General features: G+C 37.4%; 5 protein-coding genes across 9 annotated transcripts; 3 read left to right on the top strand and 2 right to left on the bottom strand.

Moving 5' to 3' along the window:
• Positions 1 to 4,627: 4,627 nt before the first annotated feature.
• On the top strand, positions 4,628 to 15,778 carry LOC104587106 (O-fucosyltransferase 16). Of its 2 annotated transcripts, none has more exons than XM_010244564.3 (10): positions 4,628 to 5,048; positions 5,166 to 5,225; positions 5,346 to 5,436; positions 5,791 to 5,867; positions 7,729 to 7,817; positions 7,924 to 8,107; positions 12,197 to 12,378; positions 14,140 to 14,242; positions 14,335 to 14,666; positions 14,759 to 15,778. In XM_010244564.3, exons 1-10 carry the CDS (start codon positions 4,890 to 4,892, stop codon positions 15,219 to 15,221), a joined length of 1,740 nt encoding a protein of 579 aa, XP_010242866.1. In that variant the 5' UTR covers positions 4,628 to 4,889; the 3' UTR covers positions 15,222 to 15,778. The 2 variants fall into 2 exon arrangements, with proteins under 2 accessions (XP_010242866.1, XP_010242865.1); XM_010244563.3 differs by having other exon boundaries at positions 14,332 to 14,666.
• An 11,745-nt stretch (positions 15,779 to 27,523) lies between these two features.
• On the bottom strand, positions 27,524 to 41,455 carry LOC104587105 (protein EARLY STARVATION 1, chloroplastic-like). Its single transcript, XM_010244562.3, has 11 exons — positions 40,774 to 41,455; positions 39,829 to 39,920; positions 39,480 to 39,673; positions 38,143 to 38,182; positions 34,612 to 34,693; positions 33,521 to 33,598; positions 33,294 to 33,419; positions 32,183 to 32,304; positions 29,197 to 29,236; positions 28,971 to 29,045; positions 27,524 to 27,842 (listed from the first exon to the last, which is right to left on the bottom strand). The coding sequence occupies exons 1-11, from the start codon at positions 41,082 to 41,084 to the stop codon at positions 27,677 to 27,679; spliced, it is 1,326 nt and encodes a 441-aa protein (XP_010242864.1). The 5' UTR covers positions 41,085 to 41,455; the 3' UTR covers positions 27,524 to 27,676.
• Positions 41,456 to 50,224: 8,769 nt separating this feature from the next.
• LOC104587104 (WD repeat-containing protein DWA2) lies at positions 50,225 to 88,042 on the bottom strand. Of its 2 annotated transcripts, XM_010244560.3 has the most exons (14): positions 87,519 to 88,042; positions 87,318 to 87,401; positions 87,045 to 87,177; positions 86,001 to 86,112; positions 83,907 to 84,006; positions 77,233 to 77,360; positions 63,171 to 63,240; positions 62,275 to 62,363; positions 62,001 to 62,046; positions 51,924 to 51,997; positions 51,747 to 51,820; positions 51,607 to 51,665; positions 50,691 to 50,762; positions 50,225 to 50,560 (listed from the first exon to the last, which is right to left on the bottom strand). In XM_010244560.3, exons 1-13 carry the CDS (start codon positions 87,561 to 87,563, stop codon positions 50,721 to 50,723), a joined length of 1,056 nt encoding a protein of 351 aa, XP_010242862.1. In that variant the 5' UTR covers positions 87,564 to 88,042; the 3' UTR covers positions 50,225 to 50,560; positions 50,691 to 50,720. The 2 variants fall into 2 exon arrangements, with proteins under 2 accessions (XP_010242862.1, XP_010242861.1); XM_010244559.3 differs by having other exon boundaries at positions 50,225 to 50,762.
• A 13,120-nt stretch (positions 88,043 to 101,162) lies between these two features.
• Positions 101,163 to 111,239, top strand: LOC104587103 (protein HIGH CHLOROPHYLL FLUORESCENCE PHENOTYPE 244, chloroplastic). Of its 3 annotated transcripts, none has more exons than XM_010244557.3 (8): positions 101,163 to 101,547; positions 102,403 to 102,638; positions 103,980 to 104,078; positions 105,656 to 105,850; positions 109,208 to 109,300; positions 109,408 to 109,503; positions 109,820 to 109,960; positions 110,888 to 111,239. In XM_010244557.3, exons 1-8 carry the CDS (start codon positions 101,355 to 101,357, stop codon positions 111,062 to 111,064), a joined length of 1,230 nt encoding a protein of 409 aa, XP_010242859.1. In that variant the 5' UTR covers positions 101,163 to 101,354; the 3' UTR covers positions 111,065 to 111,239. The 3 variants fall into 3 exon arrangements, with proteins under 3 accessions (XP_010242859.1, XP_088746083.1, XP_010242860.1); XM_088889957.1 differs by lacking the exon at positions 110,888 to 111,239 and adding an exon at positions 110,367 to 110,771 and having other exon boundaries at positions 101,186 to 101,547; XM_010244558.3 differs by lacking the exon at positions 105,656 to 105,850 and having other exon boundaries at positions 101,186 to 101,547.
• Positions 111,240 to 114,843: 3,604 nt separating this feature from the next.
• LOC104587102 (uncharacterized) lies at positions 114,844 to 118,277 on the top strand. The gene is made up of 2 exons (XM_010244556.3): positions 114,844 to 115,735; positions 117,222 to 118,277. The coding sequence occupies exons 1-2, from the start codon at positions 115,187 to 115,189 to the stop codon at positions 117,996 to 117,998; spliced, it is 1,326 nt and encodes a 441-aa protein (XP_010242858.1). The 5' UTR covers positions 114,844 to 115,186; the 3' UTR covers positions 117,999 to 118,277.
• The last annotated feature ends 3,619 nt before the right edge of the window (positions 118,278 to 121,896 follow it).

Here is a 121,896-nt window from a genome sequence, read left to right as displayed (position 1 = left end):
TATTAATTGTTCTTATTTTATTTAACTTACTAAATTATTTTTATTATTTTCAAATGGTATGTAAATGGATTATAATTTTGAATGGAATTAGCTTATTTAGCGCAATAATATATCATTGAATATCTTACTTTCAATATAATTAATCTTTACTAATAATTATAATTTAATGCAAATACAGATAGATGGATAGATAGATAGATCGATTGATAGACAAACAGATAGACAAATAGATAGATAGATAGATAGATAGATAAAGTTAATGTATTTTTATGCAATTTAATGGAATAATGGTGATGACAGGTGATAGGTCCCAGTCAAAGCTATTTAAGAGATTTGTAAAATAATATTCTGCTTGAGGTGAGAATGAACCTTGTAATTTTATTTGAATTCTCCACTACCCTACCTTGCTAAATGATAGAGTTTAAATACATAAAGGACTCAACTATTTCTCAAAACAAAAGGAGTGAAACAGTTAGTTGACAATAAAATAGCCAACAATAATGGAATTATCCTCTCTAACTTATTGACCGATTCCTATGCAAACAAAATAACAACAATAACAACTAATGCAAATCTTAAGTCATAATCTGCAAGCCCGTGGCCCAGGTCACTCGTTGCTTTGCATGTCCCATGCAAATTGATGCATGCTCAACCCCCGTACCTAGGATTCTTGATAGGCACTCGAGTTGATCTTCTTGGCTTATCAACAGGGAATTAGTGGCATGAGTTATTGAAGAAAAAGTTAATGACATAATTAATGAGGAGAGGTTATTAGAAGAGTTGATGGGAAAGAGGAGAAAGAGAGCAAGAGAGAGAGAGAGAGAGAGAGAGAGAGAGAGAGTTAATGGTGTAAATTCTAGATCTTAGAGATAGCAATGGGCCAAGTTGAGTGAGAGGTTTGTAAACTCTAGATCTTATCCACTTCTTAGAGTTTTAGGCTTTCTATCCATACCTTGTCTAAAATCCATAGTTGGATTTTCAAAATCCAAATCCATTCTTTACATGAGAATGCAAAAACCCTACCTGCTCCCTTCACTTGTGGTAGGATAGACAAGTTGGGTCTAGAACCTACATCTAAGGTTGCATTTGTTTCTTGTGTAAATATGCTTTTACACCAACAGAGCTGAGTGATGATTGTCCGATGAGAGTGTAAAATGTAGAATGTCCGTTGTGCCTATTTACATTACATCAACATAAATGGAGGTTGTGAATCTTGCATGTGTTTGATTAACACACTCCTGCGACTACAACATTGGAGTCACCAAAAACGTAGATTGCTCGGCTCAACCGAGTTTATCTCTATGTTTGTTGTTGTCCATTGACAAGATCACTTCAAAGTTTGATTTTGCCTTCAGTGTTACTGTCGTCCACGTTCCAGAGATTAGAGCTACGATCCTATGAGATAGGAATGCCAATTTTCCCCATCCCTGCAGGGTACCCTACCTGGGGATTGTTTTGGTGGGGCGGGGATGGGGATGGGGATTAATAGGAATCCTCGACCAGGGTAGGGGTTAGGGATGGGGCCGGAATGAAGTCCCTGCCCCAACCCATATATATACATATATTATTTATATTATATATTAAAGTATGTTTAAAATATTATTTATATCTTAAAAATTTCTTTTATTTTAAGTGAGTTTATTTTTCAAAAATATCTGTTAATTAAAAAAGTTCAGAGATTCAAGTCTCCATGGGTAACCTACCTCTATTGGGGATCGGGGATAGAGGATAATTTTTATCCCTAGAAGAATTAGAGTCGGGGAATATTATCCCTGCCCTGAACTCACCCAAAATTTTCTTTTATTTTAAGTGAGTTTATTTTTCAAAAAAATTGTTAATTAAAAAAATTCAGAGATTCGGGCCTCCACAAGGAACCTACCTCCATTAGGGATCGGAGGACAATTTTTATCCCTGACGGGAATTAGAGTCAGGGGCGGGGAATATTATCCCTACCCCGAATTCACCCAGTTGCTACTCCTACTACGAGATTAACATTTCTTCTTTGTCCAATCCACATATCAAATAACTGCACAAATTCATCATTCTCTCTCTCTCTCTCTCTCCTTGCTTTTTCTTTCTAATTCCTCAAAATGGTCGAGAGAAATAAAAACTAGGTTGAGGGGAGAGGGGAGAAGAAAATCACAAGATAATGAATGCTTGTCTTTCCTTCCTCTTCCACTTTGGTGACTTTGACAATGGAGAAGGTAGACGTAGTGGTCATTGTATCACCTCCAGTGAAGAGCAGACAAATAAGAGAGGAAAGTTTTAATTGAAAAAATCGATCGGTATTAACATTACACCGGTTATTGATGTAAAAATTTATCAAAAAGAGTTTTATATCAATTTACGATGTATAAATACTCCACTACCAAATGCAGGCAAACCCAAACCGGAGTACAAGTTTACACAACAAACAAACATGACCTAATTTTCTATTATTTCTTATTATCTATAAGCAATAAAAAAGCAAAGAAACATGAACAAATATCAAAATCTCCAATTATTTGATTAAAGCATACAAAAAATATATAAAATATCAATTATCTTTTATATAAAATCCAAATAATTAAAATATTATTAAATTTAATACCTAATACATAATTTCACATGTCTATCAATAACATGCAAGATGGGGAGGATTGGGTTTAGCCTAATACCATCCATGCTTCTAATCGAAGGAACAACCACAACCCTTGTGAGACCAACTTTGGGGTTGTTTGGCAAGACTTTCTAGGTAGATATTTTAACTACCTAGTAGACAATAAGACACACAAAATCAAAAACTTCATTTAAAGCTTCCTAAGTTTTGGCTTTTTCCATCTTTGTATCCACTCCTTTTTGTCTTTTGATAACATGATACCAAACATAAGAAAGAAAGACTTTTTTTTTTTTTCGCTTTTCGCAGACTGAAACATGAATAAAAAAGACACGCCAAACACGACCTTTACCAATTGTGAAGTTTCATCCAAACTGTACTCGGGTACTAACTCCGCCACCCAATCCCTACTTGGGCCTACAATATTTTTCCTTCTCTTCTGTATCATTGTATGTGCTCCATGCCTTAATAGGTTTGATTATGACTATTCATATTCCGCCACTCAATCTCAGATATACTTTCATCAATCCCGGGCCCACATCCATCCAACTTACAATTATTATTATTATTATAAAAATATCTAACTTAAACGCCTATACGCAAGATGATGGTCACCATCCAAAATTCCAAATCCAATTCATCTAACTAATTAACAAAAAATACATGACCTTTTTCAACAAACGGAATCGCAAGTTCATGCTGGGCTTTGTCTATGTTAATTGTTTCGTATATATGTGACTATCTCCATCTCTACCAAATCATTCCGATACTCCAAATAGGGTTGTTAGTGTATGGATTTTAGGTTGGACCCCAATCAAAATCAAAACCAATTTAGACGAATTGGATGATTCAATACTATAGAAAAGAATATTGAATTGGGTCATTCTAGAATTAATGGTCCAAAAATATTTCTTGGCTTGGATTTGACTTGATCCATTCATAATAAATTTATTTTATACTGGATCAGATTAAATCAATGCTTAATTCATTGATAAAAGGTAAAAAATATAGATTGGGATCGGAATAAATCTAAATTAAAATCTATTTAAACAGATTGAACGATGTGAACATTAAATTAAACCAATCCAAAATGGCTCAAAATATTCTTTGAATTAAAATGAATGCTCATATTGGACAGAATCAAATTGGACCAAATCGGGTCCAATTGACATACACGATACATCATCAACTAACTATTTATTAGTTTATAAGGTATTAGGTAAAACTCTTTAATCACTTCAACTGAAAATTAATTAATATTTAATCATCATCCAATGGTTTAAACTATTAAAAAAAGGTTTAAAAGATTATCATGAACAGAGTCTGGCTGGAGAATAAAAAATGATACAAGGCCGAGTCTACCTCATCACGGTGGCGCCTCATGGCGGTAACATCCGGTCTAAAACTCTTAGACAATATGTTATGCGCTACGAGACAAAGGAAAAGGTCGGGGTCGGGGTGGGAACCAAAATTGTTGGTCGGTCTTAAAATGTCATCGTAATTCGTAACTGGAATAGTTAAAACTGATAGAAACGCAATTCGACAGTACCACGTGCATTTGCACGTGAACATAGAGTTTGGGCCTTCGGGGGCGACGGGGGTGGTTCACTCCGTATCCCTAGTAAAAAGACCAAAAGGCCACCATTGTTAATAATGACAATAAGAGGCGTTTTTTTATGTTTTGAAATCATGCTTCCGTCAAAAATGGGGATGTTCCCAAATCACTGAAAGAAAGGAAAAACGCGCGGTTGGCTTGGGCCTTTGAGGTGAAAAGACGACCAAAAAACCACCGTTGTTAATGATTATGGGGACATTTTTGTCTTTTGAAAAGCACACTTCTTGTGGATGTGCTCAAATCTCATCATCACTAATAAAAGAAGGAAGAGGCGCGACTGGTTTTGGTTGAGCCTTTGAGGTAAAAAGACCAAAAAGCCATCGTTGTTATTTGTTAATGAGATAATAAGGGGTGTTTTTGTCTTTCTGGAAGCATGCTTTCCGTCAAAAAATGGGATGTTCCCAAATCACTGAAATAAAGGAAAAACGCGCGGTTGGCTTGAGAGTTGAGACTTTGAGGTGGCTTGGTGTATTTTTTGAGTTTTTCTCTGCGTATACAATCGTTGTTACATGGTAGAGCGGTAGTCTGTGGGCTCCCTCTTCGTCTCTCCCTAGTATTTCGTGCACTGAGAGGGAGAGAAAGGGAGGGGGAAAGTGAGTCAGTTGGAAGTTGGAACAGAGATAGAGACAGAGACAGAGAGAGGGAGAGAATTCGTGTTGACGTTGAGCTTGCAGCAGAATGGCTTTCCAGCGGCGTCGCCAGAACCAGCACTACCAGCTTCGGATTCTTATTCCGGTTCTGTCCACCATATTTGCCGCTCTTCTACTCCTCATTACTCTTCTGTCGTTTCTCGCCCCTCCGCCTACAGACCACAACCGCCTTCGCCACTCCACTTCGGTACTACACCAATCTCGTCCCCCTCATTTTAATGTTTCTTTGTTAGCACCTGTTTAATTACCTGTTTTTTTTTTCCTATTAATCTCGTATCTTTTCTTTTCTTGATCTATTGTTCAGTTTAACAATGGCATCGAGATTCAGAGGAACGTCATCAGAAACCAAGTGTTCCGTGTTCCGGTTAGGGTTTTTATCCTCTAGGATTCTGTTTACTAGTTTTCTTTCGAACCTGATTTTGTTTGCTAGCGTTGGATCTTATTCCAGTTTTGCCTAATCTTGCTTCCGTTTTGATTTTCTTAGATCGGTGGAGGGAGCGCAGGACATGATCTTTGGGTCTCGAAGTTGTCGAAATTCTACTACGGATGCAGTAATGCCAGCAACAAGTTTGCGCGTCTGTATCTGTTTTTTCCCTATTTCTTGTACTCCTCATTTTCATCCCTTTCGGTTAGATTGATGTGATGTAACCTTATGATTTGATCTTTCCGAAGAGTGTAGTGTGATTTAAGAACTATTTGGATTTGATTTTCTGCGTTATCGTGTCAGGAAATTGATTATGGTTGTTCTTGTCGATTGATCCTCATTGAAAGCTTGAATTAGCCATATTGTGGTTCCCTACATAGAATTCAATTTTCTCCTCTTTTAATTCCAAGGAAATGTTTCATTGTTGAGGGCATTCTGCTTCGTGGAATTTCAAAAAATACTTCAGTTTATTGATTTGACGTGAACTCTATTTGGCATGATACAGCAGCTGAAGTTGTTACACAACCAAATCGGTATTTGATGATTGCGACCAGTGGGGGCTTAAATCAACAAAGAACAGGGGTAGGACTTCTTTCTGGTTAATCAATTTAATAAACCTCTTGTTTTCCCTATACTTTGGGTGCTTGCAACTTCAAGACATAAGGCCTGAAAATTTCATACTATACATGGATCCATTGATTACACTTGCAGTAATGTAAGGCCTGAAAATGTCAACTTCAAGATATAATCAATTTAATAAACCTTTCCATTCAAAGATGTTATTGAACTATTTTGCACTTGCAGTAATGTAAGGACCAGCAGAATGATTTATATCTTTCTTTTCCTTTTTTACCATTTCTTTTCTAGCTAGTTAACAAACCATTAGCGGTTCATTGCTCATTCTGAGACGCTTTTTGACATAGTTGTCAAGGGCTTCAAGGTGATGCCTAGGTGGGCGCCTAAGGTGATAAGGCACTCTCTGAGGGTCGCCTCGCCCAAATGCCTACATATTTATATGTAAGATACCGCATAATAATTTATATTTATATTTTATGGTATTAATAGTAGTACAATAAATATTTTTAGACTAAATTATTCATATTGTGGGCTTATAGTAATAATCTTATTATTCTTGTACCGGTTCCTTTTTATTATTTTCTTATTTGTTTGGGTTCAATCCACACAAGTCAGTGACATAGTCTTAAACCCTTTAAGACTTTAAAACCTAAATTAGCAAGTAAGAAATAATTTGAAGATTTTATCCTATTGACACACAAGAACAACCAATAGGACTTTTTCTTCTTCATCATCTTTTCTTTTCTAGGCCAAAAACAAGGGCTAAGCCCTTATGATCTGTATGCTTTCTTTCCTTATTTGTTTTCTCATAAATATGTATATTTTCTATAATTTGTTGTGGGGTTTATACTTATTTCATGAGGACTATGGTAAGTATTAGTTAAAGATTAATGCTTATTACTATGAAACCTAAGGAACTACTCTAGGATTTATACCTTCTTCATTCTAAAAAACTCATCGCCTAGGCAGGTGCCTAGGTATTGTTGCCTAGGCAACTAAGTGATAAGGCACTCCCCTGTCACTTAGCTTCACCTTGGCACCTTGAAAGCTACGTTTAGAAGTTCTCCACATTGAATGTTGGCCAACTGATGGTGGTTCGGTTGGTAGGGTCTTTGGTTGGTTGTAGCGAAGACTTGGGATCATATCTCATTGCCACCAGGTTTAGAGGGTTATGGGTCTTAGGATGGGCTACCCCCGAATCCCTAGGAAAAAAAGATGGTATGCAAACTTAAAATAGGTCAATCTGTTAATATACACCCTTGGGCTCTTACCAAGCAATATTCATAGATCTAAAGTGCAACTGTGCAGACTTAAACCTGCTCAAACTCAAGTTATCTATAAAGTTTCCAAATTCAGTAGAATTTAGCCTTTGGCCATAGCTTCTTACCTGTCCCTGCCATCTCAATGCACATTTGCACATGTAAGATAGAAAATAAGAATATAAAGAACGGATTTGCACATCTTGAGGTGGACTCTTAGGGCTTTACCAGAAGGCAAAAGAGCATTAACTATTATTATCTGATATGGTGATGCCATCTGAAAATGACCTGTTGTATGCCACTGAAAAATGCAATAAGTATCTTTTGGCCGTAGCTTGTAAGTTCTTGTTGTGTGGTCTTATATATCTGACATATCATTTCTTAAAATAGTTATGATAAAGGAAGCCTAAGATATGATTTTCCATTTTAAGCTAATCCCCTTAGATGTTATATATATCACCATTTCCAGACCACATAATTATAATGATTGTACTACAATGCAGTTGCTTAATTTATTCTTCACTGCATAATGTTATGATTGATTAATTGGGTTCGTGAACTTCTCTGATTGTATTGCTGATTAATTTGTTGTGTCTGTATTTTTGTAGATAACAGATGCTGTCGTTGCAGCCCGCATTTTGAATGCTACTTTAGTTGTTCCTAAGCTGGACTCAAAATCCTTCTGGAAGGATGCTAGGTTTGTTGTTAGCAATATACCCTGCCAGATTTTGCAGTTACCCAACCACTCTGTCACAAAAACTGAAACATATTGTGCTTTTGTTTTGACATTATGCTATGTGCAGCAATTTCTCCGAGATCTTTGATGTTGATTGGTTTATATCTTTTCTCTCAAAAGATGTTAAAATCATAAAACAGCTCCCTAAAAAGGGTGGGAAAGTTGTTACTCCATACACTATGCGTGTTCCAAGGAAGTGTACAGCAAGATGCTATCAAACACGTGTACTACCAGTTCTTATGAAAAAACATGTAAGTGTTCAGTTCCCTAAGTAGGAATTCATTTTTTTTTCTGGTATTCAGAAGTTAGAAATATCTCAAAATGTCTATTGATTGTTTGTCCTTTTCAACAATAAAATACATATCAGTACACTAGAATGGGCATGTTTCAGTTTCATGGTTATATTGTTTCATATTGATAAAAAAAGATTATACTGCTTCATTAGCAAATAAACATAAACATTAGTCTATTCAATTGTTTTATCCAAACCAAAATGGGTTTGACTTGTTAACTCTGAAATAGGTGAAAGAATGGTAGGATCCATCTAATGGACGCCATAAAGGTTGCAGAATGGGTGGGCGAATTTCAAAAAATTTCCTACCTTCTCCCAACTGGGAATCATATTCCCTAAATTTAGAATATATTATTCAAGGATCCTACTTGAACCATAATCAAACCAGATCTGTACCAAAAGGTAAATGGGAGGAATATACCTGATCCGGAAAAGCAGTATCTCCCAAAGTTGGTGTTCACGCCCAAAGAATGCTCCAAGATCTGTTCCTGCTGAAGATGACACAGTTGTGGATGGAACAGAACCAGCAGGGTGCGTCCTACACACTGGATCCTTCACAAGAATCCTCTGGAAGAACTAAACACTGTAACCTTTTCAGTCTTTCTTGCAAGACTGATGTCAATAACAGATTTCTTGACTTTCTTTTCTGCAAAGATCCAATCTTGCAATGGCAGATGACGGCGGCAGGAGGAGAGAACCAAAACCGAAAAAGCTGAACTGCTTTTTCTCCTTTTCTGGAGAGTGAGATCTGATCTCTATTCGCAGGAACCTTTCTTGCGATTTTCCTTGGTTCGAAATCTCTTGTTTTTCTCCTTTTCTTCTTGATTAAGAAACCTCCTAATCAGGAGTTATCCCAATCCTAATCAGTATCTGGATAGAGGATCATCTTAATCCTATCTGCAGATAAAGTTAGTTTACTCCTGATCTTATTAGGAGGTTACCAGATTCAAATCTGATTTGAATTTGGTCTCCCATAGTGGATAAGGTTAAAAGCCTCATCCTTTTCACTAACATTAATCTCAGATTCGCCCCATCTTTGGGTGATCATATCAGCCCAGTTCGAAATGGGCTTTTGGCCCATTAAGTATTCAGTGTTTAATTAGTTTCCAATCTGCTGCCCAGTTGGGCTTCTTTGTATGGCGTGGGACCCAAGCATTGATCTACACACCAGCCACATGGGTTTGGCCCAGCCTTTAATACAAGGCCCAGCCGAATTCACTGAAAAACTCAATGAACCCCTTGAGTCCATCATATGGACCCTATGGGCCCAACACTTACATTAAGTGGTCTCTGGGCCAAGCCATCTTATAAAAACCCAGGGACTGTGGGCAGGTGCAAGATTAGCCCATCAGGTATTATCCTAAATGGTCTTACACTTAACCTCTCAGCCCTTAATGATCAAGCACTGCCCGACAAGAGAGGACCTCTCCCTCGGCTGCAAGGAACAGTGCCGCACTCTCCTCTCACATGGATCCCGGGAATTAAAACCATTTGCAAACATTTGAAACCGTACATATAATATAAGTATATTAATTTTGCAAAACAAAATTCCAACGATTGAAATCAACTGCCGGCAGTTTGGTTTCTATCAGAGAGAGTGCATTCCCGATCATTACCCTTTGTCCGACAAAGTGGCTGATTCTGTCACTATGACCACCCACTCAGATGAATTCTCAAACTGCCCCAACATACCCAGGTTTTGATCCCCGCTAAGGATCTCACTGATTGGCATATCAAAGGCAGCCTGATCCAGCACCTAGTGAAGTGTCATAATCGAGTCTAGGGGTCAGGTGTAACTTTCCAGTTTTGCCCATCTATCTCCAAGGTCCAGGGCAAGACTGGAAATCTGGTCCGGTTCAAGGATTCATGTAATCCCATACTGCATGTGCCTCGGGTCCTACCCTGATGGCTGAGACAGGCCATCCCAACACTTGGTGGCACACCAGCATCAGCCTTGGTAGGATAAATCTCCCCAGACTTATCCAACGGCTGTGAACATTTAAAACTAACATGAATCTCTATAAATGTCCAGTTTTAGGGTTTTACACAGAATTAAACCAAACAACATGAATCAAACATGCACTTTATTTATTTCCACTAAATAACAAGTACATCAAATCAGATTGAAGCTAAGGGCATACATAAACTGTCTAACAATAGGACCCATAGTTTTGAAGGCGCCAAGACGAGGCTAGGCGATAGGGGGCGCCTTGTTGCCTAGTCGCCTAGGCGGGGTGCCTAGGCAATGGATTTTTTTATGTAGAAAATATAGATCCTAGGGTAGTTCCCTAGGTACCATAACCATATTTCCTTAAGAATTATTCATAATTTTCATAAGAAAAGTATAGAGTTCATGTTAAAGTATAGAAAATCAACATATTCATGAGAAGAAAAAGAAGGAAAAGAAAATTCAAAAAAATATAGGGGCTGAACCCATATTTTTGCTATAGGAAAAGAAGAAAAGAAAATGTGTAGTAGTAGTACAGGCAGTAGTAGAAAATGTGTTGATTAGACAAAATTTTAAGTTCTTCCTTATTGGTTCAGGTTTTAAAGTCTTTGGGGGTTCAACACAGCATTTAGCAATGTTTATATTGATTAAACCCTAACAAATAAGAAAATAATAAAAAGAAATTAGCATATAAACACAAAATGAATATTTTAGTTTAATAGTGCCTATTTTATAATTTTAGTGTCAAAAATTAATTAATAAAAAGTATTTTATAATACATAGTACAAAACTGTTTGGCGATTAGGCGCGCCGAGCCTCAAAGGACGCCTTGTAAAAGAAAAGCATAGGGATTATTATCTTAGGAATAATGTTTTAAAAGGCATGGGAGGCATATGCCTGGAGACGCGCCTCCAGGCGAGGCGCTTCCAAAATTCCTTGAGGTGTATGCCAGAGGCACTGACACCTTTGAGGCGTACACCTCATGCTCTTTTTTCATGAGGCGTACACCTCATGCACATCTTACATAAAAAGACAGGGAAAAAAAAGGAAAAAAGGAAAGGAAAAGAAAGGGAAGAGTAAGAGAAGAAAAAAAGAGAAAAGGAAAGAAAATAAAAGTAATGGGAAGGGAAGAAAATATAAGGGGAAAGAAAGTAGTTTGCTCCCTGCCCCTTCAACAAGACCCTCCCCCCCCCTTAAACTAATGTTATGCATCTTTATTCTTCTTAATATAAAAGATTTTTATTAAAAATAAAGAAAAAATGAGATCCCCCCTTTCTCTTCATCCTCCTCCTACCCCCCTCCTCTTAAGGAGGCTTACGCCTCCTTGTGTTTGGGAGGCTTACGCCTCTTGCATTCTGAACTATGGCTCACACCTCTAGGTAGTGGAACACCTTGCATCACGCCTCCACATTTTAAAACATTGCTTAGGAATGGGTAGAAACGATTTTTTACCAGCCTGATATTGTTGAGATAAGATTTTCATTAGTTGATCCAAGCATTATTATCTTGGGGCTGGTGTTGGCAGTCTTGAGATGGGGCCAGGTGTCGTTGTTTCCCTCGAAAAGATCTGGCTTTGAAGCAGAGATTATGGTTGAGCTGGTGTTGGCACAGTGCTGGGTTGGGGCCAGGTACTGTTGTTGCCCTGACAAAGACCTGATATTGCTGGTCTAGTGTTGACAGTTATTGGTCTGAAACAGATTATATGTTTAGGATGGTGTTGCCACAGTTCTGGACTGAGGGCCAGACATTGTTGTTGCCCTGATGAAGACCTGGCTCTAATGATGGGTTGGCAAGGGAAGATCAACTGGTGATCCTTGCTTTAGTTTATTCCTCCTTTCCAAGTTTTACAACATTTAATATATTTTACAATGTTGAAGTAAAGGGTACTAGAATGGTTAATTAGTTATTAAATGCACTATCATTCCGTGGGTGAAATTAATTCAATGTGACTATAACATCAACTAATGTTAGCTATAGAGGGTTATACCCTACTGGATTTAGATAAATACATCCATGACTTCAAATGTTCATTTTTTCTGTTGGGAATTTGATCCAAGTTAGAATGCCATGTGAAACTCATTTAGCCTTTCTGCAATACAGGCTGTTCAGCTCACCAAGTTTGATTACCGGCTGGCAAATAAATTGGAGACAGATTTTCAAAAGCTGAGATGCAGAGTGAATTACCATGCTCTGAAATTTACTGATCCAATTCTTAAAATGGGCAAAAAGTTGGTCCAAAGGATGCGAATGAGAAGCAGACATTTTATTGCCTTGCACTTGAGGTAAGAGTAGAATTGATCTTCGGTCTGTTATGTGTGTAGACCTGTTCACAGGCCAGGCTTTGGATTTGGCCCATGAACATTTTGCACTACTTTGGGCCAGCCGATTCAAAATTTGGCAAAAGCTAAGCCCATGAACAGGTTCATGTGTGTGTGCACATGTGTGCATGCTAGGCAATTGGTTTCTAACCAAAATATCTCCATATGTCTCAGTATCCTCTCTTAATGAAGAAAATTTGAGACCCAGGAACTCGTGACATGATCAGAATAAACCTCTCCTTTTGAACAAGTTCAGTATTAAGATGTTGAAACTTTCACCAGTCAATATTACTTGTGGAAAACAGTAATAAAAGCCAGGGTGCAGGCTGAAGTGGACTGAAGTGGACTGGCCTGATTGACCAAATCATCCCTCCACCTCATGTTTCATATACATGTCAGTCATTTAGGCTAGATAACTGGCTTTCTACTTGAATTATACCCCTATTGCATAGAGAAATTTCAACATGCGTTGTCTTCATAGTAAGCTTGAAAAGGTTATTGGTAAGATCCTTTTCTATTGTTCTTGCTTGATTCATTTCTGGATCATCCATACTAGGATAGGTTTGGGGTAGAAAGGTTCCCTGTTGCTGTTCCTTGATAAAATTCGAATATTTTTTGTGATCCTTGATAAAATTCTAATTTTTGATCAGTTAAATGAAAGAAGCGGGGGGGAGGTGCAGAAACACAACTATTATCATATGTAAATCTTGTGAAGAATTGGTGTATGATCTCTTTCTTTTTTGTCCCAGCCATGTGTCCTTTGGGATTTTTTCTGCTGTGTCATAGATCTCATTTAATGGTCTTCTCCCTCCAGCATGACAGGAAATTCTGCCTTGGTATTCTGGTTCTGTAGGATCTATGGGCTTCATTATGTGGTATATGGTTTCTTTGCCATATGTTGGGCAGATGGGAAGGAACACAAAAGAAGAGTTTTTGCAGGGAACAGGCCTGTTGTTGGGTACTTGTCATCTCTTGATGGGGTTCTTGTTCTTAATGAGTTTAAGGGTTTGAAACATAGAGATTGTCTATAGGTGACATGTTCTGGGTGTGAGGGGTGCTATACTGTAAAACATTTTATTTAAGGCCTTTTTGTATATCTCTTTTCTCACAAATTTTGTTTTAATAATGCTTTTTGATTGTTTGTAAAAAAATTCAATCAGGATGAATCTTCAAACATCAAAGCTATTTACTTGATCTGATCATTCAATAAGGGAATGCCTATTTGAGTGCATAAAAATATATTTCTGATCAGGCTTTTGTTAAGTTTCTAGTAGACTTTGATACAAGAATTTGCCCAATAATTAGAAAGGTTAGTTCAATTAGCTTATTTTGCAACCTTTTAAGGGTGGAACCATGGGTTCTAAATATTAATACGGGCTGATATGCCGGATGGGGCGTATCAGCATGTATCTTTGGCTGCCTTTCATTCTTTTAGTTTTTTTTTCAAATTGGTTTAGGGGAGTCGCTTAAAGGCCAGTCTACCCCGTGAAACAGGTCAGACCCCGAAACACTCACTGTAGGGGCTTATTTGGAGGGTCACCAATATGATGCGTATCGGCTAATATGCCCCTATATGTTGCAAAATTTTAATCCTTGGTGGAACCTAGGTTTTCAAATTGTAATACCTTTGCGGTTAGCTTTGCATAATTTCTTTTTATCAGAATTGTATGAAGATGGGGGTGAAGACTGAGTAAAAAAGTTTCTTGATGGAAATTTCTGTGACAGGTTTGAACCTGATATGCTTGCATTCTCCGGATGTTATTATGGTGGAGGAGAGAAGGAAAGGAGGGAACTGGGTGCAATCCGTAAGAGGTGGAAAACTCTGCATGTAAGGCAGTGAACTTGTAAATATTTGTTGAAATTATATAACCTCTGTTATTTTTGTCCATGAATGACATCTATTCTGAACGATATAAGCAGAGAAGTAATCCTGACAAGGAGAGGAGGCATGGAAAGTGCCCACTCACTCCTGAGGAAGTTGGTCTTATGCTGAGAGCATTGGGATTTGGCAGTGACATTCACATCTATGTTGCATCTGGTGAAGTATATGGAGGTGAAGAAACATTAGCCCCCCTCAAGGCATTGTTCCCAAATTTCTATACAAAGGAAACTATATCCAGTAAGGAGGAATTGGCACCATTCTCCTCATTTTCTTCACGTATGGCTGCGCTTGATTTCATTGTTTGTGATGAAAGTGATGTATTTGTGACCAATAATAATGGTAACATGGCTAGAATGTTAGCTGGTCGAAGGTACACCATTATTTGTTTTCTTGTCCTTTGCAAATGACACTGTTTAACTCAAAACTGGTGACTGACTATGCATTTTGGTATGCTCATTGCAGGAGATACTTTGGACACAAACGAACTATTCGGCCGAATGCTAAGAAACTGTACTCTTTGTTTCTCAGCCGAGATAACATGACCTGGGAAGCATTTGCATCTAGGGTTCGTACTCACCAGCGAGGGTTCATGGGAGAGCCAAAGGAGGTAAGACCTGGCAGAGGTGAATTTCATGAGAATCCATCTACCTGCATATGTGAAGATCCAGAGGCTAAGGTCAAGTTAGATTCAGGTTCCCAAAGGACAAAAGTCCATGAAAATGGCAGAGTAAATAATACAGGGAAAGAAACTGGTGAATCAGCCGATGACCATTCTCCTGATGATGAGCCAGATTGGTCTGATTTAGATTACATGGAAAATCAGAATGGGCTTGGAGAAAAAGGGTTGACCAATGGAAATGATATGGATTATAGCCTGCTTCTCAAATCTGAGGAACCGGAATTAGAGGAGATGCTATCCGATTAAATGAAACTGCTGGTTGTCCTTGAGAGTTTGGTTATAGCTAACTCATTCTTTCATCAAATTCTTTGAACCCATCCTCTTCAACTCTTCGACGTTCTCATCGTTAAGGAATAGCTGTTGAGAATAGATGGTGCAGTATCCTTCTGTATATACAACCTCCGGGATAGTGTACAGTGTCCCATTATTGAGAACGAGAATTGAATATTGAGGTCATAAGGTTCCTGAGATCCCATGTACAATGCCTTACATTCAGCGATTTTTCCAACTGTAAATTTGAGTTGATGAGCGGTGGATATGGATGAGGTAATTGAGGCGAGGGGAGGGGAGGAACAGACAAGTGTGTCGTACTTGTGTAGTTTTTTGTCTTTTTATTTCTTTTTTACTTTTTTGTCTGGGAGAAAAAATGAATGTTGTTGGAACACAGTTTGGTTGAACTAAAATGTTTGAAGTGGTGCAAATGTGCAGTGATGAAGAGATTTTTTAGGCTTAGTTTGGAAATAGTAAAAATACATGCAAATACATACAAAAATAATACAAAATATAAGATTTTGTACTCTGCACATTTGTACTTGTACTCTTTCCACGCTGAGCCTTAATTGCAATTTGGCCAAATGTGCAAACGTCAACAATGAGATAATATCAAGGTTGTTTAGATACAAATTGGCCGATATTTATCGCATCGGGGGCTTTTCGATACATTCTTATAGGGGATGTTTCGGAGTCCTAACTGATTCAGAGGGTGGGCGGATCTTAAACTGGCCCTCTGAATCAGATTTGAAACAAAAATTGAAAAAATAATAAAAAGATAAAACTACCGATCCACCACTACTGGCGTATCGATATTTTAAACATTGGATAAATATAATTAATTTCAAAATCTTTTTAGGAATGAACCATGTACGGCCATGTTTGGTGTGGTTTAATAGTTCTTAATTTCTTATTGCGATTGCAAGCTTAAGATAAAAGCACTTCTAAATTGCATTTAGTGAAAAAAAGCAGTAAATGGGCTTTCTCCGCCGAAAAAACCCAGGAAAAAGTAATGGATGGGTGGCTTTTGGCTTCTTGCGTTTCTAAAACCCATTAATATTTAAATACCCAGAATGTCCCCATTGACTCTAAGACAGTAAGACCCTTGCTCCAGCTTCTTATCACTTTTCCTTTCCATTTTCACATCTCAGTTCTCACCACTTGCAGTGGTGGTGAGTTACAACCAAGTTCGATTTTTAACTTTTTTATTTGTTTTTTCCTAAAATAATCGGTTGAGCATTGATTCCCACCACTCTCAACCCTGACTCCACTTACATTCTTTGAATGCCTAGCGCCCAACAGGAACGCCAGCTAATTCAAATCTCAGACAAAAGCTTCCGTTTCAAGGCTGAAGTTGTCCACTTGAAAGTGTAAATAAGGTTTAAAGTATCATAAGATACTCTCTATCAGCAGAGGACGCTTTCATATCAGGTCGTATCCCATCATATCAGCGGAAATGGTCCGACACATACCAATATGTTTGTGCAAGTTGTGTATGTATTAGCACGAAACATCTCCGTATCAGGTCGTATATGTCAATATTTTAATCCTTGGCTTCAATACACATCAATATGCTTCTGTATTAGTGCATAGTTTGACGAAACTGTATATTGATCATTTTTGGAATGCTTTTGAACTTTAATAAAAAAATATAAAAACTGAAATAAATAATGTCCCAAAAATTTAATAAGAACTAAAAGTTATAAGAATAATTTATTTTATCCGCCATAAATGATTTATATGATATTTATTATTTGGAAAAGCAGATTTATTATTTATATAAAAATACTAAATAAATAAATTTTCTAAACAAAATTAATATAAATTGAAAATTATTATTATAAAAACTGAAATAAATAATTTAAGATCTAATTTTCCCAAAAATTTAATAAAAACTGAAAATTATAAAACAATCTATCTTATCTACCTTAAATGATTTATATGTTTTATTTTACAATTATATATTAAAAATAAAAACATATTTATTATTTGAAAAAATAATTATTATTTATATAAAAATATTAAATAAACAGATTTTCTTAGAAAGTAAAAATTATAAATGATAACTATTGTATGATGTGTACATGTTTTAGAGTCATCGTGGTATTATTGATTGCAATGTTTCTCTTCGTATACCATATTAAAATGTGCTTTTCTCAAGTGACTTGTATGTATTTTCTCAAGGAACCATTCAACCTAAGCTTAAGCTGTTAGGTGAAATCCTTGAATAGGTTTTTATTCTCTAACACAAGGGGTGGATTTGAACCAAGGCGAATATCTAGCTATTCAAGCTCGACTCGTTAAAATAATGTGAGATTCAAGCTCGAGACTTGAGCTAGAATTTGACTTAGCCTAAAAGCTCATATGTTCGAGCTTGGCTCGACTTAAGCTTGAATGTAATCTAAGATTCCTATAAAAAATAAAAGTTATACATATGAAAATTATTTTTTATTTTACATACAAAAATTTAACAATTATAAAAATTATTTATTATCATTCTTATAAAAATAAACTATTATACATATAGTAATTTTTATTATATGTATGTATTAGGATCGATTAGGCTTGCAAGCCCCGAGCCAAGCTTCATTGGGCTTGAGCTCGACTCGATTAATAAACGAGTTTATATATTGGGCTTGAACTCAATTTAAATTAAGCCGAATCGAGCTTTTCACGAGTCGAGCTTGAATAGCTCATGAAAAGCTTGATTCATTTCCACCCCCTAACACACCCCCTCATGCGAAAGCCTATTGGGCTTGAAATGTGAACAAGAATGAGTCCACCCATACCCTATTCTGAAATTTAATAATTATAATGAGGGCAATGAGGATCAAACCCTAGACTACTTGGTCAAACTAGCTCTAATACCATCTTAAGAAACTATTCAACTTAAAATGCTTTTGTTCCAACTGATGCAATTGGGGGTAGCCCATCCCCCAACCCCAGGTGCAGGTTAAATTTGATCCCAAGTCTCTGCTACAACTAGTGAGAGACCTTACCAACCAGCCGGTTAGCAACTTGCTCAGCCTAAAATCTTAAGCTATTAGGTGAGGCCCCTAAATAGGTTTTTATTCTCTAACACATTTCCCTAGCATATCCAACTATTTCAATATCTTCATTTTCTGGTAAAAACTAAAGGAAGCTACACAAGACGAGAGTATCTAGGCCCCATGAATCATTTCTACAGATATTCAATAAATCCTCAGGGAGAGAATAGATACAAAAGGAAAAAGGGACAGCAGAGAAAAAATCTTGATGCACCAACTAGTCCACAGTTTGATTCACTTCTCTGAAGGAATGGGCATATGAGACACTATGATCCAATTTATCAACCAGTCTCAAACATTCTTTGATGATGGTCTTCAGCCTCCAAGGTACTTTAGTTAGCTTTTCTTCAGGCATGAAATCACTACGAGGGAGTCACTTGCAATATAGATGGGAGAACTCTTGAAGTTTTGAGCCATATTATGGGCTTCCAAAGCAGCCTAAGCTTCAGTAAAAATTATTGTGGTGATACCAATAAAGGAAGCTTCGAAATCCAATACATCCCCACAACGATTTCTTCTATGCAAGTAATCAAACAAGTTTCGTCATTTCTTCTCAAGGCATCAAAATTTATTTTATTAGTATCATCTTTTAGCACTTTCCAAATGATGGTTCTCCATGATTCTGAGCTATTTGGATTGTTATTAGTAGCCAAACCCGAATTTGATTCCCTATGTGAGATTAGAGCTCTTTCAATGATACGTGAAGGGGGGAAGGGATCTATTCTTAAACTCTTTACCACTTCTATTTTTCTAGAGATACAAAAGGATAAAGCTATATTTCTTGTAGGGCATTTGTTCCCCCATCATTTCTCCATTGTGTAAATTTGACCACCAATTCTAAATTGAAGAGCCTCCAATTCCCTAACCCACTATGAGTGGGTTAATTATAAGCTATACTTGTTTTGCATAAGTGCATTTAAGGAAAATATGCTCACTATTATCTTCTTTGCCATAGAAAAAAGCAATAGCCATCAATGGAGAGCACCCTAGATATGACCAGGGATTTTGTGGGCAGGCGATTATTCAAAAACAAAAACAATAATGCTTTTAATTTTGGGGTATCTAAAGCCCCCATATCTTACTAAGGACCAAATTTCTTCCCCCCAACCCCCTCGACATAGCATTAACCTCTTTGTAGGCAGAATTAATGGTGAAATTTCCTTCAAAACCAAATCTCCATATAAGGTTATCATCACTAGAATCTGAAGGGATTAGAATGGGCCTACTGTTATTTCAAACATGGTTAGGAATAGTTCTACAAATCTTATCATCCTTCCTCACCTTTCTCTTGTGGTCAATGAAATCCCATACTTTAATATCGTTATCAACACTAGAGGATTCTCTATTCACTAAATCCTTAATGGCACCAAAGTCAATCCATTTGTCTTTCTAGAAATTGATATTTCTGCCATTGCCAATGGTCCATCCAACACCTTTCTTAAGAAGAATTCTAGAATTAAGAATTCCTTTCCAATCCTAAGGTATCCCTCTTTTTAAAGGAGCATTCCATAGATTTTCATCCCTTAGATATTTTTGAGTCATTACTTGCACCCAAAGATTATGCTTGTCTTAAGAATTTTCCAACCAACCTTAACTAGGCAAGCTTTATTAACCAAGAATAGTAATTTAGGCCAAGCCCACCCCATCTGTTGGGTAAACAAACATTATCCCTAATAGAGTATGATAGAGTCATACATCTATCAAACTCTATCCTGTACACATGTCGATTTCTATCATGTTCTAACTTACTGCATTCTTATCTTGTACATGTATGATGAAGACTCCTGTACACATAGTACTCTTAAGAATCAACATAAATTCAAGTCCAAGAACTCATCGAAATCATCAAGGTGAGATTACTAATTTCTGTGTTCTGTGATATTACTGTTTATAGTGTTTTGTTTTATGGTATCAGAGCACAGGTTGTTAACCTCTTTTGCAACTCAATCATGTCGACTGTATCTGCAAGCTCAGGCGCTATTGAAGCTGGAGTCACAACTGTTGTAAACCTAAATCTGCCAGCTACAACAAGCCATTTAATCTCCATCAAACTAGATCACATGAACTACTTGCTATGATGATCTCAGTTTGTGGCTACTCTCAAAGGTTTTAAAGATATGGGCTATGTTGATGGTACTATCCAATGCCCACCTAAGACCATTGAGAAGGATAGTACTTATACCATGAATCCAGATTTCATTTTATGGGAACAACAGGACCAGTTGCTCCTCAGTTGGATCCTTGCTTCTCTCTCAGAAGGTGTTTTGGCCCAGGTTATTGGATACACAATCTCAAGAAGCGTATGGAATGCCCTGTCAAGGCTGTTTGCTTCAAAATCAAAATCTTGTGTGATGCAACACAGATTTGAATTGACCCATTTGAAGAAGATGAATCGGTCAATGGCCGATTATCTAGAAAATGATCGTTTGATCTCTGATAGCTTTACTTCTGTTGGTGAAATAGTCACAGACTCTGAACTGATTCAATTTGTGCTAGGAGGACTTGGCCTAGACTATGAATCTCTTGTTACTACTCTCTTGCTGAAGGGAGAAGATCTATCATTTGATGGCATACATGCTATTCTTCTCAATCATGAGATTCGAATGCAGCACACTAGATCTCTGTTTGATCCAATATCTCCCCAGGCCAATGTTGCAATGCAAAAGCAATCTTAGTCATTCAAAACAGATGGCTACAAGTCTAAGTTAAAGCCAGGTGAGCAGAAAGGTAAGAAACCTAATCCCTATCAAGGGGTTAGGTTCCAGATATGTCTAAAATTCAATCATACAGCTTACAAGTGTAGGGCTCATTTTGATAAGAATTTTTGCCCTGATTCATCTCCTTCTGCATACACTGCTGCAACTGGTCCAATCATTGATAACAGTTAGTACCCAGATTCGGGTGCAAGCCACCATATAACTGCAGACTTGGCAAATCTTCATCTTCAATCTGAATATACTGGACCAGATCAAATAACGATTGGCAATGGAGAAGGTTTGTCTATTGCACATACCGGTACCTCTACATTACATGCTTCTGAACATTCCTTTATTTTGAAAGACATACTCCATGTTCCCAACATTACTAAGAATTTACTTTTTGTGGCTAAATTTTCTAAGGACAACAATTATTTCTTTGAATTTCACCCCAATGAGTTCTTTGTGAAGGACCGGGAGACAGGCAGAGTGTTACTTTAGGGTCATAGTAAACACAACTTGTATGAGTTATAGGGGATTTCAAGTGGAGTTACAAATAATGTCCCTCCTCCTACTGCATTCCTTGAGGTGCAGACATCTATTGATCGCTGGCATGAAAGGCTTGGGCATCCTACTGCAAGGCTGGTTCAATATGTCATCGCCTCCAATAATCTTTCTCTATCTTCTAATAAGCGGATGACATTTTGTCATTCTTGCCCTCTTGGCAAGTCGCATAAACTACCATTCTCTTCTAGTTCTACTACATATACATCTCCACCTGAACTTATTTTTAGTGATGTATGGGGACCTTCTCCTGTGAACTCCATTAATGGATTCAGGTACTATATTGTCTTTGTTGATGGCTTTAGCAGATATCAGTGGATTTTTCCTCTTGTTCACAAATCAGATGCACTTCCTACATTTGTCAAATTTAAACAACAAGTTGAAAATCGTTTCAATGTTAAAATTAAATGTGTTCAAACTGATGGTGGGGGAGAGTTTAGAAAATTCCAGTCTTACCTTGAGCACAGTGGCATTTCTCATCGACTCTCTTGTCCACATACGTAAGAGCAAAATGGGATGGCTGAAAGACGCCATCGCCAAATTGTTGAAACAGGATTGACATTATTAGGAAAGTCCTCAATGCCTTGAGATTACTGGTGGGAGGCCTTTCATGTAGTAGTGTTTCCGGCTAATAGACTTCCCACGCCAACACTCAACTTGCAATCACCGTTTGAACTATTGTTCAAACGTAAGCCTGATTATGAGTTCTTAAAGGTTTTTGGGTGTTTATGCTTCCCATATCTTCGTCCTTGTGCTTGTAATAAACTGGACTTTTGTTCATCAGCTTGTGTGTTCTTGGGATACTATGATAATTACAAAGGATATCGGTACTTACATTTGCCCTCTCAGTGCATTTTTACATCTTGGCATGTCCTATTTGATGAAGATGTGTTTCCATTTGAATCTCATGAACCCAAACAACAGTCTTCACCTTCACGGTTCTCTCTTGGACCGCCTCCTATGGTAAGTCATGCCCCTTCAGTGCCATGTCCCACTACTACTGCTGCTCCTCCTATTGCACATTCCGCTAACCCACCACTCTCCTTACCACCCTCATCTGCATCACCTGATTTGGTACAATCATGCACCTCACCTTCACCAACTGATTCTGCTCCATCTCCTTTACTTGTACTAGAAACCAGTACCAATGAGCTTGTTTCTCCCTCCTCTACTAATGATGCTCCGATGTTGCCCTCCTCTGCTCCTCTGAACCGTCATCCTATGCAAACTAGGAGCAAAAGTGGGATATTCAAACCTAAAACATATATGGCTTCCAAGTATCCACTATCCTCTTTGTCTACTGTACCCACATCATTTGCCGAGGTCAATGCCAGTCCAGAATGGCGAGAAGCTATGCAGTCTGAAATTGATGCCTTACACCACAATCAAACTCGGGTGTTGGTACTACCCCCACCTAACATCAATTTGGTTGGATGCAAATTGGTTTTTCGCATTAAGCGAAACCCAGATGGCAGCATCAGTCGCTATAAAGCGCGACTAGTTGCTCAGAGATTTCATCAACGTCCTGGCATTGATTATATAGAGACATCCAGCCCTGCTATCAACCCCACAACCATACCTATTGTTTTAAGTATTGCTCTCTCTAGAGGATGGCCTCTTTAGCAACTAGATGTACAAAATGCATTTCTCCATGGAGATCTTGAAGAGGACGTATATATGAAGCAACCTCACAGTTTTGTGGACCCAACCCATCATGACTATGTGTATCATCTGGACAAGTCCCTATATGGCTTAAAACAAGCTCCTTGAGCTTGGTATCAGAAGCTCAGTTCCTTCTTACTTGATGCTGGTTTCAAGATGTCAATCTCTGATTCATCTCTTTTCATAAGGCATTCACCTAACAGTATCATCTTTGTTTTAATATATGTTGACGACATCATTGTGACCGGATCATCTACTAAGGCTATACAGTCATTCATCAAATGAGCAGTGCCTTTGCAGTTAAAGAATTGGGTCCATTACATTTCTTCCTTGGTGTTGAGGTCATTCCTGACAAAACAGGTTTAATCTTATGACAATGCCAATACATTGTTGACCTCCTGCGTCATGCTTCACTAGATGGGGTGAAACCTATTTCCACACCAATGGCTTCCTCCACCAAGCTAGTCCAACATTCTAGAGAGCCTCTTGCTGACCCTACTACTTTTCGTAGTATCGTTGGTGCTTTACAATATCTAACTCTAACTAGACCTGACATTGCCTTCTCTGTCAACAAAGTTTGCCAATTCATTCATCAACCCACTTCTGACCACTAGGGAGCAGTTAAGCGAATTCTACGTTATTTCAAGTCTACGCTTCTTTTTGGATTACGGCTATCTCCTTCTACATCTCTTGATCTCCATGCCTTTTCAGACGCAAACTGGGCTAGTTGTCCTGATGATAGACGATCCCATGGTGGTTTTTGTGTCTTTATGGGTTCCAATCTCATTTGTTGGTCCTCTCTTAAGCAAGCTACAGTCTCTCGCTCTAGCACAAAATCGGAATACAAAAGCCTTGCTTGTGCTACATCAAAACTGATTTGGTTGCAGTCACTCCTTTGTGAATTGGGTGTTTCATCCACTACTTCTCCCACCCTATGGTGTGATAATCTTGGTGCGAACTATCTTACAGCAAATCCAATCTTCCATGCTCGCACCAAGCATATTGAAATTGATTATCATTTTGTGAGAGAGTGGATTGCTAAAAAGGATCTCCATGTTCGATTTATTTCTAGTCATGATCAGGTGGCCGACATCTTCACTAAGCCCCTCTCTCTTGCTCGATTCAGCATGCTGCTTGACAAGTTGACTGTTGTTCCACCCCTGTCAACTTGAGGGGGGATGATAGAGTATGATAGAGTCATACATCTATCAGACTCTATCCTGTACACCTGTCAATTTCTATCCTATTCTAACTTGCCGCATTCTTATCTTGTACATACCCATATGATGATGACTCCTGTACACTGAAGACTCCTGTACACATAGTACTCTTAAGAATCAATATAAATTTAAGTCCAAGAACTCACCGAAATCATCAATGTGAGATTACTAATTTCTGTGTTATGTGATATTATTGTTTATAGTGTTTTGTTTTAATCCCAACTCATCAAATGGAATGGTTTTTTACCATTATTCTTTGACCACAAGAAATTTTCTGACTTTTCTTGATGTCCTTAATCGCATCATTAGGAATCTTGAATGATCTCATGATGAAATGGGGTATTGAACTGATAGTTCAGTTAAGGTGATTAACTCTGCCTGATAAGGAGAGGGTTTTCTTTTTCCAACCCACCAGTTTATTGTTTATTCTTTGCTTAAGATCATTAAAAATTTTCTTCGAAACTCAACCATTTAAAATTGGGGCCTTAAGGTATGAGTTTGTTTTTTTTCTCAAGAAATTCTCATCATTCTAGATAAAATCTTTTGAAGCTTAGGAGGGATATTTTTTGAAAAGGACATGGCCGATTTGCTAAAGTTTAGGCACTGACCTAAAACTTTTGCAAAATTTTCTAAAATTTCGTTATCTTTTAGAGAAGTAGGGATAGAGGATTTTGTGAATATCAAACAATCATTTGAAAACTGAAGGATTGGGATACAAGGACCTCCCCTTGAAGCCTTGCCGCCAATTGGATTGTTGGGCTTTTTTGCTTCCTCAATAAGATTTTTAGATAGTGCTTTAGTACATAAAATAAAATTATATGGGGAGAGGGGATCACCTTGTCTAATTCCTTTAAATGGTTCAAATTTTCTAGTTAGAGAACCATTGATTAATATTTGATAAGACACAAATCTTATGCATGTCATGACCCACTCTATCCATTTCTTGTGAAAACCAAACTTGTTGAAAACTTTTCTATGAATTCCTTCTCAAGTTTATCTTAAGCTTTCTCCATTTGAACTTTATAAGCCATGATTCCGGATTTTTTTTTTCCATTTCTCATACTGTGCATCATTTCATGAGCAATGAGGATATTATTATTTATTTGTTTATAAATGGCATAGGCTTATGGGTCTGAAGTTATTTACAATTTCGGGGTTCTTTGACTTTAGAATCAAGGTAATGAAGATTTTATAAAAATCCTATTTAATTTCCCTGAATGAAAGAATGTTTTACAACATTGCACACAACATCCCCAATGATGTCCCAATATTTCCTGAAAAATAGGGCATTTAGACCATCCAAACCTAGAGCCTAAAGATCCTTCATCGAATTTAGAGCCTCCCATATCTCTAAATTTGAGACATCCTTACTAATCATATTGTTCTGACTTCCGATCCTCTGAAATGTATGGGGTGATGTTTCTAATGAACTCATCAAACCCGGAGACACCCTCAGTTTTAAACCTTTATTCAAATTTACTAGTTTCAATATCTTCTATCTATATCCATGCATTTCTAAAATGTATCTGTATCTATATCTGAACTGTTCAATAGATATCCAATACCGATACTTTGATACTTGCACCCAAAAAACTACCAAACCAGTGGAGACTCTCGTGATATAATAAAAGCTATATGCAGCCTCAAGACAATTCTTTGGTGAAAGCTCAATTTGTGCCTTCGGCTTTGCCGGGCCGTTGGAGTTTTCTGCAACATTACCACTACAATGTTTTCTTTCTCATTGTAACGCAAATGGTGAACTCAAGTTGTAATCGGAGACTAACATAGTTCATCGCCCAAGTTCTCTTACAAATCCGTGTGTATACTGCCAAGCACAGTGGATCTTCTCAGCGGTCAGTACTCGCGGGTTGGCTCCAACCAACCCACCAAAACAACCATTTTAAGTGAGGTCTAGTCGGATGCGCTGAACCTAACTGGATCCAACCTAACCAATCCATCCACATCCAGTACTATAAGCCGATCTACCTAAACTTTAGGCCTAGTCATAAAAAAGCACTAGGGAAAGCCTTGGGGCTTAGGCACTTGGATTGTGCCAGCTACTTTTCATGCTTCTCAAGTCTTCAACGCATCAGTATCAGTAATATTTTGTCCACATTACGTACCATATGTCCACGTCTGGAGCTTTGTTAAGACCTATCGTAGTTCCCCAAAAACTTTGGGATCAAATCCATTTTCACACCCTGGAGACACGGCCTGTACGCCCGAACTACCGGTGGCAAAGGATCTCTGCAGGCTAGACCAGCTTCCGCTCCCTGCCTTGCCCACAAGTTAAATGAAGAGAAGGAGAAAAGAAAGAAAAAAGAGGATACCTAAATGATATTTTGCATCCTTTATCCTTCTTTGCAGAAATTACACCAGTGACGAAAAGATTTACCTTGCATAGAAAACTAATGCTACATTCCTTCACATGGTTGTAGCCTAAAATAAAACCATTAGAACTATCATGTCAGTCCCATTCCAATCAGGTAGAATGATCAGAACCATTGCTTCGAAACAACTTCACATGGATGTAGCCTTATATAGCAGCAGCAAGGTATATATCACTATATATTATTCCTTATCCCAAATATATAGGGTTGGCTACATGAATCATGTTTCACCATTCCATACTGTTCAGTGCTATATCCATCATTAAACTATGGACACTAAATCATTTCTTACTAGTTCCACCCAAATCCTTTTTCTCTTCTAAAGGTTTTAGCCCCTTCAACTTATAACAAATCACTTCTAAAGGATGCTGCAATTGGTCTTCTTTGCATGTGACCAAACAACCTCGGCTTACTTTCTCATTTTATCACTGAGCTACTCCAGAGTTACTTTGTATATATAACCTAAATTCTAACCCTATAACTTCTAATTTTACTGGTCATCCACCCAAGTACAATACCAACTGACAGGTAGCCCAATTGGCGCACTAGATGAATTGTCCCAGCGGTGGTGTAGTTCTGAATCCCACTATTATCATCTCTGTAAGAAAAGAGCTGTTAATGTGATGTATTCACTTAAAAGAGTAACGACCCCCAAGGGGGTGTCAGGCAGTGATTAATGCCAAAAATTAACCAAGGACAGAGTAAAAGCATGGACTTCTTGATATATAAAAGAATAAAAAAAAATTAAGAATGCAATGGTTCCACTATGATACAAGGAAGTCTTTACCCATAAAATGCAATTCAATAAATATTTAATTGCTTGGAAGAATATTTAAAACACCAAGTGGATCATCATTGTGGAGGTGGCGGAAGATCTGGTGAGTCATCCGCTGGAGGTGGTGGAGACGGTCCAAATTCAAGATTCGGGTATACCCCAGGTGGCCTCTCCCGAGGTTGGATTGATAACAACTGGCTTGAATTGCCCACAACATCTGCCCATCCGTAATGAGGTTCAGCCCTTCAACCAAAAAACCACATTTTGTTAACCTGAAGTCTATAGGCTTTTCCATCCTAATTTGGCATATACTACTATATTTATGAGTTCTCATGCATGAACTTGCTGAATTTAATTTGAAGCAAGAATCATAATTTCACAGTAAGTTGGTGAGTTTCCTAAAAATTCTCTACAATTTGGTGGGAGAGCATGCAGAGCCTTTCCAAAACATAACTTTTTCCAATACTTTGTTAATATGTGATTGATATTATCAAAAAGCTAAAACATTTTTTTTTTAATTTCTTGAGTTTCCTTGTGTGTACATCAACTAGAAAAGATTCAGTTATAGAAAATACCCAAAAACCATTTATATTCCCAAAATATTGAATGTTGATTGCAGACCAGAAATGAACAATTCCATTTAGAAGTAATTTAAAATGAATGAAAAATAGAATTATCAAATAGATTATATGACTTCCTTTATGTTATTAAAAAATTAAAACAAATTATGTTATTAATCTTGTTGAAAGAATGTTGAACGTAATTTTTTTTATCAATGTTATTGAACTTAATTTAACTTAACAGTAACAATCTATTAAAACTTTAAGATAAAAAAGAATGATAATTAAGTAATAATATGATAAATTTATAAAATAGGTAGGAATAAATAAATGATATCTGGGGTATCATTAATTATATAATGTTCAGAATAAAATTGCAAAGAATTGTTAATGAGTAGATGTTATTCCATAACAAGATGGGTCTAGTGTTATACTTCTATTGAGCAGCTATTCTATGGCCATAGCTTTCAGGATAGGAACAATTTTTGAGATGCCTTTAAATTTCATTACTGAAGCAATGGGGTTATTATATAGAAATTTGTCTAGCTCATCATGTCTGTATGCACGTATATTATGAACCTTAATTGGAGCAGAACTTTATGCTTCATCAATGACTAATCAAGTCTATGAATAAGTTTTCTGAGTTTTGAATTGTAATTATAAATCCTGACAATTACATTATTAAGTTCTTCCTAATCTTTTCTGGAACTTCCTCAATGCTTCTATATTACAGTGGAAAGATTTTCAATGAAGTCAAAATCTCAATTAGCAATTAAGTACTCAATTTTGAGGTTTATAAGCAAAATCTTACTCATAATAGGTTTCCTCATCCACAACAATATCCCAGCTTTCACCTGTTGTGCTTTTACCATACTTGTGCACTTTGCTGAAACACACAGAACAGGTAATGTTTTAGCACAGTATGTGAAAAGTTGGGGAAATTTATGTCATAGTGACATAAAAGCAACAGTTTGATTCAAAATCTAAATCGTAATGGCAGAAGATGCTAACATATTATGTGGTTTTGAGTTGCATACCCATTTCCAAAGTGCTCTTCCCCCCATGTCCTTGACCAACCTAGAAATGACAGAGTAAGATGTTGATATGAATGAAGTACATTTAAATGATGTTTAATCATACGGTATGTCAAGTATCTATTATGTACTACAAAAAGAAAATGTTGTTGAAGCATGAAGAATCATCAATATCTTGGCAAATTAGAGTACAAATGAAACATTAAATGCAGAATAATATGACTTATATCTGTTAATCACTAGGAACCAATAAAGCTTTGTTTAAAGCTTCAACAGGACATACTCTTATACATATTTATTATTACATACAGAGCCTGCGTATAAACATTTAGTGGCACATGAAAACATTAGGTGCCTGTAGGATAGAAAGGAGGATGTCATACTGACATGAACAGGGTGGGTAAAGAAGTATCTAAAGTAATGATAAAGGAATTAAGTTGACTATAAAAGAGAAAGAATAAAGGGAAGAAATATTGCACCTTTAGAAGAAAAGATAGGGAAAGAAAGAAAAATAAGAAATCACACTCCTATCAGACAGTAACTTTAAAACAAACTTTCTATTCCATCTCGAGTATAATATGTTTAGAAAGCTCTAGGTAGGCTAGGCCTAGGCTTTCTTTTTTTTTTTTTTTTTGATAAGTGAGAAGTTTTATTAATTCAAATAAGAAAATACAATCAGCCTAGGAAGAGGCACGAGATGTTACCTCCCCCAAGGACTGAATCATATACACTAAACAAGTCCAAGCCTGAAACACAAATTACAAAGTAGCCCAAAACAGATCTCCCCTTGACACCCCTTGCTTGGCCAGAGAATCAGCCATTGCATTTGCTGATCTGCTGACCCACTGAAATCTGACAGTCATATTTCTTGTCATCCATTTAACTTTCTTTAGCAGGTCCCTATAGCCCCAGCAAGCTGTATCTGGGCTATTCAGCCAGCCCACTACTACCTTGGAATCCCCTTTTACTAACAAATTGTTCACTCCAATTTGACTAGCCATCTGTATACCTTGTACCGCTGCTAGTAACTCTGCCCTTACAGAATCGCCTTCACCCACTGGTCCTGAAAAAAGAGACATGCTGTCTTTGTCTCTCAGAATCCCACCAATTCCAAATGGCCCTGGGTTACCTTGGCAGCTGCCATCAAAATTCAACTTTACCACTCCATCCAATGGGGGTTTCCAATCCACTTGTGACTTGTTCTTAGTGGATACTGTAGAAGCCACTACTTCCCAGTTTCTCCTTAAGCCATCAAAGGAGAAGTCTGCCAACAATTGTGAAGATTTCAACCATGAGATTGTCCATGTCAATATGCATTCCTTGATTTCAGCAATACTTATTTCCTTTTCTTGAAAAATTCTAGCATTTCTCTCTTCCCATAAAAACCACAAAGTAGCGGCTCTGATACATTTTCATATTAACTTCCCTCTTTTTGTCAATCTCCCAACAGCAGCCAGAATGAACAGCAACTTTACTTCAGAGGGCAAGTTCCAACACCCAAATAAGGAAACAACCCAATTCCAAATATTGGCAGCAAAGGAGCACGATATCAGCAAATGGTTACAGTCCTCACCCTTCACTTTACACATAAAGCACCAATTTGGGGACAGACACATAAAAGGTTTCTTCTTTGCAAGTTTTCCATAGTATTGATCTTACCATAATAGGCTTCCCCAACAAGACACTGCTATTTTGGGGGGTATTGGCCTTGGCCAAACCTCTTTATCAGGGAAGACTTGAAATGAAGGGTTAGAGCAAAGGGCTTGGAAGAAAGATGCACAAGGAGCCAACCGAGGTTAGGGCCCAGACTCTTTTATCCGGGTTAATGGGGTCCAAACACACTGACTCTAGAAACAACAATAGCTCTGACACACAATGAAATTCTTCATCCCTTAACCCTCTTTGAAACCCGAAATCCCAGTTTAAAGCCAAAGGGCAAACCGAGGGGGAAAGGAACCAAGAAATGGGTTTCTTTTTAAAGAGGGTGATGGAATAGAGAGAAGGGAAACGGTCTTTTAGGGGTTGAGTGCTCACCCAAGTATCTTCCCAAAAAGAATGGAGTTTCCAGAACAAGCATTGTATCTTACAAAACTGAGGAATTTAGGGAGAATGCCAGAGATCGCCTTCCAAGGTGTTGTGAGCAAATCCCTTCGAGATACCCCCGCATCCCAACCTAATTTAGAACAGCCATGGATACTTTTCACTACTTAATGCCACAACCTCTCCCTCTCCAAGGGCCACCTCCAAAGCCACTTGCCTAAAAGAGCCTCATTCTTACTCACCACATTCCCTAAGCCTAGGCCTCCTTTTTTACTTCGACTCACCACCTCCCACCTAATCAAGTGATATTTTTTCTCTTCTCCAGGTTCCCATAAGAAGTCCCTCATCAGTTTTTCCAACCCCTTTGCCTCCCTTTTAGGAATTCTAAATACTGACAAAATAAATAATGGCAAGTTGGCTAAAGTTGCTTTAATCAGAGTAACTCTACCACCCACGGAAATATAGTTTCTCTTCCAAGCTACCAATCTTTTTTCGAATTTTTCCACCACCGGGTTCCAGAACCTACCTTCCTTTAGATTTCCTTGACAAACACAAATACCTAATCACCAAGAAATTATAACCTCAATAAACTCTTTAAAGCAACTAATAACAGCTAACTTCATATAAAGAAATCAAAATCACTAAAAATAATGAATCACAATTTTACCATAAATAACAGTTATGGAAATTTCCACAAGTAGTCTAAAAGTTACTATAGATAGTAATTTCAGCTTTAAATGAGAAAAGTAATTTTTAGAAGACTGAAGCTTAACCGTACAGCCACCCCCATGTTTTTCCTGTTGAAGCTCTTGATTATTTCAATCAAAGAAAGAAAAAGAGAAAGATTCACTGTTAGAATTTCTTAAGCCTCTAAAGAATCATTGTGTATAATTACAATCTACAATATGAAAATATGAATAAGTGAAAGCAGAGTTGCAGGAAGACATACGATGACCAGCTGGTGACACATGCCATGTTTCCCCTTGACGTGAACCTATGCCTGCAAAAAATTTCTCTTCCCATTTATCTCCCCATTTTGTTCCAAGTTCAGTCTCTGCCCATTTATCCGTCCTGAAAGTACAAAAGAACCTCAATGTGAATCCTATTGTCTGTTGGGGCAAGATTAAGCATCATAATGTAGACAGTTCACAAGCAAGTTGTACCATCATATGGATGGATATCCATGGAGTTTGACATAAAGTAGTAGTTTAACTCTCTCAAGACAGTTATTCCAACATAAGCATGTAGATTTGGAATATTCTCATTGGCTAACTCACATCCATGACTGATCAAACATATTTCTTGGTATTATCATCAAATGCAGATAAACTTTTCTTCTTGTATTCACTGACGAAACTTTCTGAACCTATACCAACGTCCCATTACAACTGATATTACTTTCTATAACCAAATCTTCCCTAAACTAATTGTCATTTATATTCATATGTTGCACTATGAGAATAACTAAAAGTAGAACACAAGAACTATGCCAAAATAAAGAATTTAACTTTGAAGTAACAACTAAAATAACAAATTAAAATACCTAAAGTTGTTTCTATTGCTGATAAATATCATGCTTATCCACTGCAACAAATCTATGACTGCTTAAACAGTTCTAACTTGTAAGAATCTTCATATTCAAGTATGTGAACTTTAACCATTCTATAGGATCTGTATATGCTGAAAGGATGATGCTGTTGAAATGCTTATGCAAAGCTCCTGCACCTTGCTGGTCCTTTAAATAAGATATCATCAAATTAAGACACTATCATAACTGACTTAGCAAGTAGCTCAATGTCAACCTTGATGGAGAACTGTCCTCACCAGTCACCACTATCCCCTAGCATACTAGCCACCACAGTTCTCTTTCATCTTCCTAATCATATTAATTCTGGGATTTCCTATGTATGATTATTAGTTGATAGAGTTTCCTTAAAGAGAAAATTTGCAGAATTCAGAAATAGCTTCAGTTAAATTTAAGATGATTATTCCATTAGATCAGTAAACAGCATTTCACAAGACATATTAAGTTTATTAGTAAGAAAGAAGTTTCGAACAACCATTTCAGGACAGATCCTCTTCCGTCATAGTGCTCCCCCCACTTCTCCCACCAGGATTGCTCATTCAGTCTACCATATTTGTGTGCTCCCTTCTCTGTCCAACCTTTTGCATCATACTTTTCCCACCTAGAAGAAAGAATATATATGTTGGAAAAGAAATTAAGCAAATGGTTGTGCCCAGAAATGAGAATAAAATATGATTAAAGCTCATGGAAACATTTTCTCACCATTTCTCATACCATCCAGCATTTCCAGTGCTGGATTTTGCTTGTTTCTGTGCACTCCTCTCTATCCTTGCCAGGTTACTGCAGATTAAGTGTCACAAGGATTTTGTTTCAGAAAGATGAAAAGATATAATCCATAACAATGCAAAGACTCCAATATGTCAAATACTTAAGAAAAAAAGAAATTTATTAGCAAGGTTCTATTCATTAGTATCAAATCTTTTCAACTACAAAACAATGATCAAGTCCATTTTGGAATCTGATCCCATCCGACACTGCATTGTCTTCACATGTCAAATACCTGCCAATAAATTTATTACAATAAAACTTATTCTGCCATTTTCAGTAACTATTTAGATATTGTAGAAGAAATATCAGCCCAGTGCACAAGGCTCCTGCCAATGTGGGGTACATCTGTCATTCTCCAGACCCCACATTTGTAGGAGCCTCGTGCACTGGGCTGCCCTTTTTTTATTGACATAGAGTACTAAATATTTCTTCTACAATATCTAATTGCTTACCTCTATCTTGCATTAGTTAGACTATTGGGGAAACATATCATAATATATTAAACAAACTGCAAGGACATGATGGTATATTGGATTTGTTAATACTAGTCTTTTTGATACTATACCAATTTCCATATACATGTTTCCATACCTAAGAAAGTTCTATAATCATTTGATTTAGTATTGGTTTCTTATAAAAGAAAGGATATTAATACAGAAAAAAATTATGCAAAGCACACAGATAGAAAGTTGGTCGGTCACAAAACGCACTATGCAATATAAAACAAGAGAAATTATGCATCCCCAACACTGTCAACCACCTAACTGAAGCATTTTGTAATCTATGACACCCAGATAACTGTACAAGGGTGCCTTGGCATGTTGGGTACTACTTGTGAAAATTTTATATCCAGTACCATATCAAGCCATATCCTTGATGTATCCTGGTAACAAAGATTGTAATCATATCTGGCAATTGCAATGATACACTAAGAAATCATAAAATTGATCAAAGTAAACATATCAGTGCAATGATACCAGTCACTCGTAAGCATAACCATGAAGCAAATAGGTTCTCTAAGATACCTCCATTCATCTTGATAAAGAACTTCTTGCCATGTCTCCCACCATGAATCTCCTTCAGCATTTTTTCCAGATTTCTCCACTCCTATGGAAAGATCAATAAATAATGAAATGAGGAATACCTTAGAGTGACCAATATACATGAGAAGACATCTTTCCATGTAATAATAAAAGAAGGGAAAGGTTTCTACATGGTTCATGTAGTAAAGGATGTACCATGGCCAAGTATCTCATAAGTGGACACTTATGTGGTGGTCTAGAAAGCCCTCACATGTTTGTCAGCTCACTCTACAAATGTGGAAATTTTTGGCCTAATAAAACCCTGCCCACAAGAGGAGATAAGAGCCCTTTTTCACCCTTCTTTTGTATAAACAAAGCATCAGGACATCAGCTGCTGTTATTTGGCAGGAAAATGGAAAGAAATTGTAGGCTACAGGTATGACATGAATATGTCACTTCATACATGGTCAATCCAGAAAGCCCCCTTATAGCCATGTAGATTAACCACATTATCACACCACATGGAAATAAAAGGATGGGATTCAAGAAAATGAACTTAAAAATCCCTGCAGTGGACAGTTTTTTAACTAACACACAAAGTCCACGGGAGAAAGAGCTTTGTTCCTTCACCCTAATCACTATCCTTGAAATGCAGCATAATTTTAATTAAGCCAAAGACTCGGTAAATATTTCATTTTGTCATGTATGCTAAACACCTAGTATTCATAGATCATGCCAACATCAGCTCTTGGAACAAGCTTTCATTAGTACAGATAAAAAGAATCTAACTGGGATTCAAAGTTAAAATCTTGAAGATAGCAGAAAGAATTGCATTGGTTATCCTTTATGTCAAGAATCCTTGCCAACAGGTAAAGTCATTCCAAAGATCTAGCTGAGATCATGCACTAGAACATGGTACATATAAGACATTGGAAAAGTAACAAACTAACAATGAAATAAATTTTCAAGCAAGGGATTGTAGCAATTTACACCAGAAAATAAAAAGAAAAAACTAAGGCTTAACAATGTCTGTACTTCCAATCAAGTATTCAAAAGCATCAAGGTTCAAAATTTCAATATGATATGCCCTGTATTGGGCATATTGTATCACATATTGGCAGGTCATGGATATACCTATTTTAAGGCTTTTCCAAAATGTGATGTTTTAAATGTTAATTAACAATAATATTGACCCCCTGTGAAAATATGGGAGTAAAAAGAGAGTTTTCTATAGTATCAAAACAATCAGTATGCATGTCTGTGCATATCAGGTCTATCAATACTTTGAACCTTGAAAACCATCATCTTTGTTGTACTTGTTTGTTTATTTATTTATTTCATGGGAGGGTTAGGCAGGCACTATCCAGAAACCTGGATATACAAGGAATATGATGTTACTCATCAACCTGGGGCAATTATTTTTATAAAAAGAACTTTGTCACCTATGCAACAGAACCTGAGCGAGATACGCATTATTTTTCCAGTAGGGATTCACTTTGTCACCTATGCAACAAGGCATCTGCCTGAGGCAATTATTTTTATAAAAAGAACTTTGTTAAGTATAGCTTGTTTTCTAGGACTTTTGAGTAAGCTTGTCTCATATTTAATGTCTTCAAGATTAACAGAATCATAATAATGCTTTATTTATTATGGTTTGTTTAGCAAATAATATCATACAGAAGCCAACTTATTAAAACCATAATAAACAGAACATATTTCACTTCTATCACTGTCTTGGTGATGGTCTTTGTCGTCTTGCCTCAAATCCATTTTATAGCTCTTTGAATTGAAAGCTGGTATTTTATGATGCCTTTTTACCCCTCTGGTTTTTATTTTTATAAATGATAAGGTTTACTTGTGCTATACCAAAAATTGCTACACAACCCATATAAAAATACGAAGGTAAAAGCCATATTTGATCTATTGCTGATTGACAAGCCAATTGAAGAGCCACTTCTACATCTAGATCAAGAAATTTTTTACAGATGTCTTTCCGTGCGGTCAGTCGGCTATTTACAAGCCCGGCAGACCACAATTCGGTCTTTCCCGTTTGGTTCACGGTAGATCTAGCCGCCAAAAGCCAACGCGCCGAAAAGACGTGAGAAGCCCAAAATGGGCGATTTTCGGGAAGTTCTAAATGGAGCTTTTGCGTTTTTTTCTATTCATCTTTGTGCAGAAAGATACACCTTAACCAAACGGGCTTCAGGCTGCTCAGATCTTAATGCAAAAGCTCAATGCGTCTTTTGACTGTCAGAGCTACCAAAAGATCTTCCCAAAAAGACTTGAAAAATTGCCCCTGAATCTCTCCTATTTGCAACTACGAGTGACAGGTTTCTGTTTGTTGTTCACTTCAGTTGTTGAGTCTTCATCACTTCAACTCAAAGGACAAGCTTTCTTTACAGGGGGGAGAATGATACAGCCATGGCAGCAAGGAAAAAAATCTGTAGAAGAAGAAACCAAAATTTTCATATTCTTTAACAAATTGCAATTTCACAATTCATGGGAAATTTGGATTTTGGTCTTTATTTTTTGAGTTTTTTCAAAGTTATTTTCTAGTTTGTTAGTATCTTGGCAGTAGGGTAAGATTAGTAATGGGTATTTGGAGTTACTTTAGGAGTTTTGAGCCAAGAGCCTTTATTGGAGCATCCCTATGTGCTTACCTATAGGGTTGCCTTGGTTTTTGAAGCAGTTAGAATTTATTTTGGGTCAGTTTTCTAGTTGCAATTGGAGTTTGTAAAAGGAGATCCAAGCCCTTATTCTTAGTCATAGATAGAACCATTATAACTGGAATTTTATAGTTTATTTAATGGAATAAAAAGTTTGTTTGAAGTTATCTATGGTATGGGAACATGTGTGATCTTTCTCTCTATTTTCTCCCTGTTTTCTTCTAAAGCTGTGATGTTTCTTCTCTATTTAGATCCGAATCTTTCTCTTATCGTTAACATTCTTTCCCTCTTCTTCCCACCATATTCACCTTAGTAGGATTTTTCTCCCTTTTTTCCTACATCAGTAGGGTACAAAGTGGATCCCAAAAAGACACCTTATCCCTAGGCATTACCTTGACAACAATGCATGGCAAGAGAATAACTCAACTATTTGTTATGCTAAAGATCCCCAAAATTAATACTTGATCCTGAAAAAATAAGTTCTGCAATACAAGTGACTTTTCATTAACTATTCAAGGATAGTTGCTAGAGACATGCCACTCATGACTCATCCATCCAACAAGAGTGTCTAGGCATTACCTTGACAACAACGCATGGAAGGAGAATAACTCAACTATTTGTTATACTAAAGATCCACAAAATTAATACTTGATCCTGAAAAATAAGTTCTGCAATACAAGTGACTTTTCATTAACTATTCAAGTATAGTTGCTAGAGACATGCCACTCATCCATCCAACAAGAGAGTTGCTAGAAACACATAACCATAAAGCTATGTTGTAAAGAGACTGCAATAATTCCTACAATCCAAGAGTATTCACCAATCACCAGAATATTTTATTAAAAGATAAGTTTAATAACATGTATACCTAGCTCCTTGTATCCAGTCCAGTCACTCTTCTCCCACCACTGTCAAGGAGATCAAGAAAATCAATCAAATACATCCACCTGGGATCGTACTTATTGAAGTTAAAAAATCATCACAGTAGCACAATTGGAGTATCATGAAAAATTAACTAGTAGATATATATAATGAATAAATGGTGATTGATGATAATCTACAATTTTTTCATGTTGGAAATTTGAAACTTTATGGAAAATTCAGAAGGTTAACTCTTAAGATGGTTGTAACATATCATTTAAAAGGCATTAGGCTATTCTGACAGAGTAACTGCATTCACACCTTCAATCATTAAAATTCCCTTCTGATATTAGATTCCAACAACAAAAATATATGAAAAAGAAAACATTTCCTTTTTGCTCTTAAATACAAAACAAAAAAAAGATAAAAATGGTAGGCAAAATTTCAAAAAAAGAAAAAGATAAAGAGGATAAACAGAAAAACTTGTATATTATTGATTTAATAACGAATGACAAACTCTAGCCTTTTTGTAAAGAATATTTTACTCAATTTTTCTATAACCTCTTCCTGCATGGTGTCCAAATATTACCAAGAATAGACATCCTCCAAATATTTCTTTGATGCCATAATGTCAATTAGAAAAGAATATAGACTGATGATTTTCTCTCTGATCACTTGGTGCTGTTCTTTCTAAGCATCTATGTATAAGACATAGACATAACAACTAGTGAGTTCCAAATTAATTAAGCTAAGTGGAATTGGAAAATCAAATATATAATGCCTTCTATGATAACCAGATGCAGGTACCAACACAGGAAACAAGGATACGATCTCCATTTCCTAAAATCCTAGGCAGGGATATGGGTATAAGACTATAAATATCCCACATAATATGCATAATTCATACCTATATATCTAGTTTTTGAAGCTAAGTATCATTTTTTTAGAAAATATGACTTGCCAAATTTAATTAAACTTCTAACATCTATAGGGTTTGTCAAAACCTACAACTTTACATATTTTGGAAGTGTTAATTTGATGGATATATCAAAAAATGTCCATGCAATACCCAGCGTCATATTGGGCACATATTGTGCCTGACACTAGTACAGTAGGTAGACAGTATGTTAGTCATGTATAGATATCCAGGTATCATAGAGTGTGTTGGCATCAATGTGTAAACAAAATCTCATGAAGTCAAAGTATTAAAAGTACAAAGATCATCCATCAGATTCAGTCATTTTAATTTATCTTTTCCAATCAGCTTGCATTCTCTCCCTAATAAGTATCAAGTAGTACTTCTCTACTTTGAGAAGACAAATTTATGAGAAAGCAACAACATACGGTCTCTTTCCATTGTGAGGAACCATCATGACTTTGACCACCCATCCTTGTCCAACGGCATCTGTATCCATTTTCTCCAAGGTCCTCTCCACTTTCCCGATACCAAGTACTCCCATCTTCATTAGTACCAGATTCATTGATGTTTTCATTCAACAAGTTGATGCCCCAATCCTCCTCATTAGCAATGCCAGTGTCTGCAATAAAGGAAGTGTAGCATGCATACATGCGTTTACAGGAATCATATAAGAATAATGAATTTTAATTAAAGTGTAATTCAACATATATCCTTAGAATAGTTTAATAGATTTACACAGTCTTAGCAACTGGATGGTTGGATGTTGTAACTTACCTCTTTTAGGTGGAGTATCACGAGATTGTGGAGCAGAATTTCTTGGGCTACACCGAGGATAGAATTCTTCTAGTTTGGAAACACCACGCCTTCTGAAGTAATGGAAAGTGGAAACTTACAGCAAAATGAGAAATTTTGAAACATGTTCCAAACATGGAACCGGATATAACTTTGTACTTGATCAGAGGTGTTAGTGACTTGAACTAGTTCAAGAAACAAGAAAAGTTGAATGAAATAGGTATAAATCAAGTAATAGTATGCACATCTCCTTATACTCTAATTATAGGCCTAGGTTCTGAAGACCAATAAAAGGGAAGGAGCAAGTGAAAACTATGTGATGGTAGAGATTAAGAAATGAAAAACATGAGTTGACAACTTTGATCTCCAAAACCATTAAGGACAAATATCATCGATATTCGATACTTGGGTGCCTCAACTAAGCTAGTGAAATGAGTGGTTTTCTTTGAACCCAATGAGAAAAACAAGTTAGGAGTTTCTTGCTGAAGACCGCATTTACAGGTGTATTGTCCCCATAGTACGAGAACGTGAAGCCTGGTAAGTCCACAAACAAGTATGTCAACCAGATTTCCAGCTTTGTAAATTTCCTCCTCGAAGACTTTAATATGTACTCGCAAAAAAGACATACAGGTGTATTGTTCCCTCGTTTCAAAGTTGAGTCGTTTTGCAGATATGAATAACTATTACTCCCAAAAAAGACTTTAATATGTACTCGCAATCACAAGCACAACCTTAATAGGCAAAGAAGCTTTAAGAAAAAAATTCTCGCTTGGAATTGCTTTCTTTGATTAAGTTATGCTCCGCCAATTTGTTTATATGAATAACTACCTAATGGGTTAGAGAGACCTTCATGAATTCAACGTAGGAACACCAAAATCCATTATAAGGAAATGGAATATTAATGAGCACAAAAGATGAGAGTGTTACCGGGGCGAGGCAAAGGGCAATGCAGGCATTGCTTGGACACGGACTCTAAGAGGGGAATTCTTGCGTTCGTACCGCCATTCCTCAGCATTGTCGACGCCCTTACCCGACCCGGACTTGGTTCGCATCGGAGTGACGGAGTCGGAACAAGAGCAGTCGATTCGACAAAACCAGTGTCCCTCGCCACCACCACCGCTGCGTTCCCCCTTCTTCTTGCGGAAATCCAATCCTTGATGATGCAGAGGAGGGGAAATGTCAAACCCTCTAAGCTTAAGATCAAATGGAGCAGCAAAGCCTCTGGAACTGGCTGCCATTATTTACAGAAGTAGCATAGAGCGGAAAGAGAAGGAGAACAAGGAAACCCTAGTATGTACGTCTGCACAACCCCTTGAGCTTCACTGAAATTCTCTGGCTAAGTGGAGAGTTCTTCTTCTTATACAAGTAAGACAAAGAACAAGTTCAAATCATCAAATGTGCTTGTCCGCTTTCCCGTTCGACGAAAGCAGTGAGTGAGTCTGTTAATGCGGAGGTGGCGGAGGTAGATTTAAACGCCTAAAATTCGGGCATATTCGATCGACACTGACGGCTTAGGATCTAGAGATCCTCCTTTGCGATGTGTTCGGAGATTTATAGTAAAAATGAGAAGAGACCAAGGTCACCCAACCGCTGACTACTGCGGAGGAGTTGCGGAGTTCTCCTTGCGACAGGCCGGGTTTGGAAAGAGGGTCATGATAGGCCACGTGGCAAGATACAAATATATTTTGTGAATTAATTTTTAACAAAACACCTGTCCCAGGACAGATTAAATGGAAGTGGACGACAAATGCAGTAGATCCGGACTCAATTTGATGCATTCATTTCGTTTCAGGACAATTGGATTTGGCCTCGACTGTCGAGGGAACAAAGTTAGAAAGAATGTTGTTTTCTCCTTTTTTTTTTTTTTGTTACAAATTGATATTGATGCTCCTGCTTTTTTAAAGTTGAGGATGGCCGATCCACATGGAAAAGTCTTATGCAGGTAAATGTAACCATTCGACTTTTTTACTCGTATAAAGCTAATGTTAAAAAATGGTAAATTTGTCCTATCTTATTTTATAAATTTTAAACATTTCTTCAAATTTTTTATTGTTGTTGAAGTTTCGTAATTGCAATCATACACCCTAAAATTTATATCTAACAAAAATTATAATCAATCAACTGGTATCATTAATATAATAATCAATTAAATGGTATTTATCAAAATTCATAGGTGAGTTTTAATTGGTCAAAGATTTTTAGTACAATATCCTTCTTGCATCATAGATTATTCATCTGTTAAAATCCTTTAACAAGAGTCACAAAAATGTCCAAAATACCTGTGCCATTATTATTGAGGTTGGTTTCTATTGAAAAAATAAGACAAACTTTATGAACAACAAAAAAAAGAGAATTTAAAGTTGCAACTTTATCTTTAGGCTAATGATACAAATGGAGTGTAAATCCCAGTCTAGTAAATATGCACTTTGGTCCACTTTTGCCTGTATTTGGCAACATTACATTTATGCATTGACAAATGACAGACCAATGCATATTTACATTGATAATAAGATGTAAAAGTACATCAATAAAAAGAAGTAAAGTTGCATTTAAGTGGGTTTTTGATAAAAAAAAAACATATGTTTTATTGGAATTCATGTTTGCATCCATTACAGCTAAAAGTTTGCTTGGTAAGAAGGAAAATTTGTCGGTGCAAAACTAACCCAACTTTGCAATTTATATGAACCAATTTATGCTCTACATATTTGCATTCACACTTATTTGCATTGTTTCCAAATGCAGCCTTGAGTGATTGATATGAAGGAAAATTTTGGAAAATAAATCAATTTCAGAAAAACATATTGGAAGGGTTTGGGATGATAATTCATATGTATAGAAAATTTGGAAAATAAACATTTTTGTCAAAAGTAACTGTATATGTATTTTGGATATTTCATCCCTCATTTTAGAATATTCTAACAGAAGGGATCTACTTGTATTTATGTTTAAAAGTTCAAAGAAGATGATTGCAATTACCAAACTTGAAAGGAGATTTCAACAACGATCAAAACTTCAAGGGAGGTTTCAGAAATTTACTTTTTAAAATAAAGTACCTGAAATCCTATCTTATAACGGGTACTGTAGTGTGTAGCAAAAAAAAAAAATCCAAGGAAGAACTCTAGGAATATTGCTTTTTCACTTAACTCTGCTATCACTAAGCAGAATTGTTATTAGAATAACCATGGTTTTTAAAACCGAACCGGTCAGGGGTCCGGTTACCAGTTCGAACAATCCGATCGTTCGACCCAAACGGCTGGCCCATTCTAACAAAAAATTAAAAAATTAAAAATTTTGAAAAACGGTCAAAACCGTTTAGACGGTTCGAACGGTTAATCAGCCGGTTCAGCAGTTTGCTGACCAAAATCAACGGTTTTGGGGAAAAAAGCGGGTTTGGGAAAAAATGGAACCAGTCGGGTGACCGGTTCCTAGTTTTTCCGATCCGACCGTCTGGTCCGGTCCAATTTTGAAAACCATGAGAATAACAAACAGCCTCTGACGTGGTTGGGGGATTTATTTAATCATTATTAGCCTAAAAATGCTTATTTTTAAGAAATAAAATAAGAACCTTCCCCTCTCTTCCAAATCTCAAATCAATAAAAATCAAGTTGTGTTTTGACAAATTTTAGAATTTGTGCTTTTAAAGCCGTTATGGGGCTTCAAAGTATTTTTATTTTTAGATTGTTATCAAATACCCAAAACACTTTTAAATTCATTTCCGTTTCCTACTTCCCAAAGCTTAAAGGCAAAAATTTAAGTGGCATTTGGAGCATTATTAATTTTAGGTGGCTTTTTGGGTTTTGGCAAGTACAGAAGACTAAGGCTGTGTTTGGTTGCAGTGTAATTTTATTTGTACTAGCACAAATGCATGGGAGTGCAAATGAAAAAACCAAATGCAAATTCTGGTTTAATTTTGTTTTGGGTTTTATTTTATTTTGCTTCATGTCTTAATTTATTTCATGTGTATTGTAATCAAACAAAATAAGCTAAAATTTGAAAGAAAAATAGGTCACAATTTACACTCATATCATTTGCACTTCTATAGTTTTGCATCAATACAAATTTGTTAACATTGCAACCAAACACAGCCTAAATTTCCATCTTGCATTTGATAACCTAAAGCCAAAAAAGTGGGAAAAGTGCATGCCCAAAAAGGGTCGAAAAGACTGAAATTGCCCAATAGACCAAACCACTTATCAAACAATTTTGATCTTTAAAAAAAAAAACCAAAACTAAATAATCTTTTGGCCTTCTAGACTGTCACAAGATTTTTCCAAAAAGAATTGCAAACAACACCTAATAAATATCAAAAAGTTTGGTGGGATACATTATATGATAATGAGGAGTTAGGGATTCCAATTGCAATTTTATCTTAAAGCTGTATTTGGTGTAAAAGAAAAAGGAAAAGGAACCTCTTCCTCAATTGACTAAATCCTTTTCTTTCAAACCAAACACAGCCTTAAAAAAATCTCAGTCGCAGCAACCGATCCTTTTGCCCAGAAGGAAAAGGTTTGAAGTCTGTGAAAGTTGAAAGCCCAATAAGAAGATGATGGGTGTTCCACCGTTCTAACATCATAATAAAGCAGTAAAGCTGATCAGGAGTCTCTTTCAGCACAATGAAGTGGACAAAACTCATAAGGGTGGGTGAGAAGGATCAAGATTGCCTAAGCAACAGTTGGCATGCATCACAAATTTATGGCTTTTTCACACATTCTATCCATGCTTCCTCACTTTTCAAGCAATACACAACATTCCCCCACCATCAGCCATCAAACCTACTACTCCTTCACTTATTACATTCAAAGGGTTGCTCTCCCTTGGTGACATGTTGCCATCATAAATGCAGTCATGTTATTTTTTTATTGGGACTTAGGTTTACCTTGTTATCTATCTAAGTGACACGTGTCATGCATAGATTTGTCACATGATGTTTTTTATTGTTTCAAAAATTTTTTAAAAAAATTACAATTTTTAGAGGATTTATAGATACTATAATCTAGATTCAGATTTGAGTGGATCCATAAGCAGATCCATATCTAGTCCATTCAAATATAAAACTCAATCCAAATCCAATTCTTTTATCTCAAAAATGCATTTTTATGGGTTAAATCTAAATAAACATGGCTCAATGTATTGATACATCTGTATCATCATAGGTACATCTGTGCTTTATATAATGCACTTTTTTTAGTTTTTTTTTCAAATTTTTATTTTTATAATGATTTTTATATTATTTAATAAATAAAATAAATCAATTCCTAAAAATACCTTTAGATAGATGTATGAGAACCTTGCCGATATGATACAATATGCCCAATATGGGGATTGATTTATAACCTTGAATATAAAAAAAAAAGGATTGATTTATGACTAAAAAAGTGGATCATTTATAACTAAAAAAAGTGGAGTTCAAATCAACTCCCCACAACGTCCCACAGTACATTCCCGTCATGTATTGGGAATATCTTTCAATGATAATCTTAGAAATGATGATATCATCATCAGAAGATATTCTTAATACACGACGGAGATGTCATGTGGGACGTTATGGAGGGCAATCTTGTGGGGGGCTGATTTAGTCTTAAAAAAGTGGATTGATTTATAACTAATAAAAAGTAGATGCATTCAATTATGATATAAAAAATATATGATATCCGAAAAACTTCTGACCGTCAAGTAGAATCATAAATCAATCCACTTTTAATCTATTGTCTTTATAACTAAAATATTAGCAAGTATAAATATTTTTCAACCCATTGTTAAACCAACGTGTATGATTAGAAAACCCGTCACCTAACTAAAAACATTGGCTTATGGTGTATTTGGTGGTTCACCTATTTAAGCATGATATAACAGTTATATGGTGTGTCTCACACAAACATTGTTCTAATCATAATGTCTCTATTTAATGATAAACATATAATCGAAAGTAAATTATTAAAATATATACATAACCCGTACAATCAATGTTCACGTATCATGGTTCAAAAAATGAGCCATAAACAGAACAGTCCCTTTGCATTGTGTGGTTCGAAAAGAAATTGTCATTTTCAAAACATACACCAATAGCTGATCCATCCAGTTGGACCATTGAAACGTTTGACTCGGTTAATGTGTAATGGGTTAGATATTAAATCCATTTTTCTTTGTATTTTTGTATTTTTAGTCATTTCTACCATTATTAACAATAATCCTTTTGACCTCACCTCACTTTTTTTCCTGCTTTAGATGATGAGTGTGTAGAAACCTTTCCAATATCATAGGTTTACCCAAAGTTCAAAGTATCGTTACGTATCGGTTGATACGTATCGTTTCGAGACCCTTCCGATACACCCATACAGTGGGTGTATCGGGGGTCTGACTGGTTCAGGGGATGGAGAGGTCCTAAACCAGCTCCGCTGAACCAGTTTTAAAAAAAAAATAAAAAACAAGTATCGAAACACCTGATACGCCCCTACCGGCGTATCGGGCATATCGATATTTTAAACCTTGGGTTTACCTGCTTTATGCCATATTAATTTGTGTATTTAACTTCTCATATTAAACAAATTTTCTAATACAATAAATAGAGCACTGAATTCACAAAGTCTTTTACCATAACAACAATTGAGTTTCTAAAGTCTTTTGGTTATTTTTATTTTAAAAAATGGAAAAAAAATAGAAAAAATAGATTTAAGAGAGTCACAAAGAGTAAGGGCATATTTGGCTTGCAAGAATAGGGGGCTAGAATCTAAATTGGAATGAATAATTCTGATTTCAACTGTTTGGTTGAGTAGAATCAGAGTCTCTCATTCCCATTGATGTTGTAATGACATTCCCCCATTTGAGGGAATGACCATTACCTCCCCTTTCTTTGGGAATGAAATCTCATTCAAGTTTATTTTAATTGTTGTCTGAATCAAACAGAATATGGAAATAGGCCATTCCAATTCGGATTCCAACTACAAACCAACGAACCCTAAGGCTGTGTTTGGTTGCAGCGTAATTTTATTTGCATTAGTACGAATGCATGGGAGTGCAAATAAAAAAATGCAAATTCTCATTTAATTTTGTTTTGGGTTTTACTTTATTCTGCTTCATGTCTTAATTTATTTCATTTGTAATGCAATCAAACAAAATAAACTAAAATTTGAAACGAAAATAAATCAGAATTTACACTGAAATCATTTACACTGCCACAGTTTCGCATCAATGCAAATTTATTTGCATTGCAATCAAACACAGCCTAAAATGCTACTTGAGATGGACCTAATCCTTTTACATATGCAATAAAGCCAATCCAGATCCAATAAAATGGATATCTTGTACATCTCTTCATACTATATGTTTGGCATCAATGCTGCAGATGCAGCACTGTTTTCTGATGTGTGGATTGGAAGCACTGTTTTCTCATATGGTGTCAATTTTTTGTTATCAAGTAGGACGTTTTCTGGAACAACAACAATTTTTTTTTATTTAGTACCCATTATTCAGTGCCACATCACTGCCCTGTTGGCAACAACGAACTACAGCTCTAGGAAATGCCAAATTTAACGTTACTCTAAACCATACCTTCCTAATTTCTAAAGCATAGTTTAGAGCATCTTTTTTTTTATGAAAAAATGGTTTCAAACAAATGCCCATTTCTGAACCACCATTTTTTCCAATGTGGCACTGATGTGGCGCCATTTTTTCCGAAGCAACGGCAACGGCTCAAAAACTATTCCAGTCCACCCGAGTCTCAATCACTTATTTGCTATCAACAGTCTCAATCCCTGAACTTTTTTTTCTCTTGACAAGTGTTCTCCACTGCGTAGGGACCGAAATTTTTTGCAAGTGAATCTAGGAGATTCTCTCAAATCTATCAAACGTAGCCCTCGTTGGAAAGCAGCGTCTCAAATTTTCTTTGGTGACTTATCCAACTTTTACGGGCGCTGTTTAAGATGACTCAGCATCTCTCACTAGGTTTTCCACGTTTCAAATAGCCTGGATCAATGGTGTTTCTAGATTTGGATAAGCTGGAAAGAGGAAAAGGTCGTCTACGCGGCAGGAAATATGTGGCCAGTGACGGAGCCAGGTGATTTCAATTTGGATTTTCAGTAAGTGAGAGATATGTGGAGGGCCCCACTTTTGACTCTTCAAAAAATTGTGATCCACAAGCTGGCCGGTCCAAGATCATTAAGAACCGCGAATCTCAAATGGAAGCAGAAATCAAAATATAGTAATGAAAAAACTCAGACGAGAGATGACAACTGGTTTGACCAAGACATATTTTCTCCTTAAAACCCTATATTAAACAATGATCAATGTCAAATATTTGGATAAGCTGTCACTTTTCCTGGTTTCGTACTTTCATCGAATATGTGGTAAACACATGTTTCAGGTGTCTCTGTCTGATATTTACTTGGTTAGATAAGATGAAGCATTAGAGAATAAGACTTACAGCTTATCACTAGCTACTAAATCCTCCATTAGTCAAGGAGAACCTTTAGCATTGCATCTGACGCGACCCGGATTCAATCGCATAGTTCACACCGAGTTTGCTGAAAGCCTAACCAACTGATCTGGAAGTATATGTTTTGAAACCGGCCTTCCATCGTTTGGACTGACATCGGGATTGCTTTGATAAAAACCAACAGCTCTGCCGAATTGAATTCCAGTATTATCAATCGCTCCCCTATACTCGGAGCTTTAACAAGACCATGCCTTTAAGGAGATCGGATCTGCTCCTCACAGAGTGCATCTCATACCAACTTTACAGGCACATCCCATCATGTATCGGGAATATCTCCATAATTATATGTTATTATTCATGGGAGATATTCTTAATGCATGGTGAGTTGTGACTGTAAAGGTCAGTGTGAGGCACGCTCTGTAAGGAGAAGATTCCAATTGGCCTACAAGGTCAATTAACAATAACCCTTTGGGTCATTTACTAATACTGGTTTGCATTTTACTAAAATGCCTTTGCAATCGATTTACTTAATAGATCTTTCATTAGATGATAAGTGAAAAATGACAGTTCAAATCCTAATGTCCATTCGAATAAAAAATATCATTTTTGCCCTTAGTAAAATATGAACAATTACTCTATTTGACTCTATTTGGTCAAACATTTTTCATTCAGTATAGATGATAGATTGCACATTGTAGGGGCATTTTAGTAAAATAAAGACCACAGGATAGGTTTAAATAAATCCATGAAACTATAGGGGGTGTTCTAATAAATGGCCCTAACCTTTTTCTTAATATGGAGGAGGGGGGATGGATCTGAAATACTTTGAGCATGATGCCTCCACCTGATGATTCGCCCTTAAAACAAACAGTTTTAGGTGAAGCTCTAAGCTTTTAAAAGCTTTATATTTAGCAAACAACATTAACGGGTGCGTCTGGCATGGCAAGCTCCTGTTGCGCAGATGATCGGGGCCTTGGGCTACAAGCAGTTCTTTAGTAAATGAAATAGGTATAAGTAGCAGTCTTAAGAGGCTATAAAGCCTATAAAACCAAGCAATAAGCAACAGCAGCAACAACAAAAACAACAATAATGATGACACAAACCCCTTAGATTTACGGTCCGCGGTTCTACTTTCCCTCAGCCCATACTACTAAGCATGACTTCCAAAATTGAGCTCAGTTAACACAGAGGTCGCAACACTAAACAGCCCGATTTCTCAATTCACATGGTTTGATGGTGTCGGTCCCAAATCCCAAACTAAAATGAGCACACCCTCAGGTACAGCCAGTAGGAGTGTCAATTGGACCAGATTTGGTACAATCCATTCCGATCTAATAAAGCCCATTACAGATAGACCAGGATCGATCCAATCCAATGAATACTCTGGACCACTTTGGACCAGTCCAATTCAATGTCTGGACTGTCCAATCTATTTGATTCTGTTCAAATTGGTTTTAATTTAGATTGGTTCCAACTTCCAACCCAAACCTGGTCCATTGACACCTCTATTCGTATCTTCTATCAATGGACTGGATATCAGTTCAATCCAACCCAATCCCATATAAATCCAATGTGGATAAACCAGGTTCAATCCAATCCAATAAATACTTTGGACCACTAAGCCTGGACTTGTCCAATTCAATGTGTCATATTGGTCCATCCAAATTGATTTTGATTTGGACAGGTCCAAACCAAAACCGGTCCATAGACACCCCTAATTGCAGCTTGCAGGTTAGATGATACAAACAACAGTGCCAGGGAAGGCTCTGCATATGCATCTAATCATTCCCAAGCCAACGCTGACAAGAAGTATAAATTTCCAATTATATCTAATGTAGCAAGAACATTACAAGATCTAGCTTGGTTTAAAAAGCGTTATGTCCACAAACTACATATCCACAAGATTTTATCAGATTAGTGAAGCTTTACTGGAACTATAGCCTCTTATTTCAGATACAAGGATTTGGAATCCTCTTTTTATATTTTAATTCACAGCCAATGTAGCAAGAACATTACAAGATCTAGCTTGGTTTAAAAAGCGTGATGTCCACAAACTACATATCCACAAGATTGTATCAGATTAGTGAAGCTTTACTGGAACTCTAGCCTCTTACATCAGATACAAGGATTTGGAATCCTCTTTTTATATTTTAATTCACAGCCGACAAACTTTCATACAAAAAAAGTATCCGCCTAAGCCTCAAAAGAAAAAAAAAATTAAGATTTACATTCTCAGTCAAGAACCAAACCAGCCTTGATGGTATATGAGATTTGCAACACATCCTGAATAGAATTAGAACAAAACATCTTGAGTTGTTGTATGATCTTCAGCAGCACCAAGGAATCCAGAACGAAAGCAGCAGAAGATGGAAATTGCTGTATCTTAACAATTCATAAAAAGAAGGGGGTTTACCAGCTTCCCCCCACCATAAGAGACTGGCTTTCACCTCCGTGGGAGATAAGACTTGACCGATTCTACAACCACCTATTAACATAAGAAAGGTTTAATATCAAATTGTAAAAAAACTAAAGATATTAAATCGAGTTTTTAAAAGAAACATATACTAGTAACCATTACAAAGAGCCATGTTATCAATGTAAATAGCACAGGTAATCTAAGATCCGTTCTTGGCTGTAGCCCCAAAGTAAATGACCTTGGGTTATTGCATCTTAAGTAAATTTCTGGTAATAAGTGAAATACGGATTGACATGGCCAGAAATTGAGACCAGATATATTTAAACCCAAAAAGGAAAAAATTATAAAAGAAAAATAAAGACCATATACAGAATATAACACACAATGTCATACACATCCACTGAGATGGTGACAATAGAGGACAATGTAGTGCAAATGTGATATTTGGAGTTTCTTTTCTTCGGTTGCAGGTGAAGCCCTACAGGGAACTTGCAGAGCCTCTGTTTGGACAGTTTCTTTTCTCCTCTAAGACAAGAGAGAAGGGCTGCAATGATCTGGTCCATATGGGAAGAAAGAAATGCTACATTCTTTCAAGAAGAAAATCATACTAAAGAAGCTTTGAAGAGAACATTGTGGTAAAGGTGGTGTATTTGGTCTTTTTAGCTCTTTCACAATGGATGACATCATAAGGGGTTGGTAAAGCATAGAATCATCATCAACAAGAGACGTAGAAAATTCTTTTATGTTATTGTATCATAATTATCATTCAAAAAACCATGTATATTCTTCATTTTCTATTGCATTTTCCCCTTGGGTTAAGAGCCCATTTTCCTTTTATTTCCCCAAAATACATTTTAGTACTCGTTAGCATTACAAAGTATTTTTGTTTCTTTCTAATAGTCTTTGGTGTTACCCTTCCATCATATGACAACGATGCAAAAATCCAAGGTTCACGAGAACTCCATGCAAGGCCTGTAATCACAAATTACAAGTTAGTTGAGTGTAAACTTATAAGCACCATGATCGCATTCATATTCTGAGAGATGGAAATACCATAAACACTGTCTTCATAGTCATTATATGAGTTAAGTAATGGATCAACCTTCCGAGTAGGTGACTCTAGCAGACTGCAAGCAATAATAAAATTTAATAGTAGAATCAGAAGAAATACAAAGATGTGGAAAAAATATTGGTGAAAATTTAGCTCATAGACATTGAAAAGTAAATGACCTTTCAGATTTTGAATCCTCACTGCTAGTAGCAGAAGCAAACCATAAGTTGACTGCTGAGTCTGTTCCTGCACTCTGTAGAAAAATTTTCAACAAGCAAAAATGACATGAGAAGCAAGAAACTGGTGATTCAGTCAGCATAGAAATAATAGAGGAAGCAGTCCTCTTCATCCATGTGTCATACTTGGAAGTAGACAAGATGCAGAAGTGCCATTTGGGGGTGGGGGTGGGGGTGGAGGGTTGACTTGAGAGGAAGTTGGATGTAATAAAGAAACATTATTTAAATTGGGGAAATGATCTGGAAGGTCACTTGGAAGAAATGTAGGGACATACTAGTTAGAAGAGGATGGTTAGGGAAAAAATTGCCGAGAAGACTTTATTTTTATAAGAAAAAAAAAATTGAATCTTGAGTGATCTACTAACAAAAATTTAAAGCAAAACTAATTAGATGTTGGTATAGAGATGCATGGTTCACTTCGGCCTTTTTTTCATTTTCTATTGTTTTTCTTTTTCTCTTGTTCTTTATTGTTGTTTGAACAGCTCTGATGCTTACTTGACTATCACCTTAACCTTGAATCAAAAAGTAGAAGATGTACATAGCAGGAGAGTAGAATATAGCAGAGAAGAGAACTATACAGTGAAGAAAGAATTCAAGAAGACAGCCTTTGACTGTCCCCTTTCCTTTTATCCATATGTTATGTTACAAGCACTAATAAATCACCAGACAGGCTCATTAGGTCATTAAAAGACTTGACACCCTACAAAGAAAGACTGATATACCCAATAAAATCAAGGTAAAAAACGCCAAAGCACCAAACTAAGAACAGAATGTAAATACAAAATAATTATTCTCCACAGTATGGGGATGTGACAAAAAAGATTATGCAAGATGGACATCAAGGGAAAAAGAATTATGAAGCCATGAAAAAGCTGTATAAATACATAGCTACACAGGCTTTGCTAAGGTAACAAAGAACTATCTATTAATTCCATCCATAGTTGGTAAGCAGTATAGGTGATTCTAGGCAGCATTGGAGTACCCAGCCAAAAATAAAAAGAAAAGAAAAATCAAGGTTATTTCCCTAGTTGTATAAACCAATAAACATGCCTATAAATTGTAGACCAATAATGCTCTTTACTAATAAAATTAAATTTCCTTCAAAACATGGCAAAACATCATATCTAAAAAGACAATTGCATTTTAAATCTATTAGTTCAATAATTAAAAATTACACTACAATATAATAAACTATGTAATAGAGCATTTTCATGTCAAATTAACAACTAAATAAGGCTATAGATTTATACTAATAAAAATGCAAGATAGAGATTAACAGGAGAAAAAGGAGTGGAGACCCTGTTCTATTAAATTTAAGAGAGAGTAGCCGTAGAACAAAGAAGAAATTTCTTTTATCCTTCTTTCATTTTCACTCAAATCCTTTGGATCTATTATATTTTAATAGTACAACCTTAAAACAAATCATAATTCATATACAAAATATAATAGAATGTATAAAAAATATAATAATAAGATGCAACATGGTAATAATATTATAATATATATATTGCAAGACTGTCCACGTCACCATGCCTCTCCTTACCCTGCATTCTCCAAGTCACCAGATTCTCCCTCTCTATTCCCAATCCAACTACCTAAAAATATTCCTAGAATCTCTCTCCTAAGATATCTCCTTTAAGCCATTAGGAACGTATACCCCACTCCCCAATCAATTCCTAAAATCTCTCCACCCCCCAATCTATATCTGCTCTATCTCATTTAAAATATTCATATTAATTAATAAATAGTTAAATACGGTTAATATTTAATCCAACCCATATTCAATGAGTATTAAATACTGTTATTACCAAAAATTAATAAATACTGTTATTAATTAATTCATCATGACTTTTTAATGTATTTTGGGTAAATACTGTTATATTCATATTAATTAACAACATTTTATAGAAATTGAAAACTCTTTAACTAAGTTCTATAAAATTGAGAATTATATTTAACAATTATCAAAAAGTATAAAATTTTATCGAATGTAGATGGGGGAATAAAATATTATAATCTTGGAAAATGAAATTATTAATTAATTTATATTGGACAATAAAAGATATATTATTGTACTTTTGGAAAATTTTTGAAAGTTTATTTAAAATGTAGTAAATAATTATTGAAAATTATTGGAATATTTTGGAAATTTTAAGAAAATTTATTACATTTAATAGATTTTGGAAAATCATTGAAAATTTGTGTAATTTTAATTGAAAATTATTAAATCTAAATGAGTACGGGAAAAGGGAAACTGTAATTTGAACCAATAATTACACAAATTATTAAGATAAATTAATATAATATCAGAAAAACGAAATTATTGATTAGTTTATATTAGAAACTATAAGATAAGTTGGTGTAATTTTTTAAGTAAACCATTTAAAAAGAAAATAAATTATTTAATAACAATTTAAAAATAAATTTCAATAAGTTTTCAAAATTACAAAAATGTAATAAGTTTTCCAAATTTTTCATAAAATTACATTTTTGAAAATTAAAGATAATTTAGTATACATTTTGAAATTTACCATTTGGTTTATACTCGGTATATCCTTTTGATTATTTTTGTCATCAAAGGTTCCACGCGGGGGGATTCAAGGATTCCCCGTCCCTGACCGGGAGTGGGTACCTTGCCCTGAACCCACCTGACATCGAGGACAAGGTAGGGAAATTCAAGGGATTCCCCATCCCTAACGGGGAGTGGGTGCCTTGCCCTGAACTCACCCGACACCAGGGACGGGCGAGGGAAAATTCGAGGATCCTTGTCCTTGATGGGGAGTGGGTGCCCTTCCCTTGAACCCACCCAACACTGGAGATGAGGCGGGGAAATTTGAGGATTTTCCCCATCCCTGATGAGGAGTGGGTACCTTGCCCTAAACCTGCCCGATACCGGGGATGGGGCAAGGAAATTCAAGGATTCCCCATCCCAAACGGGGAGTGCCTTGCCCTGAACCCGCCCGACACTGGGGATGAGGCAGGGAAATTCGAGGATTCCCTATCCTTAACGGGGAGTAGGTGCCTTGCCTTGAACCCGCCTGACACCGAGACAAGGTAGGGAAATGCGAGGATTCCTTGTCCCTAACGGGGAATAGGTGCCTTGTCTTGAACCCGCTTGGCACCGGGGATGGATTAGAGTGTCTTGACTATGGGACAGGGACAAGGAGGGGGTGCCCCGCCCCATTTCCATTCCTATATAATTATTCATTATAAGTGAAATCAATAAAATTAAATTTTAACTTTTGTAATTATTTTTATTTATTTAAAGTAAATCAAAATTTCATTTAAAAATAATGAAAATAATAACAGTTATTAAAATTACTACAAATGATTAATAAAATTAAATTTATTAAAAAATATTTGTTCCTATTAAATTAACAATAATTATTTTCTATAAATCAACATTAAATAAAAATACAATTATTAAAATTTTAAATATTAACAATAACTTTGAATATTTTTAGTTAATTAACAACAAAATTTTATTATTAATTTATCAATTGATTAATAGTAAATAAAATTATTCAATCTTTCAGATCTCCTTGTGCATCGCACAGGTCCCCACTAGTATTATAATAAGGTGACCTTGTGATTTTTTACCTAGAGGGAATCTTTTTGATTTAAGGTATCAACACTAGGTGCCCAACTGGGGGCAATGTCAACTCATGATCCATCCATGTTAATGCTATGCACCCACCTTGACAACCATGATTCCAGCCATGTGAACTCAAACTATCAAACCTAATCCATCTGAAATGACATTGATATCCCTGTAAGAGAACATCATCATTATCTAAGCCTTGTCCCAACTATATGAGGTCAGCTACATAAATCCTATTTTGCCGCCATCACCTCCACTTGGCAGAATCCACCTGTCTGATGGGTGGTCACTTGAAGCCAAAATGTTTAACCTTTTTTTATTAGTAAAGCAAAGAAAGCTTTTATTTTTATTTTTTTTTTATCAGGGAATATTCAGATTTATTAAATCAAAGTCAAAGATAATACAACTTCGGGAGAGGCATGAGATGCTACCTCCCATTTAAAGAGGGGAGATGGAAGAAACCATCAACCCTTTAGTTAAAGAACATAACAAAGGAAAAAGAAAATTACAATGAAGCCCAACACAATGAAACCTGAGTAGCCCCTTGTTTAGCAAGATAATCAGCCAAGGCATTAGCCGATCTACCCAACCACTGTAACTGTCATACCCCTCAATAGCCATTTAACCTTTTTTAAAATATCCTTAAAGTTCCAAGTGACAGTACCGGGGTCAGCCAACCATCCTACTACCACCTTGGAGTCTCTTTCAATTATTAAGTTTTGCACTCCGAGTTGATAGGAAATCTGTACCCCCTGTGCCGCAGCTAGGAGTTCAGCCCTCACAAAGTCTCCTATTCCCACCGGTCCCGAAAAAAGGGCAACAATGTTGTTGTTCTCATCTCTCAGTACACCACCAATCCCAGACGGTCCTGGGTTACCCTGACTACTTCCGTCAAAGCTCAGCTTAATAAAACCCTCCATCGGCGGAGTCCAAGTTACTTGGACTCTAGGCTTCGTAGAGGAAGTGAGAGCAACTGCAGACCAATTCCTCATTAAGTCCTCAAAGGAATAATCTTCAAAGAGCTTTAAGGATTTCAGCCACAAAATAGTCCTTGTAACAATACACTCTTTGACCTCAAGAATGCTTCTTTCCTTCTCTTGAAAAATTCTAGAATTTCTCTCTTCCCAAATAGTCCAAAGGAGAGCTACTCTTATACACTTCAACACGACTCTCCCTCTTCTTGTGGTCCACACAAAGGTAGAAGGGGAAAACAACAAATTTACCTCAGCTGGCAAGTTCCACCTATACTCAAATAAATCAAATACCCAATTCCAAATGGCTGCAGCAAAAGGACAAGAAATCAATAAGTGGTAACAGTCCTCATTCTGCGCTTTGCAAAAAATACACCAGTTAGGAGATAAACACAAAAAAAGGTCTCTTCTTCTGCAGGTTATCCATCATATTGATTTTACCCAAGTAAACTTCCCAACAAAATACAACAATTTTTTGGGGAATAGGCCTAGATCAAACTTCCTTAACTGGGAAAGCCCGAGGAGAAGAACTGGAGCAGAGGGAATTAAAGAAAGAAGCACAAGTAAACAACCCTTATTGATCAAAAAAAAAAAACAAGTAAACAGCCCTTTCGGAGTCAAAGTCCAAATCCTCCTATCAAGATTTAGTGGGTCCAGGCAAGCAGAATCAAGTAACAATAGGAGCTAAGAAATTGACAAGGATTCCTCATCCCTCAACCCTCTACGGAATCCAAGGTCCCAATTTGTCGACAAAGGGGTATACGGGGGCAAAATAAAGGAAGACACAAGTTATTTTTTATAAAGGGAAATAGAGAAGAGAGAAGGGAACAGATCCTTAAGGGGCAAATTTCCCACCCAAGTGTCTTCCCAGAAAAGAATACAAGTCCCAGAGCAAGATTCATACCTTACAAAGCATAGGAACTGTGGGAGGATACCATGAATTGCCTTCCAAGGTGTTGCAAGAGTTGCTCGTCTAGATATCCCTGCATCCCAACCATTTCCAGAATAGCCATGGATACTTGCCACCACTTCATGCCATAACCCCTCCCTCTCTAAAGGCCACCTCCACAACCACTTACCTAGAAGGGCTACATTCTTGAAAGTGATATTCCCTATTCCTAATCCTCCTTCCTCCTTACTTCGACTAACTATTTCCCATCTAACCAAATGATCCTTCTTCTCTTGCCCCGGCTCCCACAAGAAGTTCCTCATCATTTTCTTTAACCTATTAGCTTCCCTAGCAAGAATCTTAAAGACAGACAAAAAGTAGACCGACAGATTAGCAAGTGTGGATTTGATCAAAGTCACTCTACACCCACAGAGATATAATTCTTTTTCCAGCTTCCCAACTTCTTACCAAACTTTTCCACAACGGGGATCCAAAAGCGGCTTTCCTTTGGGTTACCTCCTAGGGGAAGACCTAGATAAGTTAAGGGCCAGGAAGAGGTGGAGCACTCTAAGCAACCATAGCCTCTATTTCTTGAGCATCCATATTGACTCCCACCACACAACTTTTTTCAAAGTTGATTTTTAGATTTGAGGCCTTTTCAAAAGAATTAATTAAATTCTTAAGGTTCCCAAACTTCCTCAAATCGCTTCCTTCACAAAAGATTATAGTATCATCTACAAACTGAAGGTGAGTCACAGGCACACTATTTCTTCCTATTCTCCAACCACTCACAACCTCCTCCATGTTTGCTTTTGATATCAATCTACTTAACACATCAGGAAAAAGAGTGAATAAAAAGGGGGAGAGTGGATCACCTTGTCTTAGGCCTCTATAAGCTGGGAAGAAATCCTTAACTACTTCATTGACAATGATAGAATAATGGCAAGAAGTGAGACAACCCTTGATCCACTTGCACCATCCTTCCCCAAATCCACACTCACTTAGCACCTCTAAGAGGAAGCTCCAGTCCACCATATCGTAGGCTTTTTCAAGATCCAATTTGCAAACAAAGACCTTCTTACCCGATATCTTCATCTCCTCCACACATTCATTAGCTATCAAAATCTGATCTACTATTTGTCTACCTTGTACAAACACACCTTGAGCTTGTACAAACACACTTTAATCCTCAAGGATAAGACCTTAGCCAAAATTTTGTAAACACTAGTCACCAAGCTGATTGGTCTGAAGTCCTTAGGATGTTTAGCGACAGCCTTCTTGGGAATAAGAGCTACAAAAGTAGCATTGACTTCAGGGCTAACAACATGGTTATCCTCAAACTCCCTAAAGACCTCAAATAAATCATTTTTAACTATGTTCCAACAATCTTGATAAAAGGCCATTGTGAATCCATCTGGCCCAGGAGCCTTAGATCTATCCATTAGGAAAACTGCTTGTCTGATCTCTTCCTCCTCAAAATTTCTTTCCAGCCATCCCCTCTCCCTCTCAGAAAGATGTAGCCAATCTAGACCATCCACTTCCACCCTACAATCAAGAGGTCTTCTCAGAATTGACTTAAAATGATCTACAAAGCATTTGGCTATCTCTTCTTGAGAGGAGATTTCCTCTCCATCAATCTCAAGTTGTCCTACAAAATTTTTCCTCCTCCTCCCATTGGCCATCACATGAAAAAATTGTGTGTTCCCATCTCCTTCCTTGATCCATTTAATCCTTGTTTTTTGCCTCCATGAAATCTCTTCTCGCAACATGACCTCTTCTAATTCCTTCTTTAAATTCCATCTCAACTCCCGTTCTTGTGCATTCATAGTCCTTTGGGATTCCTTTTTGTCCAATTCTTCAATCTGAGTCAACAAGGAAGATTTTCAATCCTCTAACCTCCCAAATTGGTCCCTATTCCAAGCTTTCAATTTTGTCCTCAAGTTCCTTAGTTTTCTATGAAAACTAACTCCTTTCCACTTCACCCCCCTTAGCTCTTCACTCCACCAGCTCTCAATATTTTTTACAATGTCTGGGTGAGTCAACCACATATTCTCAAATCTAAAGGGTCTAGGTCCAGAGTCTAATGGTTCCTCTCCTAACTGAATAGGGCAGTGATCCGAAGTAGTAACTCTAGGTAACCCTTTAGCCATCAACCCCCTCCATTGATTCTCCCAGGCTTCATTAAACAAGAATCTATCTAGCTTCGAACATGTTGGGTTCTCCTGAAAGTTGGACCAGGTAAAGTTGGCTTGCAAAAGAGGAATCTCCTTCAACTCACAAGAGTTAATAAAATCATTGAATTTCCTCATGCTAGTAGTGATGGATTGATGAGGCTCATTTGACTCTGTTGTGAACCGAATAACATTGAAATCTCCACCTAAGCACCAAGGACCTTCCCATAACCCTTGAATGCCATACAACTCCCACAATTCATTCCTCTCTCTGTAATTATTGGGCCCATACACATTGGTTAGCAGCCAAGTAAAATCACCCTCCACCATTTTGAATTTCAGAGACACAGAGAAGTTACCTACTAATTCCTCAGCTGCTTCTACCACATCTTTCCACAAGGTAATTATCCCCCCTGAAGCTCCCCAAGAGGGAGTTGAAGCCCAACTAATCCCCCTTGATTTCCACACACTTCTAGCCCACCTTCTAATTTTGTCTCTTGTAGCATAACCACATCAGGCCTTTCCCTTCTAAGCATCTCTTTTATTAGTCTTCTCTTCCTTGCACTTCCTAAGCCCCTCACATTCCAGCTTATGATTTTCATTAGGAAATAGTAGAACCCCCTCCCAAACACCCTTACCCCCCCTTTACTTGAGACCCTTTCTTCTCTCCCCTCGGCCATTAAACTCGATAACAAAGAAAGCTTTTATTGATATAGAAGAAATTTACAATGGAGAGCAGCCTCAGCTACCCTTGTAACAATAACAAGAAAAAACAAAAAAAAACAAACCCAGAGCTTTGCTATTTAGAATTACAACCATGCCCAAAAAGTTTGTTCTCTTCTAACCCCTTGTTTTGCTAATTGACCTGCTAAATAGTTTGCCGACCTTGGAACCCATCGGATTGATATTTGCATATATTTTGACAGTCTTCTGAATTTTTTGATCCCATTTCTGAACCACCAAGGACTCTTTTCCTCTCCTCTCAAGCCAGCTTAGGATCACTTTAGAGTCCCCGCTAAAATGTTTAACCTCCCCTTTCAGAAAGAAAACCCTAAATTGCAAAGGCCCTTAAATTGCCAAGAGAGCTGCCATCTTTATTTCAATCTCAACTCCTTCCTGAATGACTCATCACAGATCACAACATCTAATGATGGGGAGAAAAGAATCCATGATGTTTGTTATAATTCAGATTAGTCAGTTTCATATCTGAACTTAAGGTAAAAGAGAAGAAGAGAAAGAGAGAGAGGGAGAGAAGAAGAGAAGAAGTAGAAGGAAAAAACCTGCTCGACCAGAGAGGAGAAAAAAACTTACTCTCTTAGGTCGGTCAGGATATATATATATATATATACACATATATATATAGTTTACTAAATAATAACAAAAGTCTGTTATGCTCCTATTTAAGTTGGGACACATCAGCACTAACTTAAAGACACATCACCATACTAATAAGATTCAAATGACCATTCTACCCTTATTTAGTCGATACTAACAATGTTAACCAGCAGGCCTTAACCATGTTGCTTTAGGCCTGTACTCACAACATTCCCTTGTTCATATGCCCCAATACTTCAGTTGGTTTTCTATTTACAAGCCAAATATTCCCACAACCAACTTGTTTTGCACATAAGCCAATTTGGTTGCTCACCCTGTGACTCATATCAAGCCAACTCCAACAGACAAGAAAGCAGAAAAAAGCTAGAAGAATGTTCCCAAGAAATGCCAACTAAACAATTAGAGGCATTTTTGGTATTTCTATCTAATAAAACTCTAATAAAGAAATTTGGTATTTTGTAATTTGGATTTTCTTGATAAGAAAATTTAGCCTTCTTTAATTAAAGACATTTTACTCCAAATTTTCAAGTGAATGAAAGTTCTGAGATTTGCATTTGCAATTTTGTTGTGGTTTGAGAAGAGTGACTCCACATTCCACTTCCCATGGTTAGTGAGACTGCTAGTTATCTTTCTATCTTCCCTCTCCAATTCCTTTTCTTCCTTATTTCTTGTCATTTCTGTGCGACAACCTTTAAAGCATCTTTTGCATTCTAGCAAGTCCTACAAACTAAGCAGCAAGGTCACCTTGGAGTTCATAACCATGTTGCAATCTGAACTAGGGTTCCATGTTGTTACCATTGTGGTGAATATCACCACTTTTGATTCCCCTAAGCTCCTTTTCCGGAGGAGGCTGCCAAAGGACAGTGTTATTGTGATTAGAACAGTATAATTGTCCAACTACTTATCATGGAAGAATTCTTCAGAATAATCAACAGAAGGATGTCCAACCCCCAGCAATTGTGGCATGTCTTATGGTGGATGATGTACAGGACTGTTTTCCCAATCAGTATAGATAAGAGAGAGAGAGAGAGAGAGAGAGAGAGAGAGAGAGACCAAAATGAGCTCATCATATTCTGGGTTAACCCGGACAGCCCAAGTCCTGCCAAGATGATGAAAAAGCCAACAATAAGTAAACCTCAAAAACTATTAAACGACCAAAAATACAGTATCCATACACGCCACCAACACTGAAATAGACATATCATAAGTCCCCACATAAAAATTTTGACATGACAGCACACAAAAGTTTAAACAGAACCAATGTCATCATGCATAAGCTCTATGAAAATGCTCATGCATGTAGACTGCCCAGTAGAATTAGAAGTACCAATGTGCATGACCAGGAAGCTCTCTGATAGGAATCTTTGGCATTCTAAGATCCCAAATACGTATTCCAGATTCATCCTCTGCACTGACCTGTGAAATTTGTCAACAATTTTGTTATTTCAATATTGAAGAAACACAAGATAAACATCATTATCAGATATAATAAAGTTTGACTTTTAAGCAGGACACCAGAGAATATAACTCTTGCAAACCAGAGAGTTATCTCCAGAATGCTCGCATGGGTCAATTTAAAGTTCGAATATTAAAGAAAAACATGTGCAGTAATAGCTAGTAATGGTTAGAAAGTTCAACTTATATTGGAAAATATGGTTCAATTCATACTGCAATTTTTCCAGCCACATTACTTTTGATCAGATAATGAAGAAAGTTTATTTTCTTTCTGCATGTAGCCCCTATGCAAAGAGATTGGGAAAATGATAAACTGACAGATTGAATTCTAAATGACATATAGCATTCTTTATTCAATTTAACGAAGTTTAGTATTGACTGATAAGAAAATATATATTTTCTTTTTTGATCAGTATGACTGATAAGAAAATATTGAATCAATAAATGGGCAATATGGATAAAACAGATGGAACAAAGAAATTTCTTGCATCTAAACAAAAAAAAAAAAAACCTATCCCAGAAAATGATCTTCACTTATTTTCTATTTTTAATGGAAATAGTATTTATGGACATGCTGGAGTTTCAGCTATGAATACTAGCAAAATTTATGAAACATAAAAGAGTATATTTTATTATTAAGCATTTCTGCAAATTATAATCGTGTAAATACTTAAAGAAAAGAACACAAGAAATTTACAGTCAGGACTGTAAGGATCTATGAGATTAACGAGGAACAAAGTGAAATCACTCCATGAGGCAAGCACTTACAATAATGTTCTGCTTTTTGGTGTTATAATCCACATTGCGAGCATGTGCATGCTCAATTGAATTCGTCTTCCTGGAAAAAAGAATTATGTGCAACTATATCTGTTAGAAGTGGAGCGTATATCTGATCATGCTAAATGTTTTAACATGCACGGAGAAACCTTGGGAAAACAATCTTGATTCTCAGGAAGAGCATCAGGAGTTAAGAAAAGCATTTGATCAAGATCCATAATTCTCAGGAAAACAATCGTGCCATATTTCCTCTGCCAAATGGAATCTGAATACCTTGACTTCTGGCAAAATTAGAGTGACCATTTTGATATTGTATAACAAGCCCAATAAGGCACAATTCATTCAAGACTTGAATTAAAGGCTAAACTACAAGCAAAATACAATAAGGAGTTCCAATTTTGGATCCTATTAGATATCAGTTTTCAATTTGTATAACTGATATCTGGCAAAATTAGAGTGCTCATTTTGATATTGTATAACAAGCCCAATATGGCACAATTCATTCAAGACTTAAATTAAAGGCTAAACTACAAGCAAAACACAATAAGGAGTATCCAATTTTGGATCCTACTAGATATCAGTTTTCAATTTGGATCCATTGTTTAGTTGCTACTTAATATATGTACCCAGTCTACCCCTCCCAATAAATGTTTTAAAAACCAACCCAGAGGCCGAACCGCTTTTGCCTCCAGGTCGTGGGTCACCAATTCAATCGTCTGGGTCAAACGGGTCAAACTGTGTCACACCAGCACTCTATATATTTAAGTATACTTGAATAAATAAAGCAAAATAGATTTCTGTTTTACCGTAATTCAGGGAAAAGAAGAAAGAAAAAACAACTAGGCTTCGAAGAGAAGAGAAGAAGAAGAAGAGAAGAGAGAAGAAAGAAGAAAGATGAGAAAGAAAAAGGGGTTAGGTTGACTTAATCTGCCGCCCCATAAGATATTATATATATTAGTCTCCTTACAAGAGTAGGAGTTACTCTAATTCCCCTACTTAAAATAAAACACAAATAAGCGAGGATAAACATGGCCCAACCGGCTCAACTATAGGAAATAAAAAATAACAAAATAAATAAGTGTGGGGCTGAAACCACACACTCTAGAAGCTATTAACTATCTCTACACTCCCCCCTCAAGTTGGGAATAGATGTTGGTCATTCCCAACTTGCGTAAATCTGTCTCCAACCTGTTTTTTGTGACTGCATGTCTGAGGCAATGTAAGGAAGGCACACTTCTTGAGATGCAACTCGCTCTCAGATAAAATGTTTGTCCACCTCGATATGCTTAGTCCCGTCATGCTGTATTGGGTTGTGGGCAATATTAATTGCTGCTTGATTATCGCAATACAACATCAAAGGCTTCCCATAATCAATTTCCAACTCATTAAGCAAGGATTTCAGCCATAACACTTCTGCAACACCATTGGCCATGGATCTGTATTCAGCTTCTGCACTAGAGCGAGCAACAACATTTTGTTTCTTGCTTCTCCAGGAAACAAGATTTCCCCCTACAAAAGCACAATACCCAGAGGTAGACCTCCAGTTGTCAACACATCCAGCCCAATCCGCATATGAATATACTTCTATTTTCATGTGACCACTATTCTTGAAGAATATGCCTCTCCCTAGGCATCTCTTCAAGTAAGCAAGTATCATTTCCACTGTAAGAAGGTGAGTGGTTCTAGGAGAATGCATGTACTAACTAACAACACAGACAGCATATGAAATATCTGGCCAAGTTAGGCAAAGATGAAGTAGTTTCCCAACCAGCCTTTGATACATAGCCCTGTCCTCAAGAAGTTCTCCACTTTCTGCACTTATTTTATGGTTTAACTCAATAGGTGTGTCAGCAGGCTTCACTCCTAAATTTCCAGTTTCCTCCAATAAGTCAAGAACATACTTTCTCTAAGAGATAAAAATGCCATGCTTAGATCGAACTACCTCAATTCCCGAGAAATAACACAATTCCCCTAAGTCCTTCACTTCAAATTCCTTGTGAAGATGTTGTTTAAGAGATTCAATCTCACTAGTATCACTCCCTGTTATCACAATGTCATCCACATAGACAACAAGAAGGGTCAGGGAAGAGTCTGTCTTCCAAAGCTAGTCTAAACCTATCAAACCAAGCTCTCGGAGATTGTTTCATCCCATATAAAGCCTTTTTCAGTAGGCAAACTTTCCTTCTTGTTTTTGTATTGTAAAAGCCAATGGGTAACTCCATGTAAACCTCTTCTTGCAAGTCTTTGTTGAGGAAAGCATTCTTAACATCCATATGAAATAGTGGCCATGAGAAGTTCGCAACAGTGGATAGTATGACTCTGATAGTGTTCATTTTTGCAACTGGTGCAAAGGTTTCCATATAGTCTATGTGATTAGTTTGTGTGAATTCCTTTACAACCAATCTGTCCTTGTACCTCTCTACAGAACCATCAGCATTATATTTCACAGTAAACACCCATCTACATCCAACAGGTTTCTTCCCCTCAGGTTGGTTAACTAGTTCCCATGTGTTGTTCTTAACAAGAGCATCCATCTCTGCTTTCATCACTTCCTTCCACTCAGGTATCAATAGAGCTTCTTGCACTATTCTGGGTATAGAAATAGTAGCAATAGATGCCAGGTAAGATCTATAGGATTCTGAGAGACAATCATAGGAAAGGAACTTGGAGATACAATGGGCAGTGGATGAGGTACAACGGCGCTTCCCTTTATGAATTGCAATCGGAAAATCAAGGTCATCTAAAGGAGGAGGCTGGGGATCAACGGTGTCAGGCAAAGTATCTGCAACTGTGGGCTCAACAATGGGAGCAGTGGTAATGTTTGGTTCTGGGGTTGTAGATGTTGGGATTGGCCCAGACTGCTATTGAGGACGGGACTCAACCTGCCTCCACCACTATCTATGATACACTCTCAACTCCTTGCACTTTTGACAACCCTCTTCACGACACTCGAGGCTGAAACTGAAATCCCTTCCTCAATACTCTCCCCCTGAGGAGAAGCCCTATGATAGTAGTGCATATCCTCAAAGAAGGTGGCATCCATGGACACGAAACATTTCCCTGAAAAAGGCTCATAACAGCAATATCCCTTTTGATTTTATGCATACCCAAGGAAAATACATTTAGTGGCTTTGGGATCAAATTTTGAGCGATGAGGTCCAAGGATTTGAACAAAACAAGTACACCCAAAACTTTTGAGGGGAACAGTAAACAGGTCATTGTCTGGGTACAGAAGGTTGAATGGTATTTTCATGTCTAGAACCTGTAAAGGAACCTTGTTAATAAGGTAAACAGTTGTACAGATTGCATCCCCCCAGAAGTGTCTGGGAACATTTGAGTTGAGCATGATGCTTCTAACTACCTCTAAGATATGTCTATTTTTCTCTCAGCGACCCCATTCTGCTGATGTGTACGAGGACAGGTGCTCTGATGCATGACCCCATGATCTAGGAGATAGGATGCCAAGGGTTTTGCAAAGTACTCCTTGGCGTTATCGGATCTAAAAATTTTGATCTTGATTTCAAACTGGGTCGGAACTATCTAATGGAAAGCCTAGGTCAGAGAAGGGACCTTATCTCGAGAGTGCATAAGGTAAACCCATGAGAAGCGGTTATAATCATCAACAAATAACAAGAAGTATCGGTACCCCCCCATGGTGGAAGTATGGTATGGCCCCCAAACATCTGTATGCACAATTTCAAAATGAATGTTGCTTCTTTTATTACTCAAAGGATAAGTTGATCTACAGTGTTTTGCAAGTTCACAACTTTCACACTTCAGACTAAACACTTGGACTGACTCAAATAAATTTGGAAACAAACTCTTCAAAGACCCAAAAGATAAATGACCTAATCGATTATGCTAAAGCATAATCTGACTCCAAGACTGAGAGACAAACAATTTCCCAACTTCACTCTGCTTCCCTTAAGGATGTTTAAGCAGGTAGACTCCATTCATCTCACGGCCAATCCCAATCACCTTCTTTGTTTCCAGATCCTGAAAAACACAACGATCAGGAATAAAGGTTATTGAACAGTTTTGACTCTTAATAATACTACTAACTGAAAGCAAGTTAGCCCTAAGTTTAGAAACATGCAAAACTGAGGATAGGGATATGGCATCAGACAGTTTGATGTCTCCCTTACCAGAAATTGGCACAAGGGAGCCATCAGCAATAGATACTGTCTCTTCCAGAGGATAAACAATAGGTGGTAAACAAAGTAGATAAACTGGCCATATGGTCTGAAGCACCTGAATCTATTACCCAGAATAGTCTAGTGTTACCTGGGACAGAAACATGGCATGTTGTAGCTCTTGTACCTATGTGAGCAAGGGCTGAAGTAGGATTAGCAGGTGTGGTAGCTGAAGGTTGAGATGTAGATCCAGAAATACCAGCTTCATTCTCTAGTTGTGTCAATGCAGCCTGGACAGCAACTTAAGCATCCAAGGATGTGGTCCTTGTGTTGGAAGAAGATGTACTGTCTGTAGTAGTTGCCACATTAGCACTCCCCTTCTTGTTTCTAAGTCTCACTGGCATTAGGTGAGGATGCAACTTCCAACAAGTGTCCCTAGTGTGTTTAGGCTTCTTGCAATAATCACCGTTTCTACTGTTGCTACAGTAGTCCGAACCAGTAAGGAGAAGAAGAAAGAGAAGGAGAAGAAGAAGAAGAGAAGAAGAAGAAGATGAAAGAATTGTCGAACCTGATAGCTAAACCCTATCAGTCGACCTCTTAATAGTGATTAGGCTCTAATTAAATGTACAAGGACTAAACTGCCCCTACTTAAGTATGGGACAGAGAACCTCTAATAAGACTGCAACATAAGCTCATAACTTAACCAAGGTGAGTTGACTAATTTACCCTTATTCGGCTAACTCTAACACTCCCCCTCAAGCTGGAGAATATATGTCATATAATCCCAGCTTGTTACATATATAGTTCACTCTCCCTGAGCTTAAGGCTTTTGTAAACAAATCTGCCCACTGATCACCTGAGCTTACATGTTCTGTGCTTATCTCTCTAGTAAGAACCTTCTCCCTCACAAAGTGGCAATCAATCTCTATGTGCTTTGTTCTCTCATGAAAAACAGGGTTGGATGAGATATGGAGCGCAGCTTGATTGTCATAGTACAACTTCATAGGTTTATCCATGTGGAACCCGATTTCTTGTAGGAGATTCCTCAACCACACTAATTCACATGTAGTGTGTGCCATGGCTCTGTACTCGGCTTCAGCACTGCTTCTAGCCACAACCATCTGCTTTTTACTCTTCCACGTCACAAGATTTCCTCCAAGAAATGTGCAATAACCTGTAGTAGATCTTCTATCAGACACAGAGCCCGCCCAATCTGCATCCGTGTACCCAACTACTTCAAGTTTTCCTCCTGGTTTATACAATAGCCCACGGCCCGGAGCTCCCTTCAAATATCTTACAATTCTAAGAACTGCATCCCAGTGAGCTATACAAGGGTTCTGCATAAATTGGCTCACCACACTGACTGCAAAGGAGATGTCTGGTCTCGTGATAGTCAAATAGTTCAGCTTCCCCACTAGTCGTCTATACCTTCCAGGATCATCAAATATTTCTCCTGTATCACTGCTCAACTTAACATTTGGTTCCATAGGAGTCACAGCCAGTTTTGCACCTAACAGTCCTGTTTCGTCCAATAGATCGAGAACATATTTTCTTTGGCACAGGTTTACACCTTGTCTTGATCTAGCAACTTCTATACCCAAGAAATACTTCAATGTCCCAAGGTCTTTTGTTTGAAAATGATTTTGAAGAAAGACCTTGAGTTTGTCGATCCCCAATTTGTCATTTCCAGTTATGACAATATCATCCACATAGACCACTAATAAAATCTTTCCAGCTTTTGAGTAATAGCTGAACACTGAGTGATCAACCTAGCATTGTTTCATTCCAAAATTCTTCACCACTTCACTAAACTTCCTGAACCAAGCACGAGGCGATTGTTTCAACCCATAAATTGCCTTTTTCAGTCTGCACACCTTACCAGCCTCCCCTTGAGCAACAAACCCAGGTGGTTGCTCCATATATACCTCCTCTATAAGGTCACCATGAAGGAAGGCATTTTTTATGTCAAGTTGAAATAAGGGCCAATCATACATAACTGCCAGGGAAATTAACACACGGACAGAGCTAATCTTAGCCACTGGAGAGATCTCCATATAGTCCACTCCATACAATTGTGAATACCCTTTAGCAACAAGTCTGGCTTTCAGACGCTCCACACTACCATCTGGCAAGTATTTAACAGTATACACCCATTTACAACCCACAACATGCTTACCAGGAGGAAGAATAGTGAGCTCCCACGTGTGAGTATGCTGAAGAGCAGAGAGTTCCTCCTCCATTGCCTGCCTCCACCCAGGTGAACTAAGAGCCTCTTGGACATTGTTAGGTATGGAAATAGATGACAATAGTGAAACAAACTGGCGATGTGAGGCGGAAAGGCGAGATACTGAAACAAAATTGGAAATGGGATGGAGAGTAGAACTACGTTTACCTTTCCGTAAGGCAATGGGTAGGTCAAGTCCTGACGGTTCAGCAACAGGAGCAACGACAGGATCCGCGGGCAAGGTAGAAGCTAGAGAAGGGGCCGGTGTCGTTCGACATGTATACACTTGCCGAATTGGTGGTCATTCAGTAGGGATCTGCACTAGATGAGGTGACGAGTCAACTCCAACAGGAACACCCGGAACGGGATCACTGACCAGAAGAGGAAGAGGAAGAGGAAGTAAAGGTGGAGACGAAGATGCTTCAGTTCCTGAGAAGAAGGGAACAGACTCAAAAAAGGTGACATCAGGACAGACATAGCACTTCCGAGTAATGGGATTGTAACACTTGTACCATTTTTGAGTCCGAGAGTAGCCAAGAAAGACACACTTAATGGAGCGTGCATCCAACTTGTCTATTCTAGGACTCAGATTGTGAACAAAGCACACACAGCCAAAGATACGAGGTGTTAATGAAAGGGAGACAAGGTGGGGAACAAGATAGAGAAGGGAGACCGACCATGAAGAATAAAGGAGAGCATTCGATTAATGAGAAAACATGCAATAAGTACAGCATCATTCCAAAACCGTTTAGGAACACTCATATGATGAAGAATAGACCGAGCTATTTCAAGGAGATGACGGTTCTTCCGTTCAGCCACCCCATTTTGTTGAGGAGGATGCACATGAAGTTTGATGAATGATGTCATGCTGTTCTAAATACTGTTGAAAGGAAGTTAGAAAATATTCACGACCATTATCTGAACGAAGAACTTTGATTGGAACACCAAATTGTGTACGTATTTCAGCATGGAATTTTTGAAAAATGGAAAATAATTCACTCATTTCTTTCATTAAATAAATCCATGTCATTCTTGAACAATCATCAATAAAAGTGACAAAATACTTGTAACCATTATAAGACTCTATTTTGATCGGGCCCCAAACATCTGAATGAACCAAAGCAAAAGGACTCAACATACGACTTTCAACTCTAGGACTAAAGGAAACACGACGATGTTTCCCAAACTGACACGACTCACACTGTAACACTGACAAATGACTCAAAGACGGAACTAGTATCTTGAGTGCCTTGAGAGAAGGATGTCCCAGTCGACAATGCCATAGTAGAGGACTGACGATCCACCACCATCAAGATAATACAATCCACCAGCTTCATGCCCCCCACCAATCTTCTTCCTCGTCCTGAGATCCTGAAAAACACAAGAGGAAGGGAAAAAAGTAACAGAACAGTTAAGAGTCTTGGTTAATTTACTAACAGACATAAGATTGAATGGAAACTTAGGGACATATAAAACAGATGATAAAGAAAGAGAAGCCATATCAACATTGCCAATACCACAGATGGGAGAGGAGGAACCATTGGCAAGGGTAACAGTTTGAGATGTGAAAGTTTCAGAGAGAGAAGAGAACACACCTGGAGTCCTGGTCATGTGATCAGAGGCTCCAGAGTCAATAATCCAATGAGAGGTTTTAGATGACAGGCAAGCTATACCTGAGTGGGCAAGAGTAGCAGTAGTGTGTTGTGAAGTGGACTGAAGAAACTGCTCATACTCATCACGCGGTACACTCACCATCTCCCTTCCGGAAACAGATGTAGATGTGGAAGGAGTTAGGTTTGCCTGTTGATTATCACTGACATCAACCCCACCAACAACAACATGATTGGTCCATTTAGAGGGAGGGCGGCCATGAAGATCATAACAGAAATTTACGGAATGTCCTTCCCTACCACAGTGGGTACACTTCCTTGTAGAGCTGCCTTTTTTCTTTGCCATGGCCTCCCCCTGAGTCACGACCACCACCACGGCCAAATATGGAACCACCACAACCTCCTCGGGAGGCATGTCCTCCCCCTTTCGTACCACATCCACCTCCTCTGGCTGTCACAAAAGCTGATCTATCAGACTGTGTGGGATTCTCTGTTTGTCCCAAAGAAATCCTGCGAAGCCGAGCAAACACTTCCTCAAGTGTAGGAAGGGTAGAGCCCCCCAATATTTGGGCCCTAACTGGTTCATACTCTGATTTCAACCCCACTAAAAACCTTGTGACATCTAGTTGTTCCCTCTGTTGTTGCTGAACCTTAACATCTGGAGTGAGAGGATGATAGACATTGAGTTCATTTCTGAGGTTCTTCATACTGGCATAGTACTCTTCTAGGGTTTTATTTCTTTGTTGCAGACCAAAGTACTCTTGATAGAGCTGATATACCCTTGTAGTATTATCTTGCCCAGAATACAGCTTCTTGGCATGTTCCCATATGTCCTTAATTGTATCTAAGAACATGAAGTTGGCACTTATTTTGGGTTCCATACTGTTCCATAGCCATGTCATGATTTGAGCATCCTCCTGTTCCCAATCATCAAACCCTGGAGAGTCAGCCGGTGGTTTATCTTCTTTCACATGCTTCACTTTTCTCTTTGCCTTGAGAAAAACTTCCACCGACTTGGCCCATGGAACATAGTCAGAGGAAACCAGCACACTAAGTTTCTGATCACTACAGCCATCTCCCATTGCTGCCATGATACTCTTTCAATGCTATCTCTAATCTGAATTCCCAATCACCAACAAGTGCTGTTGTCAAGGGTTTGATGTTCCAGAACCTACAACAGTCCCTAAACATAATGATAGATACACACGCCTTTGTTCTTATCAACACCACTACTGATTTCACAAAAAAACACAGACTACACCGACATTAATTCAGCACTTACTAACCACATGCAAGCTCTCTTACAACTACTCAACAAAGTTTGTGCATCACAAGCACCACCACACAACCATAGCTGTCACACACAATACAGACCCGCTTTAACGCTTTTAAGAGGGCACCACAAGACCAACAAAAAACTCAACTAGTACCATTGCATTACACCTTGCACCATTCGGCCACCTACAGTAGCAGCCCTTACACCATTTGGTCACTGTAAACACAGCCTGTTCTTGGAATTTTTCCAAGAACCAGGGCAACAACCAACCTAGTTCTCTAGGTTCTGATCAGTCCTCTCAAGTTCTTGAAGATTTTCAACCCAGAAATACCAACAGCACACAGAGGAGAGATAACCAACCTTTGTTTGAGAGCTTCAGCCACCCATTCACTATTGAAGTTGTTTTCTTAGGAAAGGAGGTTCTGTGCACCAGAAAAAAAAGAAGAGTTGTGATGTTTCAGGCCTGGGACGAACCACTTTTCTCCATTGACAGCCCAGAGAAGAAAATGAGAGAACTGAAGCACGAACTGAAGTTGTCAGGCTCTGATACCATGTTTCTACTGTTGCTATAGTAGTCTGAACCAGTAAGGAGAAGAAGAAAAAGGAGAAGAAGAAGAAGAAGAGAAGAAGAAGAAGATGAAAGAACTGTCGAACCTGATAGCTAAACCCTATCAATCGACCTCTTAATAGTGATTAGGCTCTAATTAAATGTACAAGGACTAAACTGTCCCTACTTAAGTATGGGACAGAGAACCTCTAATAAGACTGCCACATAAGCTCATAACTTAACCAAGGTGAGTTGACTAATCTACCCTTATTCGGCTAACTCTAACAATCACAAAAAAATGTCTCTTTTGTCTTCTTAATTTCCCTTTCCTTATCCCCTCCAACCTTAGATTTTGTTGCTACCAAGGCTACTTCTGTAGGCTGAAAAGATAGCATAACCTTCCTCCTACTCTCTTCATTATGAACCAATGAGTAGGCTTGAGATAAAGTCACTCTCTCCCTAGTGAGAAGTCGTTGTCTTATAATGTCAAAATCTGAGTTTAGACCAACTAAGAACTCAAATACTCTATTTGTTTCAATCAGTTTTCTATATGTTGTTGCATCCCTCTGGCTTTCCCATTCAATAGTTTCCAAGTGATCAATTTCATGCCAAAGGGATTTTAAAGTAGCAAAATACATTGAGACTAGCTTCTCCCCTTGCTTGAGGTTATTAACTTCACACTTCAGTTCATAAGCTCTAGCCACATTAAGAGGTTGAGAATAAGTCTCCTTCATGCTGTCCCAAATCTCCTTGGCTGTTTTTGCCCAAAGGAAGTTTCGGCTGATATGGCGCTGCATAGAGTTGCATAGCCAAGTCATCACCAAATAGTTCTCTTGAACCCATTTCGGATGAGATGTATTTTCCTTGGTTGGCTTCTTTGTGTCTTCGGTCACATAACCTTATTTACCTCTACCTCCAATGGCCATCATTGTTGATTGGTCCCACTCCAAGTAATTTGTTCCATCAAACCAGTAGTTGATCTAGACTATAAGCAGTCTGGAATTAAAAGAAAAAATGATGAAAAAATTGGAGAGAAGAGAAGAGAGGAAGAAAAGAAGTACACGAAGAAAGTTTAAGAAAAGAGAGAAAGTAGGTCATAGTTTCCGCCGACCCTCTCTTAGTATTTATAACTATTGGCTAACTGTAAAAGGGCTGAATTGCCATTAGTGCTTACATGGCAAATAGAACAAGAAATAACTAATAATAAAGCTGAAATAACTAACTGAAAATAACTACCAACTAACACTGTCATATCTAACAGAAATATTGCTGCCATACAAACACTGTTGGGACCACATCAGTGGGGTCCACATCAGTGTTCTTTACAAAACCTAACAATGGTAATCTGGAACGAGATTTCAGTCATGTTACCAGTCCCAAAAAATCCTTCCCCTTGTGTTTTTGACTCACTTCCAACCTTCTCCATACTATGTAGAGCACTAATTTTTTTTATCAATAACAGTGAAATTTTATTAATGATAAAATCAGGTTTACAAAGGGATGGAGCTAAAAAGTCTTAACTCCAGCTACCCAAGTGACTTTTTGACCATGCAGTGATTACAAAACAGCCCAGAATAATGTATCTCTATTTGCCCCTTGCCTAGCTAGACCATCAGCCAATGCATTTGCACTTCTCTTTATCCATGTACATCGAATTTCCATGTCCTTTTAGTCATTGTTGTATTTCCACACCATAGCACTGTCCTCTTTTAGCAATTTCACCACCACTTCAGAATCACCTTCTATAACCACCTTTTTTATATTCATTTCCTTGACCCTTTGAATCCCTTCAATATCTGCTAAAATCTCAGCCCTCAAGGAGTCACCCACCCAAATCGGCCCAGAGTACATGGCTAATAAGTTCCCTGTTTCATCCCTTATCACACCCCCAATTCCGAAAGGCCCTGGGTTCCCTATGCTGCTGCCATCGAAGTTCAGTTTAGTGAACCCAAGGGGTGGAGGAGTCCAGCAAACTTTTATTATCTTCCTACATAAACCTGAATCTGCAATCTCCTTCCAATTCCTTAACATCTCATCAACTGAGAATACTTTGAACAGCTCCAATGTTCTCAACCATTGTACCATCCTAATATGGATGATCTCCATGACTTCTTCCGCGTTTCTCTCTTTATTTGAGAAGATCCTTGAGTTCCTCTCCTCCCACACTGTCCAACAGACTGCAGCTCTACCACACCTCCACATGATTTTAGCCCTTTTAGTTGACCAATTAGGCATGGAGGAAAACAAGCTTGGAACATTCAAAGGGGGAGTCCACCTACATCCAAACAGAGAAGTAAACCATACCCAAATAGCTTTAACAAACTGATAAGATATTAGTAAATGATATCCAGACTCACCATCGGACTTACAGAGAACACACCAATGAGGAGACAAGCAGCTGTTGGGTCTTTTCCTTTGGAGTAGATCCCCTGTATTAACTCTTCCCAGGAAGGCCTCCCAACAAAAACCCCCAACCTTAGGAGGTATAGGTCGACACCACACTTCTTTAATAGGAAAAGAAGAACCAACCGGATGAGAGGGTAATAGTGCTTTGAGAAAAGAAGCACAAATGTATGAACCCGAGGGAGTTAGTGGCCAAATTCTGTTATCTGCTTTAGACGGCTCAATGAATACCCCTCCCAATAAAACTCCAAGAAGAAGACCAAAAGAGACTATTTTTCTGATGAAACACTAAGAAAAACAGTCTACCCCACCCAATAAATGTTTTAAAAACCAACCCGGAGGCCGAATCGCTTTTGCCTCCGGGTCGTGGGTCACTAGTTCAACCATCCAGGTCAAACGGGTCAGACTGTGCCACACCAGCACCCTATATATTTAAGTATACTTGAATAAATAAAGCAAAATAGATTTCTGTTTTACTGTAATTCAGGGAAAAGAAGAAAGAAAAAACAACTAGGCTTCGAAGAGAAGAGAAGAAGAAGAAGAGAAGAGAGAAGAAAGAAGAGAAAGAAAAAGGGGTTCGGTTGACTTAATCTGTCGCCCCATAAGATATTATATATATTAGTCTCCTTACAAGAGTAGGAGTTACTCTAATACACCTACTTAAAATAAAACACAAATAAGCAAGGATAAACATGGCCCAACCGGCCCAACTATAGGAAATAAAAAATAACAAAATAAATAAATAAGTGTGGGGCTGGAACCACACACTCTAGAAGGTATTAACTATCTCTACAAGTATATATATATAGAGAGAGTTATATTTTTTTTGCTGCAATTATATATAGTTATATACATACACATATACACATATACACATATATGTATATATGTGTGTGTGTGTGTAAATACATATTTTATTAATAAATAATGTACTTATATTCTACATGTAATATATGTATTATTTTATATTTTAATTCAGTTTCTAATTTTTTAACTTATAAAAAATATTAAAAACTGCGATTTGAGGTCAAAGAAGGATTTTTTTTGCAAAAATAGTGGGGCAAGGCACCTACTACGGTGCCTTGGGACGCATAGATCTCAAAAGGTTATCCAAAATCTAAAATAGATCACCCCAATTGGACATCAGAGTGCAAAGTTATAGACTCCAAAAGTTTGCATACACATTTAGTGTGCAACCCATGACCAGGTCGAACGGGTCAACGGTCCAACCGCCCAAGTTAGACAGTTTTTGACCAGTCAACGGTTTTGACCAATTCCTGGGTTTTACTAGAACCAGACCTAGAATCACAGCCCAACAGCCGGATGATGGTTTGAACTTCGAAAGGTTCAATCAGCCAAGTCAATGGCGAGTTGATTAGGGGTGCTCACGGTTCGGTTAACCAAACCATGAGCTAATTTTTTAAACCAAACTGATGCCACCGGCCAGGCCAGCAACCAAAACCAATCAATTAACTCAATTTTATATTTATATATATAATATAAATTCTATAAATATATAATTTATTTAATATATTATAAATAGACAATAAAAATATAATATATATTTATATAGGGCATAAAAATGTATATAAAATATATAGATAATATAATATATATTAAATATATATACCGGTCGGTTCAGTTAACCACTGGTTTTTCTTTTAGGTTAACCAAAAAACGAACTGATAGCATCAGTTTTTGCAAAACACTGACCCGATCAGTTCAGTTAACCAGATTTTTCGGTTCAGTTTTTCAGTTTTTGTTCAGCACCCCTACCCAGATAGCTAACACCAACATTAGGTAATGACCATTTAAATATATAGATAGAGTGAGTGAGTGAGTGAGTGAAAAGAATCATACTTCATCATCCTTATGTCCCAAAACTGGATTGATGAATCACATGTTGCTGCAACTGCATTCTGATCATGTGGATCCCATGCTCCACCAGAGAAGGAATGCAGCATACCAACAGTTTCCTGAGATTGTACCTAAGCTCCAAAAAAGATTATTAACATTCAGCATAAAGATAAAGAATCCGACTATGACATGGAAAAGCAGTTAGTGAACTTAAGGAAGGTCAAATTAATACTATGGATTGGAGAACTTGCTTGCTGATAAGAACATGATAGTTTGCATTGTTTTAAATTAAAACATGGGAAGAAAAGTTGCTTCATACAATCAGGTAAAATTGGCCAAACCTACTGACACCTCCAGAAGGTTCTGAATTTTGAAGAAAACAAGTTTCTCAAGAAAAATATCAAGGTAACAAAAGTTGCTCAGTTTCCAATAAAAAGGTTCTGGAGAGGTGGCATGAATTAATTCATAGGTCCATACATGCATGCATACACATTCCAGAGAAATGGCAGAAATTGAGTTATGTAAGTGTAAAATTCAAGCCTGATCATTGTGAAATAAGAAGGGATTGAAACAAAAAAATTGTAAAATGGAGATGAGGATAAAGAACTAATAATAGATGAGGAAGAAGAGAAAAGAATTTTCTGGTGAACACCCTGCAAATTCTGGAGAGGTGGTATGTACTGATCCATACATGCATGCACACAATCCAGAGAAATGACAGAAATTGAGTGATTCAAGTGCAAACTTCATGCCTAATCAGTGTTTGTGGCATTTACATCCATCTATACAAACGATACACATCTGTCTGCATCTAAAATGCTATAATAATTTAAACACTTCCACAGAAATTTTAACCAAGTGCAAATGCATGGAAACAGTTCTACTGTTTTGCTGTTAGCCAAGTACATTATAGAAGAAAGGCAAGTTGAGCCTACTTAAATGAGAAATCTATTTTTGATAAATACTTAAAATAAAATCTTAACAGAAAACTCCTAAAGTGATTTAATGATCAAGCATATCAGGATTTATTTCTTTTCTAAGCAGTTATGTCATGGGCAATTTGATCAGGGCATTAAGCTACTTTCCGGCCACTTAGAGTTGTTAACTTTTCATGCTCTCAAATAAATGGCCTCAAAATGAAAGCAAGGGTTAATATAAAGAAGTTTTCTTGGATCACAAATTCTGATGTCAAAGAGGCTTTTTTATAATAAATAGTAAAATTTTTCATGAAACCTTAAATGTTAAAGCCAATTGGTGACAAGACTTCACAACATAAGTCTAATATTCATTAATTAAAACAATAAAATAACCACCATCAAAGATTCCCAGAATCCACTCACAAGTCTTAAATATGAACATAAATTTGATCTTAATGACTGACTTCGTATCCTGTAAATTAAAGAAAGGGTAGAGGAAAAGGGTTGGTATGTAAGGTGGACCTAGAGAAAGCTTATGACATGGTTAATTGGGAAGTGCTACTTCAATTGTTAGAAAGGTTGGGCTTTGGAACTAAGTGGAGATCTTGGATCAGAGGATGTCTGAATTCTGCCCATTACTCAATTCTTATTAATGGAGTAGCAAGGGATTTCTTTCCGGCTGAGAGAGGAATTAGGCAAGGAGACCCCTTATCTCCCTTTCTCTTTACTGTAGTGGCTGAGGTGTTAAGTAGAATGGTGGCAAAAGCCGATTCCCAAGGGTTGTTCAGGGAGTGGAGGATAGGTAGAAATCAAGAGGCTGTTACCCACCTCCAATTTGCAGATGACACAATCTTCTTTTGTGAGGATGGTAACGAGGAAGGTGTGGTAAATCTAAAGAGGCTATTGGATAACTTTGTGGGGATAACAGGTTTAAGGATTAATTGGACCAAAACAGGCATCGTAGGGATCAAACTGGAGGAAGGGGAACTTAATAGATTCGCAAAGATTTTGAGGTGTGAGATTAAAAGTTGGCCAACTAGCTATTTGGGATTACCTTTAGGTGGTAATCCTAGGTCAGAAGATTTTTGGAAGCCTGTCATCGAAAGATTTGCTAGGAAGCTAGCTCTTTGGAGGAGGAACTACATCTCTCTTGGTGGAAGGATAACACTGATCAGACCCACGTTGGCAAACCTCCCTATTTACTTCCTCTCAACCTTTAGAATACCGTGTAGAGTGGCAAGGAGATTAGAAAAATACTTGAGAGATTTCCTTTGAGACCCAGGAGAGGAGAAGAAGGATCACTTGATTAATTGGGATCAAGTTAGAAAGCCCAAGGATAAAAGAGGTTTGGGAATAGGAAATATTTCACTTAGGAACTCAGCTCTGTCAGGAAAATGGTTGTGGAGATTCCCTTTTGAGAGAGATAGGCTATGGCACAAAGTCATTGCGAGTATTCATGGTTTGGATGGGAATGGTTAGGATGCAAAAGTCGCCCCTCATGCATCCTCTTGTTCTCCTTGGAAAGCTATTCATGAAATTTACCCAACTTTCCTTAATTCTATTCGGTTTGATGTGGGCCAGGGCAATAAAGTTCATTTCTGGAAGATCTTTGGGTGGGAGATAGTCCACTCAAAGACCTTTTCCCTGACCTTTACACTTTGTCAAACTTCAAAGGAAAACAATAAGTCTTTTGGGTAATCCTGGCCCAAGTGGGATCAATTGGAATCTGGGTTTCAGAAGGGGCCTAAGGGAAAATGAATGTGCATCCTTAATTCACTTGCTAGATCTACAAAAGAGGCCTTGATTGAATCAATACTGGTTAGAGTCGCTCAATGGCTGAAATCCTTAAGTATCTTCTCACATATATCCATTGATGATATCATTAGAAACTGGAAGATGGTGGCAGACTCACACGTCAATAAGTAGCCTGTTATCCCTATCTAGACCCCTCCTGAAAGAGGATTTATAAAGCTTAACTTTGACGACAGTAGCATGGGAAACCCAGGAAGGTCAGGAATTGGAGGTGTATTCAGGGATGAGGAGGGTAAAGTGTGTGCATTATTCTCAGGCCCAGTAGATGAAGGAGACTCACTAAGAGCGGAAGTAATGGCAGTCTTGGAAGGGGTGCAAAGGGCTAGAACCATGAATGCTAGAAAGCTAATCATTGAAGGGGATTCCAAACTAGTAGTGGCTTGGCTACTGGATGAGGAAAGTAGGATGTGGAAATATAATAATGAGAAGAAAAAAATCAGATGGATCACGAAGGACATGGAACTGAGAATACAGTGGGTGAAAAGAACAGCTAATTCAATGGCTGATGCACTAGCCAAGCAAGGGGTTGGGAGAATTCAAACATTTTGGGCTCAAATATAATTGTAATTATATCTAAAGTTAAAGGGGAGAGATAAGAGAGATTGTCTCTCTCTCTCACTTTCTCTTGTATTTTGTTTTTTAAATTCAATGAAGTAATCAGTTATTCATAAATAAAAAAATAAAAAAAAAAAATCACTTGTTGGATCTTCTAGGACAAGTTCTTTTGGACCCTTCCTTGGAAGATTCCAGAAGTTGGAAAGGCTCCACAGATGGCCTCTTCTCTTGTTCCTCTTTCTTTAATGTTCTTGCCTCACCTAGCAACCCGGCTGGGGACTTCCCTGTAAAAGAAATTTGGAGTAAGCCTATCCCCCAAAAATTCAAGCCTTCTGTTGGGAAATTTTCCTTGGCAAGGTTAATACGTGTGATATGCTGCAGAAAATAAGGCCTTTTGCTTGCCTTTCTCCTCACATGTGCTCCCTTTGTAAGGAAAGTGGTGAGACCTTGACACCTATTTTTATCTTGTTCTTTTGTGCATCATGTTTGGGATTCTTTTTGTCTTCTCTTTGGTTGCAGGTGGGTTTCCCCTCAAGATGTGGTAGGTCTTTTCAACCGAGACCATTTGAGACAATTAAAGAAAAGAGGGAAGGTTATGTGGAAAGATACAAAGGCAGCTATTTGTTGGGTGATATGGTAAGAAAGGAATAACAGAATAATTTTAGAAAAGAGTAGGTCCACGGAGGAGGTGATTGACACAATCAAAGTTAAAGTAGCCCGTTAGGTAAGCTCTTTGCATATCTTCCAAGAGTTCTCAGTCACGGACATTATAAGATCCTAGATAGAAGTATCACAATCTTCAAGAGTGAAAGAGAGATAAGGGCGGAATGGAAACCTCCAGATGGTAACAGAATTAAACTAAATTTTGATGAAAGTTCATTTGGAAATTCGGGACTGTCAGGTATCGGGGGAGTAATCAGAAATTCTGAAGGGAGGATATTAGCATTATTCTCTGGACCTTTTGGCATGGGCAACTCTCTAAAAGTTGAGGTAATGGCATTGCTACAAGGATTGAAGATAGCCAAGCAACTTGGAATGAGGCAAATTGAGGCTGAAGGGGTTTCCAAGGTGATCATCTCTTGGGCTAATGATAATAGAACTACTCCGTGGACCTTCAAACAAGTGATAACGGAAGTGGAAAAGGTTGCAAGGGAGGTAGAGGCAGAACTCAAATGGGTTAGAAGGAGTGCAAATGGGCTAGCTGATGATCTTGCTAAACAAGGGGCTTTGAGGCAACAATTGTTTTGGGCTGCATTGTAAAAGGGACAGAAATATGTAATCGTGTGGGACTTCTAGTTCCATACACAAAGTTGTAAAACTTCTTAAATCTAATTTCAAATAAAAGTTTCCTTTGATGATCAAAAAAAAAAAAACACCCAACCACGACTAAGAAGTTAATGTCAACCACAAATTTCCTTTCAACTTGTATTTTGTCTTCAAAAATATGCCTGTTTATTTCTTTTCATACACCCCAACACACTGCAAAAGGAATAACACTCAATAGAACCATAGCTTTGTTGTTTCTCATGATACTTGGCCTTAACAACAGTAAAAAGAAAACAACAAATAGACTCTGTCAAACTGCAAAAACTTAAAAGGTGCATCAAGTGGTCTAGGATTAAGATCCAATTCAAAGCAATCAACCAAGCAAAAAATCAACCCCTGAGTAACTACATTCATTTTTTTTCAGTATCTCATGTCCATCCATTGTTGCTTCGATATTATGACTTGATTGTAAACCTCTCATCCATACATTCTTTCTACCATCTTGTGTCTGACAATGTATGATCAATTTTAGCTGCCTCCAATCTTGCAAACAAAGTAGTACACACCTCCATTTCCCTATCCAATAACGATCATCTAAATCTCAGACACCAAACAATCTGCTCCCCCCTTTTTAAAGCATCGACTCATCCCAGTGTTTTTGGAACCCAGCCAATATAATCTTGGACAAATGTCATACAACAGTTGGGTTGCTCCATTGCAACCTGGGTGACCAGGGTTCAAATCTTGGAAACAGCGTCTCCGTATGTGCAGGGGTAAGGCTGCATGCATCGGTCCCTCCCCAGACCCCGCATTGGTGGGAGCCTCGTGCATTGAGCTGCCCTTTTAAATGCCACACCACTTCCCCTTCCCATACCATTCATCTCACCAAAATCTCATCTTACTCCCATCACAATATAAACTTCATATGACCTGCAAATTCTACATGAAACTTCATCATCCCCTTCAACACACACCCCATAGCATGAATTAGATGCCTCCCCAGTGTCCTACTTGAGTCTAACCACTGCAGTGCAAGGATCGCAAAATATGACCCCCTATACACAAAAGGCAAAACAACATGCAAATTAAATATGAAATCCCTCCTATTAGAATAACTATAGTTTTCAAATGTCAAATCCTAATTCATTAAAAAGCTACTACCAGTCAAATAAAAAAAAATAAAACAGAAAATGCCTTTTCATTAAAAAACCATATGATTTCTCTCATTCCACACACTCCAGCAAACCAAAAAGAAGCCAAGTTCCAAAGGATAATGCCTCTAATACCTGTTAATAATGTAGCTAATAAAGCAAAGCAGTAGGAACAAAAGAATATATCCAAGCAGAACCAAGAGAGAAGAAAAAGAAAGTCCAATGAAGCAGTAGTCCTAGATAGAAAGGGAAAATAACTAACCAGTTCATCCAAAATTTCAAACATAAGACATCTTTTTGGAGTTTGAACTCAAAATTTCCAAGGTTTTGATGACTAATTTTCAGCGCTTTATTGAGGAAATGATCTGCTACAAGTTGAAGGGGCTAGAAGAGTCAGGAGCAGACCAAGAAGGACTTGGGTGAAGTAGTAAGAAATTATTCAAGCACCCATAATTTTACAACGGAAATGGCACCAAACAGAATGGATTGGCAAAACAGGATTCGTATAGGTGGCCCCATATAGATGGACAGATGATATCAAGGAAGACTAATGGCCAATCATAGAAAGACTCAACTCTGAGGGAAACCCACCAACAACAGGAAATTCCATGGGTTACAATTTCCAATTTGACATTTCCTACACTGTATCATTATCCAAGTAATCATTTTCTACCTACATAATTACATGTCTTATTCTTTGACTTTCAGTGAAGATTAATATCAAAATTGATCTCTACAAAAGCAAGAAATAAAGTCGTAAATGCATGATGACTACATGCCACCATATAAAACCAAGACTCTCTAATAAGGCACATGTGTAACCAGCAGTTTCAGAAATTTACAACTTCAAATAAGAGTTGTGATACTCTAAAAACAGAAAGAGAGGAACAAGAAACCTTAAATGCAGCAATGCATTTGAGGGGAATTAATCATAGATAATTGTTATTGGATCACTGAATTCCCCTGTGGATCACACCTTTGCAGTCTTTTTTGCAGAATCCAATCTCCACAAGAAAATATTTCTTTCATCAATGCTAATCAACTTATCAGTCCTTCCAGATGGCCACCACAGAATGCTGTCAAACATAAAAACATTAAAAAGTAACAAGTTAGATAGTTGAAGATAAATGATTGCAAGAATCAGGAGATAATTCTTAATGTTAAGAAAATCAAAATGTTTATGGCAAATAGAAGGCCTTGTAATTTTATGGCATTAAATTTTATGTCCGAGTGCCTGGGTTTTCATGCACACGCACTCCCAGTTCCAAGCACTAAGAACAGAAGGAATTTATGCATCCATGCCATCCTGATCAATTTAATAGTAGACCTACAAGTCTACAACCAAAACCTGTTTCACTCACTAGGATAATGAAGACAGGAGAGATGATGTAGATGCAGTTGAGGATGGAGGGTGTGGAAGGAGTAAATGGTCTGCAGCATTAGGAAAAAAAAAGATGAGAGATATTCTGTGGAGGGGGTGGAAGGAGTAATCAAAATGCCACTTGGTGAACTGGAAGAAAATCTGCAGCTCCAGGGCTAATGGGGGTCTAGGGATCAGATCAGTGAAAGATGCCAACACCGCCTTGCTAGGGAACTGGTTATGGAGATTCAACGAGCAAGGATAGTCTGTTGAGAAGGTGTATCTAAATATGGATCTGGTAGCCGGGAGTGGGAAACAAAAGGAGTAAGATCTCTTTACGGGTGTTCAAATTGGAAGGCAATTCAGAAAATTCAGCCTCAGCTTTTGGAGGGTATAAAATACGAAGTAGGCAATGGTCAGAAGGTGCTTTTTTGGAAGGACTACTGGTGTGGGGATGGCCCTCTAATGGCCTTATTCCCTGATCTGTTTGAAATTTCTGTAAACAAGAATGCAACAGTGGCTGATTGTTTGGAGAGGAAAAATGGACATTGTACTTGGAACCCTCAATTCAGGAGGAATTTAAATGATTGGGAGGTGGCTTCTTTGGTCAGCTTGCTTCAGATTCTATACAACTCAGAGATAACTGGAGTAGGAGAGGATAAAAGGAAATGGCTCTTTGAGAAATAGGGTTCTTTCTCTGTGAAATCTACTGGTGTGGGGATGGCCCTCTAATGGCCTTATTCCCTGATCTGTTTGAAATTTCTGTAAACAAGAATGCAACAGTGACTGATTGTTTGGAGAGGAAAAATGGACATTGTACTTGGAACCCTCAATTCAGGAGGAATTTAAATGATTGGGAGGTGGCTTCTTTGGTCAGCTTGCTTCAGATTCTATACAACTCAGAGATAACTGGGGTAGGAGAGGATAAAAGGAAATGGCTCTTTGAGAAATAGGGTTCTTTCTCTGTGAAATCTACAAGATCCTAACTAAGGAAAATCTGGCTATAAGAGGCAGATATTGCTTGCACTTTATGCAATGGAAATGTGGAGCCTTCTAGCCATTTGCTGATACACTGTGAGTTTACTTACTGGGTTTGGGTAAGACTGTTGGACTTGTTTGGCGGTAAATTATGCTTCCCGTCTGATGTGAAGGGATACATAGGGGCTTGATTCTCAGGAGGTTTAAGTAGGGCTTGAAAGGTAGCATGGAGCATCCTCCCTGCAGCAGTCTTCTGAGCAGTGTGGTGTGAAAGAAATACTAGAATCATTGAAGGGAGTCAGACATCAAAGGAAGAGGTTCTTAACAGGATTCTGGGGATGGTTCATTCGTGGTTGGCAAGTCACCCTTTATTCAGAAACAGACATACTTTTTCTTTTTTATCTTGATCATTTTTGTAAGGAGCTTATAGTTTTCTCTTTGTTCAGGGGTTTGGCTGTATTGCGCATATGTACATCCTCTGTATAGCTCCTTATTGTACAGGGGATCTATTGTATTTTGACTTTTTGATTTTAGTGAATTACTTTACCTTACAGTTTCAAAAAAAAACTACTATCCAAAATACAAAATTGCCAAATATTCAAGAAAGAAAGAGCCACTTTAGACTCTTTGACTCCTGCATCAACAGATCAAACAATTGAGTAATGGTAGATTATAAATGCTTTACTTTGACATGTAGGGAAAAAAATGTAAAACTAGCAGTGAGAAATTAACCATTTGATCTTGCAAGTATGGGCATCAAGGGATGCAAGTTGTTCCAGTTGTGGAGAATTTGATTGCCCATATAACTCCGGGATTTGCCAAACAGCTGCTCCATATGACTCACCTTCAACAAAATATAGCACCACGAAAACCACCATTATACCATCTATGTTAACACTTAGAATCCAAAGAAAAAAAAATAAAAAATAGAGGAGGAAATTATATTTACAACAAACAAATTAGGCTGAAAATTCAAAAAGAAGTTATATTGTTAATTAAACCCCATGCGGCAGTGGAATATTATGGTTAGGAGAAAAAACTTTTCTTTCTCGTCAAAATGATTACTGCAATCTAGTTTACAGATGTAGATCAAGGTCTAAACACTCCTTTACACTTTTACTTTGAAGTTCAATCAAATCGTAGAGAAGATTTAGAAATTTCATAATTATACTTTCAAGATTTCAAGCCAGTGAGCCATTTTAAGAGGGTACTTAAAACACATTGTCTCCTGGTTAAGGTTCAGCAATCAGAATCACAAACCTTTCTTCTCTTTTTCTTTTTTGATGGATAAACCAGAGCCATTAATATTGAGGTGCATATTGTGAAAAATGACATCTGGAATAAAAGGCAATGTTTGTATAAATCAAAAGGGGCATCCACAGTTCGACACAGCTTATAATAAAGTTGGGGATCATTAGCTCCTACGCTATTACAAGGCCACAAGCATTATCTGAAATTCTTCAGAATCAAACGAAAACGAATGTTCAAATGCCAACTCCAACAAAATCCCAAATATAGATGTTGCATCCCAGGAATGCATCCGGGAGAGATTTCCCGAATACGCCAGTAGTGACATGAACTAATACACCTAAAACCACATAAGGGAGCCATCGACCTCTATATAGCCCTAATCTGCTAAATTTGAATAGTACCATATAGTAGTTCATGCAATTACTTCAGGTGTCGGCCATGGAAAAGATCAAAAATAACCCCGGTTCACATAACACATTAAAATATGGGACACATGATATCGCAAGAAAGACTTCAATTGCTTACCAGATGAGAAAACGGTGGAGAAGATTCGGGGATTGTAGGGGCAGGAGGAGAGATCCCAGATCTCGTTAGGATGAGAAAACAAACCCTCGCAAATGAGCTCAGTTCCAGCCGAAGAAAGCCTGATCAAATGGACCTGTAATTTCACAAAGAACACAGACAGAAAAATAAATTATGCTAAATAAATTCTAATCTAAAGGAATTGAAAATGGATCTTGGCGGTAACTTAGTGAAAATGTGTCAAATTGCGGGGAAACGACGGGAAAACAAAAATACCTCGTTTTCCTCCTTGAGGCTGAGAGTACCGGCAATGAAGCTGGTGTGATCTGTATCTGCCTTGACATCTACAATGCATCTGGCCTGGAATAATTGTAGAAAAAAAGTAGTAGGGTTTAAGAGGAGCAAACCATTAATATTCAATAATGGTTCCTGAGAGTGAGAGATAAAATCATAAAACTGTTAGGGTTTTCGGATCACCTGGTATTTGAGACCATAACCGACGCCCGTTGATCCTCCCTGCATTCCTCAACAATGGCCTTTACCTTCCTTAGTTTAATTTCGCTCCTTTTGAAAAATGGATGGAATGCTCTTTTCAACTGTGGATGTTTAAAACCACGTTTTCTACCCAAAAAGGGATAAAAAACTTGCAACGTTTTTAAAAAAGAGTATTGCGACTCTTTTATCCTTCATTTTATTTTAAATTTTCAAAATCTACCGATCTCTCCTTCTGTGTCAACAGTTGAGTATAAAACCTGATTGACAAGGAAAAGGGAATCTCTCTCTAGCACAGGAAGGCCATTTCAAGGCAGATCACGTAAATACCCTAGTTTCATACTGGTTTTCTCATTCAATCCCCCCGAAAAAAAAATGTGTTGGGGAGGAGGGGGGCAGAAACCTTAAAAAGAAGTGCATATTCTATTAGTTTACCAGTCCCATTTTCATTATAGATATAGCTCTCAATATGTTTATGAAAAATTTTGATGAGTAAATTTAGTACGTCTATCATATTCACAAAATTTGAAAATAAATCAGGGGGTGTTGTATAGTGTGGATGATAAATTGGTGGGCGTGGACACCATACCCTATGGCATGAATCATTCTACACCATACCATAGTTCACAGTTGTTCTGAATCTGAATTGTGGACAAATTATGTGGACTAGATCAGTCTATACCCACAATGGCGTTTTGTAGGCGTGGTGCACATTTTGATTCCATGTATCTCATATACATTTATGAATGATATACACCAACATTTTAAAAAGTGACACGAAAATGGAACCGTTCTGGCCACCGGTTTTCGGGTTGACGGTTCGATCGTCTAGTTTGAATGGGCGGCCTGTTTTGACAAACAAATTAAAAAAATAAAAAAAAAACAGTAAAAATCCGTTGAACGGGTCGATAAGTTAATGGTTTGATTGCTCGGGTCAACAGGTTGTTGACTTTTTCAACGGGTTTTGGCCAAAAACCAAGTTTGGGGTAAAACAGAACCACTTGCTTGGATGATTCCTGGGTCAAACGGTCCGACTGTCTGGGTCAACGGTAGTTCGAAAACCTTGATCTACACAGTTAATCATAATTATCTAATTTTTGCATTTTCTATGATAAATATATTGAAAAATGCATCAATGAATTAATATTAACCAATAAATATTAATTTTTTTATAAAAACAATAGTAAAATAATTAAAATTTTAAAAAATAAAAAATAAGTAAAATAATTAATATTTTATTAACAAAATATTAAAATGTGAAACAAACAATAGGGTTTCAACCTTTGAGGGAAAGTGTGAAGTATGGAATCAAAAATCAAGTGTGGATGGTCTCTAACCACGAGATTTTTCCATGGATGAAAAATTGGGGTGTGGATGGGACCCCCATCCATAGCCTGTAGAATGGGTGTTCATCCTATGGACGAGACCGGTCTCATCCATGAGATGAACACAGTGTAGAACACCGCCTCAGTTGGAATGCTCCAAAATATGGCTATATTAAAATAGAGGGTAAATTTCTTAAACTACCCGTATGGTTTAGCTAATTGACTAAATGCACCCTTATTGTTTGAAAATTGACTAGCGCTACCCCTACTGTTTCTAACAATTGTCTAGCTCTACCCTTACTGTTAGCATCCATTAATATTTCGTCAAAACCTATACACACGTGACACCATGTGATGCTTAAAATTTTTTAAAACCCAATTTTACCCTCATCCCCTTCCTCTCGACCCAACACCCCCTTTCCTCCTTTAACCTCTCTCTCTCTCTCTCTCTTCCCTCTATCTTCCTCCGACCGTCTCCATCTCTATCAACTGCTGCACCATACCCAGAGGTTGAGGACAGTGACAACAATCAACCCAAATCTTCCCCCAACCCATGTATGTCTGATTTACAGTAAGGGTGGTCCATGGGTTGATGAATCATTGGAAATGAGCTTCAACCATGTTACAGTGATATCATCGTCTCTCTGCAACATCATCGACTTCTATATCAACGTCTTTCTCTGAGTTCATCCTCAAACGTAGAGGCCTCATGGCCCTCATCCCCTGCTATGATCAAAGTTAAAGGAGATGAAACAGATCAACAGGAGAGAGAAAACGAAGGTGAAGAAGGGGAGAGAGAGAGAGAGGGGGGGGAAGGGCGGAGTTGGAGGGGTCCGATGCTAGCGGCAGTGATGAAATAGGAGAGAGAGAACAAGGGGAAGAAGAAGAAGAAGAAGAAGAAGAAGAAGAAGGAGAGAGAGAGAGAGAAGGAGGAGCCAGACCGACGTCTCCTGAGATCTAATAGATACTTAGATCTAAGATCAGGTTCATTTTTCTCCTCATTTTCGGTTTTCAGGTAATAGCAACAGTCAATGTCTAAAGCAAGGGGGCTGGGCTCACCGGCTGCATCCTTAATCTTTGGTCCATCAGCTTATAGAACAACTCCCCTAATCGCCAATTGCATCCCCAATCTCCGATGCGTCAACTAAAGCAAGGGGGCTAGGCTCGCGAGCTGCATCCTCAATCTCTGTTCCACCTTTTCTTGTTCTACCTTCATCACAAATCATATCACCTAAGATTGATCGGCGTTGCATAAATCCCCCACCTTGCTTCATCCTAATTTGCACTTTGAGAATCGGAATGTCTTATTTGGATCATCCCCTCCCATCTCAATTGTGCCCAGATCTAGGGAAGCTAGAAAAAAATGACAAATCATGGATGAGTTTCCTGGTAATTTGGCGAGAGATTTTGGGTTCAGACCGCAAGGCAAATCGGCTCCAATGGCGGCATCCAAGGGAACCGGCAACCTCAGTAGTGGTGGAACCCTAAATTTTGGTAGCGGTAGAGAGACAGGCATCCTTCTAGAGACCAACGACAATTGATGTTGTAGTGTTTCCTTCTAGCAGAGATCGATGGTAGCTGCAGTGAATAGAGATCGGTGGCCACTCATCCAAGCTAAGTGAACCCACACATATGGGTTAAAACAAGGGATAAAAAAGTAATTTTACTGATCAATCGGGTGTTTGAGTTAAAGGGTAAAATGGACATTTTAGAATTTTTGTCCATGTTTAATGACATTGGTAAGACTTAGACAATTGTCAGAAATAGTAGGGGTAGCATCAGTCAATTTTCAAACAGTAAGGGTACACTTAGTCAATTAGCTAAACCATAAGGGTAGTTTAAGAAATTTACCCTAAAATATGGAAAATGTTTAGTGGCCTGTATAGTCCAAGATCATCTTGGTAAGGTACTTGCGATCAAAGCTTATAAACTTGGTTCTTGCTTTATCAACCAGGCTAAAGCTTGGGCTACATGGGAAGCCCACGTCCAAGCTACAAACTACAGGGAGTTTCCTATCATCATTGAGGGTGATTTGTCTCTTGTCATCTCCTACCTCAAAAGGAAGGTGGATATTCCTTGGAAGTTGAAAGGTATTGTCTCAAGTTGCTTGTGAATGAGAGATTTGACAAAGGAGGTTGTCAGTATCAACATGTTTTTAGAGAAGCAAATTAGGTTGCTGACTGGTTTGCTCATGAGGATCTTTCTTCTTCTACATCTTTAGATTTTAGTACATCATCTCTTCCCCGTTCTCTTCTTCTTATTTGTTCTGCTAACTTTTGGAACATACTACCCCTCGTTGTGTGTAGTACATTTCTATTCTTAAAAGAAAAAGAAGTGCATATTCATTAAAATACAATAAACTGAATAAATCAGATCAATTACTAAAACCAGTGTTTAGAAAACTGGACCAGATCGGCCAGTTGAACCATGACCCGAGGCCCTAATCAGTTCAGTCATACCCCAATAACTGCACTTGCTCAAAACCCACTAAAAACCGGCTGATTGGTCGGTTGAACTGGAAAATTGGTGAACCGGTCCCAGTTTCATGAAACCGCCCGGGTTCATACATAAGTGAAATTTTAGTTAACTAGATTTAAACCCAATACCTCTTATTTTCACAAATTACTTAATTACCATTAATCCACTTCTTTACTTATGCTAATTAACGACTATTTATTATACATATTACATTATTATGCATGTATTTTAAAGAAAATATAAGTCAAAAGGCTTAAACCCTAGTAATTTGTTTTAAAAATTAAGAAACTTACCATCCATCCACCATATTTAAGTACATTAAAAGTTGTAAAATATATTATATATAGTATATATATATACCACATCATCCCGGTAAATCTCTCCCTTCTTCGATTTTATGCCTAGTCTGGTTCTCTAAACAAGTACATTGACTAAAACAACATTTTCCATTGCCAATCCCAATTCAAATAATTATAAAAATGAGAACTATTCATAGCAGAACTACCGATTTTTCAGAAAATGGTTAAAATTCACTTGAATTGTGTCTGAAGTAATTTATGGGGCAAGAGAGAAGGAATTTGATGACAACATTCCTCACTCTTTTTATTTTCTTTCGCATTAGGCAAAAAACACTTATAATAGGATTATAATAATTCACTTCCAACTCCTCTATTTGCTTAAAGTCTATGTGATTGACCAGTTGAATTCATTGTAATCTTTTGGAATTGAACTATGTATTAGTTTTTATAATGGAAAATTAAAAGGTCATGATATTGACATGTTGAATCAAAGAAGAGCATATTAGAAGATTGATTGACAAATAAATTCTTATATGAACCTTTTCTAGTTCTGATAAGAAATATAACTTAACTTTATTCTTTTTCTTCTTATTCTTCTTCCACCTCACTTCTCTTTCCTGTTTAGAAGGGTAAAATAGGATTTTAAAAATTTTGAATGAGTGGTTTCATTGATGAAGGTATGTTTAAGTTCAGTGGGGTCAGCCCACAAGGTATATTTAAGTCTATTTTAAAAACTTAGGGTATGTTTAAGTCTTTTACCTGGAAAAAAATCTAGATGTTAAAACCACATTAAGGTGTTACATGAAGGTTATAAGTTTTCAAAAAAATATTTAAAATACCCTTGAAATTATGACAAATACTTAAAAGCACCCAAATGGAATAAATGATTTAAAGTACCCTTGTGGTTTAATAACTTCCTTCTATTAGTTATCTCCCATGAATTGGGATATGCTCTTTACAGAGCGCTCCTCACACCGACCTCGTAACCACATCCTATTATGTATTGGGAACATCTCCCATGAATAATAACATACAATTGCGGGAGATGTTCCCAATATATGATTGGAATATGCTATGAGATTAGCGTGAGGAGCACTCTATGAGGAGTAGATCCATACTCCTCCCCCATATTCTTTACACATGCAACACCCATGACTGTTATAATGTTTTGAAAACTTAGTATTGTCATTTAAATAGCTTATTTTTTTTGAAAAAATTATGATACTACAAAAACATAATACTAAAAAAGCTTTGATCAATCATAACCCCCATAAATTTTAATGAAGTTGGGAACCCACCTAATTAGGTACCACTTTTATGACGTTAATTGACTGCTTATATGTCTTTTTTTTTCTGGTATTATGTCTTTCCATCATGATAGTTGAACCCTTTATTTCTTTTCACCCCAAGTATAAGAGGTTTTTTGCTTTGCAGAAATAAAGGTTTAGATTTAGAATCATATTGGCCCATTTTAAGGGATTCCAATTTTAATTCCCATTTCAATCCCCCTCCCAGGGAATGAGAATATCCTTCTGACTTGATAACAAATAATAAATAAATAAAAGACAAGTGGCTTAAATCTCCAATCATATTTTGCTTTATCTGATGGTAACCCTCATTGGTAGTCATGCATATCTTAAGGAATCAAATTTAGTTCTCATTTGAACCAAATAGGTAAGGGGAATAAGCAATTCCAACTCCAATTCCAATAGATTTTGATTTTGATTCTAATTCTAACCGCAAACCAAATAGGACCTAAGTTTTAAATTTCTTTTACAACTTCCACCATGAAAACAACTTTAAAGGGAGTAATTAGAAGTTTGAGCCAATGTATATATCATAAGAAACATAAGATTCCTAATACAACAATACATCTACCAAAAATCGGGTGGACATCACACTAATACAACAACAATATCCTTATGCATTATTTGAACTGTGATCTTCATTTGGTGATCAATGATGTAGGTAATGGCATCTTCATGTGTTTGTTAACAAAAGCGAGCAAAAAGTATCATAGAGAAATAATTTTATCAGAAAGTCATACTATTCTAGATTTTACAGTTTTCAAAATCACTTAATTCCCTTTATTTTTGTTGAAGCTACGTTTAAATCCAATATTAAAGTTAAGTTTATTCTATAATTCTAGTGGTTTCTAATGAATACCAGATGGCAATGTAGCAATGCATTTGCTTTGCTTATAGTGGGGGCTATTGTTTGATGATTTTCTAGAGAAGAAGAGCAAGAAATGATGAAAAGAAGAGATAAAAGAGAAGAATGAATGGGCGGCAAAAGTAGTCATCCCTAAAACTTAATTTATATTAAAATTTAGACATTGCATCAAAAGGATTAGAATGCTCCTAATTAGTGATGGGACACTTAAACAGTAAAACTAATCTAGGCTCACAATAGTGAAACGAGCTGAAATATAAATAAGACAAAAAGGTCCACAAGCACAAAGCCACTTGTTACAACACTCCCCCTCAAACTAAGCATAGATGTCAGTCGTGTTTAGATTGCTAAGTAAACCAAGAAACTTTGTTAAAAAAAATGTATTTTGTCACAACATTAACAATCCATATATTTGAGGGCATGTCTAAGACAAATCTTTATCTCACAAAATGTCGGTTAATTTTGATGTGCTTAGTCATATCATATTGTACTAGGTTAATATCAATATTGATTGCAACCTTATTGTCATAGTACAACTTAAGATGACTATCAATTTCCAAGTAACCAAGTTCCGCCCAACAAATGTACAATATCTAATAGACTTCCTATTTCTAATCAATCCAGTCTAGTCAACATTAGTATATGCTTCTATCTCGTGTTTATTGTGTATCTTAAACAAAATTTTCTTCCTTAGACAGGTCTTCAGATACATAAGAATCCTTTCAACTGCCTTCATGTGGGAAATCTTGGGAGCATGCATAAACTAACTCACCATGTGAGCTGCATAAGCTATATTTAATTGAGTAAGGGACAAATATATCAATTTTTTACTATCTTTTGATACCTTTCTTTGTCAGAGTAGTCTTCACCAACAAACTCCTAAAGACTGATTTTTCTCTATCGGTGTATTTGTTGGTCTACTCTCCATCATGTGTCTCCTCTAGTAGATTAAGCACATACTTTATTTAACATATATATATATATATATGCCTTCTTGTGACTTTGCAACTTCAATTCCAAGGAAGTATCTTAGATGACCTAGATTTTTAATTTTAAATTCAAATGTTAAGAATTCCTTCAATCTTTTCATCTCTTATGGATCATTTATTGTGATTATCATGTACATCCCTATTCTTTCAATCTTTTCATTCTGTTTCCTTATAAGCAAAGTATGATCAACACCACTCTAAGTGTATCCCACTCGAAATAGATTGAAACAACTTAAGAAACAAATCTTTCATCAAAGAAATGGACATATGACCTAGCCTAATGTAAGATTGTAACCTAAGTAATGACTCCTTATTTTCTCGACCACTAAAAGTGGATGATTGTGTCGACACAAATTTCGTGTATAAATCCAAATACAAGAAAAATGAAGACAAATTCAAATAAATTGATTTTTATATATTTGAAATGAATGGAATGCAAAGTCTTTAGATTTGAATTCTCTTACAAAAGAGATATAACCTTTGATTATCTCTTGATGATGTACTTCTTGCAACTTGACGATTTGGATTTGAATTAAAGTTGAGGGTCAGATGATGTACTCCCGTACTTTAGATAGTGATGGAGATTGCTTCCTTCAATCGGGCTTTGAATGCTTGATCAAAAGAAGGATTCTACAAGACTTCAAGAGTATTGTTGCTTTGCTCTCAAGAAAATGGTGTATGTGCTTCATTCTTTCCATGAGCCCTCTTACTTTACTTAGCTTTTTTCCTTGACCAAAAGTTTCCTGCCTCTTGATGGGAACCCTATTTATAAATTTCTTGGTCTAATATCTTAATCCCCTTAATTGAGGGCTTGATTAGCTCTTCTTATCCTTTATAGAGAGTGAAAGATTGTAATTATTGTCATTTTAGAGAGAATAATTTATCATTCATAATTCTCTCTTCAATCATTGACTAATTTCCATCTATGCAAAGATGTGCTTTGATTGACTAGAGGTTTGAATGGCTCTAGTTACCTTTCATAAAGAACAGGGTTAGTAATTTACCATTTATAGAGATAATGATTTTTAATTAATTATTCTCTCTTTAACTATTGACTAGGTTTCCATCTTTAGAATTTGAGATGGGTTCTAGTTGGATTATTTATATAAATTAATAAGATTTGTAATTCACATTTGAATTTGTTTGAACTTGAACTTGACTTCATAGTGAGTTCCACATAGACCATTTCATTATACTAATGGATTTACAAAAGCAAAGCCCAACTGTTAAGGCCCATGCACATATTTGAGAGTATGGGGCATGGTCCAAATAGAATGACCCATACTAAGGCTCATGAGCAAATTTGAGTTTATGGGGGTAGGGCCCATTTAAGAGCCCATGAAAATTTTAATGTCTACAAGACATATCCCCTTGTTTTAAGGTAGCAATATCTTGTGTTAATCTGTAAATTCTTGCATTGTTCTTCCATTATCTACACGTCTTAGACACTTTTTCCCAAATCTTGAAGGTTGTAGGAAAGTGTTGAGTAGTTCTTGTTGCCCTCAGAATCATTAAAGCAAATAACCAAGACATAATAGTAGCATTTTCTCTATACCAAGTTGAGTATTTAGCATCATCCTCCTTGGGTTTCTTCTTCTTTCCATTTATATAGCCCATAAGATCTTGGGAGACGATGAATAACTTTGTTGAAATAGACCATTCTCTGAAATTATATTCATCCAACAACACACTAGTGATTTGTAGGCTACACTAGTTAGGATTATCAAGGTTTGAGGCTCTCCCAATAGCTTGGTTGTCCTTAAAAGACACTTCTCCTTAGATTGTTGACATGTTTATCTTCTAACAACAATACTTAATTGTTGTCACCAAAAGAATGGGTTAATACCCTGTTGAAACTGATGTCGAACGGATAGCAATACCTTATTGGACAAAACAACAACATTCATGCCTCCTTACACCTTCTAGATGCTATAAAAACTTTATAATTGTAATTGACTACACCTAGAAACCTTACACATGTAATTGACTACACCAAGAAACCTTACACCCATAATTGGTTGCACTATAAACCACCCTCCAGGCTAAATTTAGGACTATCCACTCAGTCCTCCTTCTAGATTTGCTCTAACAAATCTCTCTAGTAGTCAAATGGCTATTGGTTGCTGTAAATAAGTTCTAATAGGGCATGCACAGTTTGGGAAAAACTCTCTTTGGTCCCTACACCCAAATAGAAACCCTAGATATATACCTCTTTGTAAGTTACAATTCTTCTTCACAGGAACAAAAAAAAAAAGATAGGAGAAAAGAGAATGAAAAAAAAGACTACAAATAACCAATAGTCAAGCCGATTAACGCTCTGATACCTTGCTTGTTGATTTGCTAGAGAATAAGAGCATGGAATGAAGAGAATAAAAGAAAAGAATGAATGGGCGGTAAAAGTGTTATCAGTTGGCCCTAGAACTTATATTATATTAAGATTTGAACATTACATCAAAATGACTAGAATGCCCATGATTAGTGATGGGATACCTAGACAATAAAACTAATCTAGGCTTGATAACTATAGGCTCACTAAGAGGCTTTTCTCATCTAACTTTGATATGAAAGACTTGAGAGAAGTTGATACGATTATATGTCGTGGCTTTAACACAATCTCATTGTAGAGATATTAAAGAAAAAGTTCAATCAATTTAAATGTATTACTATAAGAACACCATATGATCCTAGTATTAAATTAAAGAAAATAACATGACGATAAAATTGCACAATGTGAGTATGCTAGAATCATTGGTAGTTCAATATTTTTCATGAATTATAAATGTCTGAATATTGTATATGTTGTTAGCAAACCAAGTAGATACACTTATAACCCCAAACAAGACCACTAGAATGCCTTACTTAGAATTTTGAGGTACTTTAAAGATACTATGGATTTAGGAATTTACTATGATGGATATCTTGCCGCTTTAAATGGATATTGTGATGCTAATTGGATTTTAGATTCTGATGAAACCAAATCCACTTGTGGTTATGTTTTTACCCTAGGAGGTGGAGCCATTTTATGAAAATTCACTAAACAAACTTTCATCGCACAATGAACTATGGAACCTAAATTTATTGCTTTAGAACATGTTGGTGTTAAAGCACAATGGCTTCGTAATTTATTGGTTGATATACCCTTATTGGAAAAACCTATTCCTTCTATTTCTAGCATTGTAATAACTAAGTTGCGATTGTAAGAGCAAAGAATGGTACCTACCATGGGAAGAATTGGCACATTCTATTGAGACACAACATTGCGAAAAGACTCCTAAGGGATGGTGTGGTCATACTTTAGTTTGTAAGATCATAAAAGAATCTTATAGATCCTTTGACTAAGGGGCTAATGAGAAAGTCATTACTTAAGACATCAAAGGAGATAGGGTTGAAGCCCATGAGTTAAATTTGTAGTAGTGGCAATCCAACCTCTATGATTTGAGACCCCATGAAGGATGTTCAATGGGTAAGCACAAGTCATTGATAGATTGGTGAAGCATATATGTTTTGGTTATCCATCCTGATGGTATAAATAGTATTTGATGCAATGTTAATTAGAAGGTTGAGTTTATACACTTAATGAGTCTATATCTCTTATGAGTGGTGTGTTTGTTGCAACACACTTGATAATTCACCTATATGAGTGTGGGAGTGGGGCCGCTTCCTATGAAAATTTGGTCTAAATTCTCCAGAGAAGTAATGAAAATCAAGGTATGGATGCATGGTTGTAATGCATCAAACTTTTAGAATTAGACATTATAGAGAGGAGGATGTGTGTAGTGAGTACACTTGCACAATTGCACAATTGCACTAAGACAAGCTATGTTTGGTTTGAAAGAAAAGGTAGGAAAACTTATACAAACCTTGTACATTTTCCCCTACCTTTTCTTTCAAACCAAACACAACCTAAAGGATTTTGGTTCAAGAACATGTTTTACCAAACTTATGCTAGTCATGACCTACATACACTACAAATGGGAGACAAGATCTAATACTCCTAACAATGGAAAATTTTAAGTGGACTATTAGAACTAAGATGGGGATGTTGTGGGAAATTATAGGATATTAATTACCATGTGTGTAGTGTAAAAGAGAACCCAGATCTGTTGTAGACCTACAACTAATGACTTTGTTGTAGACCCAATGATTGATTGCCACCTGTTCTTTGCACAAGTGGTAGTCTTCTCATGTGTGGTTTACTTAACAAAGCCCATCGTTAGGTTAATAGTTTTGTTATTTATCTTTTAATTTGTATAGCCCAAGAATCCCATAATTGTATTTTTTTCTCCCATCCTATTTTAACTCTTCATCTCTTCCTCATCATCTTTTCCTTCCCAAGAAAACCTAATATACTTTTTCTTTTGTACAAACTCAACCAAAGCTATTGGTTTTCTTTTATACAAATCCAACCAGAGCAACCAGAACACTTTGAATAAAGACATTGATAATTATGTCCCTCCTTGTGTGTATGGTTGTGGTTATATAGGTGATGTATGCTACTCTACAAAGTCTAACCAAGTCATGTAACATATTGAGGATTCATAAAACAATAATATAATAATTATTTGTCCTAATAAACTCATATAATAATTATTTGTCAGAAACAACAATGGACAGAGGGGAAAATCAGATTCAAATAATCCATTTAACTTGTATTGTTGAAAGATGCTAGTAGTCAAAGTAGAATGAACACTTACCCAACACAGATATCTATATTCAAAGTGTTCTGGTAGCATTGGCTGAATTAATGTATACAATAGCCTAGAAATCCAATAAAATTGAGGTAAATTTTTTAAACTACCCCTATTGTTTAGCTAATTGACTAACTCTACCCTTAATGTTTAACTATTGTCTTGCACTACCCCTACTGTTTCTGGCAATTGACTAATTACTCCCCTACTGTTAGGGTTCCATCATAATCTACTCATAAGCCACACCACATGAGTGTTATATTTTGAAAAAAATGATAGTACTACCCTTATCTTCACCCTGACGTGCTGCTGATCGTCTGAAACATAGGGGTGTCAGTGCCTGTCATATGAATCTGATCTCTATTCATCGTGCAAAAAAGAAATTTCAATCTCTAGGTTCATTTTTTTGATAGAGATAAGATTTGCAGATTTGACAAAATCTGATCTATGTGAACTCAGAGAACAATCCAAATTCCCATCTTTATAAAATCCAAATTCCTATTTTCTCCATCAGAGAGATGTCGATGGTCGAAGGGAGTGGGGTTTTCATGTTCGCCTGAGGCTATGCTCAGGCCAAGACATTCTTTGGACCCCAAAGCTGATCATGCCATTGTTGAACTCTAAAGCTGGTGATCTTGAGGCTGAAGTTGGTGGCACAGGTTTGGGGGAGTTGGTGTTGCCACCACTGGGGGAGGAGAGGAGAATTCATCAGACCTTGGGATTTGGGTGCATGAGGGCACCCCTTTTGATCCCTCTCTCCAACCACTGCTACATCCCTTGCGATTCTTGTCAACGAAGAAAATAGGGTTTTTTCAAACGCAAGGGGAATGGGGGGTAGAAGAAGAAGAAGAAGATCTAGGAGTTACAAATTTGGAAGTTCTTCAGGAAGCAACAATTATGGGGAGTTCTTTCATTACTCTTCTTGGACTTCCGGGCACTCAAGCAATGAAACTCCTCCAAGATTCGCAATCCTCGGGAGTTGTAGATTTGGAAGTTCTTCATGAAATAACAGTTCTGGGGAGTCCTTTCACTACTCTTCTCGGACTTTTGGTCATCATTGAGAGATGTTCTTAATACACATGATAAGACTATCACTTGTGGAAAGAATAGGTGGCAATCAATCATGGGGTCGACTACAGCAGATCCGGGTTTATTAAAGAGGACACTCGATATTTTTTTACCATAAATGATAAGGGATTAAATGGATGGACGTGGCAAATGGACATGTGTTCACTTGTAATTAGTAAATAACGTGTTCACTCTAACTTGGGTTGTATAGCCTATTGTAAATAAATCAGATTTATCCTCACAAGACTGCTCATGCTTGGGAATATCTCCCATGAAAAAACCATTATGTACGGAGGGATTCCCAAATTCCCAATACACGAATATAAAAGACTGCGTGAACGGTCTGAGCATGGTCAGGCGAGCATCTCTATTGTACACGTGTTGTTTGTACGAATTCGGATTTGATTCTCACAGAGCGCGTTTCCTACAAAATTGTACAGCCGTACATTGTGAACATCTCCATAGCTTACATGTACGTATGTACGTAGATGTTCCAGATTTGTGGCTCCAAGTGCTATGAGAGGAGCAAATCCGAACTCGTTTGTACCTGCCCCAGCGTAGAACTATGAGTTGGACAAAAAGCCAGGCTGATCCATATCCATAATTGATAAAGGAACGACGTGGCAGTTTTGAGATCGACTGCTCCTCGCCTCCTCTCACTTCCTCTCTTGTGGTCGTCGTGGGACGGTGTGAGGGAGGAAATGAGAGATAGAGAAGGAGATTTGCAGAGGTGAAGGAACTTCAGTCTTTACTCTAGTCGGTTTAAGAAACGAAACACGCAAGTTGGGGAGTGAGGCAAGCAATGGCGTTAAGGTGTAGCAGTCTTCCCACCAAGGTAGAGGTAGCTACCCCTCACCATCTCCACTACTTCCACACCAAATCCTATAGCCACCGCCTTGCATCACTTTGCTGGAGACGCACGTTATCACAAGACGATATCTTCTCTGCAGCGGCCTCTTCCCTATCGGCGCCGCTTCAACCTTCCTCTTCCCAAGGCAAGTTATTATCCTTCGACTAGAGACTTTAGAACAGCTAGCTAGTTATCATTCACATCGTTTCGACTCTGCAGCTGCCCCAATTAATAAAGTGATCGCAAATCTTGAATGGAATTGTTTTTTTTTTTTTTTTTTTCTCAAATTGACAGTGAGGATATTCATTCTGAACTACATTCTATTCCCAGAGGCCAGACCTTATGTAGATAGCTCTGTTTCCCTGAACAATGATTGTGTGATGGAAACGCTCATGTAAGCTCTAGTTCTGGTACCTAATATCGGATGGGCGTTGGTGTTTTGACAGATAAATTCAACCATCTATGCCCTCATTATTATTCCCAAAACATTCAGTCTCTGGAAGCGGGTTGAGAATATCAACTGCTCTTTAATCTCATAGTACTAAACTAACAAAACAGACTTCATTCTTCTTGATGTTCACCATCTGATATAGGCTGGTCATGTAGGTCTTGTAGGGACAGGCTCATAATAATTGACGACATCTTGCAATTTACAGAATCGCTAACATGATTTCGAGGAAAATTCTTTTGAAATAAAATCCTAAAAAGCTTGGGTTATGACGATTGTTTTCCTACTTTGTTCTAATCGCTGGGCATATTCGAGAATCAACTCAACAATTTTTATTTTCAGTTGGCAGTAGTTTTGCTAAACTCTCCAATGTATTACAGGACAGAGGTGGTTCATTCCAAATTTTTGTTCACTATTTTCTTAAGCTTCGTTTAAAATGTTTAGCTTCTTTATTTTGTTGGTTCCCCTATCATTTGGTATTTAGCTGATACCTTTTTTTTTTTTTTTTTAATGTAAGAAACGATCTGATTTTGCAAGCATCTTATTTCTCAGATAGGTCTTGCATACCATTAAGGGTGAAATGTTCTGCTTCGACGGCAGCAGCAATCAATCTGGCTCCAGGAACCCCCGTTAGGCCTACAAGTATATTAGTTGTTGGGGCTACTGGAACTCTTGGAAGGCAAGTAGTGAGGCGGGCTCTTGATGAAGGCTATGATGTAAGATGCCTTGTAAGGCCTCGGCCAGCTCCTGCTGACTTCCTTCGTGACTGGGGAGCAACAGTTGTCAATGTAAGTTTTAGATGCTTCTATTTCGTGCTCACTGAGAACATTACATATTCAATCATATTTATGATATTGCTATTTCTAGTTTATCTGTAGGCTAAGTTGCTTGCTATCTTTGATTTTTCTTTCTGATCATAATTCTATCCTTATAAGGGTGGGTCTTAGCTACTGGTTTTGTAACTATCTTCTTTGTAAATCAGATCAGTTGTACAACCTACGTGGTACCAGGTATAGAGAGTAAGGTAGTAAGGGTATTTGCATCTTATTTCTCATATTTACTGGTAGGAGTTACTATTGTATTTCTGTACTATTTTAAACTTTTGACATATATATAGAAAGGGTATAACACCCACTTATTCCCCCAAAATACTCTTTTATATTTGTCTCTCTTCTTATCTTCTCTACCTTCTTCCTCTTCTTTTAGACACTAAAAGATTCAAGTTTTTTTTTTTTTTTTTTTGAGATATTCGTAGCAACTTGCATTGGGTTTGGTAGCAATTTAATTTTATTACTCAATAAAATTAGTTGAAGTATGCTTGCCTTAAGTGTTTGTACTTCAAGTGCCTGTAATTGTTCTTGTGAGGGAATTCAAGAAAAGGGTGAAATGTGCCTGCTTTATGTGAAGACTGACGATCAACTTTCTGAATTTTGAGACAAGCGGAAGTGGTAGCTAAAATCAAACTGACTAATGTATTGAGCATGGTGAGAGAATTCAAGATTATTTCTTCTCCAGGTTCAGTAGGGAAGACTATGGATAATGCCCCTATGCCAAGCTTCCAACCTGACTGATCATATCTTTCTGGACCTACCTAACAGCCAAGTGAACCCAGATCTGTCTTAAACATTTCTCTGAGCCAATAATTTGTTGCCTATCAACAGAATTCTGAGTCTGGACAGTCATCTAACGCTGACTAGTAAACACTGTTGGCTTATATAGGGGTGCAATTTATTCAGATAACTTGAATTAGACCATAAAAGGGTTTCAAGCATTTTGTTTAGGATTTTTTTTTTTTTTTACATAACAATGATTGGTGCAAATATTCTTAGGTAGTTTTGCTTTCTAATAGGTGCTTAGATAAATGGAGGTAACATTTCTGAACTCCTAAATGGTCCTTCATGAAAACAACAGTCTTTAATTCCTTTATTTACTTTAGAAGTTGATGCCATAAATCTCAGAGGGTAATAATAATGTGATATTGGTTTGTAAAGTCTCTTGACTACCAGTCATGAGTGAGCTGAACATTGCTCTGTCTGTCTGTCTGTCCGTGTGTCTGTCTCTTGCTCGCTCGCTCGCTCTCCATTTGGACTTCATTCTGAAATGTGAAAGTTTTAACTATGTTTGAACAGGCGGACTTAAGCAAACCAGAGACTATACCTGCAACACTGGTTGGCATTCATACAGTAATTGATTGTGCTACAGGGCGTCCAGAAGAGCCTATAAAAACGGTAAATACCAATTCAGAGTTCTGTTTGGAGTTCCTTTTCCCAAACAAATAACCTAATTTTGTATCAACTGGTGTTTGTAGCTTCTCTGATATGCATTTTGCTGCTTCATTTTTCTGTATTTTGGAAACTGTCATAAGTACAACAACAAACTTTGATGTCATGGGAACATCAATCACTGCCATTATCTTCCAACAGCCAACTGGAAAGCCAAAAAATGGTGTAGTTGGTTACCGTGCTAGTTCCACACAATAGATGTCCTGGAATTGAACCTGTATCTTAAATGGAGAGCATGCTTCACCTCAAGTATAAAGCAATATCCTCTACTACATACCAATGTCATTGCATCTATATATCCTCTTTGGTATAATCTTCTTCAGATATGAATCTATTATTCAAATGAAGTGTTGAAATGTAATGATACTGTTAGCAGATGTGTGAACAGGGATATTTATGTCTTTCCATTTATTTTATATTGTAATAGTCTTTTAGGTTGCATTAAAAACCTTGCTCTCCTCTCTTTCTCTCTTTTATTTTTTCTGTTTTATTACATGGTGTCAGAGCAATTTTCTTGGGCTTCAATCTACTCTAGAAGATAACTAGAAGCCTGCAATTGGTTCTGGGGTGCATGAGATAATATGCCCACAAGTCTACTGGGTTCTATGAAATCTGCAATTGGATCTAGGGTGCATAAGATAACCTTCAGATACACATAAACCATTATATAACTGATAGTAACAAAGATATACTGTCTTTTTTTAATGAACTATTGTAGACACTTGCTAATTGATTATTCAAAACTATTTCAGCCTGAAAAGAATTCAGAGAGTAGGTTTGACATTTTTAATCATCACCTTCAGTTGTTAATAATTGGAATTTAGTCATGTCATTATATTGTTATTGCAGTTTTGCAGATTTGCTTGCACAACAGATGCATTAATTGGTTGCTTCGATAATCCTATTGGCCCAGCCAATTTCTTTAACTGGATGGCTTGTTCACTCATCAGAACCAGCAATTCATTCTTTTAAAAGCAATTTAATGAAATCCCATTAACCATTCCTGCATCTACAACTTGAACCATAATCTTGCTTCTATGTTCAGTCCTGTTTGAAAATCATAAAGTATATTGCCATCCAGCATTTGTCTATTGGAATTCTAAAGACCAAATAAATATAGTGTTCCATGGCTGTGATACATCATTTCAATTAAACTACTTTTGTTTTTATTTAATCAAATTAATAAACTATAATCCTACACTTATATGCTTGAAATTGCATCTCAATTGGTTGACATAATGCATTGCGACCATGAGGTCTCAAGACTGGATTTAGTTTAACAACCAAAAGTCAAATGCATGCATACACACAAAAATAGATATGATCACGATCATAGGTCTTTGCAGTTTGGTTTAGTACCAGACTACCAGTCTACCAGTACACCGTTAATTTTAGGTGGCATGAAAAGCTTGTGCCTTGAAGATTGTGTTCAGACATGTGAAAAGACTTGGTCAACAATTGGTAATTTAGTATGTTATTATTTACAGAGTTATGGTCTTTTTTAATCCACTTGTTCTGTTTAGGTAGATTGGGAAGGCAAAGTTGCTTTAATACAATGTGCAAAAGCAATGGGGATTCAGAAATATGTATTCTTTTCTATTCACAACTGCGACAAGCATCCCGAAGTTCCTTTAATGGAGATAAAGTATTGCACTGAGAAATTCCTAGAGGAGTCAGGTTTAACTTACATTGTCATCCGATTATGTGGTTTCATGCAGGTAACCCATCAGCTCTAACTAAAACTTTTTATATTTCTTCAACAACGGCATTCCATTGAATGTACATTTAAATTAAAATAATTTTACAACTTCATTTTTCAGTTTTTAAGTCGTTTATTTTCTGTTTATACTTTTGCACAGAAGCAGTTGTCATGAAGTTATTTCCATTTTTACAGGGTATTTCTTTTGATCAAGTTTTTTTTTTTTTGATACGTAAAAGATCATTAAATTTCATTTAATCAAGCTTATACTGGGGTAATTATAGAATGCTTGGAGATAAAGCCTAGCCTTATTGATGGAAGTAATGGTACATTAGGGATATCATTAATTAGTAAAACTTAGTATACTAAAGAATCTTTCTACTTCAATCTGTTTGTGTGGAATAAAAAGAGAGTAGTTTAATTTTCTGACATGGAAAAAATCAGGGCATCCTGCATTTTGGACTCTAAGTTTCTGATTTATAGAAATTTCAATTCCCTCTTGGGGTGGTGATGTAGGACAAAGAGGAGACTGCAAACCAGATTTGTGATATGCTGAATGGAGAAGCAGCAATAAGGTTAGAGATTGTAGGAAAAATTAAGTTAGTAAAATGTTGGGAATTGATTTATCTTGATTCTGGTAAGTTTAGGCTGTGAGAGGTTTGAAGGAAAAAGTAGGGAAAATTAGGAAAACCTTTACAAATCTTTTATAGGTTTCCCTACCTTTCCCTACCTTTTCCTTCAAACCAAACATAGCCTTAGGGAAGATATTAGTGGGTTTAGGATGGAGAAAAAATGAAGTTTAGGGGAAAAACCAATTGAATGTGCAACCTTTAGCAGTACAAGGCGCAATATGAATTATATTATCTTATGTTTGTGGTCTAAGGACATGAGCTGAAACGGGATACAACAAACAAGAGGAGAGAGATAAAGAGATTGAGGGAAATTATACCTCGCAAAAACAACTTCAAATCAAATCTAATCCATATTCATTCAATATCTTAACTGAAGCCTTACAATAGATTTATAAAGCTCTATTGTAGCCAAGGCCTGGGCTTTGCTTAACAAATTTAAATACATAATGACCAAAACAAGATTTCCTAAAACTATACTACTTGGCTTGGTAGAAACTTCTAATCTCAAACAAACTTCTTAAAGAAAGTAAGAACCACATTCTAAAGAACTAAAAAAAATACTGAAAATAATAAATCATGGTGTTGTTATATGTAAGGGGCCGTTTCTTTGTGAAAGGGTAAAATCTCAGGTTGACAAGCTTGAGAATGCAGCTTCAAGTATGTGAAGAGTGTGCAAAAAAATTCCAAAGGTTAGGCCTGTGTCCAGTCCACCTCTGCCAGGACCAACATTGGGTAACAGCCTTTCGGTGATTTTACTATGAATATTAATTCCAAGAATTACTAGAAGTAGTAAGATCACTTTTACCGCAAATAGTAAACTTCTTGAAGAATAAAACTTAACCTTATGACCACATCCATGATTTCTCTTCAACTTCAGCTCCTGTATTAGGCGGACTGTGCAAGGAGAAATTGGGTTAATATTAATTCCAACAATCACGGTGTTTCTGTACCAGATAAAGGTCAAGTGGGAGAGTAGATCGAGAAAAATAGTGTCCTAGGTGCTTGTCTTACTTGGACTGCAAAGTGAGGGAAAACAGGTGACACTAATTCTTGATTTAGAAGGTAAGGGCCAATAAACAGAATTGTGACTGTAGTCAGCTCTATAGGGTTGGTTTTATGGATAATCTGTATCTTTTCCACAAGCAATAGGCCATATTGGAATTTGACTAGCATCAATTAATTACAAAGCTTTGGAAGATGAACTTATGGTGACGAGCACAGGAAATTCCTGATTTAGAAGAGACTAATTCCTGATTTAGAAGGACCAATAAACAGAATTGACTGTAGTCAGATCTAGAGGGTTGGTTTTATAGATGATCTGTATCTTCTCCACAAGTAAAAGCCTCATATTGGAATTTGACTGGCATGCAATTAATTACAAAGCTTCAGAAGATGAACTGTATGGTGAAGAACACGGGAAATTCCAAATGCTATAAAATGGGTTAAAGAAAAATCACTTCAATTCATTATCAAATAATCAATAAAAAAGTACCATGAAAATACTTACAAAAAAAAAATAAAAGCAAAGAAAAGAAATTTTAGTCCCACTTTGCTAAAAGCTAAATATTATCTGCAAGATCTACAGTAGGATGCATTGGGTGCGCCATACATTTCTGTGGGTCCCCAACAGAGTGTGGAGGATGCTGAGATGATTATGTTCGACAGTAGTTCTTTGGACAACCTTGGTGAGGCTGGTGTTGGCGGTGTTTTTCAGAGGAGAGATTGCAGCATCTGCTGAGTCTTCAGTGGGCCAATTGGGTTTGCTAATTCCACAAAAGCTGAAGTCTTAGCTGCATTGACAGGGCTTCGAATAGCTAAACAGATGACCTTACCATCTTTATCTACTGTGGTTGATTCAAAGAACACTGTTAGTTGGCTGTGGACCTTGGAGGTTGGTTCATTTCTTGGACAAAGCCAGAGACTTTAGCCTTGATGCATCATAGCCTAAGGTGGATCCCCAGGGAGTATAACAGCTTGGCTGATGGGTTTGCAAAAGCTGGTGTGCATAGGGAGAATATGTATTGTGACAGCATTCTGCCTTTGTAAAGTTTTCTGGAGAGGGCTCTTTTTGTATTTTTTGTTGATATGTACATCCCCTCATGTACACTTTGTTCTCTTTTTTTATATAATTCAGTTATACTTTTCTCCAAAAAATAATGGGAAATGAAGAAAAGAAAGAATGGTGCTGTCATGACATGGGCCTGGGGCCTGGAAAATTCCATGTATAGGGGTGCAACTTAGGTGGTCTCAGGTTGAGAATTTGTAGAAACTTGAAGGGGCCTGGGCCTAATGTAGTGTATATTCTTCAAATCAGGTGTCTGACTTGCACGGTTGTACCCCCTACCCATGTAGCCAAAACCCAGGCAGTCCCAACTGCTTGTTACATTACTGTACGTATTGACACCACTCTCTCTCTCTCTCTCTCTTTGATCGGTATACTTAAACCATTATTTAATCTTCAACCATTAATCAATAGAAGTTTTTTGTTACAGATCAAAAAGTGCTGATCACAGTCCTTTTCTGGGCTGATCTTCATGTACATGGTCCTGCATTATCACCTTAAACTGAATGGTCAGAGATGTAAATTAACTTTCAGACAAGAAAGATACATGTTGCTTGCTTCAAATAAAATACTTTGGTACTAGATATATATGCTAGCATGTCTTCCTCATTTCCTAGTTTCTTTCTCTGACCATGCCTTTTTCTGTCTGACAATTACTGATACATCCTGCCAATTTGTCCAGGCCTTGATCGGTCAGTATGCAGTGCCTATACTAGAAGAGAAGTCTGTCTGGGGAACTGATGCTCCAACAAGAATAGCTTACATGGACACACAGGTCAAAATTTATTTCCAATTAGGTCCCTCTGTGGTTTCTTGAAGGTGAATATGCTGTATTTTGTACCTAACATTGGTGAGCATCTAAATAGGTTATTTCTTTTCCAGGATATAGCTCGACTAACATTCATAGCTTTACGGAATGAGAAAATCAACAAGAGGCTTCTCACATTTGCTGGGCCTCGTGCATGGACAACCCAAGAGGTAAAGAACTTATGTTATCATGGGCATATTCATTGTGTAGGGTAATACTCTGCATGTGTTGTTTGCTACTTTTTGTCCAATTTAGAGAATTCATAAATAAGTATGCTAACTTGGATGTTTAGCCTTTCATATTTTCTAGCAGTATCCTTATGTTCTGTTTTCTAACTGTATTTTTGTTTTAATCCTTACTACTCTATTAGCACAGTTGAAAATCCTATTCTTTAGTTGCAGCCATTGATCAAGGATCATTTCCTTCTAGAAAAATGACAATGCAGAATCTATTCTTTGATGCTAGGACTGATCTTTTTGGTTGCAGGTGATAACATTGTGTGAGAGGCTTGCAGGGCAAGATGCAAATGTAACCACTGTTCCTGTTTCAGTCTTGAAATTCACTCGCCAACTGACCCGATTTTTTCAGTGGACAAACGATGTTGCTGATAGATTGGCATTCTCAGAGGTACTAGTACTTCAATTTTTTTTCCATGTCACACTAGTAATATTGCTTAATGTATTCCTCTAAAGACATTATAAGTGTGGTAAATCTTAATATTGGGCATATCTAGAAACAGGAGGTAACATGTTTAGTCTGAAGTCACATTGAGTCTTCAATCCTCCTTCCATTATAATTGCACATGCTGTTCGGATGGACTGTACCAAAATGGTGCAACTGCTCATTTTAAGAGTGATATATAAACTTAATCAACTAAACTAAACCTTTCCCCAACCATACAAGGGCTACACTAATACTGTTGCAGTCCTCAAATGGTTTCTATACTCTCAAGTCTCAACTTGTGTCTTTCTGGCACCCTCTAGAACATTCAGAATCATTGACTTGCATCAGACACTCCTTTTCCGTGCAATAGGTGGTCTTCTCTGCACATGCCCAAGATGAATTATATTGAGATGGGCGTCTGCATATTAACATCATCAAACTCTGAGAATTGAGGATGACAAAAATTGTACATGTGGTGCTTTGACTTGTGAATCACTATTTGATGTCTCATGCATGGGATATATTCTTTCAAAAGTATCTGTTTGAGCATTGAGAGACATCTTTGTGGACATGTTGGAAGTTATACCTCATCAATTCTTTGCCCACCTAAAGCAATGCACTCAAATGGATGATTATAGTGTTCTCATCTCCTTAAAATTCTAACTAGTCTGATTCCTTGACACATTTCTTAGCCCATTATTGTAAAAGATGTTATGCGTTAATACTTCTTTCTTATCTTTTTCATATTTATATTTATTATATATTATCTATGTTATCTTTTACCCTAATGTGATTTATTTTCCACTACTGCTGGATTTAGGTAGCATGTTTGGTTTATGGCAAATAAACCTATCAGCTATCAGCTAACTTGAATGGTGGCATTTCTTTTAGGTTCTTACAAGTGATACAGTTTTCTCGGTTCCCATGACTGAGACATATAATCTACTTGGGGTGGATCAGAAAGACATTGTGACGTTAGAGAAATATTTACAGGATTACTTCACAAACATACTGAAGAAACTGAAAGACCTCAAAGCCCAATCAAAGCAGACCGACTTCTACATTTGACAAAAAAAAAAGGCTTCTATTGTTGACCGTAAATTTCTACATTTAGGTGTATATGTACGAGCACATGTTTTTTTTTTTTTTTTAATTCTTTTTCTTGGTAAAACGGACACATGGTTAAACGAAAGGAGAGCAATTAAAGAGAGGGAAGTGAAGGTAGGGAATTTGTTTGGTTTTACATCCTCTTTTTCTTATTTCCTTTCCTCCTTCCTTGCTGTTTCATTATCATCCTGGCCTCGTTCATTTTTTGGTACCCAGGGTAACGTGCTTTTCTGATTCCAAGGAAAAAGTTGTTCAGGTAAAGGAAAAGATAGGGAGAGGAAGGAAACGGTAGGAAAATCTATACAAACCTTGTACAAGTTTTCCTGCTTTTCCCTCCCTTTCCCTATATTTTCCTTAAAAACAAACACAGCCTTAAAAGAAAATGTTATTTTGTGCCAATATTTACCCAGGTAACACAAAAATACAGGTAATAGTAGCACAAAAATACGGGTAAGTTGGTCAACTACCTGGTTGAGCAATTTACCCCCTCCTCCCCCGGTCCGCAACATACTGGTAAGTGGTAAACAAACAAGGCCTTGGTATTTGTAACCTATGGGGTAAAGTTTTTCTTACCTTTCCCTTCCTTTTCCTACTTTTTCCTTCAAACCACACATAGCCTAAAGGGTACATGGAAATTTTGGTAATAATGTGAAACTGCTTGATCATGAAATATAGTGTTTCACACCAATCTATACCCTTTTTTTAATTGGACTACAACTGGGGGAGGGGGCATCCCGTCCCTTGTACCCATAACGCCTCCAACCCTGGTGGCAATGGTTTTTTTATTGATTTCTTTTCGAAGGGGCTACACAATGGAGGTAGCCCATCCCTCAATTCAGGTGCAGGTGGGATTCGATCCCAATTCTCTGCCATGACCAGCAAGAGACCTTACCAACCAGTTGGTTGGCATCTTGCTGGTGGCAACGGGGTTTGATCCCAAACTAGAGAATTTGTCAACTAAGCCACTATCAGTTCTTCCTTTCTGTACCTTTGTTTTTGTTTTTGTTTGTTTGTTTGTTTGTTTTTTTTTTTTTTTCTGGTTAAAATGCTGTACCCTTGTTGAATCTTTATTTTTCAACCATAAGAGGGACAATACACCATTTTTCAAAATACCGTATGAAAAGATCGCGTGAGAAGAGAAGAGATGAGAGGCTTTCATAATTCATTATCTCCTCTCTTCTCTTCGATGACTGATTGTGAAATTTATTCAAGCAGGTGACAGGAATTAACTAGTAGTGGTGATAACAGCAGCGGGAGGGCAGAGGGGGCTGAAATACATCTTGGGTCTTACTTTTCTCAACCTGTACTTTGAATTTCATATATTTAGAACCCAAAAAGGATATACCTCCTTCGTCCCTTAGCTCTCAACCTGTACTTTGAATTTCATATATTTAGAACCCAAAAAGGATAAACCTCCTTCGTCCCTCAGCTCTCAACCTGTACTTTGAATTTCATATATTAATTGCTACCTTGCTTAGCGGCTCTTGTTTCCTATGAGGAAAGAATTCAGAGCGTGAATCCTGTGGACCCTTCGGTTTATAGAAAGCATGCAACTGCCAAAGAAAAATGAATACATTGTCTTAATAAATTAACAGGAGTTTAACAGGATCGCTCGGCTAATAATGGTTTAACTGGTTGAATCAGCCACTAAAAGACAAAAAAACACCCCCCAATAATACTTCCCTCTCTCATTCATAATCCCCTCCCATGTCTCTCAAGTCTCAACATATTGTAACTAGACCACCGGCCACCACAACAATCGACGTTCAGCACGAGGCATCAACCGACGACCAAAGACCGACAATAAATTCTTCTTATCTTTCTCCTCCACCTTCTTCTTCTTCCCCTTTTCTTATTCTTTTTCTCATTTTTATCAACAACAATCCTCTGAAATCTTAAGGTCGTGTCCCAGAACTCCAACACCTTTTGTCTGATCCGGCAACAAGGAATCAACCGCTACTAGTTTCTGTCAGAGTAAAGTAAGTCTATCCTTCAAAATTAAGATCATTAAAGTAGGCTAAGCTCTGACATTTGAGGGGGAGAAAAGGAAATCATGAATAAAGCCGGATTGCTACTTGAGGTAATAGGAGAAAAAATCCTTCCAGGGACAGTTAAAAAATCAATTGTTCGTCATTACCTTCATTTCTTGCTTTCTCCTATTCCCCAATCCTTACTAAGTACATGTAGATTTTCCAAGAGCATTTAAACACTTGAAATTATGGACTGAATAATCCAAGAAGCAATCGGCTGTAGCACAATTACATGAAGTTTGAATTACAGTCGATCTGATCCCGACACATAGACACACAGAAGTTGGTAGCAAAAGATTACCTGAAAGTCTGAATACTAGAGCAGAAAACATTGATCTCATGATGCATGAAATCAACTAATATGTCGGTTGCAATGCAAGAGCGAGTAGTATTCTGATTGATTTTAGCATTCTTTATTGTTTTTCAAATTTTCTTTTTCTACCTACATATCCTGTACTTCCATTCCGTCTGTGACAGAAAGAGAAGAAGAAGATTGATGATTTTACCACCGGTCACTGATCATCGGTCTCTCAACTTGGTCGCTGTGGTTTAATGTTGAAAGACGGTGAGAGGGGAATTTGAATGGAAAAGGTTGTCGTTTTTCACTTTTTGGTCTTTTAATGGCTGGTTGGACCAACCTTAACAGAGCAATTCTGTTAAATTCCTGTTAACTTAATAAGGTAACGTGCTCATTTTTCATTCGCAGGTACATGTTTCCCGTGAACCCGAGGGTCAAAGAATTCGAACTCAAGAATTTGTCACCGGTAGACTAGATCCTGCTCTCCCTTTATCGGAACACCCACATAAAACCTTTGGTTGGGTACCTTTCAACGTTGACGAAAGGAAACAAGGGCTTATAATAGGGAGGTCACTAGGGACAACAATTAGAGGAAACAAACCACTTTCTGTGCTTCAGTGCCTGAATTACTTTCATTTTTCACACGGTTTTTGGCAGCTGGTGGCATACTGTTATTTGGTAGTAACCAGTAGATCCACACTGAATTCCTTCCAACTCTGGCTTTGCAAAGTTTAATTAAAACACCTGTCACTTGTCGTTGGTTAGTGCGCAGGAGGTGTAAGAAATCTCGACTCGGATTAGATATTGGGAACACTAGACTTGACTCTTCACTTCTTCAGCAGTCCTCCAATCAAAAGAGACAGCGTGTATGTAGATTTTCAAGTTTCAACTTACGCGAGCTCCTCAATAAGGCTGCTATTTATAAAATACAGTGTAAACAGGTTAGGTCGCAGCTACAAAACCGGTTTTTTTTCTTAAATTAAAATAGTTCGCTCATTTATGTTGTTTAATCAAATCTAATTAACTTTCCTCACTTGAATAAAAAAGTGAAGTCTACAGACTCAGAAAAGAAAAATTGTCATTACAACCGGATCATTATCAAATTAATTAATTTTATATAGTGATAATAATAATAATATAATATAAAATCGATACAATTTGGTTTCACGTCCAGGCCACGAACCATTTAATTTTTTTTCTCTTGCTTTTTATTTCTCTCTTATTCTCTATCAAACCAAACAGTCCTATTTTCCTCCTCCTCCTCCTCTCTCTCTCTCTACATTTATTTTCATCTATATCTCACTTCTCCCTTCGTTGTCTTGACGTGCATTTTAATTTTCTTTGATTTGATGGCCAATATCTCGAACGCTTGGTTAAGAATCTATGAATCGATAGATAATTAGATACCCACCAGTTTTGCTCTGTAATGTACTCCAAAAGAGCACGACCCAAAATACAAAAACCTTTTCATATTGGAATCGGGTTAGTGGGTCTGTGCTTCCTCTTAGCTAGAAAATTTAAAATAAAGAAAAAACAGAGAAAATAAAGAGAGGAAAGCAACCCAGAAACCAATCTCTCATGATTCTCATCCCCACCTAGCCACTCTCTCTTCGATCTCTCTCTATATAGTTAGTTTATGCCTTCATGACAAAAACCAAAAGCAAGATTCGAGTCTCTGTTATCATCGATGAGGATGTGCGACAGGATAGATAAAGAGGTAGAAGACAAGAGCAGAGATGCTGAACAACCATCCGTATGATAGTCACTGGTAATAACCAAATCATGTTCTTTACTAGATGGGCTTCCGATCTCCCCTGGCGTCTCCTCCTCCTAATCCTCCCTCCCCTCTCTTTCATCGCCTTTCTTTATCTCTCCACCACCACCACCACCACCACCACCAACTCCTACTCTTCTTTTGCCCCTCTAACATTCTTCCTTCCTGATCGCAACCCTCAATCTCCGTCTATTCCCTCTATCACCGTCCCCAGTAATAAATCGCCGGAGAATCGATCGCTGGCGAAGAAGAAGGAGGATTTGAAGCGGTCGAGAATTGCTATCTGCCTTGTGGGTGGGGCGAGGAGGTTCGAACTCACGGGACCATCCATCATCCAGAACCTGTTGATGGTTTACCCGAATTCAGATGTTTTCCTGCACAGTCCCTTGGACCGCGACTCCTTCAAGTTGTCTCTCCTCAAGGACGCACCCAGGCTGGCTTCCGTTAGAATCTTCGAGCCCAAACCTTTACCAGAGACCGACTCACAACTCCAAGTTCTCACTGCGCACAACTCCCCCAACGGCATACAGGTTTATCTCCCTCCCTCCCTTTCTCTCCTCTTCTCTTGCTGATGAATGATATAATTTTTTTGGGTAAAAAAGGAGTGATGGGAAACTGGGAGTGAATAAATTCTGGATTTGGGTAAAAATTCTGGACTTTTTTTTAGTGATTTATGGGTTTCAAATATTTTAGAAATTAGAGATTTTAAAGTTTGAAAAAAATAGTCACGATAATTCAGGCGAAACATGCTTGTCAGCTGCCTGTTACTTAGTGTTAGGTAATCTTCGCTGGAGAGTCCCGTACTGAATTGAATATTGATAATGAGATGGGATTGTCGGATGAGACGATGATCGCAATTCACAGGGCTCGCCTCCTAGCGGTTAGCATGTAGCGTCTTAGTCAAAATTAAAATTTGAATCTGTTGATTACTAATATGTTCAGTTCAGAGTTCAGACAGTCTTTGAGACAAAGAATGAAAAAGAAATTATTTATACCAGAAATTATATATCTTTTTCAATACACGGGCGGCGTGTATTGGTGTTTAAAATGGGATGTTTGATATTTTGAATTATTGTAGATATTATTTTTTGAAATATTTATTCTTTTTTATTTTTACATAAATATATAATAACCTTTTTATACATAAAATGTTATTATTAAAATGAACAAAATTTTCTCAATACGATTTGTCAATTTTAGACAAATTATTTACCTACATGGGAGCAGAAAGATGACTATTACTTACCATGTCTGAATCTCCTACTAACAGAACAGTTCCAACACCCTCCCAATATACATCTTATACATGGTGAGCCCTATTTTATAGTGGGCCCAGTATCATGGTAGGATGTGCTGGGTTAGTTATGTTAAGAGGGTATTGAAACATGTTCAATGGGAGTTATTTGGAGTTGAGATTTTCTGCCAATAAAAACACGTTATAATCCTTGATCTAACACCACACTTCACATCGTGTATCTTATACCAATTTCACAATATATCTTGGTTCTACATCGGAAATATCTTTCGAACTTGTATTTATTATTCATAAAGAGATATTTATAATATAGGGTAGATGTAGCTATGAATTTATGAGAAACAGATCCTAATTCAAAAGTGAAACCCCACATATATGAAATATGTGGTGTAAGATCATGTTGGTAAAGGGTTTGAACGTATTTTATTTACAAGTGATCCGAACTCATTCCATTGGCAAGGGATCCCACTTCTTGATGAGATCACACCTCCGCCCCACAATGTCCCACAGCGAATTCCAATACACGGCGAGGATTTACTGTGGGACGTTATGGGGCGGAGATGTGAACTCCTTAATTGCTCGGATGAGTGATACGGTTGACCTAACACAAATGGACAATTCACTTCAACTTGTCTATTACTCTTATGTCTCTCTGTTGATCTGGAATCCTGAAAATGACAGTTTTGTAATTTTAGTTGTACTTCATTTATTTATTTATTAATTATCTGAATGATAAGATATGCTTGTGTTTGTTTGTGTAGGGTCTGCTGCAATACTTCAACCTTGTGGAGGGATGCTTCACAATGATCAAAACGTATCAAATGCAAAACAATTTCACCTATGACTGGATAGTCCGTACCCGGGTGGACGGCTACTGGTCCGCCCCGCTCCAGCCCGAAAACTTCGTACCCGGCCGCTACCTGGTTCCCCCCGGCTCCAGCTATGGTGGACTCAACGACCGTCTCGGCATCGGCGACCTCAACACCTCCATCGTTGCCCTCTCCCGCCTGTCCCTCATCCCCGGCCTCAACTCTGCCGGCTTCACCCAACTCAACTCTGAGGCTGCCTTCAAAGCCCAACTCACCACTCAAGGCGTCCCCTACTTCACCAACCGCCTACCATTCTGCGTCGTCACCGACCGCCAATACTCGTTCCCCCCCGGCCGCTACGGAGTTCCCGTCGCTTCCATCTCCAGTCCGGGCCCGCTCAGCGGGGCCAAGTGCAGGCCCTGCACACCTGTCTGTGCCGGGCCTTGCGTCGCCAACGTTATGGGCACTCTTGACCGGGGCTGGAGTTGGACCGATTGGTCCGGCGGGAGTCTTCAGCTCTGCGACGCCCACGCCGAGTGGGAGTCTGGGTGGGAGAAGATCTTCGACCATGCTGCCGGTAAGAAACTCGCCGCAGCTAGAAAGAGAGTTGGATCGTTAAGCTTGGCGGATTGTGTTGGTCGTTTCGAAGGGATGAAAAGACGGACCGTCAATTGGGAAGCTCCGCCGGCGACGGAGATCTGTACATTAGGTGGTCGGAGTCGGAAATAAACATACAGGTATCGAGACAAACACGTAACCAAAATGCACAGTGTACGAGACATCGACAATTTTGTAGAAAAATTCTTTTTTCCCCATTTCTTTCCTATACATGTCTGTGTTTTGTAGTTGGTCTTATTCCTTTTGTTACAGTGTAATGATAGAATGACATGGAAATTTACCTAAACGCATCCATCATGTATTTTTTTTTTATCTGAAGGACAAAGTTATTGACTTTGTTCCATAATGTAAGCAAAATAGAGCTTTGAGCAATTCAATCTATTAGGCCTATACATGAGCGTGGACAAAATTATATCATATACTGTTTAAAGATGTCATGCATTATTGCATGAGACTTCAAAGATGTTTAATTCAATTCAATGTTTTAAAATGGGAAAATTACTGATAAGTAACTTGTATTTTAGGGGTTGTGTCAAGTCAATCTTTAAACTTTGAAGCTTTTCTATATCATATTGAACTTTAAATTATGTTTAATAGGTTATTATTCATTAATAGATGTTAACAAATAAGTAAAATGATAGAAATATTCATCAGGTGTTATCTAATTTTCTTTTTCTATCAGTTTTATACAAACCAATTCAAGAGTTGAACAACTTGAAATGGTAGCGCTTCAGATGCGACGATTGTAGTGGAGAATCGTTGTGTTCGTTAATGTTGAGCTCTTATAGTCTTCTTTTGCACGTTTGGGGAGCAGGAGCTTCAATAGTTGATTGGTGTTTAGTTTCATAACCCTTTTTCTCCTTTCCATTTTTTTTAACATTCAACGAAATGGGTAAAATGATTAGAAAAATACCATAAAGGGTAATTTTGCCATTTTATAATTATTTAATTTACACCTAATGTCACGTGATGGTGTTGACTAACAGTCAACTAATGACAGGGACATATTAGACACGATTTGAAAGTTTAGGGTACCATAGAGACACGTTTTGAAGTTCAGTAACTGACTTAACACAACTCCCAAGTTAGAGGGTACTGAAAAGGAATTTTCCCTTTTAAAAATTGATCTGGAATAGGAATCGCTTTGGGTATTGGTTTTTGGGTCAGCATTTCATTTTCCTAGTCTAAATGGGTGATTTATTGTAATTTTAAAAAATACAAAATAATTAAAATAAAAAAGTAGCCAAAAACCATCGTTCGGGTCAAATAGGTTGACATTTTGACCATTCGAGTCAGCAGACTATTGAGTCAAAAGGTTTGATTGTTCAGGTCAATGACGGTTCAAAATTCATGGTTCAATGCATGTTGTAGTGTGGACCAATGAAATGGATCATGATATCTTCAAATGAACCACATGCCAGGGGAGTTTTGTAGATATAGAGATCGACCAATGGATGGGAGCCACGTGTTTACACTAGGCCACGCAATAGCACTTGCACCACTTGGGTATTGTTGAAGCAAGATCAAATCTCCCCACAAGAGGCCTGATGAGGGGCATTTTGGTCATCATTGACACGTGGACGCTGTTTGAGACATAGCGTCCAACTCAGCAATACAACTTGACAAACCAGCACGTAGCAATCGACAACAGGAGTGCGGCCGAGCTGGGGCGAGCTTAGACCACTGACAACGCTAGCTCGCCCAGAAACCGTCTCGCATGCCACACCCACACGAACACAGTTACTGCGACAATAGGAACAGCTTGCCGAACTGTATGCCACAAGACCCACGAGCGACTTGTAACCGTAGGCGAACCTAGAAACTAACAGTCCAACGCACTCCAAATTGCGGAAACATCTCCGCAGCAGACTCAAAGACGTTGCCTGATGGCATCTGAACCTCAAATAGCTATAAAAGGACCCCAAGATCACTCTGAAAGGTATGCGCACAAAAGCTCTTGAACTCTCTCACATACTCTTACTAAAATCTCCTTACCAACTTAAGCATCGGAGTGTTCGCTTGGGTAAAACCTACCCAAACACTCTAATTCTTCTCTTTTCTCAGCCCTTCTCAGCTTTGACTTATAGTTACTAGCTCGACATTGCTAGATCTGAACCTAATTCGAACCAAGTCATTAACACAAGGGAGTGAGTGGATAGCGTATCATCAGGGCTGCCCCACAAAGTCCCATAACACATTCTTGCCGTGTATTGAAAACATCTGATAGTACCAAAACCGATAATATCATCATGGAAGATGTGCTGTGGGATGTAGTGGGGCGGCCCCTTGTGGGGAGGAGATGTGAACTCTGTTGAAGCGGGACCCAATGCCTATAAAAAGCAAAACAGGCACATGAATGATGATGCCATCCCAACGGTCATGCTTCCGTCTCATGAGATAGGACAATGCAATAATTGTTCTAACAGGCTCCGGAGTCACTGATAGCGCTCCACGCTAGTGATAATATACATGGGACCCAAAAAAATTTTAAATCCCTAGTTGTGAGCCCTATTATTTCAACACCGGCATGGAACATTATGAATTGATTCCACAGTTTGCTAAAGTTAAAAGCGTTCATCTAATTTGAATTCTCGTTTGATGTCTCATCACTAGGCTCCGTTTACAATTTGTATTATTTTATATTTTTATATGTATTTGTATTTATGCTCTTCCAAACCGAGTCATTAGTGATGGACGAGTGGTTCAATCGCCTTTTTGAAGTGATCATTAGGACTTATTTATGATAAGGATACGTTTAGAGGAAGGGAAGGAGATTCTCCCACAATACATGCATCCACATCAGCCAAGAAATTAACACTACTGATGTAGGGAAGATTTTGCATTAATGAAGTTCGATTAATATGGCATAGGGGAACCAGGACGGGAGGTGGAGAACTGCCTCGAACGCCAGGCAACACATGAACGGGCAAAAGAGGTGATGATGTACCTTCTTTGATGAATTGGGATTTGTTCACGGGAGATGTTTCCAATGCATGATGGGATGTGTATGTGAAGTTGGTGTGAGACACCCTGAGTGAGGAGTAGATCTGGTCTCTTCTTTAATAAGATCTGAGACACCTGAAATGAAGCCTTGTGATGGCCATCAGCAGGGGTGGATTCGAGTTGAGCCAAGCCGAATAGTACCAAGCTCGAGCTTGGCTCGAGACAATTCTACAAGGCTCGAGCTTGATTTTGAGAAAAATATTTTATAAAAATAAAAACTATATATAGTTTTTTATTTTAAATTTAAAAAATTAGGAATTATAATAATTAATAATTATAATATTTTTATTATATATATTAGTTTCTATAATTTATAAGCAGCTCGTGAAAAACTCGACTCGTTGCCACCCCTAACCATCAATTCAAATTTTGACATTAGATATAGTGGGACCCTCCTTGAAAGAAGGATTATAAAGAGTTCACATCAGCCTCCCACTGCAGGTTGTATCCCAAAAACGTCTCACATGCACATCTCAGCGTGCATTGAAAGCATCTCCTATATTTGTCATTGTAAAATATTCTCAATACACTGTTGGGATGTATCATGGGACATTTTTGGGGCGCATTATGTGAAGGGCAGATTTGAACTCGATTATAAATACCTCCAATTAACAGCACTAAAGGACTTTACACCTATAATTTGCGTCGCGTGACAAAAATCATACAATCCCGACACGACACTACCAAACACCACCACAGTGTAGTGTAGGTTAAGCAACCCCACTAAGACAAATCTAGGCATTACATCCAGTGGTTTTACTGGTTTATCAAAATAATGCTGTAGGATAGAGTTGGTTTACTTACAGCAAGATTTGTTAGAACATGGGCACAATTATTGGACTCTGCGTAATTGATTTGTTAGAAAATCAATTTTGATCCATTTGGGTCGCCAAGGCACATCATTCTGAAAAGATTAATGAGTAGATGACATTCATGGATTTTCAACGTGGGGGGGCAACTCGTCATACCGTAAGCCCACCGTTTTTAGTCTTTTAGATTTTGAATC

Source organism: Nelumbo nucifera, chromosome 6 (genome assembly GCF_055504915.1).
Source record: "Nelumbo nucifera cultivar China Antique chromosome 6, China Antique-T2T, whole genome shotgun sequence".
NCBI lineage: Eukaryota > Viridiplantae > Streptophyta > Magnoliopsida > Proteales > Nelumbonaceae > Nelumbo > Nelumbo nucifera.
This window is presented reverse-complemented; position numbering and strand designations above follow the sequence as displayed.

What these genes read in the sequence shown, in the direction of transcription:
- LOC104587106 (XM_010244563.3), top strand. Translation starts at nt 4,890, where the DNA reads ATGGCTTTCCAGCGGCGTCGCCAGAACCAGCACTACCAGCTTCGGATT. An exon ending in CAGTTCTTATGAAAAAACAT is followed by an intron (nt 8,108 to 12,196) that starts GTAAGTGTTCAG and finishes TCTGCAATACAG; the next exon opens with GCTGTTCAGCTCACCAAGTT. An exon ending in AGAGGTGGAAAACTCTGCAT is followed by an intron (nt 14,243 to 14,331) that starts GTAAGGCAGTGA and finishes GAACGATATAAG; the next exon opens with CAGAGAAGTAATCCTGACAA.
- LOC104587105 (XM_010244562.3), bottom strand. Translation starts at nt 41,084, where the DNA reads ATGGCAGCCAGTTCCAGAGGCTTTGCTGCTCCATTTGATCTTAAGCTT. An exon ending in TTGCCCTTTGCCTCGCCCCG is followed by an intron (nt 39,921 to 40,773) that starts GTAACACTCTCA and finishes CCATTACTTCAG; the next exon opens with AAGGCGTGGTGTTTCCAAAC. An exon ending in TGTGTCACCAGCTGGTCATC is followed by an intron (nt 29,237 to 32,182) that starts GTATGTCTTCCT and finishes TGTCATTTCTAG; the next exon opens with GTTGGTCAAGGACATGGGGG.
- LOC104587104 (XM_010244559.3), bottom strand. Translation starts at nt 87,563, where the DNA reads ATGCAGGGAGGATCAACGGGCGTCGGTTATGGTCTCAAATACCAG. An exon ending in CATACTTGCAAGATCAAATG is followed by an intron (nt 84,007 to 86,000) that starts GTTAATTTCTCA and finishes TATGTTTGACAG; the next exon opens with CATTCTGTGGTGGCCATCTG. An exon ending in CTATGAAGACAGTGTTTATG is followed by an intron (nt 51,666 to 51,746) that starts GTATTTCCATCT and finishes TTGTGATTACAG; the next exon opens with GCCTTGCATGGAGTTCTCGT.
- LOC104587103 (XM_010244557.3), top strand. Translation starts at nt 101,355, where the DNA reads ATGGCGTTAAGGTGTAGCAGTCTTCCCACCAAGGTAGAGGTAGCTACC. An exon ending in GGGGAGCAACAGTTGTCAAT is followed by an intron (nt 102,639 to 103,979) that starts GTAAGTTTTAGA and finishes ATGTTTGAACAG; the next exon opens with GCGGACTTAAGCAAACCAGA. An exon ending in CAGAAGAGCCTATAAAAACG is followed by an intron (nt 104,079 to 105,655) that starts GTAAATACCAAT and finishes TGTTCTGTTTAG; the next exon opens with GTAGATTGGGAAGGCAAAGT.
- LOC104587102 (XM_010244556.3), top strand. Translation starts at nt 115,187, where the DNA reads ATGATAGTCACTGGTAATAACCAAATCATGTTCTTTACTAGATGGGCT. An exon ending in ACTCCCCCAACGGCATACAG is followed by an intron (nt 115,736 to 117,221) that starts GTTTATCTCCCT and finishes TTGTTTGTGTAG; the next exon opens with GGTCTGCTGCAATACTTCAA.